The 110,034-nt window shown below is 38.0% G+C and overlaps 4 protein-coding genes, 15 non-coding genes and 1 pseudogene across 21 annotated transcripts; 6 read left to right on the top strand and 14 right to left on the bottom strand.

Annotated features, from left to right (window-relative positions):
* The first annotated feature begins 36,738 nt into the window (after window positions 1-36,738).
* LOC145782039 (uncharacterized) lies at window positions 36,739-76,940 on the top strand. 2 transcript variants are annotated; one of them, XR_014290813.1, is made up of 18 exons: window positions 36,739-36,887; window positions 38,916-39,748; window positions 46,253-46,430; window positions 46,803-46,904; window positions 64,002-64,166; window positions 65,038-65,167; window positions 65,753-66,034; window positions 66,328-66,459; window positions 66,883-67,086; window positions 68,841-68,984; window positions 69,626-69,749; window positions 69,904-70,161; window positions 70,855-71,056; window positions 71,305-71,446; window positions 71,855-71,991; window positions 72,463-72,714; window positions 73,113-75,524; window positions 75,572-76,940. XR_014290813.1 is itself a non-coding variant. In XM_082593771.1 (17 exons), the coding sequence occupies exons 1-17, from the start codon at window positions 36,766-36,768 to the stop codon at window positions 73,345-73,347; spliced, it is 3,642 nt and encodes a 1,213-aa protein (XP_082449897.1). In that variant the 5' UTR covers window positions 36,739-36,765; the 3' UTR covers window positions 73,348-76,940. The 2 variants fall into 2 exon arrangements, 1 of the variants encoding a protein (XP_082449897.1); XM_082593771.1 differs by having other exon boundaries at window positions 73,113-76,940.
* Window positions 39,955-45,800, top strand: LOC145782329 (uncharacterized). The gene is made up of 3 exons (XM_082594119.1): window positions 39,955-40,183; window positions 43,111-43,281; window positions 45,691-45,800. Exons 1-3 carry the CDS (start codon window positions 39,955-39,957, stop codon window positions 45,798-45,800), a joined length of 510 nt encoding a protein of 169 aa, XP_082450245.1.
* Trnar-acg (transfer RNA arginine (anticodon ACG)) lies at window positions 48,570-48,642 on the top strand. The gene has a single exon. It is a non-coding gene; the product is annotated as a tRNA-Arg (tRNA).
* On the bottom strand, window positions 49,438-49,510 carry Trnar-acg (transfer RNA arginine (anticodon ACG)). The gene has a single exon. It is a non-coding gene; the product is annotated as a tRNA-Arg (tRNA).
* Window positions 51,085-51,157, bottom strand: Trnar-acg (transfer RNA arginine (anticodon ACG)). The gene has a single exon. It is a non-coding gene; the product is annotated as a tRNA-Arg (tRNA).
* Window positions 53,141-53,213, bottom strand: Trnar-acg (transfer RNA arginine (anticodon ACG)). The gene has a single exon. It is a non-coding gene; the product is annotated as a tRNA-Arg (tRNA).
* Trnar-acg (transfer RNA arginine (anticodon ACG)) lies at window positions 54,073-54,145 on the bottom strand. Its single transcript has one exon. It is a non-coding gene; the product is annotated as a tRNA-Arg (tRNA).
* On the bottom strand, window positions 55,164-55,236 carry Trnar-acg (transfer RNA arginine (anticodon ACG)). Its single transcript has one exon. It is a non-coding gene; the product is annotated as a tRNA-Arg (tRNA).
* On the bottom strand, window positions 56,761-56,833 carry Trnar-acg (transfer RNA arginine (anticodon ACG)). The gene has a single exon. It is a non-coding gene; the product is annotated as a tRNA-Arg (tRNA).
* Window positions 57,300-57,372, bottom strand: Trnar-acg (transfer RNA arginine (anticodon ACG)). The gene has a single exon. It is a non-coding gene; the product is annotated as a tRNA-Arg (tRNA).
* Trnar-acg (transfer RNA arginine (anticodon ACG)) lies at window positions 59,151-59,223 on the bottom strand. Its single transcript has one exon. It is a non-coding gene; the product is annotated as a tRNA-Arg (tRNA).
* Trnar-acg (transfer RNA arginine (anticodon ACG)) lies at window positions 60,072-60,144 on the bottom strand. The gene has a single exon. It is a non-coding gene; the product is annotated as a tRNA-Arg (tRNA).
* Window positions 61,165-61,237, top strand: Trnar-acg (transfer RNA arginine (anticodon ACG)). The gene has a single exon. It is a non-coding gene; the product is annotated as a tRNA-Arg (tRNA).
* Trnar-acg (transfer RNA arginine (anticodon ACG)) lies at window positions 61,947-62,019 on the bottom strand. Its single transcript has one exon. It is a non-coding gene; the product is annotated as a tRNA-Arg (tRNA).
* On the top strand, window positions 62,708-62,780 carry Trnar-acg (transfer RNA arginine (anticodon ACG)). The gene has a single exon. It is a non-coding gene; the product is annotated as a tRNA-Arg (tRNA).
* Trnar-acg (transfer RNA arginine (anticodon ACG)) lies at window positions 67,459-67,531 on the bottom strand. The gene has a single exon. It is a non-coding gene; the product is annotated as a tRNA-Arg (tRNA).
* Window positions 68,392-68,464, bottom strand: Trnar-ccg (transfer RNA arginine (anticodon CCG)). Its single transcript has one exon. It is a non-coding gene; the product is annotated as a tRNA-Arg (tRNA).
* On the bottom strand, window positions 74,327-75,632 carry LOC145782401 (uncharacterized; annotated as a pseudogene).
* A 3,072-nt stretch (window positions 76,941-80,012) lies between the features above and the next one.
* LOC145782448 (receptor-type tyrosine-protein phosphatase beta-like) lies at window positions 80,013-96,062 on the top strand. Of its 2 annotated transcripts, XM_082594238.1 has the most exons (14): window positions 80,013-80,124; window positions 82,348-82,484; window positions 83,087-83,216; window positions 83,507-83,776; window positions 84,333-84,461; window positions 84,685-84,825; window positions 87,027-87,203; window positions 90,590-90,679; window positions 92,101-92,215; window positions 92,661-92,821; window positions 93,301-93,423; window positions 93,792-93,938; window positions 95,028-95,297; window positions 95,401-96,062. In XM_082594238.1, exons 1-14 carry the CDS (start codon window positions 80,013-80,015, stop codon window positions 95,847-95,849), a joined length of 2,451 nt encoding a protein of 816 aa, XP_082450364.1. In that variant the 3' UTR covers window positions 95,850-96,062. The 2 variants fall into 2 exon arrangements, with proteins under 2 accessions (XP_082450364.1, XP_082450367.1); XM_082594241.1 differs by lacking the exon at window positions 93,792-93,938.
* A 2,517-nt stretch (window positions 96,063-98,579) lies between these two features.
* On the bottom strand, window positions 98,580-108,573 carry LOC145782402 (protein Wnt-7b-like). The gene is made up of 7 exons (XM_082594184.1): window positions 108,471-108,573; window positions 107,063-107,177; window positions 106,091-106,176; window positions 104,396-104,643; window positions 103,540-103,689; window positions 99,825-100,017; window positions 98,580-99,255 (listed from the first exon to the last, which is right to left on the bottom strand). Exons 2-7 carry the CDS (start codon window positions 107,143-107,145, stop codon window positions 98,975-98,977), a joined length of 1,041 nt encoding a protein of 346 aa, XP_082450310.1. The 5' UTR covers window positions 107,146-107,177; window positions 108,471-108,573; the 3' UTR covers window positions 98,580-98,974.
* Between the last annotated feature and the right edge of the window lie 1,461 nt (window positions 108,574-110,034).

Consider the following 110,034-nt stretch of genomic DNA (forward strand, 5'->3'; position numbering starts at 1 on the left):
GCTCAGTGGAAGGTTTTCTTTACACACAGTGCCAAACTGTGACAAATGCACATAAACAAAATGAAATTTGGTGACTCTAATTTCACTCTTGACCAAACAGAATTATGAACCCTAACCAACGACCATGTTTGAGACACCATCACTACTGAAGTCCCTCAACGCTGTTGAAAGACACTTTCTGTGTTTAGGGAGCTTGTCGAAAAAGTCTCTCTATCCTTCTCTGGCAGACTTCCAACCATCACCAAGTAGTGTATTTTTAATTATTGAACTTATATTAAGTCGCAGCCATCCGGACGGCATCTAACATTGAACTAAAACTGAAATAAAACTGAAGAGTGTTGCCTTTCCTTTGAGAAGGCACCTTTCATGCAGGTGAAGGGCTGAAGGCGCAAGCAAAAAAATTAAGCCAGGCGTGAGCACAACAGTAAATTTTGCCTAGAGCCGACAAGCAGGTCTGACTCTGCGCGTAAGGCAAATGAGCCTTCGGAACAACTGCCAAATCTGATGCAGTCTGACAAAGCCAAATTAAACTTAAAAAAGGTCAAAACTAACTACTTCTAAATCGTTTAACTTTCTTGTTGCAAGCACAGCATTACTTATGCAAACTGTAGACAAGGTCAAGTTGGTCTCACATCCCGCCAAGGCTATTTGTACTCGTAGTTCATCAGAAATAAAGCAACTGCTGGATTGATTGTCAAGAATTGCATAGCATAAAATTTCTTAAGACGGATTATGCTTGCTGCAAACACACAATGGAACAATCATAGATTTGTTGCATTCTTGGACTTCATTTTCGCTCTCGCAAACTTCTATGCACCTGGAATGCAACTGTCCATTTGTCCTTGTTATCCGGTGACTTTTCACAATGAAGTCCAGTGAGATGACGTCTTCGGCAAATTTGACACACTGCTTTATGCAAACGTTGTTGAGCCCAGTGGTCACTACAGCACTCGCAAGCAAAACAAAGTTGGTTGTCCTCAAAAAATTGAAGCTGCTGATCAAGCAATATTTCCAAGACTTGCGAACAATCGTGACATGCCTTCCTTGGCAATATGTGCACTGTACCACACGATTGTAATTTCATTCTTCACTAGTAGTGGAAATGTCCTTGCTGGTTTGGGGTCTTCCGTAGAATTTTAAATTACAGCATTTCAGCATTTAGCCTTGTCAGTTCGGGAATAATCACTTCCTCTACTCCAACTTAGCTACAATGTTTTGAAAGAAAATAACAGTCACAAAGCTTAACAAGTCAAAAAAGTCACCCTTCCGTATTGAAAACATTTTCATGTATATTCTCTTATTGCACACTAATAAGATGTTTTTTTATTGGTGGAACAACCGGTTGAATTATGCCTGAAGCATCGTAAACTTAATTGATCACGGAAAGAAATTGGCTTCTTCTTTACATCAACTTGAACCTTTAGCCAATCTGCTTGGGTGCTACGGAAAACACCTAAGGCCTTCTCGCCTGTCTCATCATGTAGCGTAACATCCGACCCAGACTTGGCGATGTCTTCCAATGGAACACAACTCAAAACATCTGAATGATTAGCAATAAACTTAGTCAGATGAAACCCGCTACTATGTAGCAGTGGAATACCTACCATGTCCCTTACCTCTTAGTATGCATTGGCGGCATAATCCTTAGCTGTTTGTAGGAGTGTGTAAATTCTGTCATATGTTGCACCAAAGGGAAGCACGTTCATCTGGTATTCCGCCAGTGTCTTACCTATGTCACCATCAGGTCACCAGAGGAAGTAGAGAGCATCTCTGTCTGCAAGGTCCACTCACACCTGGTGGAACATGCTCTGGATGTCGGCAATAAGCGCGATTGGATTCTCACAAAATTTAAGGAGCTCACCCATTGAATTGTTGCAGAGGTGTGGACCCTGTAACGGTGTGTTGTTAAGGAATACAGCCCTTTGATCCTCTCTAGACATGAACATCTGTTGAACCTCTTCAGCATCCCTAATGTCCTTGTCATGTCCTTGAGGACTGCCAATATCCTATCCTTCCAACTGAATTGTTTCTGGTGTGTTTTGGGATGGAGTTCTTGACTTGCTTGTGCCTTAAAGATCTGCTGAGCCCACTCCATTTTAGCATAGCGAGCTGCTCAATAACTAACCCCAAAAGGTGTAAAAGGGTGGCCGGTTCCCATATGGCAAGTGAGCCAGCAGAATACTTAATATTTCAGAATGGGTTAAGTTCTCCCAAGTTGTCACAAAGAAGCATTTACAATCGTTCATCCTGAGAGCCATGCCATTAGGTTACTTCAATTCTGATAAACGAATTGTGGGTCCTTTTATCAATTCTTTGTTAACTTTGACTCGCATCCTGATATTGTTACTATAACGATTGTTTAAAAGCTCCCATGCTTTATAATATCCTTCCAGCTTGTTCAGGTAGACAATACAATTTTGTTACTGGATACCCAGTAACATACATCTGCAGATATAATAGCCGCCAATGGCTATCAAAGCAGCTGCCCTCCACAAATGCCTTGAACTCCTTGGTGTATGGCCCTCGTTGTCATGCACATGAACAATTTGATCGTCAGTAGCACTTGGCGTCACTTGGTGCGACCATGGAAACTACTGCTGGTCGTTTAAGGTCAAAACCTTGATGAATTTCTCTTGTCACTGGCTTGGTAATAAATTGCTTAGGCCAATTCTCTGGAGCCTGCTTGAGCAAATCAGGGCCAGAAAACCACATACCTGACTTTTGTGATGCCTCGGCCATCATGCCACGAGAGGCTTGATCTGCAGGATTCATGTGCGACGGTACGTATCTCCAGTCGTATACGCAAGTGTTTCTCTGTGTGTTGGCGAAGCTATTCCGAGAAAACACAGGGAATTTTTTGTGTCTGCATGTGAACTTTGAAGCACAATCAATGAATTTGTCTAAAACACGGATGGGCAATCGTGCAGCTCAAGCTCTTTACTGTACGGACATGTTGACAGCATCCACTGCTGCCTGCAATTTTAACCGTGTATTTATGGTGTTAATGTTTGCTAAGAGTGATTTACTCATGACTAGGTTACAATGTACCTTGGAGTTGGCTCCAATTGTTCGTAGGTAACACACTGACCCACGAGCTTGTGTAGTGGCGTCTGTAAAGAAGTAAAGTTTGCATCACAGAGTCACTCACCTGCAAACCTCCAAAAACAGTGAGGTATCGATACTTGATTTAGCAATGGTAAACTATACCAAGTCTCCCATTTTGTAGTTTCAGCGGCTGGAAGCTTATCATCCCAGCCTAGACCCTTTTGACAAACACTTCTAAAGATTAACTGGGCCTCCAGAACAACAGGTGCAACAAAACTTAAAGGATGAAACAAAGAATTGGTCATGGACAACAAAGTATGACGTGTAAGTAAACTTTTGTGCATACCTACATGGAATCCAAATTCATCATTACGTACACTCCAGTTCAGACCAAGAACACGTTCCTTTATAGGCTATAGCTTTGCAACACTTTTGCTTTTTCCTCAAAGGGCATGCACTCAGTGACTGTCTTGCTCGTTGAGAACCACTTTGTAAGTTTGAAACCACCCACCGCCAAGAGAGCACACAAGTCTTTGACCAACTTTACACCAGCCGCCTCGAAATACCGAACAACAACGACCAAAATTTGCGAAACAGATGTATCTGCACTTTCATCAACAATGAGTGAAAATTTGTTATTTTTGCACATATTGGCAATGTCTAATTTTTCATGATATGCTATTCCATCTTGTATGAGATAAGACAGTTGTGTTGCTTCATAGTCACTTTCTTTGCAATATTGCCATGCGGAAATGCTTTTTTGCATTCTGCTATGAAGTGATCACACTGTGAAAATGGGGTTTGATGCTCAGACAAGTAAGCAATGATTGTTAGTTCCGCTTTGGCTACTTGGTCATTTTCTGAAGTCTTGGGTTTTGAAACTAAACTGTCCAACAATGAACAGGCTTTAGCACTTTTTTCATTTTTTTGATGCTTTAACAGTTTTTTTATGTGCTAATAGCATTGATCTGTTTGCATTTTTTAAGTTGGTACTGCAACAAATGCAGTAGCACACACTGACTTCATTATCACATTGTTTTAACCAATCACCCACCGGTCTTTAAAACTCTGAACGTACCATCTTTTAGGTTTCTTTCTTGGTGGGGTATCACCTTCGGCTTCAGACATAAATATTTGTACTGGTATATCAATTATTTAATCAGCAGGCAAATCACTGTTCACTTATCTAAAACAATCGGTCCTATATTGTAGAAACAAAATGGCAATTGAACCAAAGCTAGTGGTGGGAGAGATGTGGTACCTATTCAACAAATTTCGATTTATTTGCCTGGAAGCTATATTTTTTATTCGAATTTCCTGAAACTTGTTCCGAGCACAAATGACATTAACGTTTACGCTCAATCCAATATCAATCCGACCAAAACATCTGATAATTATTTTTCATTTTTAATACAGAAAATGCAAAAAGAAAACTATTTTTACACGCACATGAATATGTTATAACCCCAAAAGCGTTGCTGGCGTGGTGGCGGCCCATAATAGTTCATAACGTCCGCTCCCATAATTGAAGTTTGGCCCCTCCAATTTCGTTTTCACCTCGCCTTCACCTGATAAGCTGGCAACGCCACTGGGTAGCCATGTGACAAGTTAATGTCCATGGCACCAACGGTTTTTGCACGTTAACGTACACAAACGATCCCTTCAGATGAGAACTAGAAAATGCCCGACAGTCTGGCAGTTTAAGCAACTGGTTGAGGCTGTGGCAACATCATAACAATATCATCATACGAAACTGAAGCAAGTTCTTCTATTTCGGGAAAATTAAACCCATCTTTCACTTTTGAAGATCTTCTCATGAACTTGACTTCATAGTCATTTTCATCGTCGGGCCTAGCGATAGTCTGGGCGACATAATTTTTAACATTTTGTGTGGTGCAATGGACTTAAGCTATTATAAATGTTTTTGTTTGCAACGTTTCAAGAAGTTGTTGAGGTGTTTCTGCTCACTGTCACTCCTATCATATGACAGTTCTGGTTTATCAGATTCTAGAATCATTTCCTCCTGTTCACTATCTGAAGAACTCTCTTGCAAATGTGGGAAGCGTATTTACTTTTCAGCTGCATCCGTTATCAGATTTTTGCTTTCGAGTTTTGTGCCGGACAGGCTTAGAGGTTGCCTTTGGATAGTGAGAAATTGTAGTTAATAGGTTTATATCTTGTAGGTTGTCATCTGATGTAGAGCTGCTAGGATGCTCAGCCTGTAGTGGAACTGCATTGTTGGTTACTGTAGCTAGCAAGAACATATCCTCTGAAAAGACGTCACGGTTGAATGGATAAATGCCTATTTTTTAAAAAGAAGAAACTATGTTTTTTCTGACAGAAACTTTCCCAGCCAGTTCAGCAACAAAATAAATTCTTAGCGGCTGGCCAGGATACGTTGTCATTCAAGAATCACAGGCTCTGCTATAAAACCTCTTGAATGGCCCGAAGACACACATATCCAATGGTTGTAGCCTGTGACTGCAGTGAGGTGGAACCGTCATAATGTACAAACTATTTTCCTCTGCTAAGGTTATAACTCCCAGAGACAAATGACTGCGATGGTTCTCCAATATTAGGATGCCTGGACTGGCTATAGAAATATTCATAAAGCGAATAAAATGTTCCAGAACTTCTGGAAATAAATCGTTGTTCATCCACCCAGAAGCATTACTAATATCTTTACTTCCAGGTGTTCGTAGAAACTTCCTTCCAAGCATCATGCAATCTTGGATAAATTCACACTAAGAAAAGTAAAAACAGGTGGTAGCGCATTACCAATTGCATTGATGCATACACAGATAGTGACGTTTTCACCTCTCTCAGGTGAGGTGATTCTTCCTATCTGTTTTGTTCCAACTGGAGCAAACACCTGATTGGACTTTTGGACAGTTGAAATACCAGTTTTGTACAAATTAAATATATTTTTAGGAGTAATTGGTTGACCTCAACTTAAAACATTCTTTAAGTTTATGAAAAATAATTGGACGTTATGCTTATTAAAGGCAGTTGCCCTGGCAATGCTGGTGGCTTCTGGTTGTCTCAGACTAATGTCCCTGTTTCTGATTCGATATCCCTTTAGCCAATCCTCACCAGCAGCTTCATTTTTTGCCCAATTAGAAGGAATAACTTTTCCTTTTTTCAGAGCAAACTTATATGCAAGTTGCCTGACTTCTAACTTGTTCAACCCATGGAACATTTTAGATGACTTTGTGATGTATTCTTTTAATGCTGTCTCCTCCTCATTCGTGAACACCTAAAATATCAATAAATAGGCTACTGAATTGTATAAATGCTTTACCTTTTTTAAGTAGAAACCACTTGCACACTCATCTAACAAACATTAAAGCTTCAAACTTCCTTTTGCAATGTATTATAATGTTTTTATGACTTCTCATTAAATCGAAATAGAGAATCTGCTTGATCAATTATTATCGTTTAACAATCACCAACTCGGCCTATCAGTAAAATAGTGGAAACATATCTGCTTTGTTACCATGCTTAGTTTGGTTACGTTAACATTTTCCAAGTTTCTTTGCTTTGTCCTGAGCACATAGTTTCGGATTGTGGTGTGATCCAAACCATAATGCCTTGCTGCATCCCTTAAATGCCTTGCTGCATCCCTTAAATGACTTGGTGCCATGCTTGATAGGCTTATCTTTGTTGTACACTCTGAATGAGAGCCGACCTTTAAACTTCATCTTCCCTTCATCAATGGAGATATGCTACCCCAGGATGTACAACAAACGCCATCTATATAACATCATGTCATAAACGGTTCTGATCTTATACAATTTATCATCATTATTTGCACGCATACTAGAGTTGTCGTTGAAATGTAAAACGCTTGTTAAAAGTTAAAATCTATTTCTACTCATGCACTTTCCGAAAAATGGCGTCTCAGTCAATTCATCTGTACTTTAAAAGCTTTCTATAGTTGGTTTTGATACCAGACTCGTTAGGATGCTTTTGTGTGAGATGTTCCAACATGTCGTATTGGCTTTGGTAGGGCCTTCAACGTTTAGCAGCAAGATTGTTACTCCGACATGAGGATAAATTTTTCTCATTGGACACCTGGGCTGAGGGTTTATCCTTTTACCACCCCGGGTGCCTTGTGAGTTGCGGTCTCTGATTGTTGCCATTCGCTTCATAAAGTTGAATTACCAGGACTCACCACGAGGAGGTTGGCAGTTGACATGAGTCCCACTCGTTAGAATAACAAGCCCCAAGAAAACTTTCAGCTCGTTTTTATCTGTTTGTTTCCACGCCTGACACCGCGACTCAGGTCCCAGTGAACCTGTGTCAACCTTGGAAGCCCAATATTGATATGCATACCGGTTTGTCTCTGTAACAAGCCAATCCAGTAATGCATCAGTAAAAATTAGCTGAAAGTATTCAAGAGGGTTTTCCTCATTGGAAACGCCAACTTCAGCTGTTGCACCTGAGTTTCCTTTGAAAGACTGTGCAGGGAGGCTCTTTGTGGCTGGTTGCCAATTATATTGCATCCTCCGGGCTTGCAAGCTGGAATATTGGTGATTGGTATGTTGAGGATTGGGGTTGGTATATTGATGGCTGGAATATTGGTGGTTGTTTCTTCTTCCTCCTCACCAATACCCATCGCATGCAGCATCTCCTGCTCTGCCCTTACTTCTCTTCTTATGACCACATCTATTAATGTTAAACAAATTGTCTTAAATCTGGTGTTTTATATTATTCTTTTTTACAGTTTTTTGTTGTATGCATTAGTTTTGGATTTTTTCATTCATTTTTCAACCAACAAACAGCAGAATTAGAACTGAGGCTAAACCTTTAACTTTCAAAACAAATCAATACTTAATTTTTTTTAAACTTACCTGGTATATAGGCTGATTCATCTCCACTTTCATGTTCCATATCACATGTCACTGTTTTGATTCATGATCAGCTCCAAAGCATTTGACAAATCCATATCGGACAGTAAGTTTCAAAATGACTTAGTAGGCTAAACACCTCATACGATAAAAAACAAACAGTGTCATCATAATTTATGGACATAGCCTATCTTCACAAAAAACGTTTTTTGGGATTTCTTTTCTTGGTAGCAATGGTACCTTACATTACAGAACGTCAGCTAAGAACCGGTATCTAGATTACAGTAAGATGTGTAATGACTAAGGATATCCTGACATTGGCAGTGAAATTCAACAGTCTGTTTACTGTTAAATTGGTCCCTGAGCTGAGTGTTGAATAGGTCCCACAACCAGCCATTTTTACATTTCACTTGAAAACATTCTACTTGTGATGGTGTCAGAAATGAAACTATGCAACTGCCTACACTAACTGCCAAGCAATATTAACCAACATCAAAACTTGGTCGGTGTGCTGTGACTATTAATCAAAGATTAACTGCACCCTTTGAAAATTATTTTTTACGTTTAAAATCGAAAACTTCGTTTTTCTTTTCAACTGCTTGCCTGATCGTAAAGAAAACCCACAATGCATCATCTTTATTGTATTAAAACTGAGAAACATCAAAATCAAATGAATTTTTTTGCATGGATCCAAATACGGCACTGTTGAATAGGTCCCACATCTCCCCTACTTACTCAGTAGACCAGCCTGGTAAAATTGCTATTGAGCTTGACTGAAAGTCATTGCCGGTACTCAAGCTGGAAACTGAATACTTTATTTGTGATCAGGAGAGGCGCCTGATAGCTTTCAAATTAGACAGAAATTAGATGGGCTATATTTTGTAACGAAATAATTACTTAGAATGGTTAATTCAGCTCGCAACTCCTATAATTTTAGGCAAAAGTAATAGATATTTAAGAAAAGTTAAAAATGCAGAAAAAGCTCAGATATCAACGTTTTATAAAAAAAAAAAAAAAAAAAAAATTAAAACCCACACGGGTAGTAAAAAAATCAGGTCTGGGAACGATAGTCTGGGCGATATAAGTGAACAGAAAATTGCAATCCACAATTTCTCAGGCCACAAAACTAATCGTCACACTAGAGAATTCAAAAAAACTTTTTTCTAGCCTTTGTGCTAGCAAATTTATCATTAATGACTTCTGTGTTAAGGGATCTTGTCAGATCATTTTCAATGCAAAGTAAAGCAAGACTGCAATTTGCTTTTGTTTATAACTTGACGTTTGCAATTTTTTATCAGTTTAAGATGTGAAAAAGATCTTTCTCCAGTGGTGTTACTTACCATTAAGCACAGGTATGTGCGATAAGCAACACATGTATTAGAAAACACATGTTTCCACTTGTTTGCTTCCTCTAATAGTTCAATTAGTTTTCCAATAAAATTTCCTTTTTGGACAAACTGATAAAAATGGACAAACTCGTTGACATAAGTTTCTTCAATGTCTTCAGGATGACATTGCTGTAATTTTTAGCTTGTTAAACTGCTTCTTCAGTAGTGGCATGCTGAATGTTCAACAGTATTCCAAACCGACTGTTGATGTTGGCATAAGAGGAACTTCTTTTTTTTAATTCCACATTGAACACATCAATTATCCTGAAGAAGCGCTCCGTGCGAAATTTTTCTCTTCCCTTTAGCATGGGTTCTGATGATGATTCACCAGGCAGTGTTTTAAATCTTCTTGTCCTGGGGGTGTAGTAACCAACATCGTCTTTTTGTTAGCTTCTATTTCGAAAGCATCGTGTTGTTCCCAAAGAGAAAGCACAAATTGACCAAGTGACTCCATCATTGCAGCTGCACTACAGAAGTCTAAATCAGACTTTTGGAAAGCAGTAGATGCACTATCTATACGTTCAAGCAGAACACTCCAAATCTCTCCCTTTAGAACAGTTTCCAGAGCACAGCTTTTCTGCAGAAGACACTGTGCGGCATGCTGCACTTCAGGTGACTGATAACTATCAAAAGACAAAGCTATTAAACAATCGTTGAATTTAGAATAACCTTTGGTAAATGCTTTGTTGACATCAACTCTGCCTGACCATCGTGTATCTGGCACACGTTTAACAACTAGGCCAGTTGGTGAAATAGATGTGGATGCAGAAAAGTACTTATATAGTTCCTGCAAGAAAAAGGAAGAAGCTATAGGAAAATTGCAGGATGCTGAAGCTGCTACGGCTACCAGGTTTAATGAATGTGCAGCACAAGGAGAAAAAAGTGCTAACTCGTTAATTTCTCGAAAACTTGCCTGCACACCAGACTATCGTCCACTCATGTTTGTTGCATTATCATAGGTTTGGTCACGACAATTCTTAATATCAATGCCAATTTCAGCAAGAAAATTTGGCATACTTTGAAATATGGCTTCACCAGAATGAGATTCTACGGGCAAGAACGTTAAAAAACGTTCTTTAACAGTAACACCTTCCATGGTAATTAGTAAACGTACCTGAGTATGATGGTCAGTTGATCACAATGGGAGATATCGGGAGTAGAGTCTACAGAAATGGAATAATATTTAGCTTTTTTTTATTCATCCACAATAATGGTGAGTAGTTCTTTTGATAAGAGCTCAACATTTTCATCACAGATAGTGTTGTACCAGTCTTGCTATTGCTTTATTTACCAATTTTTCCACTCCAGGCAAGCACTTTTCAATCACCTTATCCACACTGTCTTGAACAGAACTGTTTGAGTCGTTTTCTCTTACAGAAACACCAGCCTATTCTAGATTTCTCACTTGGCATTATGCTTGAAACCAAAGAGCAAAGAAGAAAAAAAAGCACTTCCGTTCAGTAGAACGAATGTTGGAAAGATAAGAGACGTTTCCTTTTCCTTTGTTGACATATCTTTCTAAGTGTTCTGCTAACAATGGATCAAATTTGGATAGAAGTTCCAAAATGCCAAGATAATTTCCATTCTCAGGAGAACCAACAGCATCACTGTTTCCACGAAATGCCAAACCTCTTGATGATAAAAATGCAATCACTTCAATAATGCGCTTTAATATGTTTTTCCAGTATTGCTTCATTTTATTTACTTGAACACTTAAAACAGAATCAAGAACATTCAGTTCTCGACATCGCATGACATATGTCATTGCAGCTGCATTCATGTGCATGGAAGAACTTTCATGATGTACAATTTTCTCTGACTTTTTCCAGTCAGAGAAGCCTTTTATGAAATGTCCTTCGCGGCTGTCAGCAAAGAGGAAGCATGAAAAATAATATAGATTGCCAGTTACTGGAGAGTGCCACAAGCATTGCAAGCTCTACACACGACCATACAACGCAACACAACAGTAGATCTACGTGTCGATGAAGTACAGTAGGAATGCGGTTTAGGCATCTTACAAAATTGTTTGCTAGATTGAATTCCGAAAGCAGCAGCTCGCGATATTTGTTAAATGAAAAGAATACTCCAGAATCCGACTCGACGCCAGTGAAGCGAAGCGCGTTACGTCAGAGAGAAAGCTCTCGAGCGCTACATACAACAACCAGACCCTATCACATTCTTCACCATTGCTGAGCTTTCTGCAAAACAGGGTGGCAGTTAGAGATCTTGATCTGTCTGGATAGGATCGCTTTGAAGCAGAGTGATTTTCTGTTATAATTTGACACCTTGTTGGCCCTTTAACCCAGTAAGTGACGAAGCTCTGTGAAATTCACAAAGACCATTTACCAGAATCAGTTTCTTGATTTAATGTGTTTTCACTGCAAGTAGAAACATGCGAAATACTGGAAGTGTCTTATGAAATATTATCAGGATGTAATTGATTTATCGTTTCATCTGTGCTTTCTTTAGACTGGACTTGTGTTGCTTTCACAGGCATACTACTGTTGATAACAGTAACATCTTCAAGACTTTCTTTGGGATTTGTATCCAGTTCAAGATCTTCGCTTGCTTGAATAGTAGCCTACTGCCAGGGGACTTCCGACTTAAAAAAGGCATGGCCCTGAAGAGGGTTACTTCCGCTCAAACAAAAATCGACAAAAAATAACATTTAAACATCTTTCTGTTCTGTGTAACAACTTTTACGGGCACTGAGCACAAAATTGAGTACATGGTGAGGAAAAATACGCAAACACAGATAAAACGTAATTTTAGTATGCTATAAACATTTCACTATAGCATTTGAAATCATAAGGCTACATGGAATCGCCAATATTACAAGAAAATGCTTTCTTCTTAATATTTTTAAGTTTTATAAGTTTTTTTTTTTTTTTTAAGTTTGTAAGTTTTAATTTATATCCTATTATTTTTCTTGCCATAATCGACAATCGTTTTCAAATCGTTTTCGAAAACTTCCACTTGCTTCGGCTGATGTCATTAGGGTCAAAGTGAAACGCTGGTTTCTGAAAGTGAAGAGTTTGTGTTTCACGGCTACGAGTGCTGTATAGCTTTGAACAAACAAAGCAGTGACAGCAAAGCATAGCTCTGTAGGAGCAGACGAACCTCCACGATCAGCCAACTCAAACAACTGGGCATATTCCCCTGGTACACAGTCTTGGATTTCATGTACATTTATATCTTGCACAAGCAATTCTTTACAAGCAGAGCACTTTCTTAGGCGAGATACACTAAGTCCAATGTATCCACTAGGCACTAATAAAGTATGTAAACATTAGCATCAACATCAGATAAATCATCTATGCTAACTCCAACAAAGAAATCCACAAGCCATGTAAAAAAAGAAGCGTCTGAAGTTTCCGAAGGAGATTGGTCAGAGGAAACCAGGTGAGATGCTGATACCACAGCTTGCTGTTGTAACAAAGTTAAACAGCGATTTTTTTTTTCTGACTCAAGCAGCTGCTTTACTGACATGAAGAAGTTACCTCCGTTTGTTTGACGACACCAGCCAAAGCGCGATTCAATAAGATCAGACATAAATTTTCCACTTAGAACATAATCAAATCAATGCTTCTCCTGGAGGTATTCAACAAGTTTCGGAACTGTACCGATGCTCTGAATACAAGCGGTAAACGTTTCAGTGGTAAGACTGTTGTTGCTGGACTTTTTCCACTTCATAAATATATCGATTGCTTTCTTCGGGTATAACAATCCACTTTGATCTTTACAAGAATTTCTTATGGGAGCATGCATTTCATCTAACTTTGAGTAGCTGAAATATACCAATTATACATGTTAATTTATCAATCAGTGTTCTACCTAGCTTGCAGCACTCGCTATATCAATGCCATAACAAAGATGTGAAACTACGAAGCATCTACTGGTGATACCAACGTTTTTCGGTTTATGATGACTTCTTTCTGAGCATGAGAGTGAACAAAATAGCAAAAATAAAGTTTAAGTAGTGGTAATCTGTGCTATCTGCCAATTGCGCATTGTAATCTGCAGTTTGCACAAAACCACACATTCTGTTAAAAAAAAGGTGTTTTGGACACTGCAAAATTTATTTATAAAGTCATTTCACTGTAATGGTTCTTAGTTTGATGAGTAAGACAGCCTACCTGTTGCATAAATGGTCGTCAACCGATACCACCACAACTACAAGCAAGTCATGCGAAGACAGCATAACCTGTTTTTTTTTAAACCACTTGTGCAAAATTCCTGTATCTAGTAATAGGAACGAGACAAACAACATCCTTATAATTGCCATGTGCAGACTGGACCATGAATGCTAATTCTGTCTTTGCAGGTATGCCATCTTCAGTAAGGCCAATAAATGAACCATTCGAATACTCTATTCTTTGTGCAGTATACATTTCATCGATCATTAGAGTTACTACACGTTCATTTTCAGTCAAGCTATTGATACGCCGATCCAAGTACTGCAAGTCAATTTTTCCACCTTCAATGGTGTTGGTAGAAGAGAGCTTACACAAAGTGCTGATGGATGGAAAACAAAAATGCTACGCAACTTATTGTACAGTGAAGTACTAGTCAGCTGCCAAGTAAATGACGCTATAATCACAGACACAGAGCATCGGCTGGCATTTTTATGACGTTGAAGCAATGCAGTTGTTCACAGATAAATTGGAGCAATGGCAAATAAGGTTGACTTGCAGATTGGTTTTCTGCTTGTAAACAGTTCTGCAGTTCAGACACTGCGAGATTAATATACTGCATAGAGAGATCTTTCACTTATGAATCCGGTTCAACCAAGGATTTGCAAAAGGCAAGTATAATTGATAATTCAGACATGGCTTGTAGATCAATGGAAGCTTGGGCCATCAAATGCCTGTACTGCTTTTGAGGAAGCAAAATACAAGACACAAACACTTTGATTTTTAAGTTGTTGAGTAGGTGCCACAACAGATATGGCTAATTCTGGTGCACGTGCACCATCAGTTTATTCACATGCAGTATCTTGAATGTAATGAAACTGAACACTTTCATCTTTAACAACTTTTAAGTATCCTTCAGGCAAGATTGCGTCTTGCAGCTTAAGCAAAAAAATTAAAATCATACAGAGCATCAAGCTAAAACAATGCAAGTTTTTGCTTTTTGATTGTTTGTTTTCTTTGTCACGTCGAGAAGAAGCAATACCAGATGTTGTTGGTCGAGACGTAGAGGGTGTTTTTGACAAATGAATTGGCAGGTGAGGAAAAATAGATGGAATAGCATTTTCCTTTAGTCGCAAACGTTGATACCCTTGGCGCCCAAGTGCTTCTTTTTGCGATCATCAGAGACTCTCTTTATGTATTCTTCCCGAAAATGCTTTGTGCACACTCTGTGCGAGTTAGTTAATGTTCAATCTTTACGCGGAATTGCTATAAGCCATTTTCTTTTCAACTTTTCAATCTTTGGAAAGACAAACATTAAAATTTTGGCATCAATCTGGTTAGATTTGTAACCTGACTGGCGTTGAGGTACACAACATGTATTATCCATACTGCTGATAATTGTAACAAAAAATGTACAAATATACAATAAGCACTGAAAGCATATGTTTGCAGGTAATTTGTAGAATACATCAGCCAGGGCCGGATTTAGCCTAAGTGCTGCCCTAGGCAGGTAAGAAAAGTGCCGCCCTCTAAAATTTCCGCATAACTATGCAACAAGGCATTGTAAGCATCATTTTGTCATGACCATCTCGTAATCAAAAGACTCTTTATGACTTGCCATACATGACTTGCCGCACTGTTCATAAATGTGTCTGATGCAGTGGCGGCTCGTGGTCATTTGTAGTGGAGGGGCTGCGATGTTGATAGACCAATAACACTGTATTAAATGCTTTGGCTATGCAACGCGGTCTAAGCACAGAAAGGTTCTTTTATTTCAGTTGAAACAGTGAAATTTAACAATGAAAGAGAGATCGAGTTGGAGGCTTAAAACGTATGAGAACGGGAACAAATTACAAACTCTAGAAAATGAGATTTTCATCATTCGTTGACAACTTTACCAAGTGCAACTGGAAAATGCAAACATCAAGCTAAATTGCCACACAAAACCAGGGAATGGAAGGCATATTTTGCGATGGAAGATGGAAAATGTCAAAGATGGAAGATTTAGGTGATGGGACGGAAGACAGTCTTCCATCATTCCATCCCAATTCCACCATTAACTTTCTAACACGGTTTTAAGACATAAACAAATTGTAAAATAACTTGAGTAAAAGTTTCCGTTTGATAAAGTTTCTTGAACTGAAATAATTTGATTTTGGATTCGTATTGAACCAACGCGACTGTTGCCCGGACCTTTGTTCGAGAACGGGAAGTCGACAACATTCACAGTGAAACAAGCATGCTCGTGAGTAGGTAGCATCTGGTTGCTGAAGAAGCAGGAATTCGGCGATGTGCAACTTCTTCCAACACAGCCATTCGTTGAGGAGAGTGAAAAAAAGTTGGTATCCCTGATAAGTTGTTGAAAAATATTCTAACACTTTTACATTGCGAGCAAGCTTTTTGTACAAGATTTAACTGATGGGCATAACAATGAATGAAATGTGCATGAGGATAACGGGTTTTTATTCTTGATTGCACACCACTTCTGGAACCACTTATTGCAGCTGCACCATCATATGCTTGGGCTATCAATTTTTCCAGACTGTTGCAAGTTAATACTTCCAATTCCTTGAATAAAACTGAAGCCAAAGCTTCAGCTGTTAGGTTAGGCGGATTAAAGAAACCCCAAAATCTCTCGACAGCTTTGCCTTCCAATGTATATCTTAATACAACAATCATTTGTGTAATGTCATCAATGTCAGTAGTTTTATCACACATTACAGCCAGAAATTCTGAGCTATGAACATCATCTCTGATCTTTTTTTTACATACCTCAAATATTGACTCCAAAAGATCATTTTGTATTGTTTTCGATGGGCCTTTAAAGACAGAACTTGAAGTTAAATAGCTGTTCAAGCTTGAGTCAAGTTTACATGCAAAGTCAAGCAAACCCCGAAACACACCAGGGTTCTTGGAATCAGTATTTTCATTGTGACCTCTCAGTGGCAGCTCAAACTTACCACACATCATAATGCAATCAATTATTTTTGATAAAATTAATCTGTTTTCTGCGACTTTATCGTTGTGGCGGTCAATTGCAATTTTGTACCCAGCATCTAGTTGTGAAGCAATATTCGCTGTTCCAAGGAATGATAAGTTAACGATGTTGTTCAAATGAGATTTTGAACTTTTGTGCTTTGCAATTTTAGCCTCTAAATGCTTTAAATCTTGAAGACCATACTTTGTCCATGATGAATCACCACCAAATAACAAACATGGAAAACAAAACAAAGCATTTTTTTCAGTGCATCCACACAACCACAGGTTGGTTTCATATAAGGATTCATTGAAATGTCTCATATAAACTTAACTTCTGCTTGTGCAGCTTTCCAAAATTTGAAGAGGTGGTGTTGGTCTTCCAGTCAATTTTATCTTTGTCTTTTCATGCAGAGGCAACCGATTAAAGTAGATGCTTAACTGAATTATCCATTGATACCTACAGTCCAAAACTCTGTATCAAATTTTTTTTAAAAGGTTAAGTGCTGCTTTCTAAGGTACCCTTAGGCAAGCATTAAAAACATTATGCCTATCAAGAAGTTTTCAAATATCCAAAGCTCACAAATCTCAGTAACTACATCACCTCCTAATTAACATATAAGTCAAATACACTCTACCAGTAGGTTACCATATAACTATACCCTACTACCAAAACCATCTAGTTTTTTCTTTTTCTAACGCTCAGCAAGACATGGCTAGCCTACCTGTTTTTCATTAGCCTAAAAATAAACCGGCAAAATGACACATCCGAATTCAGCCGAGTCACTTTCAGAGTCCGCCACAACCTAGAACCAGCAAAGATGTGAAACAGCAAAATGGTCTGCCAGCCCAGTGACTCAGCAAGTTTTAACAGAAAGCTAGTAAAGTAGCTGGGGATTTCCCATACGTCGTCAAAAAAAAAGTAACATTCAGAGTTGGACTGCAGCCGTTCAGAGTGTTTCCAATAAAAATTCAATAAGAAAATAAGAAAATCAGCCAAGAAAGGAAAACGGAGCCAAAAAAACAACAAAAAAGTAGGGATGACATGGTTAATATGACACAGTAGCTAAAATTTAAATGTTTTTAAAGTTAGGACAAGTTTTTTCAGTTAAAATTTTAGGATTTGGAGATAAAAAGAAGTTGAAAAAAAACCCTTTTCTTTCACAACTCAGGGGGGGCTGCAGCCCCTCCGCACGAGCCGCCACTGGTCTGATGTGATAACATATTTATTAATTGCTATATATCTGAACATATATGTTGTGAATTATTATCACGTACAACATTATCAATGTAATATATTCGTATATTTTGCCCAGGGATATGATTTTGCCGCCCTAGGCAACTGCCTACTCTGCCTACTGATAAATCTGGCCCTGACATCAGCCGAAATTGTTAAAAACATGTCCTGCCAATAGCCTCACAGCGATTGCCGCCAAACTCTCTAAAAAAAAATTTCAAAAAGCCTAGCCTAAATAACCGTTTTATGACGTTGCCTTGCTGCATTGCTTCTTTCTCACCATTACTCTAGTCTACACACTGGTCTTAACTTTAAAGCAAAACAAAGCAAACTTACGGTTGAATGTAGAAACTAAACTTAACTAAAGAACTGCTTAATGCTAAGAAGAACTTAGCTAAGCATTGTTTAAGTCCTGGTCGATTTCCTGTTGCAGAAAGTATTCTTAATCTCTTCTTAGTTAAGTTCTGTTTAAGTTTTCAGTCAATGACTTAAGTCTACGTATGTGACGCATTGCGTAAGAATTTCTTACGTCGTCGCTGATACATCACCGACACTAGACTTGCAAAGCAGCACCTGCGCATACGAAACTTCTAATTCTGGTCATTTGTATGCTGTAATAACCCTTTCTAATCACAAGAATTAAAAATAATGTATAAAGCGATCCAGTTTTGACATAGTACTGCAAATTACATACTGGTCACTGGGAGCGACAGCCGTTTGCAGTGGTGGATATAAGAATGGGCAAATTGGGCAGTTGCTCAGGGCCCCCCCCCCCACTTTGATTTACGCGCTTCCGAGGCCCCCCCCCCTCAATTTGATTAGCGCGCTAAAGTTTACTGCGGTGAAGTATTTTCCTCTTGTATTTACATAACTGAAGTCTACAATACTTGTGCATTTTTGCAAGTTGTAGTTACCCCCTGCAGTGAATTTACATGCCTCATTATTAAATGTGGTCAACTTTGCTGAACCATCATTGTAACCTCTAAAGGTAACGATGATAATAAACCACTTCAATTCCCTGATACCAGTTTTTTATTACCATGAATCTGAGTTTTTTCAAGCATGCATATTGCATAGTCGCATAAACTCTTGCCAAAGGGTCTATTAACTGAAAGTATTGGTTTATTGGAAGTATTGGTTTATTAACTGCAAGCGAACCGCACGTCCTTGTAAGCTTGTTGCTGAGGAAGATAGAGGAGCAGCATCATCTACTTCTGGTCCTTGATTGTGGTCATCTTGTTCAACAACATCTTCTGGAAGTGGTTGTCCACGTTTAACTGCATAATTGTGCAGACAGAATACTGTTATTATTATTACCAAGGAGTTGCTGAAATGTGTCCGCAGTGGAACGCGAAGACGCCTGAAGCGTTGCTTCAGGACACCAAATGACTGTTCGATTCGAACACGAGTGTTAATGTGACTCCTGTTGTATCTTCGTTCCCTATCGTTAGCTGGGTTCAGCACTGGCGTCATTATGTAATGCTTACATGCATACCCACTGTCTCCTAACAAGAGACCGTTTATTTTATTATAGCTTTGGTAGAGAGGTACTTTTTAAAAACCATAGACAGACAATCGATAACAACTTAATAACATTGAATTGCATAATTCAAAATTAATACAGAAATGAAATAGATACATAATTTCGAACGTTTTCGGCAAAACTTTCTGCCCTCTTCAGGAAAATATCTTAATTCATCTAAACAAAACAGTTATTCGTGAAATGTTAATAATAAATGACTGAAATTCAATAAAACTGCACTGACCTGCGTACAAGCAACAACTGACGAACAAACACAAAAGGTGGTAGCAATCTGTCATAATTATGCGGGAGTGTGGTCATGAGACGAGATAGTGAGCGGACAACATAACATAAAATAAACGTAGAATTGTATTAGCTTAGGTTTATTTTATGTTATGTTGTCCGCTCACTATCTCGTCTCATGACCACACTCCCGCATAATTATGACAGATTGCTACCACCTTTTGTGTTTGTTCGTCAGTTGTTGCTTGTACGCAGGTCAGTGCAGTTTTATTGAATTTCAGTCATTTATTATTAACATTTCACGAATAACTGTTTTGTTTAGATGAATTAAGATATTTTCCTGAAGAGGGCAGAAAGTTTTGCCGAAAACGTTCGAAATTATGTATCTATTTCATTTCTGTATTAATTTTGAATTATGCAATTCAATGTTATTAAGTTGTTATCGATTGTCTGTCTATGGTTTATTTTATTGGTTTCGAGTCTGTCCCGTATGACGCTGTTTTCAAAAATTCTGGAGTCATGAGTTGACCCAGGCCATCGCGCAACAACATTCGTAAAAATGCGATCTGCTGTGCAGATTGCCTGCACATTTACAGAAAAGTAACCTTTGCGGTTTCTGAAAACTTCGGCGGTGTCTCCACCTTGTGACTTTATGGGTATGTGCGTGCAATCGATTGCACCCACAACTAAAGGAAACCCAGCAATAGCAAAAAAAGCTTGCTTGACTTCCGCCAAGTTGGTAAGAAACTTCATAAAATTATATTTCTTTTAGCAATACACTTTGAAATCCTGTGGACTGCTCTGCAAACTGTGCTTTGGTGCAATCCCATGAGGTCGCCGTCGGTAGTTTGGAAATTTCCTGTAGCGTAAAACCTCAAAGTAGTTAATAACTGCTGCAGCGGTGGCACGCTATGACTTCTAACGTTCAACGAAGTGTCATCCTTCATCAACTCAAATAAATCAAGGACTGCTTGTTTGGTGAAGCGGAATCGAGATGCGAATTCTTCATCGTCAAAGTGTTCCATCGGATTTTGCCTGTCCCTCAGAATTCTTTCAGGTCTTTGTTCTACAGCTTCAAGACGGTGTAACGCATCCATTACAAGGCAATAATCTACACGTCAGTAATTCCTAATTTAACCAATCTGAAAAAAGAATGCGTAAAATGATTTTCGGTCAGTCATTCACAACCACAATCAATTTGATTACAGACACCGAAAAACCTTTGCTGAAAAGTACCATAGAACACAACACAAAATACATAACAACAAAAATCAAACACAAAATACAAAAAAACTACATAACAACCGTGGCAAAGCCTGTATGACAAACAGAACAGAAAATACGTAACAACATTCAGTTCGACGACTTATTTAGTTTGTCAATCTGCATATTCATATATTTTATTTCAAGTGATAACTTGAACTTTTTTAGCTGATGCTCCTCTTTCATATGTTTGACTTTCAATTCATGCTCTATTTTTTGCTGCTCCCGGGCATCCTCGATCATGCAGTGTTTTCTTTTAGATATTGTTTTATCTTTTTTCTTGAAGACTGTTCCTTTTTTGCCTACAAAAATTTAACATAACAGCACAGCAAATGATATTAGACTGTTATTCAGCAATAAGCGTGACACAAAAATGCAGATCTACTTAATAATGCATGTTTTGTAGTGACAACAAACATTTCTATCAACGTACTTCTCATGGATGGTGATGTGCTTGTTCTGCTGGTACATTTCGTCAGTGGGTCAGTGGCTGCAGAATCTTTGAATTGTATCAGGTCATTTGTCAGGTCATCTGTCATGATGACAATACGCAAAGTACATAAATAGAAACACACCAGCCAATTGGATGATCAGTTTATACATGAATTTAACAATTAATAGTAAACAGGCATATGAGGTATAACCCATTTTCAATAACCAGAACAATTCCAACAACTGTTTCAACCAAAGCCTCTTTAAGTTCTGCCTGAAGCACTTCAAAGGTTTCAACTGGCTGTGCTAGCTTCTGCAAGTCCACAGCAGTCACTATATCAATGTTTTCATTGTATGTGCTTTCTAAAGTGACTTCGTCTGCAAGTAAATATGGTTTTATCGCAACTACATACCTCACAAAGGTGCAGTTATTCCAACGTATGAAATCGCTAATATTTCCTTCTTACCAGAGAAGTTGTTGTGTTCGCTAACCGCATTATCATCATCAAAAGAGTTTTCTAATGGAAATATCTGGCTTGGAACAAATTCTGCAAATAAATAATAATAATATAATATACAATAACAATATTGTGATGCTGTAAGCACTGCAGCGCCAACCTTATGACTCAAACAATTGATAGATGTCTTTGAAGTTCAGTGCATATATTTTTCTTTTTTTAACTGAAACCAACAATGATTGTACAATGTGAAAAACTGACAATTCCATGTTTCAGCATAGCTATAAAACATGAAGAGTTTAACATAGCTACAAGGCTGTGCACTCAACGATGCACACTCTCAAGGCTCATAAACACAGTTTCAGCAAAAACAGAAAATACAAGTTAGTACAGATACCTTGTATTTGGTTTATGATAGGGTTTTCCGGAACTGGAGATCTTCCCCCACCTAAAACACATTGCTGATAAATACGATACATTTGACAATAAGGATAGTAGGCTATACAAAGACATTCTTTTAATGCAGCTTCTTACCATAACTTCTTTAAAAAATATTTGCATAAATTTTGATGTTATAGGTTACATTGGACATACTGTATAATATACAGGTGTTACCTGTCTTTCTTATTTGTCGCCACTTCAGCTTGTGCTTCTTTTGTTTTTAGATTTTGCCACAGTTTTCTTAACTGGGAAGTGTACCGAACAGTTTTTCCAGAATTAGCATTGAACCTTTTAGTAAGTGTTTCCCATGCTAACTTTTTAGCAGCAGATGTTGCACTGTCTGTTCTTTTGTCTTCAATGACATTATTCTCCTTGATTAAATCAAGAAGAAGTTGCTTTTCAGCATCATCATAATTCAGTCCTCTTCCAGGCATAATGACAGATTTCACAATTTCAGACAATACTGTACAGTATATAGCTATAGTTCCAAGACCTACATACACAGATACAAGTATTGTACATTAGAGAAAAAATTACAAATGATGTTATAAACTGATTACCTATTCAATTAATGGCTAAGGACAGCTTAAGTTTAGTTTCTACATTCAACTCTTAGACTACATCACTTCATGACTTCACCTCCACGCTCCAGTTTCAACTAACAAACCAATACCGAACACGTCACTAAGAAGTTCTCGCATGCGCACAAGCACCCTCTTAAAGCCCACTAACAGAAGCAAAATTTGTTCAGTGGAAATCCCGTTCTCTGTAGTTCCAGATCTGAGTGCCTTGGCAAGCACATTAATAAGTATCCATCCGCATGTTTAATGGCGGGATGCCGTGTTGCCTAATCTAGTCAAGTGCGGGGCAAAACTTTCCCCTTACATTTGAGTTTGTTATAGTTTCATCATAAGTTGCTTTAATTTGTTTATTTATATGTGCATGCACTGTGAAACTATTCCACCATTTGCATCAACATTATCCCCTACGCTTGATATGATATAAAATACGCAGTTGGTATACTTGCGCCTAGGTCTAAAATCCAACAAATAATTCAAAAAGACAGATTTATGGTGCATCCCTAATCGCTAGGCAGTACTGTATTGCTTCCGATTACTGCGTTGTTTGTGCATTGTAGCGAGTTAGATTTGAAATTGCATTCTTCGCATTTTGTTTTTAAATGGTTTTTGTGGTTTCGTCTTGTAACTTATCGTAAAGGTTTAATACAAAATACTGGTGCTACTGTTTTGAAATTGCTTACAATTTTAACCATGACCGGTTTGTATGAAAGATGAGTTGAAATCAAATGAATGCCGTATCAGCATGAGTCAACAAATGGTTAAGAAGGAGATGTCAGGCGCAACATTCATGCTTTTATATTATAATTAGTGTCATTGTGTTCTATAGGTTTTAAATAGTCATGTTTATTTTGCTGGGTTAGGTGGTTTGATGCTGAGCCAAGTTTGAATATAGTTCTATTGTTCCTTAACAAATTTTATTTACTTTTCTGGTATTGTGTGCTCACTGATAATAATGGGAGGCCATCAATAGATACACGAGTGGGGTAGCCATCGCAGTGGAACAATAGGTCTACAACTCTACATGCCAAACATATAAGTAGTCCAAAAGAAAGTGGAAGCTACTAAGTTAAAACGCGAATGTTTAGACGTGCTCGAAGACGAAATAAGATACTAGTCTACACATAAGTACTAATATGGTTTTGCCATGGCCGCTGAGTGAACTAGGTAGGGCTGTTGAGAGCATAATCTTGCTCTTGTATCAATGAGGTTTCTGAGCTCCTAGACCTAAATGAAGACATTTCAATAACAAACAAGAGAAAAAAACTATTGAGATTAACTAGAAAAGAGGTACGATAGTTTATTTCCGATAAATCAGGAATTATTTCCAAAAATGAATTATTTTCAGACACACTGACCTAGCCTATTTAAGAAATACGCGTAGGCAGGGTTGGAAGTCGTTAGTCAAAAACCAATGACTATTTTATTATTCGATAGTGCCCAAAAAAGCAATGACTTTCCGCTATCGATACGTAAAAAAAGCAATGAATAGCAATTACTAACAATTGACTGGTCAAAAAGCAACCAGCAACTAAAAAAAGTACAAAAACTCGAAAAAAACAAGCCCAACTTGCGAGAAAACCCCAAGATTGGCAACACTGTTAACGGCCGCAAAATCTTTCTTAATCCTTTTAAGTTCGAAAACCGGAAGGGGTCTAGGTCGGATAGTAGGCTAATCCGAAAACTAAATCTCGTAAATTCGTTTTGACGACGAAGTAGCCTAAGTGAACTACAAAAAACGATTCAGCAGTTCTCCTAGCCTAAAAATCGATTAGTGAAAAACGATTAATGATTTCGTTGCTTGCATAAAAAAGCAGTGAATAACGCGCATTCGATATTTATTTTTAAAAGGAATGGGTATAAGCATTTGATATTCAGAAAGCAACGAATAACGCGATCGAATAGTGACAACTAGTCGTTACTTCCAACCCTGCGCGTAGGTTTATTTAAGTTTTGGAACCCACTAGAAAGATTCGAGCTCTTAAAATTATCTCCGATTCAAAAGTAGGCTACATCTGGCAACTCCCACCCTTGTCAACAGTGAGGTTTAGTGCTAATCGAATGTCTGACCGCCTCTGAAAAAAACCTTTCTGAGGAAAAGTTAGTTGTTTTGGTGACGTCATACGAGCAATCACCTTCCATTACGGGAGAACTAAACACGACGTTCCCGTTTGGCCTACATTCTGACTCCCTAAACAGATCAAAGGGTCAACGCTGGTGGCCGATCACAACACACTCCATAAAATAGGCCTACCATATTTTTATCGCCGAAAAAGAGGACACGTTTCGCCAGCAAGTAGAATTTTACGCTTGAAGAATCGTTTACATCATTTTAGATCATTACAGTAGGCTATAGGCCTACGCAGAAAAAGTTACAGTAAAACAATAAGAAAACAGATTGACTGAACGTTTAACTTATTTTTTCTCATTGATTGATTGATTGAATTTTTATCTTCGGACTGGGAAAGCTTTTTGCAGAATTTAATCCTGGTAGTTTCGCATAGGCTACTTGTAGAGCAGGGGTTCTTAAACTGGGGTCCGTGGACCCCCAAGGGGTCCGCAGACTAGTTTTAGGGGGTCCATGAAGGCTCAATGGAAATACTACTGTATAATTCCAAAAATGAAATAAATTTTTCAAAAGAAAAGAGATTAAGTTCAAACAACGCTGATGATTTTCCTCAGGTCATCGTTACTCATTGCTTTTTACATCGCCATGCATTAGCATCGAAAACTCTCCCAACAATTTTTGTCTGGTAGTGTGAAAATCGTTTATTTTATCAGAGCTTGTGCTTTGAACCATCGAATATTCAAGAGGTTATGTCAAGAAATGGGAGCGGAACATGAAATTGTCCTCTATAATCCTACAGAAGTTCGCTGGCTGTCAAGGGGACAAGTTTTGAAGCGCCATGACCCACTAGAACACGGCCAAATATGTTGCTATTTGAGAAAATTTCTAAGAGTCTGAATTGTTACAATCCTAGCTGTGACAAACCTGTCATCCTTCCATTTCCAGAAGTAAGTAAAATAAGAAGTATTTGCACCTAGACATATGTTTGGCTTATTTAATGGGAAATTAGGTATGTACGTTGAGCACAGTTTACACAATAATAATGTAATTTGTAAGACTTTCCAACTGCATCCTGGAGGTAGTCTCATCATACAGTCGTTAGGTTTTTTTGTATAGCAGGATCTTTCGCCAAAACACATATTTTACTTGCAAAATTAAACTTGGCGAAAAACAAAACAAACTAAAATTTAAATTGGCTCATCAAATGAACAGCTTAGCCTACAACATATAATTCACAAAAATCCTTGATATTTTAAATGGAACATGCAATTGCACCAAACGATGCTATACCTCAAGGATGCAGTTGAAAAGTCTTACATATTAAATTGTTATTGTGTAAAGTGTGCTCAACGTACATACCTAATCTCCAGTTAAACGAGCCAAACATATGTCTAGGTGCAAATATTGCTTATTTTACTTACTTCTGGAAATGGGAAGATGACAGGTTTGTCATAGCTAGGATTGTAACAATTCAGACTCTTAGAAATTTTCTCAAATAGCAACATATTTGGCCGTGTTCTAGTGGGTCATGGAAGCGCTTTTTCTTTTTTTCTAAGAGACAAAAATATTGAACTCTCAAAGCAGTTTAACAGTGAAGAATTTATTCAAGGGTTACCTTACTTGGCGGATGTTTTTACTCATATGAATGAGTTAAATCGTTCTATTCAAGGCCCTGCCGTTACAACTATGAACGCTTCTGAAAAACTTCTCAGGACAAGCTATCTCTGTGGAAAAGGAGATTGGAGACTAACAACTATTCTAATTTCTCAACCTTGGAAGAATTGATGCTTTAAAATGGAATTGCAGTTTGTAATGCTCTACCATCTTCTCTGCACACATGTGCAGACATTTGGAAGCATTGCAAACTCTTTCAGGGGTTACTGCTTAGCCGCAGAGGATATTAAAAATACAGCATGGATATGTTACCCTCTCTTCGTTGAACTGGAATCTATCAGTGATGAGGACCTTGCAAAAGATGAGTTCATTGAAAGGCTAAAGGCTAATCATTAAGAATGTTCTTCAATTCGAAAAGTATTGGCGTTTTTTGGAGTTCGTTGACGCAAGCATATATCTTCTTTTGGTAAAGAGAGCCATGGCTGCTTTAATCTCTTTTGCGACTATATTATTTATGTGAGTCAGGATTTTCATCCTTTGTAACTATCAAAAGAAAGAGTCGAAACCGGTTGGATGCAAAGGATGACATGCGTGTTGCCCTATCAACGACGAAGCCACAATTTCATGTTCTTGTTGAAAACAAACAGCCGCATCCTTCACATTAATGAAAGTAAATCGAAGATATTGAAAAACAATCTTCATTCGCTATTTCTTAAATTTAATAAAACATAAATTTTGTTACCAATTTATTTAAATTTTATTGCGTTATGTCCAATTCATGCGGATCAAAAAAGTTTCTCGGACTAGGCCACAAAGGGGGTCCACGCAAACCAAAATTGTTTTTAAGGGGTCCGCGTAAAAAAAGTTTAAGAACCCCTGTTGTAGAGGCTTTGAATCACTGACGCAGGCCGGTTACCGAGATTGACAGAGTGAAGTTTCCGATTGTTGAAGTCTTGTTGCCGAGGAAATTTTCCATCCACTAGATGCCGCTGAATGGAGAGCAATCCTTAACGTGCGTTGCTCAAGCGCACACCCCGAGAGTCGAACCAGCGGCGCTTGGTCTTGAAGCTTCTTCATCCCAGAAGTCACGCGCTAACAAACTGAGCTATTGGGGCGGACATATTTTTAGTGCTGCCTAAAGACAACAAGTTATTTTATTATTAAGAGTCAGCAAAAAGTGAAAAAAATACCGAATTTTTAGACAGTTTCAGTCAGACAGCCATGATCGCAAAAATGTGACAAATTAGGCACGATCTCCAGGTAGCCAAGCCGTAACTTTTTTCAACAAGGAATGGTCAGCCTTAACGAAATTGTTAAATTACGTGCAAGAAATGTGATTTAAACAATAGGCTGCATAATGCATATAACCGTTAAGATGCTAAAAACGGCGTGAACTAAAAAGCTGTTCCTTTCCTTGCAAAGCTGTAGGCCTATCCATGTCACGATTTCTTTTGCTGAAGGTTAGGTGTTATAGGCTACACATTGCACTTAGCCTATAGACATTTGTTTCAAGTAACAAACGAACCAAACTGAGTTGGTAATCAACAATGTCTATAAGCGTTGTATCAATGTAAAACGTATATGTAGGTAGAATATTTTTTTGTTAAAGTGTGAGCATGGCCTTGAAATGTCGTTTAATATCTTACAGTGAACCAGGCAATGAACGTTCAACAACAGTTCCATAAAAATGCGCCAATTTCTTGTAGAATTTATAAATCAGCATGTTACATTGGTAGTCTATACAAACTGTTTAGAAAACAAATAGCCTATACAAGCTGTCGCTGAAACGTCAAGCAATATCGTTGAAAATCCCGTTGAAAATGTGGGTTAATTGTTGAAAATCCCGTTGATTAATCCCGTTGAAAATGTGGGTTAATTGTTGAAAATCCCGTTGAAAATGTAAGCAAGAAAACCCAAACTGTCAAGAAAGAGGACATTTGAGCATTTTTTAGTATCCTCGGAGGACAGTTCATTTTTCTTGAAAAAAGAGGGCAAATCCTCTTAAAAGAGGACGTATGGTAGCCGACCATAAAAGGCAACGTTGAAAAAAATTATGAAAGTAAAAAACCGATAGCTCAGTTTGTTAATTAAGCGCCTGACCTGACGAACAAAGAAACTACAAAATGAAGCGATGTTGGTTTTGAATCTTTATCCTCGGACTGACAAAACCTTGATAGGTTATTCTTGGCAGTTTCGCATACTTGTAGAGGCTTTTGACGCAGGAACGCTTACCGAGATTGGCAGAGTGAAGTTGTTCGATTGTTGAAGTCTTGTTGCCGGGGAATTATTCCATTCACTAGGTGCCGCTGAATGGAGTGCAGTCTTGAAATGCGTTGCTCAAGCGCAAACCCCGAGAGTCGAACCAGCGCCGCGTGATCTTGAGCCGGGCGTGTAACCACTGAGCTAACGGGGCGGACTTGACTCTCGGAGTGTAGACTACATTTAAGCAACGCATTTCAAGAGCAGCTCTCCGTTCAGTGGCACCTAATAATAATGTTATGGTTTATTTATTGTCGCTCTACAACAACTAAGGTCTTTTAGCGACAAGGCTCATTTTTAATTTTTACCAGGTTTACGACGTCATCACATTTTACCTGACTTATTCTCACTGCATTATGCAAGAAAAAACACAATCAACAGGCTATACCGATATTAAAGTGTTCGGTTTGACCCGACCTAGAATCGATCTCAGATTTACTCGGTCACTGAGCTGGTTTCAGTGGCATACAGTAGGATGGAATGATTCACAGACAACAACACTTCAACAATCGAAAACTTCACTCTCTGTTAAACACGATGACCTGGCCTGGGTCAGTGGTTCAAAGCCTCTATAAATATGCGAAACTGCCTGGATTAGTCCGAGGACAAAGATTCCTTCAATCAATACAGTATGTCAAAATAGACAATCGCATTGTGCTGAATGTCCGTGGTGCGTTGGCTGATGGTCAGATGAAAGACCAGAACACGATGCGCTGAGCTAGCTACTCAAATGAACAAATTGAGAAAGCGAACGAAACCTCACATAAAGTCATCCTGCGATGCTGTTGAATTTAGGCCTAACATGCAAATATATTAGCTAAATAACGTGATTTATTGAAAAAAAATTAGACTAGAAGTTAAAAATAGAGGCTAAAATTAGTATTTAAAAGCGTAACCATGGCACTTTCCAATATTTGTAACTGTTTAAGTTTCCACTTGCTGAAGTGTTGTTGCCTGCAAGTTACTTTTCAGAGAGTTGTCTGATGGATAGGCTATGCGTTGTGCAAGTGCACTCTGCAAGTGAATGACTTGCTGCGTCTTTGCAAAGCCTTGTATACTTAATATTTATAGAAAAGCCTTATATTTAATATGTTGCAAAGCCTTATATTTTCTATTTAATTGAACTATCGAGGGGAGGGCGATGATGCGTTGTTGAAGTGCTGATAAAAGTGATTGAAACTGGTCCCAATGATCGCAGAGATGGTTCTGAAATGCAACCATGCCAATCACACTTTATTCCTTTTGACGTTGTATCCGGCGCTGTATCAATGTAAATTTATTGCAATGATTTGAACTAAATTGCGTTTTTGTAGGCCTATTTTTGTACCTGTATATTGTTGGAAATCGTGGCTCAACACCAGTTTAAGATTTAGGCTTGCAACTTTTGATTTTAATTTTATGTAACCATCTATTTAAAATTGAATTTTTAGGCGTGCTGATAATATCGGAGTTTGCTTTATTTGTTCGTTTTACTTTTACGTATGTTTCAAATTTTCTTTTTTACATGTGCTAGCTAAAGATGCTATTGCTATAGAGAAATCGCTTCTTAATAAACTACACTAAGAGGTTAGATTGCTGTGCAAATGCCAACATTTGATAGATGTAAAATAGCAGTACCATTAGGCCTAATCAAAGGTAAAAGGCTACACACCGAGAGTTGAGCTAGAGATGCTTGGTTTTTTCGTTGGCAAAACCTTTTGTTAATCAACATTTTTTGTTACTTATTTTTGTGGCTAAATCGCAATGTTTCTCTGGTTGAAACAATGGTGCTTCCCGAGATTTTTCTCTCGTGATCAAATCCATTAGGCTATCGGATCGGTCCAAAGCTTCGCAAAAAGTTGCTCAAGGCCAAGTGGTGAAGTGGACAGTGGCGGCTCGTTAAAGGGAGCTGTGGAGCTGCAGCTCCCTCTGCGATCTGACATCCAAATAGAACTTGTTGAAAATACCCTTACAAAAATTTTCCTCGACGTCCTCGTGATGATTCAACTTACCTTCGCTGTTCTTGCATATTCACTCTTTAGCATTCTTTTTAAAAATTTGAATGGAAACTCTGTGGAGCTGAGCAACCAGGTAGCTCCACGAAGGGTGTTCTTTCTATTATGACGATTTGGGAAAACCCCAATGACGCGAACGCAAACGCAGGCAAAAGCGGTAACTCTTGATAGCCTCTGGGAGCTGTGCTCCCAGCAGTTTGACTGTATTCCAATGTTGCTCAGGCCAGCACATACATTGCTGGTTTCGTTAGACAGCTTACCGGTCATTGACGATAGACTATGAAACGCAGAAAATTTTGTTATTTGACATAACTTAGCCTATAATTAGCTGTTCATTGACTAGATTTGCCTTATAGCATATCAGGACTTTGTTATACCAGTCTACAGTGAGCAAATTTTAGCGTACATGGAAGAGCAATAGCCAGGTAGGGCACTTAAGACTAACCTGTGAGATGTTGAACCAGTTTATAGCCTGATTATTGATATATTCCTAGTTCCTACTGTTTTATCCCTTTTGAATTGTTAATTGTGTAGCCTACTGTAGACAGGTAGAACAAATAAGTACCGGTACAGGCAACTCATATTGTATTAACTAAGCTGCTAAATTGGCTACTCTGCCTGACTATCTTTCATTTTACCTACACATAGCTTATGTAAGATTATTGTTTCAAATTGTGCTATCATCATTATACTGAATAATAAAAGTAATTTGCGTTCTTCTGGTGACTATTTACTAGGTTACCTCCTGATGTTAAAGATGATAACTAGCTTTTGTATTTCCGACGTTTCGTCAGTCAGCACGACTGACTTTATCAAGGTGGCTAAAACAGGTTAACACAACCTGTTCAGCAACGATGGCACAACACAAAAACGTACTGATAAAATGAATAAAGTAAGCAGCAAGAATCAGAATTAAAACACGCAAATTATTATAAAATGCCTGGTGAACAGTCTCTCTCTGTTTTTATTATACTGAATGTTAAAGCTTTTTTGATCTGATCAGCAGACAACTCTGTTCAATATTTGTAAAGTACAACTTTCAATAGGTTATCATTACAAGAAAAGATTAATATTAAACTTGAAGGTAGGTCAACGCCTCCCCTTGAAATTTCACAAAGAGCACCATCCAGCAGTAGTAGGCTAAATTTTATACCCGGCATTTTAATCAACATTTATACAAAACTAACTTGTGGCTATGTGGCTGCAGTGCAAAAAATGCATTATTTTGCTTTCCATGCTTACTGTTTGGTGGTGATACATCATGGACAAAGTCTAGAATTAAAGATTTAAATCATATCAATCGAAACATTGCAAGACATGATAAATCGCAACTTCATTTGAACAACATGGTAAATTTACCTCTTTTAGGTACAGCTAATATTGCTTCCCAACTTGATTCTGGATACAGATTAGCAATTGCTCGCCACAATGAGAAAGTAAAAGAAAATTGGCAAATTTTATCAAAAATTATCAACTGCATCAAACTGTGTGAGAAATTTGAGTTGCCACTCAGAGGTCATGATGAGGTAGCGATCCATTATTGCAAAGAAGTTGCTTGCAAAGTGGTAGCTACACTAAGATTTAGGTTTTAGTTGTTTTTTTTTTTTCTTGTTAGGTTTCTAAGCACCTTTTCATTATGTTCAGAGCCATTCGTAAGCTAATTTTTATTGCTACATACCATCTAACACTCATTCTTACAACGCTGTGATTTTACTTCTATGAGAGTTTATGCCTGCTGTATTAACTGTTTTTAATTTCTCTGAAATCGCTTCATTTGCATGATGACTAAGTATGAGTGGTGCAACAATCAATGCATTCCAGTTGAGGTTAGTTGCAATTTTTGAAGTTTTGTAGGCTACCATTAAATATACAATTTTTATTAAATGCTTTATCTCATAGTTTTATGCTGGAAGTTTCATTTGGATTTATACGGGCAAAATTTATTTGATATCAATCAATCTGCTTATCGTCAACATCACTCCACAGAAACAGCTTTACTAAGAATTCATAATGATATTGCTACTGTACTTGACTGTAATCATAGCATTGTTCTACTTTCTCTTGATCTTTCAGCTGCTTTTGATAGGCTACCATTGATCACAAACTTCGGAGCTGGTATACAAGTCCCCCCCTGGTAACTCATGACAAAGACAGGACTCGACCAAACATATAGGGTGAAACTACTTTACCTTTGCTTTACTGTTCACACACTTCAATCCACATGTTTTGGTCAATTCCTCTTTGTCATGAGTTACCAGAGGAGGGGGACTTGTATACCAGCTCCCAAACTTCTTATAAATCGTCTCAAATCAGATTTTGACATTACAGGAATGGCACTTGACTGGTTCTCTCCTTATCTTTTTGACCGAACTCAGTCTGTAGCAATTGAAAACTCAATGTCTTCTGCAACATTCCTTTCTTCTGGAGTTTCTTAGGATTCTGTTCTCGGCCGGTCTGGTTTTGCCTCTACAAACGTCTGTTTGACATCATGAAGCGATATGGGCTTTCATACATAGAGTTTTACAACACCACTCATATGCTGATGATATACAATTGTATTTGCTTGTTACTGATGAAGATTCATTGTGTTGTATTAAAAATCAAAAATGTTTGGTTGATATTTCAATTTGGGTGTGCTATACTGTAATATGTTAAAACTGAATCAAGAAAAATGTGAGTTTATTGTATTTTCTCCAAAACGGTGTATTTCAAAGTTTAACGACATGACCCTTACCCTGAGTAATATTATTTCTTCTTCTTCTGATTCAATTAAATTGCTTGGTGTATTATTAAATCAACATTTATGTTTGGAAAAATTTTTCAGTGACACTGTTAAATCTACTTTTTTCATCTCAGAAATATTAGTTCCATCAGACAGTTCATAAATATTGATGCTTGTAAAACTTTAACTCATGCACATCCAGGCTTGATTATTTAAATTCATTGTTAAATAACATTGTGCTATTTTACGTCTTCAAAGAGTTCAGAATACTGCCCTCGACTAATTACTTTAACACGTAAACAACTAAACATGAGCATATTACTTCCATACTAAAATCCCTGCATTGACTTCCAGTATTGTATCGTATTCGTTTCAAAATATGTCTATTAATTTATAAAGTTTTCCATGGTTTTGCTCAGAACTATCTGGACACTTTGCTTATTCATTATAAACCTTCCAGAACTTTGCGTTCTCAACATTGCTCTTTTGCAACCCTTCATGTAAGACACAATATGGAAACCGCACTTTCCCAGCTGTTGCTGCCAGTTGCTGGAATTGTTTGCCTATTTGTGTAAAAGAAGCTGAAAATTTAAATGAATTCAAAACTCGCTTGAAAACGTTCTATTTCACTGAACATTATGACTGAAAGTACCGTATTATTTATCACCATTGTCATGCACAGTGCACAGGAGCATAGTTTGCACTGTGGATGTGGTGCTATGTAATTGTTAGTATTATTATGTGTGAAAATTGTTTGGACTTGTTACTTTCTGTTCTTCCTTCCTTCTTCTTTTTTGTGTCAATTTGCAACAATATTATCAACGCAATACTTTCTTTTGTGTAACTATTTGAATGAGAGAGTGCAGACTCGACGACCTCCTACGCCTTCAGGGCTACGGTCTTTCGCACTCTCTCATTGGATGCACACTGTCAGTTTTTGTTTTATGTGTGTTTCGGCGTTTCGCATCCAAACAAAAATAAAATGACCATCCATCCATCCACTTAGCCCTCCTAACAACATGGTTCACGGTACCTGACCGACTGTAGACACTATCGTCTAAATGTGTAAGTCAGCACACCTTTAAATGTATTATGTGGTTTGTTATCTGTCTGAGTTAGCTGTGTGTGTCATTGCCATGTTGTTCTCTAAATTTTGTTGCTGCAATGCCCTCGCCTTTCTTCGTACGTCAAAAGGGTTGTATCGAAAAACACGGTCAAACGATAATATTCAAAGCAAAATTTACGAGAACTATGTCAGTATATTATCTGAACTTGGTCTCTTCATTCACTTCGACATTACTGTTTGATTACATCTTCCAAACTATTATAGTCTATGGTTGGCTGCTCAACAAAATAAAGTAAATTCAAGTGACTTTACCCCAATAAACAAAGAAAAATTGTTTATTTTAAATATCACCGTATGTGATGTAGTCCTGGTCCTTGGGTACTTACTATAAACTGCAACCAGCAGCAGAAATTTCACTTTGAAACAGAATACTGTTACCTCTTAATTGTCGTTGCTGCTTGGGGCAAGGTGTAGTAGCCTACCAGATAGTGTCCCTGGCTGAAGTTACAGCTGTCCGAGCTGTGTATATGTTTTGTAAAGGCCTTTGTTTCATTTCAGGTGCAGTAGCCATGCATTTTATTTCGCTGCAGTAATACACACTTTCCTATGCGTGTTTTAACGATCATCGTTTGGCTGCTGTTTCTAGTGCTATTTTCGTGTGTTTACACTTTGTCGTTGTTTGTATGCGTTGGAAGAAATTTAATAAACCTCCGTCATAACACCCAGCACCCCATAGCACCATGGAGTTTTTCAAAGAACAGTAGGGCTACTCAACCTGTATTTGAGACTTCTTGTTATATAAAATCTACTTGCACCTTAATTATGGAAATTTATGTCTGTGAAAACTCTTTGTAAAGGTAATCAATACATTAATCTCGATTATTTTGATTGCAAATTATGCTGGAAATACGCTTAGAACGCACCAAATTCAATGTAATTTGTCAAAATTTTCTGGGGGAGACCCCCCAGACCCCCCGCCGGAACGTTCGCCTTCGGCGAACTCTGCAGGGACATGTCACCTATGCAGCACCCTCACTTCTACAGGCCACGAGCCGCCACTGGAAGTGGATGTATGCTGTTGTCAGCTGAGAAGGGGCATTATTGTGGCTGTGTAAATACAGGAAAGTGGCGAAGACACAGTGTAAATAAAGATTTTTTTAACGTTTATTTTACATAAAAAATACACTTTCTCAGTTTCTCTACATTATACAAAAATCTAAGAACTTCCTTCTGCAATTAGCCTTAGCAGTGTAAGAACCACTTCAGTCTGAAAACGAGAGAGTGGACAAAAAGATAAGAGGAAACATTGAAAAAATGTATCTCCTTCTTTCGCCTGCGTTGCTTGGTTACTTGGGCCGCTCTACACAACTGACGCTAATATGAACAAGATTGTTCATGTTACATTTAAGTAACGTTTGTCCAAGTAAAAACAAATGTTTGTGTAGTTGTTTCGTCTCTTGACAAATCTGTGCTTTCGCGCGTGACAGATGTAACAAAAAACCAGCACAATTTTACGCAGCCTTGATCAAAGATATTCGATTTGAAACCTCAAGACATCTGAAACGATATGGTATTTGCTGAGAATAATAGAAAAGAATCAAATTGACACTTACACTGATAATGTGCAATAACAGACTTGTGTTTATAGTTTACACTGAGCGTTTGAACAGGAGACAGAATGAAACAATGAGGCATGTTTTTGTCTTCCTAATTCAGCTAGTTTCAAAGTGACATTTTCATTGAAGTTATGGTTTGTTTTTGGCAGGGTCAGAAAAAGAACAGGAGTAGGACGATGCAATGTTTAAAAAAAGCATCATTTTGCATTTTCAACAAGTGGTTCTCAACAAATTAAAACGGAAAAAGCATTACAAATATTTTAAAGTAAAGGTTTACTGGAAAGGAACGATTTTGTTTGTGCACATGATGTAGACTTAAAGTTTATGCTAGGCAACATAATCTTTTATCACATCAATTACCGCACATTCAACACTATTGTAGTGAACACTGATGTGATCTTACAATGAATCCTAAACAAATAGGCCTAACTTAGCTCAGTTGGTTAGCGCGTGACTTCCAGAGCAAAGAAGCTTCAAGATCAAGCGGCGCTGGTTCGACTCTCGGGGCGTGCGCTTGAGCAACGACTGCTCTCCATTCAGCGGCATCTAATGAATGGAATAATTCCCCGGCAACAATCGGAAACTTCACTCTGTCAATCTCGGTGACCGGACCTGCGTCAGTGATTCAAAGCCTCTACAAGTATGCGAAACTGCCAGGATTAAGCTCTGCAAGAAACTTTCCCAGTCCGAGGATAAAGATTCAATCAATCAATGAAACTTCAACGCCTGCTTGCCTGAACGTTATTTATATTTAGCTCAGGTAGCATTCATAGACGTTTACACTGCACACATGTTTGTTTCAAGGATGATTTTTTTCAAGTAGTTTCATTTGTACGTGTGGTGAAAAACTAAATCATACGATGGATTTTGAAATGTCAAAGCCCGAAAACCATGAAAACTTGTTTTTCCACCAACAGCGGAATCCAGTCCGCCAGTACAAACGAGTTAGGAAAGAACCCGAAGAATTACCACAAGCTCTGAGGTAAGCACTTAAGCAGGTTTAACATGGTGCACCGGTATTGCTGAATCCACCTGTTTCCTTGCAGCATTATTTTAATTTTGATTAAAATGACCACAATTATTTTAAAAAAGCAATAAGCCGGGTAAACCACAGTGGTATCGTTTTACGTATGTTTTCTTAAATTTAAAATTCAACGTATTTACGCTCTTTCAAGTTCAACTTCAAGTTAGTACGTTACAGGCAGGGACGCAGTCAGAGGGGGCAATTGCCTTCCTCTCAGAAATATTTTAAATAAACATTTCAACTTGTCTTACAGCATCGTTTGGCAGAGTTTTACAATTGATTTAAGCTGAAAGTACTCTCAGAATACGCAATTTCGAGGTATGTTTTTCAAAATTTTTGGGAGAGGCTCCCCAGACCCTGCTTTGCCTTCCCTAACTCGTTACTGGACTCACTGACAAGTGCAATAATACTGACTCCCCCCCCCCCCCCCTACCGAATGTTGTGCTACGCCCTTCGTTGCAGGTTACTGCCTTATTAGATGTGTCTTCTATAGCCTACCGCTGAATCCAATGCAAATATGCATTCACAATCAGCAAAATTGGTCGTTTTTACATTGAGTCAACGTCTGCAGACGTTAAATCGATGTAAAAAGTGACTGATTTGCTGGCTGGGTTGTTCTCAGCGCTTTACAAAGCAAACATTGTCGCAGTGTCAACGCAGCCTTGCGCGCCTGAATCAATTTCTCTCTTGAGTGCCAATTAGGAATTAGGTTCAATGCCACTTTTAAAAAGTGTCGCCTGACATGGTATCAAACTATTAAATAAATAAATATATCTACTACCGATTTAGAGGTGGATTGTTTTAACCACTAAGCCACTGAGCCTTTTTTTATCATAATCATTTATGGAATCAGTGTTCTTGACGCTTACCAGAAAATTTCCTTAGCACTGTAGACATATTAGGGGAAAGTGGTGTAGGCCTAACTTGGACCAGTGTGTAATTTGGACCAGTCCCTTAACTCAAAAAATAAAAATCGTTTTGTCAATATTTTTGAACAGCTTGAAAGAAAAAATAATAATAGCCCGGATGTGAAAAACTCAGCTCATTTGGTTTAGAAACGTGGATGGGAGATTGGAATTTATGGTTTTGGGTATGCTGATGTTATTTTGGGGAGTTGGTTGCTTAGCGCTCAGATGTTATTGGCATGGCGTTTGAGACTGATATGATGTTGGTATTATCTTTAACCTATAAGGAGATGTTGTGATCAATTACAAGACTTATAACCAAGTATGGAGGTCATAGTTGGTAATTTTTAACAGTGCATGACGATGACAGTGTGTACTTTGGACCAGTCATCTCACCTATGCAGCAATCCATCAGTTCAAAATTCCCAAACTACATTGTTAAGACATGTAAATAATAGGCTACCAATAAATATGCTACACAAGGGTCAAAAACCATTGGACGACAACTTGATCTTCCCGAAAATATTGAAGATCAACTGGTCAAACATGTTTTGGAAATGGAGTCAAGATTTTATGGTTTAAGGGCCATAGACTTAAGAAAGCTTGCGTATAACATTGCGTCTGCCAATAATATCAATTCAATACCCGCTTCGACAGTGAGAAGGGTCTGACTGGAAAAGATTGGCTGAAGGGATTCTTGAACCGTCATCCAGAAATTTCATTGCGAAGACCTCAAGCAGCTTCGGTTCAAATTACATACTCCAATGGTCCAAAATACACACCCCCATGATCCAAAATACGCACCATATGTGTAATTTGGACCATTTTTGAACATTTTTTATTGCTTAATTATTCTGCATTTTTTTATTGTACGTGGTTTATATTTTCTACACTGGTTTGCAAGTACCTAGACTGTATCTGAGTGAAAAATAATACACATTGACCGGAAGTTGGCTGAGCTGTGCTTATTTTTCTTTAGGGGGTTCAAAATACACACCTTTTCCCTACAATAATTACTTTATTGACATTTTAATCTTTATTGAATATTTTAATCCTTATTGACAAGCTAATTTTTCTTCAGATACTTCAAGTACGCCAATTTAAACCCACGCATAGCTGCCTTTCTGGGTAAACAGGATCCGAAGAACTTACTGAAACGAGCCAAGGGCCAAGGTGGAAAACCTGACGTCAAAGAATCGGCAGCTGTAGCGCCACCTGGCGGCCATGTGGTTATGGGAGGAGAATTTGGCAGCGACTTCAGAGAAGCCAGAAATCTACTTCCTGACATTAGTGGTGGTTTTGGTCAAATGACGGCTTTTGGAAGTGATGGTTTCGGGCAGTCTCGGCTTTCCATGTATAATGAAAATGAAGATCCACAACGATACCAGTTTGAAGAGACGACTTTTGCAGCTCCCAATATTTTACGGGAGTTGGCTGACACCTTGCAAAAATTTATTTCATCATTCAGAGAGTATGCACAACGTACAACCTTTTACCATCCCGAAACAGGTGATCCTTTGGCAACAGAAGCCACTACCCCGGCTGTTTTGTTGCCGACCGGAATTAAAGAACTCGTTTGCCAAAGTTGGGAAGACGTTACCTCTGAAGTGGTTTATGTTCCAAGAACTTGGCAGTCTTTGCAGGCTGGCTTAAAGTACGGAATGTCGCTAACGAGTGGAAAGCCTGATGTTGCTTCTTCCTTCGGTGGCTCTCCTGGTAAAGCAATGGAAGGAACTGTTGATAAAAAAGGTTCAGGCGGAGGTGGGTTGAAAAGCATTGTTGATTTACTTGAAGAAGTACGAATGAAAAGTACCAGTAAACGAGATGGGGATAACACGGAAGCTAAATTGCTTCACGATCATAAAAAGAAAGGCAAAGCAACACCAAAAGATGCATCTTCTACTTTTACACCAGGTATGATATTCAGCCTGCTTTTATTTCTGGCCTGTTTAAACAGCATATTTTAACAGCTATTTTAACAGCATCAAAGATATACGTTGTGACGTAACAACAACAGCTACGTAATAATTGTTAAAATTACAAGCGTACTTCACATCTCCTGTACGTAAGCTACAAAACACCACACAGCTTAAAAAGTTGTAAATAGACTTGATCACAAAATGTTAAACAGTAGAGTAAGTCGTAGAGGATCCAAAGAAAGAGATCGTTTGGGATCATGTGTAAGAGAGCGCAGAGGGTCAAAAGAGCGAAGAGGATCCAAGGATAAAGACAGAAGAGGATCTACAAAAGAAGAAGAAAATGTTTATGTTACAACTGTGGGAGAGCTTTTTGAGATGGATGATGCAACTGGAAAAATAATTGGAGTAGATTACAATCAAATTTTTGAAGGTATAGAAGTCAGATTTCTCTTATACTTTGCTTTAGTTTTAGTTTACTTTTGTTTGGAACAAAAATCTGCGGGCAACATTTCCAGATGTTTATTTCAGCAAGGTAACCAGGAATAGTCAACCTAGTCTAAATAAACATTAAGCTGTAGCCTAGTTTGTTTTGATCGCGTAGTTTTGGATAAGGTATGCTGTCAAGTTGTGACATCTGTGCATTGTACGCTTATAGCAAAAAATATTAGGACAGTCTGAAACGGGCTTATTTATTTCTACACCTATTTCTAGTTAAATCTGAATATTTTAACCATGCAGTACCGGTACCTTGAAACGACTGTGCCTAAACCGATTGTTACGACAGTTTTGCTGCAGCTGTGTGATATATACAGAATAGCCAGGGCAAGAATTCGTAGTTTAGAAGTTACAGGTACAAATTTAGTTTATATTTATTTCTTATTTTTCCTGCAAGAACAATACGTAGCAAAGTTACAGAAATAACAAAAACAATGGACATAAGTAGCCCACTGTACAGTGTACAAGGTGTAGTTGAGACCAAAAAATATTTTGTTGGAAAGAAGATCAGTTACCGTGCATCGATTTTACTTACCACCTTGATTGCTAAACTGCCATGCTTCATGTGACACATCGCCAGTTCAAAATCAAACTTAGCGTTTTTTTTTGGGGGGGGTGGGGGGCTATTCACATTTTTTATGTAGGCTACTCATATTTTCTTATGTGAGTGACGGTGTTGTGAGGTGCTTTGCCTTTCCAGCTCAATTGCTATCAAAAGTACGGTAGCCGAAAAAGTATAAAATTGCACAAGGCACAGAAATTTCTTGTTAGCAAATATTTAAAAGATTGTTTTGTCGCTTCTACCTTTTTCTAGACCTCTGCTATGTTTGTCATATATTGTTTTTTCGTTGTGATGGTCAGAAATAAAAACAAACTGAACTGAACATACACCCTGAAAAACTAAGTTATTTTTAGATTAAATATGCTGAAATCATATAACATCAAAATCTGCATAAAATTTTCAACGTACAATTACAGTAGCCTACGTGATTTTTCGTACAACTCCTAAACCTAAATCCTCATGAACACTGTCAAATTGAAAACTCTAGCCAGGGGTTTTCAACCTTTTTTTTTACCGCGACCCCCTCAGAGCAATCAACGTAGCCTTGCAACCACTCATAAAAGTATTCAACAAATGCATATTTAATGCAAAATTTAACCAAATTTGATTCATGTCGACATCCAATTATGTTTAGTTTTGCTGTTGCAATGTTAATTTGTGAAACTCGTAACGTCTTTTTGCGATGTTACTGTATTACGGCTTTTATTACATTTCCTCCGATTGTCATTTGCATTTTCTATCAAGCTTAGCTAGATAACTAGGAGAAAAAATAATGAGAATAATCTACATTTTCGCGCTTTCACCGGTTGGATTTATTGCAATCTTTTATGGATTTATTGAAATCGGTTTCATTCGGCCAAAATGTTCGAAAAAATATATAGTCAATTCGGTCAAAATGTCCGAAAAAATATAGTCAATTTTGGTTTGTATCAGTTACTTGAAAGGAAATATTTTCATCAGAAAAAATGACCGAAATAAATAAAAAACGACCGAACGTTTTCAAGTCATTTCGGACAAACGACCAAAAAGTCTCAGCGAAAAAAAAAAACTTAGAGTGAGATGGTTGGTGCTGCATATTTTTAACAATTAATCTTGTCAATGCGTGCACCTGTTGCTGAAAGAACTTTTAAACAAAAAATAGCCGACACTAAATTGTTTCAATGCCATTGAAAACGATACTGAGAAATCTATATTTTGCATAGGATTCTACATAATTTTGTTTTTTGCCATAGCGTTGTTTCTGGTTAACTTTAGTCTGCACAAAGCAACGTACAAGAACTTGGTGAAAAATATCGAACGCTTTAGTTTCCAATTGTTAAAGCCTTGCAACGTATGAAAGTTTAAACAATAGAATAATCTCAGGTCGGGGAATAGTCAATTGCAAAAAAACACAGTTTTTAATCTTTTTCTGGCAAAAAAGAATTGAAAACAATACACTGGATTTTCAGGCGCCTTGCGACCCGAGAATTACCATTCCTAGTGGTGTAACGTGTTTTGGTCCTCAGATGCAGAAGTAGAAGAAATGCCCAGTTACGTTGACAGGGGGTCCAGGGAGCACATTAGGGACCCGTAACCTTTCCAGGGGGCTTGGTAACTTGAAGAAACCGTCGCGTATTCTTTAGATATAGTGCACTTTCTAAGATCTGTCTTAATTTGAAGCCCAAGGATCTTATTGGCACCGGACCCAAAGTTTCCTCTTAACGGTCCTGGAAATACCGTATTAGTTTCGGCAAAGCAAATTATAAACTCAAGTTTAAAAAAAATATAATTTAACAAAAGGAAAATTGATGAGAAAGCATAAGTAATCCTAAAAATATTTTGTCCTAACAGCAATGGTGGCAAACATGCAGACCAAGCCTACTTAGCCACCAGCACGTAAAGATTTTCAATTTATCTGCTGTGGATCGAGGAGTGTTCAAATAATAATGCAATAATAGTAATAATGTATGTTTTATATAGAGCTGTATCCATCGCGGAATGCGTTGCCCCTCAGTCCTCAACGCTACACAAAGCAGACGCAGTGTCAATACAGCGTATAGAGGCGCAACTGAGTAGATTACAGCAATTGCGGACCAATATTGAAACTTCTACCTGCAAAGCCATTTAGTCCAATCAAGGTCCAGAATATGCATACAAGCTTTATTATTAACCTAGTTGTAGCCAAGGAAGGCATCTAAGCGCAGTTGAAAATATACAATTGATTACACGTTTTGGTGTTGCGCAGGTAAATTTAAATTGAAGCCAGAGCTTTTCTAGAATCTGGAGTCTAGACTGACGCAAATATATATTTTTGCCTGCAGAGGAGAACACTTTGCCTCGGAGATCTAGAAGGAACAAGCCTACGCTTTATGTTCCTGTATTGAAAAAAGATAAGACGGAAAACAACCAGTCAAACAAGATTAAGGGAAAGCCGCATGACATGAGTCGAGGAAGCTTGAACGTGAATGAGAGCATGTCAAAAAGAATGGACTGTAAGGAGCCTGAATACTGAAAAGTTTGGGTGATCATCAGGAATATTATCGTTTTTAACAGTAGTTGCAAAATTCATCTATTGAATGCGAAAGTAAAAGCAGAAACGTCTAAGTTTTTTTAAACAGCTTGTTTGTTTCTACTTTTACTTTCGCATTCCTCAGATGAACGTTGCAACTACTGTAGAGTAACAGTAAGAAGCGAGTTTTAGCTATTGATAGTGCATTTTTAGCTCAGTTGACTTTAAAATTTTAAAGATTAATCACTTTTTTGTAGTTTACATTTAGTTATTTATTTAACTAAAAAAATGGACCCTCATTATCAGGATTTTAGATTTAGAATATTTTGGTGCAACTTGGCTTGCAAGTAGTACGCAATATTACTGTCAGAAATGGTTATAAACTTTGTATTATTTACGAAAATCTTTTCCTTTTTAAAGTGGAATATCAAATGTTTTCCAGCTGAATTAATTTTTAGAGTTTTGCAAAAAAGTTGAAAGTACATCGTAGCAGTAGCGTAGCCAGGAATTTTGAAAGGGGGGGTTTTGGCCACCCAACGGCGGGGGGTCTGGGGGGCCTCCCCCAGAAAATTTTGAAAAATTACTTTGAATTTGGTGCATTCTGAGAGCATTTTCAACAAAAATGTGGGTACGAATATTCCTGTAAAATGGTGCTGTCCGGTAGCATAGCAAAAGGATAAGATCATGTTTTCTTCGGCATTTTTCGGAAAAAAAGCTAAGTCTCTGTGTTTTCTTGTTGCTAATTCCTGGCTGAGATGTTTGAATGTTTGGTATTGGCAAAACTCGCTCTTTTAATGCAATTTTGTTTAAAATTAGGCAATTTTTTTTTAGACTGAAAGCATCATTCTCAATATCGTGACGTCATACGCGTGCCAAAGGGGGGGTTGTAACCCCCAAAACCCCCCCCCTTGGCTACGCCACTGCATCGTAGCCTACAGAGCGATATATACGGTACTCAAAAGACACCATCTATTTATCAATTTTGATGTTATACTGAAACTTTATGGGCTTCAAACATATAAAAAGAGTATACTATGCAGGGCCGGATTTAGACCATGAGAGGCCCTAGGCTACTCCATTTGTGAGGCCCCTCCATATTTTTGAGCTCAGAATTTCTCTACACAACATCACATGTCATTGCTTAATGTTAAAAATATGAGTGCATTAAACTCTTCGTTCTTTTCATTTTCCACATTCATGGGTGCAAATTTTTAATTAAAAGAATAAAAACTTAGTTAAGGCAGTTTTGCTTTTAATTTCTTTGATCAAACAACCGTTACAATAATTGTAAAGTTTTTTTTACGAGGACATAAGAATTAGTTACAGCCATCAAACAGAGTGAGACTAGGCTACCAAATTTTTTTCTAGCTTTCGTCAAAGCAAAATCATGCAAAAGTTAATCAAAATTTATCTGTGTAAGTTTGTCACTCTCAATGCACAGAACGCTCAGTGCGGACAACCTTTCTTGGGACATTGACATTGTCGATCTCAGTTTATTTTTGAGCCTTGAGAAAGATCTCTCTCCTGAGCAGTTAGTGACCATTACGCTTAGAAACAGTCTTCCACATTATGAAAGGCTGTGTTAATTTTTTCTTTGCACATAGTTTCATAAAGTTCTCCATGAGAAGGAAATAGATTGCTCTTCTGTAGCGGTAAGCCGTTGGTTTTGTGTTTGTCTCACGTAGGTACAAATGAAAATGTAGAAGTTCATCAGTAAGTTTTGGGTCAACATCTTCCGGATACGCTTCCTTTAAAAGTTTTAAATCTTGGTTGTCCATTTTCAGTTCTAGCCAAAACTCTGGTGGGCTAAGGTTATCACTATCATGGAGAGCATTGCACGCTTGAGGCAAAGCTCCCTATTCTTCTTGCAAATCATCTAAATCTTCTTTGTTAACTACAGAAGAAAAGTTGATGCTTCTACTCTCGAAATTAAAAAAAAAACAACTAGATTCTCCAAGAAAACCACTAGATTATTTCAAAAACCACTAGATCCCTAGTGGAAAACCACAAGGAGTGGCAGCCCTGATGTCAACTACGGATAGGCTACTGTTTTTTGCAGAGAAGACTACGGTACTTTAACATAGAAGCTTCCAGCAGAATGCGCGTAATTATTGTCTTTATTGTGATGCAAACGACGTAATAATGACTGTTTACAACGCGGTTGAAACCAGTTGTGTATAGAATTTTCTACTCTGAAAAGCTTGATATATATATACACTTTAGGTAGGGTTTGAACTTGTCAAGTTTTTAAAAGAATTACAAATTTCGAAACCGAATTTCGAGGCCCCTGGACGTTGAGGCCCTAGGCTTCAGCCTGCCTAGCCTATTGATAAATCCGGCCCTGATACTATGAGAAAGCTTTCTGAATAGTAAACTTATGTTGTTATTGAAGATTTGGGATTGATAAAACCAACCAACTGGAATCTTAAATCAGCCGGAAGCCTCGATGAAGGTAACAAGTGCAGAAAGTTCATTCTCAGTTTAGAGACAGTGCAGTTCTAATTCTCCAACGAAGTCGGGTAGCTTTGTATGTAGCCTGAGCATCATTTCCGCGACCGCAGATTTAAACTTTTTTTAAATCAATGAAAAGGTGTACCGCAGTCGATTTTTTTGTTTTTGGGCAAAAGAACCTTGTGTACTAGATAAAAAATGTGTTTTACGATGATCAACTAGTTTCGCATTTGCACACATTTATGTTATTTGATGGCTTCACCAAAGCAGTCTTAAAGGCATTGTGTTTTGTTGAAATGTGTTTAGTAGGTCATTACTTTTGACCGAGTTTTATGACAATTGTAACAACTGCTTGGTCGACAAAATAAGGCATGCTAATCTTGCGTTTATCTTTTCACATTACTATAATTTATTATATCATTGCATCAATTTACTTAAGGTTACGTTTTTATGTTCTCAACGTGACAAGCTACAACCCTTCCAAAACGTCAAAAAATTTTCAGCTGAAAAAGAAAGAAACCAGCACCGTTATGGCATGGCTCCAACAATTAGTTTCAACTTAACATCCAAGAAGGCCATTGATGAAGGTTGGATATTGAATGTGCAACCTGAGCCGAATATGAACGAAAACAACTTGTTGGAGTGGGCATCGAGTAAATTACAGATAGCGATTAAGCAAAGGCAAGATCCTGTGTCTTGATGTTTTTTGTTGGTGTATATTTTCTTCAGATGATAGACTGTTTATGTTTGTGCCTAGCTAGTTGATTATTTGGGTTCAGTAAACTGGAAGGGATTGAAACCGGTTTTCTTTTCCACGGGCAAGCATGTTAGTAATTGTCTCCTCCGACCCGACTCCAGAGTTAATTTTAGTAATATAATAAACGCAATTACAATCGTTGTATTTTCCACCTCATTAAAATGAACTTTTGTTGGGTGACGTTAGTACATTTTTCGAAGGTTTAAACGTTCTTCTACGCTAAGTTTCTAGTGTTTGCGAGTTCTGTAGAAAACTGTAAAAAATTAACACTAACTTTAAAACGTGGCCCTTTTCAGAGAGAAAGAAGAAGAGGAGGCGAGAAAGATGGGATGCGACAAGCCCACGCAAATTCGCTACTATGGAGACAGCCGTCGGGATACCCTGTTGAAGTTATACAGGTAAGCTGACAGGAATGCTGAAACCTGCGCTGTCCTTACACATTCCTTGAACCATGTTTCATTTGTGTAGAAGCGTTTCTTGTTTTGTATCAATGCATTTACTAACCACTGAAAACACAAGCCTGTCCTTGCTTTGAGGCTTGACGATTGCCGTTCACCGTACGGTTTTCTTGTCAGTTTCTGGCATCTCCACAGAGTCCACACGTGTTGCTTCTTTTGGCGTTTGAAGCCGCCTTAGGCTACGTTGTTTGGTCTAGGCACAGCAGCCAGTGGATTGTGTGCTTTTCGAGTGTTACAAGGTCCACATATATCTCTTCCACCCAATCTTCGCAATACAGGAAACAAAGGACGGAAAACCGTGTAATATCTAACTTACTGTATATCGATCCTCCGAACGGTATTTCGGACATAGATAGATGATGTGGTGTGCAGTTGGAAAATCTGAGCCACACGCACAAGATGGTGCTTCGGCGAGAGCCTGTTGGAACATGTTGCTATTTAAACAGCCCACTCCAGTTCGTAACCGATTAAGCTTGACACATTCCTTCCCAGGTAATTCTGCTCTGGGTAGTGGTTTGGTACTGGAAGGACCGTGAATTGATTTGATCTCGCAACAAATACGTGTAGCTTATGTCCTTGTATCCAGTGTTTTAAATTTACTTGCATGGCTACTGGCTAGTACTAAGTAGCAATGTTATTCGATATTCATATATATAAATTCATAATATTTTCCTAAAGAGTGTAATTAGACAACGAAGACAAACTTTTCAGTACTGTAGTACCTCTCATTTTGAGATTTAGAATCAACTAATGGCTTGCATGTTGTTGTTGAAGCCAAGCTGAATTGTTTTGTTTTCACGGTAATATTGACCTGCAGTTTAATGTGGCCCAAGCTATAAGTGCTCGAAATTGCTCGTTATTTGCAAAAACAAAACTTGCCTATTTATCCGTAATTAACTTACAAGTACGACACAACTCGTAATTAGATAACATCCTAAATTTTGTCAGTTGTATAGTATGACTACTGGCTATTTTTGCTGCAACATGTATTCGTATGGTATAGACAGGTGACTGCAGAAAGAGATAAACCGAAGATTGTCATGAAAAGAAAGTGTTTTTTATTTAAAAGAAAAAATTAATCACCACATTTCATTGCGAGAGTATTTGTTTGAAGCTGATATTTTTTCAATTTGGCAAAGGTTGCTCTTATAACATCGTTTAGACTCTTAGACGTTTTGTGACATTTACATCAGGTGAAGAGGGTACTTAGCTTTTACATATAGTACCGTAAAAATAAAATTCTGACATATCCCCCCCTATGGGCATCAAAATGATTCTGTTGAAGCTTAATCCATCCACTAGGTGCTGCTGAATAAAGAGCTGTCCTTGAAAGGCGTTGCGCAAGCGCACACCTCGACAATGACCAGCGCCTGTAAATTTTACTACATGTTGTAAATTTGTAACTAACATAGCATGGAAGGAATGTAAAATGTGCGGGTTTACTTGTGAATTATCAGTCAATTTTGTCAGTGGTGATGAGAATGCGCAGTTTTGAAAGAAAAATATTTTATACTTGTGGACAAAATCAATAAAATCGTGCTAATGCAGTAGTTCAAAAAATGAGTGATGTTGATGCAAATTAAATATGTAAACAAAGCAACACGCGGGTGCGTGGCGCAATGGATAACGCGTCTGCCTACGGAGCAGAAGATTCCAGGTTCGAGTCCTGGCGCGCTCGATTGTTTTTATTTACGTTTCGTTCCATATTATTCCAGCACAAGCAGAAAAGTCCGTCTCACAAGTTCACAACATGTTATTGATCGTGATACAAAACTTTTGCGGTGTTTGCTTTGTATTGCGATTATTGCTGTTGCTTGATTTGTCTGCTAACGAGTTGAACAGAATAGAAACGAAACGTTTTCAAACGCACATGAAAACAATCAAGCTTTGCGTATGTGGTGTAGATTGTAGAAGCTAGAAGTAGGCTAGTTGATACACGAAGAGCAGCCAATGGTCACCTCAGTTAGTTACATGAGCGTCGGTAGAACAAAAATGTGCACAGCAACCACAATTAATAATAATAATAATAATGATAACAATATTTATATAGCGCCACATCCACAGTCAAACTATGCTCCTATATTAATGCGATATAATTTATGCGATTAACCTAAAAAAACACGCTCAAAGCTATTCGGATCTTATTGAAAGGCCATTGAAGTAACCAGACACCTTCTTTTGTTCTCCCGGCACGCCAGCTGAAACCGAGAGCTTCTCATTTCCCATGTTTAATGACTGCCTTTGGGAAGCACGTCACTATCTATTTATTTGTTTCAGTAACTGTTGTGCATATTTTTATTCTACCAATGCTCAAATGATAGCGCGAGCTTCACCTGTCGAACTTACTGAGGTGACGATTGACTGCTCTTTGTGTATAAATAAGCTTTAGATCTTTTTAACCATGTAAAAATTGATTTCAAGATTCCATTCTTGTCGAGCAGGTCAATAAAATATGAGAATGTTCAAATGCAATCGAGCTCGCCAGGACTCGAACCTGGAATCTTCTGCTCCGTAGGCAGACGCGTTATCCATTGCGCCACGCGCCCTCAGATGACCATGTGACCTTGCAATAGCATTAAGAATATGATGTAATCTAAAAATACTTTAGTCCTATACAAATTCGCGGTGGGCACATAATCGTAAAAAGTTTTGTAAGACAAATGAACCATTTGACCAATCAGAAGTTTCAGGGAAAACAGATAAAGCATTTCTAATAATCAAAAAATCAAATATATATATTTTTTATCACTAGTATTGTCGCCTGGTGGAGAAGGTTGAAGCACTGAGGCAGTAGTAGTCATTTCGATGACATGTTGTCCTCATCTCGATCAACGTGGCATTCTTGACTCAGAGCCCAAGATTACGTTCTTCCCTAACAAGGATAAAATTTTAAGCAGCTACTTTACTGAAGAACATAACTTTGTGTTCTGTAATAAATGGCCTTCGTACCTTGATGGGTGTTGCTCAGTAGGCTTACTATAATTGAGAGAGTTGCGTTTGCTCATCGATAGCTTTGTTTTACTTATTTGTTTAGTTTGTTAAGCAAAACAATGTATGCATTTTGTTTGTACTTAGTTGCTTAGTTAGTAAGTCTGATACTGTTGAAGTCAACAAATATATTAACGCAAAACACAAGTTATACATGCTACAAATGATACATCTTGTATCCTCAGGCTTGCTTCACGTCGTATTTTGATTGTTACTAGGCCAGTAAACGTTAAATAGCTGTTTGTTTGGGTTGTAATCAACGTGATTGGTTCCAAATAGCGTTTATACAACTCAGAAATGTGCCTGGGATTACTTTCAGTTTTGTCTATATGTAATAAACGACACGACGTTAAATCTATCATTCATCATCATCATTGTCAGCCATTGTTGTTCCACTGCAGGACGAAGGCCTTCCCCATATCTTTATAATTAAATCATTAATCTATAGGGAATCTTAAATCTATAGGGGCTCAAAATTGCGAAAAAAATGTTTTTTTGCTGTATCTCAAAAACTAGAGCCAATTCGAAAAAAACCAATGCATTTTCGGAATCAGGGGCCTCGAAATACCCTAAAATGGCTCTTACATGTCTTGCCTTTTCAAAAAAAAATTTTTTGTTGACCTGTGTTGTTATTGTTAAGGTTTTATAAACTTTGTCCGTTGACTGGCGTGCTGGTATATCGTTTGTTGTAGCCTGTTGGTAGGCCTGCTCTTCTACTTAACAATATTTTGTCTGTTTCGTCGAGCCGATAAAGAGAAGTAAAATTAAATGGTATTTTGTGGAAAAGTTAATAACTTCATTTCAAACATTTGTTTCGTTTGAAAATGTGTGAAGTTATGTTTTTCAAGATTATAGTTTTTCATATGTGGCTCATCTAAATGAATGACAGGCTTCGAGTTTCAATAGCTATGATTGTCGAACTTGGAATCTTCGTTTTAGTAGATATATAGGGTGATGTATCGCGCGACAAGACCAAATAAACTACAGAATTATTTTTTAAGTGCAAACTTTTGGTTAAGTTAAGACATAAAAAATTGTAATATTCAAAGAAAAATTTCAAACTTTTCAAAAATTTCAGATTTTTATACTTTCAAAATTTCTTGTGGATTTGCTAAAAACGCATAAAATTGACCGAGCGCGCCAGGACTCGAACCTGGAATCTTCTGCTCCGTAGGCAGACGCGTTATCCATTGCGCTACGCGCCCTTGGTACAACAAAACATTAAACTCAAGAAAATACCAAGCTACTTTTGATGAAAACCATCTCTCAGAGTAGCGACGTTGCGTGGTTTACAATTCTCTTCAATCGAGTGGCAAACAGGCTTCTTCGCGACGAAGCTCAGCGGGTTTTTCGATGTGCAAGGTGTGGGACGAGGGCATCCAATCAATGTTATGGCTGTGGCCTGTGAGCACTGCAACATCAAACTGGTCAGCACTCTGCTGAAAACTAGGCAAGGGGTAAGGCTTCTCTGCGCAATGTTTGAGCCCTCGCTCCCTACTCCCCAGGCGCTTCAATAGCACAGCGTGCGATGAAAGTTTCTTGCGCAGTGATACCAAGGGATTGGGATACGTGAGCGGCCGTCTTCGGTTCGTGGCAGAAGTACATTGATATTCCATTGATTGACAAGGCCTATGAGAGAGGGGTACGGAGGGTAAGGCGTACCCTTGAGAGCCCAGGCCTATGTTTGTTAGGGGGCCCAAAATTTTGATATTATAGTTTACGCGCAAAAATGTTTGGTTAAAACCATCTTAAAGGACTAAATTCAAGCATAAAAGTTGTTATTATTTAGTCCTGGGGGCCCGGAAAGGTAATTGAGTGCATTGCGAGCAAATTAGGGGCCCAAAGTGGTAATCTAATGCTTTACGTGCAAAAATATTCTGCTAAAAGCACTCTCAATTAAATCATGAAAGTTAGTTATTCTCCTGTCCGGGGGAGATGGGGGAGCATAGTGTAGCAAAAGCAGGTTTGTGAAAAGGCCCCGGTGTTTTTAGGTTTTTTTGTGTCTTTTAAAAACCATTTGAAAAAGGTGGTTTCACGCTGATTTCACTTCAAAATGAATTTCGGAGTTAGAGCAGGAGCCGGAGAATACTTTCGGAGCAGGAGCGGAGCCGGAGTCAAAAAAAGTGTCTTCTGTGGTTCACCTCTGCTAGGCATGTGGTAAATGCAAAAGTTAATGAAGGTTATTGGTCAGATGATTAGGCTAACTTGATTATGTTTTAAAAAGATGTTATATTTGAGCCTTGGTAGAGAGCTTGGCTTGTAAGGTACTAGATAGCTTACATAGCCAATAACACTTAGTAACTTTGACAGATTTAACATTTTTTAATAAACACACAAAAAAAACTACTAAATCCAACGTTTTCGACACCACATAGTGTCCTCATCAGGAATAATTATAGACTACATCTATGAGAAATAAATAAATGAATTTGAAAATTTTACATTTAAGCTGTAACCTACAAGCAACACCTCTCAACAGCACCATCAACAACTGACAACGAATTCAATGCAGGATACACAAATTGGCGAGGGACAGATCACATGATATGCACAACACAAAACACTAAATAATAGTTTTATTGCAGCCTGATACTATTATTTTGCACAGATGTCCAATTCTGCAGTAAAACGTTGTATGGTGTACATTTTGTACAATACACCTAAGCTAACATCACGCGTTTTGCCCAAAACAAAGGGGGTCCAGAGTGAGAAGGGGGCCAGGCATGAATCTTCGTACCCCTAGTGAAAATTTCTCTCAGAAGCCCTGTTTATTGATGTCTTCTAGATTTCCTAGTTTACTCATCCTTTGAAAGACCATGTTTCAAACGTGCACGTGGCGCAATGGATAACGTATCTGCATCTGGAGCAGAAATTTCGGGATTCGAGTCCTGGTGCATTAGTTTGATGTTTAGTTAGTGCGCGTCGCGCGACGCTGTGGATAACACCTCTTGATCAAACGATTTCAGGATAGAATTCTGCTCGAAGTTTTAAAGTTCTATCTCGTTTTTGTGTTTTGTAAAATGAAACAAATGTCACAAATTTGAACCGAATTATGATGAGTTCAAAAGCCGATTGACTGCTCTTTGTATATCAATATGCTTTAGATCTTTCTAACCACGTAAAAATTGATTTTAAAATGCTGTGCTTGCCCAGCAGGTCAATAAAATAGGAGAACATTCAAAAGCAATCGAGCGCGCCAGGACTCGAACCTGGAATCTTCTGCTCCGTAGGCAGACGCGTTATCCATTGCGCCACGCACCCTCCGATGACCATATGAGTATGACCTTGCAATAACATTAAAAATATAATGTAAAAATACTTTGGTCCAACGCAAATTCGCGGTGGGTGCATGAACATAAAAAGTTTTGTAAGACAAATGAACTATTTGACCAATCAGAAGTTACAGGAGCAGCGTTTCAACCAATCAGAAGTTCCAGGGAAAACAGAGGAAACATTTCCAATATAAAGTCAATTAAGTCATTTTTTTTCTTTAAATTACCAAACAAAGTTCCAAGTAGGATGAGCTCTCTGGCTGAATGCTAGAAGGGTTACAATTTGACGGTGGTCACTCAAACATGTTCTGATTGGTTGGCGGTGTCATCGGGTCTTACAGGGAATTGTCATGTTTAAGTGGCTACTGAAACTCGCCAAACTCTGTCTGTTAATGTGGTTTCTCTATTTTATTCAAGAAGTATCGGTTGGTAATATTTGCGACTACAAGGGTACCTCCCTTTTACAAATATGTAAACTGCATTATTTTACATGACATGTCTTCTGTTTGTTTGTTTACAAATTCCTTGTTAATGTTTCAGTTACCGAGCCATGACAGCCGCAATCATATGTCTTTGTAATTTACCTATTTGTGAAAAGGAAACCGAAAACTTAAATGAATTCAAAACTCGCTATTTTTTTTTTCATTTTTTTGAACATTACGACTGAGAATTCCGTAATATTTTATCACCATCGTCATGTGCATTGTGCAGCGCCCAGAAGCATAGTTTGCACTGTGGATGTGGCGCTATTTCCATTGCGCCACGCGCCCTTATAACAAATTTCAAACTTTTCAGTTTTTAAACTTTCAAATTTTTTTGTACATTTGCTAAAAACGCATAAATTGAAGCGAGCGCACCAGGAATCGAACCTGGAATCTTCTGCTCCGTAGGCAGACGCGTTATCCATTGCGCCACGCGCCCTTGTTATAGCAAAACATTAAATGTTATCTCTATGTTATTTTGCAATAAATAATTTGAATTTTTCATGCATGTATTCTTATTACTTTTTGTAGCTTGGTTTGCAAAATTAGGCCCTTCCTTCTCTAGTAAACAGCCTTAGGCCTACAGTACCCTTAATCCGGCCGAGCATCCAGTCAATGTTATGGCAGTGAGCACTGCAATTCTCTTCAATCGAGTTTCAAATAGGCTTCTTCGTGACAAAGCTCAGTGGGTTTTCCGTTGGGCAATGGCGTGGGACGAGGGCATCCAGTCAATGTTATGGCAGTGAGCACTGCAACATCACTGCAACAAACTGGTCAGCACTCTGCTGAAAAGTAGACAAGTGGTAAGGCTGCTCTGCGCAATGTGTCAGCCCTTGCTCCCCACCTGGAGCTCCCCAGGCGCTTCAATAGCACAGCGTGCGATGAAAGTTTCTTGCGCAGTGATACCAAGTGATTGAGATCTTGAAGCTTCTTCGTTCCAGAAGTCACGCGCTAACCAACTGAGCTATCGGATGAGATATGTGAGCGATCCGTCTTCAATTCGTAGCAGAAACACATTGATGTTCCATTGATTGATGTCATCTAGATTTCCTAGTTCACTCATCCTTTGAAAGACCATCTTTCAAACTTGCACATGGCGTAATGGATAACGTATCTGCCTCCTGAGCAAACATTTCCGGGTTGGAGTCCTGGTGCGTTAGTTTGATGTTTAGTTAATGCGCATCGCGACGTAATGGGTGACATGTTGATCAAAAGAATGGACAACTTTTAATCAAAAGATTTCTGCTCTGCTCGTAGTTTCAAATTTCTGTCGCGTTTTTCTATTTTGTAAAATGAAACAAATGTCACAAATTTGAACAGAAGTATGATGAGTTCAAAAGCCGGTTGACTGCTCTTTTACCGATAAGCTTTAGATCTTTCTAGCCATGTAAAAATTGATTTTAAAATGCTGTGCTTGCCGAGCAGGTTAATAAAATATGAGAACATTCAAAAGCAATCGAGCGCGCCAGGACTCGAACCTGGAATCTTCTGCTCCGTAGGCAGACACGTTATCCATTGCGCCACGCGCCCTCCGATGACTATAATACGTTGCAATGACATTAAAAATATAATGTAAAAATACTTTGGTCCAACGCAAATTCGCGGTGGATGCATGAACATAAAAAGTTCTCTAAGACAAATGAACTATTTGACCAATCAGAAGTTACAGGAGCAGCGTTTCAACCAATCAGAAGTTCCAGGGAAAACAGAGGAAACATTTCCAATATAAAGTCAATTAAGTCATTTTTTTTTCTTTAAATTACCAAACAAAGTTCCAAGTAGGATGAGCTCTCTGGCTGAATGCTAGAAGGGTTACAATTTGACGGTGGTCACTCAAACATGTTCTGATTGGTTGGCGGTGTCATCGGGTCTTACAGGGAATTGTCATGTTTAAGTGGCTACTGAAACTCGCCAAACTCTGTCTGTTAATGTGGTTTCTCTATTTTATTCAAGAAGTATCGGTTGGTAATATTTGCGACTACAAGGGAACCTCCCTTTTACAAATATGTAAACTGCATTATTTTACATGACATGTCTTCTGTTTGTTTGTTTACAAATTCCTTGTTAATGTTTCAGTTACCGAGCCATGACAGCCGCAATCATGTGTCTTTGTAATTTACCTATTTGTGTGAAGGAAGCTGAAAATTTAAATAAATTTAGAACTCGCTTGAAAACATTTTATTTTTTTGAACAGTACGTCTGAGGATTCGTTAATATTTTATCACCATCGTCATGTTCCGGCCTAGAAGCATAGTTTGCACTGTGGATGTGGCGCTATATAAATGCTGTTACATCATTATTACTGTTAAGGTTTTATAAACTTTTTCCATTGACTGGCGTACTGGTATATCGTTTATTGTAGCTGGTAGGCCTGCTCTTATACATACTTTGTCTATTTCGTCGTGTCGATAAAGAAAGTAAAATTAAATGGTATTTTGTGGAAAAAGTTAATAACTTCATTTCAAACATTTGTTTCGTTTGAAGATGTGTGAAGTTGTGTTTCTCAAGATTATAGTTTTTCATATGTGGCTTAGCTAAACGGATGGCAGGCTTCGAGTTTCAATAGCTATGATTGTCGAACTTGCAATCTTTGTTTTAGTAGATACACAGCTGGGTGATGTATCGCGCGACAAGACCAAATAAACTACAGAATTATTTTTTAAGTGGTAACTTTTGGTAAAGTTAAGACATAAAAAATTTTAATATTCAAAGAAAAATTTCAAACTTTAAAAATTTCAGATTTGTATACTTTCAAAATTTCTTGTGGGTTTGCTAAAAACGCATAAAATTGACCGAGAGCGCCAGGACTCGAACCTGGAATCTTCTGCTCCGTTGGCAGACGCGTTATCCATTGCGCCACGCGCCCTTGGTACAACAAAACACTAAACTCAAAAAAAGACCAAGTTACTTTTTGGTTCGATTGACTGATTAAAAGCCGACTGACTGCTCTTTGTGTATCAATAAGTTTTAGATCTTTCTAACCATGTAAAATTGATTTTAAAATGCTGTGCTTGCCGAGCAGGTCAATAAAATATGAGTACGTTCAAAATCAATCGAGCGCGCCAGGACTCGAACCTGGAATCTGCTGCTCCGTAGGCAGACGCGTTATCCATTGCGCCACGCGCCCTTGTTAGAATAAAACACTAAACTCTACAAAAGACCAAGTTACTTTATTGTTCTAACCATCTATTGTTCTAACATATCATTAACAATTCAACGTTATCCATAGTTATAACAAATTTCAAACTTTTTAAATTTTTCAGTTTTGTACTTTCAAAATTTCTTGTGAAAAGGTAAAGGTGGTCCCATACTTGATTCAAGTGTTAGGTATGAGAAGATTAGGTTCTCATTGCACTAAGCCTTCGGTACTAAAGAGAGTAGAGTGGTCAGTTCCTTTCTCTCGGCCGCCTTTCCTGCAGCAATTATGCCCACCCCATTTATTACACCCTAGGTGGAGGTGAGCGGTGTTTTCAACAACCAGCTGAAGCCGGGAATCGAACCAGGTTTGCATAGTTGGAAAGCCAACGCGTTATCCGTTGCGCCATCCCTTCGCATATTTTCTTGTATATTTGCTAAAAAAGCATAAATTAAAGCGAGCGCGCCAGGACTCGAACCTGGAATCTTCTGCTCCGTAGGCAGACGCGTTATCCATTGCGCCACGCGCCCTTGTTACAGCAGAACACTAAACTCAACAAAAGACCAAGTTACTTTTGATGAAAACCTTCTTTCAGAGTAGTGACGTGGTGTGGTTTACAATCCTCTTCAATCGAGAGGCAAATAGGCTTCTTTGCGACGAAGCTCAGCGGGTTTTCCAATGGGCAATAATGGTGTGGGATGAGGGCATCCAGTCAATGTTATGGCAGTGAGCACTGCAACCAAGGCCTATGAGAGGGGGGTACGGAGGGCCCAAGCCTGTGTTTGTTGGGGGGCCCGAAATTGTTTTGAAAAATGTTTGGTTAAAACCATCCTAAACGACTGATTTCAAGCATAAAAGTTGTTATTCTTTAATCCTGGGGGGCCCGTAATCTAGCAAAAGGGTCTAGAAAGGTAATTGAGTGCTTTGCAAGCAAATTAGGGGCCCAAAGTGGTAATTTAATGCTTTACGTGCAAAATCGTTCTGTTAAAATCACCCTAAATTAAATCATAAAAGTTAGTTATTCTCCTATCGGGGGAGATGGGTGGCATAGTGTAGCAAAAGCTGGTTTGAGAAAAACCCGGGCAAAAAGCCCGGTGTTTTTTGTGTTTTTAAAAAAAAAAATATTTGCCAAAGGTAGTTTCACCCTTATTTCACTTCAAAATGAATTTCGGAGTTAGAGCAGGAGCCGAATACTTTCGGAGCAGGACCGAAGTAAAAAAAAGTAACTTAATTCTCTCGTTCTTCTCTGCTAGTGCTGGGCATGTGGTGAACGTTTTCGACACCACATATAGTGTCCTCTTTAGAAATAATTATAAGCTACATCTAAGAGAAATAAAAAAATGAATTTAAAAATTTTACATTAAAGATGTAGGCTACAAGCGACACCTCTCAACAGCACCATCAACAACTGACACACGAATTCCATGCAGGATACACAAATTGGCGAGGGACAGATCACATGATATGCACAACACAAAATAATAGTTTTATTGCAGCCTGATACTATTATTGCGCACAGATGTCCAATTCTGCAGTAAAATGTTGTGTGGTGTGCAATACGCCTAAGCAAACATCACACTTTTTGCTCAAGACAAAGGTGGCCCGGAGTGAGAAGGGGGCCCGGAATGACTCTTCGTACCCCTAGTGAAAATTTCTCTCAGAGGCCCTGACTGCAACATCAAACTGGTCAGCACTCTGCTGAAAAGTGGGCAAAGGTAAGGCTGCTGTGCGCAATGTTTGAGCCCTCGCTCCCCACCTGGCGCCCGCCAGGCGCTTCAATAGCACAGCGTGCGATGAAAGTTTCTTGCGCAGTGATACCATTGGATTGAGACACGTGAGCGATCCGTCTTCGGTTCGTGGCAGAAGTACATTGATATTCCATTGATTGATATCTTCTAGATTTCCTAGTTCACTCATCCTTTGAAAGACCATCTTTCAAACGTGCACGTGGCGCAATGGATAACGTATCAGCATCTGGAGCAGAGATTTCTGGGTTCGACTCCTGGTGCATTAGTTTGATGTTTAGTAGTGCGCGTCGCGCGACGCTGTGGATAACACATCTACCTCTTGATCAAAAGATTTCAGGATAGTATTCTGCTCGAAGTTTTAAAGTTCTGTTGCGTTTTTGTGTTTTGTAAAATGAAATAAATGTCACAAATTTGAACAGAAGTATGATGAGTTCAAAAGCCGATTGACTGCTCTTTGTATATCAATATGCTTTAGATCTTTCTAACCATGTAAAAATTGATTTTAAAAATGCTGTGCTTGCCCAGCAGGTCAATAAAATATGAGGACATTCAAAAGCAATCGAGCGCGCCAGGACTCGAACCTGGAATCTTCTGCTCCGTAGGCAGACGCGTTATCCATTGCGCCACGCGCCCTCCGATGACCATACGAGTATGACCTTGCAATAACATTAAAAATATAATGTAAAAATACTTCGGTCTAACGCAAATTCGCACTGGGTACATGAACATAAAAAGTTCTCTAAGACAAATGAACTATTTGACCAATCAGAAGTTACAGGAGCAGCGTTTCAACCAATCAGAAGTTCCAGGGAAAACAGAGAAAACATTTCTAATATAAACTAAAGTCAATTGTGTTATTTTTTTTCTTTAAATTACCAAACAAAGTTCAAAGTAGGATGAGCTCTCTAGCTGAATGCTAGAAGGGTTGCAATTTGACGGTGGTCACTCAAACATGTTCTGATTGGTTGGCGGTGTCATCGGGTCTTACAGGAAATTGTCATGTTTAAGTGGCTACTGAAACTCGCCAAATTCTGTCTGTCAATGTGGTTTCTCTATTTTATTCAGGAAGTATCGGTTGGTAATATTTGCGACTACAAGGGTACCTCCCTTTTACAAATATGTAAACTGCATCATTTTACACGACATGTGTTCTGATTCTTTGTTTATAAATTCCTTGTTAATTTTTCAGTCACCGAGCCTTGACACCCGCAAAAATGTGTCTTTTTAATTTACCTATTTGTGTAAAGGAAACCGAAAACTTAAATGAATTCAAAACTCGCTATTTTTTTGAACATTACGACTGAGAATTCGGTAATATTTTTTCACCATTGTCATGTGCAGCGCCCAGAAGCATAGTTTGCACTGTGGATGTGGCGCTATCTCCATTGCGCCACGCGCACTTGTTCTCACAAATTTCAAACTTTTCAGTTTTTAAACTTTCAAAATTTTTTGTAAATTTGCTAAAAACGCATAAATTGAAGCGAGCGCGCCAGGACTCGAACCTGGAATCTTCTGCTCCGTAGGCAGACGCATTATCCATTGCGCCACGCGCCCTTGTTATAGCAAAACATTAAATGTTATGTCTATGTTATTTTGCAGTAAATAATTTGAATTTTTCATGCATGTATTCTTATTACTTTTTGTAGCTTGGTTTGCAAAATTAGGCCCTTCCTTCTCTAGTAAACAGCCTTAGGCCTACAGTACCCTTAATCCGGCCCAGCATCCAGTCAATGTTATGGCAGTGAGCACTGCAACATCAAACTGGTCAGCACTCTGCTGAAAAGTAGGCAAGGGTAAGGCTGCTGTGCGCAATGTTTGAGCCCTCGCTCCCCAGGCGCTTCAATAGCACAGCGTGCGATGAAAGTTTCTTGCGCAGTGATACCAAGTGTTTCTTGCGCAGTGATACCAAGGGATTGAGACACGTGAGCGATCCGTCTTCGGTTCGTGGCAGAAATACATTGATATTCCATTGATTGATGTCTTTTAGATTTCTTATTTCACTTATCCTTTGAAAGACCATCTTTCAAACGTGCACGTGGCGCAATAGATAACGTATTTACCTCCTGCGCAAAAATTTCCGCGTTCGAGTCCTGGTGCGTTAGTGAAGTTTTCCGAAGTGTTCTTGCCGGGGAATTATTCCATTCACTAGGTGCCGCTGAATGGAGAGCAGTCCTGCAATGCGTTGCTCAAGCGCACACCCCGAAAGTCGAACCAGCGTCGCGTGATCTTGAGCCGGGCGTATTACCGTCTTACTAAAGATCCTAGGGTTGGTAGCCTTGCAATGTTAAAATAGATGACAAAAATAATAGCAAGCGCTTGTGTCAAGAAAAGATGCATAGTTGATTGTTGTGTCAAAGTGTTGACACTTGCCACCGTGCCATATCCAAGTAAATGAGTTTGGTCTTGACCTTTTAATGATTGTGTTGTGTTGCTTTTACCCTTTTCTAGACTCCTGCCGTGTTATAGATGATTAATTATTAATTGAGCAAAATTAAGAGGTGGTTATAAAATAGATTGAGTTTCGATTTTAGCAGCGTGATGGTTGAAATGAAATGTGGAAATTCGTGTATACAAGGGCGCGTGGCGCAATGGATAACGCGTCTGCCTACGGAGCAGAAGATTCCAGGTTCGAGTCCTGGCGCGCTCGATTGTTTTAAAAAAAAATTCTCCTTTGTTCTTGTGGGCAATAATATTTATTGATTGCCGAAGGATTTACGCTTTTACCATTATCGCCGTTGTTTATTGCACAACCATAGAATCAGCGATCTGTTTCACCTTGCTGCTGCGAATTCTCTCTGGCAATTAGCGATTTATGACGAGCTTTCGAAACACAGTTCCCTGGTCATATGCAATGACGAGTTTTCATTGATTGAGTCACATATACATGACTGGGAAACTTAACGCTCGTGACAAACCGCTACCACCACTGCGAACCCGCACAACGGTGATATTACTAAAAGCGCAACTCAATCGGTAATAAATATTATTGCCCACAATCTATTGTGGTACAAAGGAGACAAATTTTTAAAAAGAATCGAGCGCGCCAGGGCTCGAACCTAGAATCTTCTGCTCCGTGGGCAGACGCGTTATCCATTGCGCTACGCGCTTTTGTATACACGAATTTCCACATTTCATAAAAATTATTTCATTTGAACGATCACTTGGTAAAAAAAAACGTAGAAGCAATTTTGGTAAAAAGGTAACAGCCTATAAACGTAGAAGCAACAGCCTATTGGTAAACATCAGGCACTTTGAAAAGTCATCTGCTAAGAAACCAAAAGGGATATGAAAAATTGATCTGCAGACGTACGTAGAACTTTTGTTAAGTCAAACGAGTACGCAGTCTTCAAAACTAACGAGCTCGCCAGGACTCGAACCTGGAATCTTCTGCTCCGTAGGCAGACGCGTTATCCATTGCGCCACGCGCCCTCAACAAAATTAGGACCAAACTCAAGCAGAGCATTCCCTACTTCTCGATAGTATTTCTCAACTATATTTCGTTGTATCATGTGATTGTATTTGTTTGATTGATTCTTTTTCCTCTGACTGGGCAAGCTTTTTTGAGAGCTGAATCCTGGCAGTTTGACGTAGCCTACTTGTAGAGGCTTTGAACCACTGATGCAGGCCCGGTCACCGAGTTTGACAGAGTGAATTTTCCGATTGTTGAAGTGTTGTCTGAAATGTTCCATCAACTAGTAGCCGCTGAACGGAGAGCTGTCCTTGAAATAGCTTATACTCCAGCGCACACTCCGAGAGTCGAATCAGCACCGATTGATCTATTTCTGTAAACGCCGCTTATGCTAAAAAATTGTAATAACTAATTTTTTCTTAGCAAAAAAGGTGAATTAATGAACTTTTAAAAAATTCTATTAATTGAAAAAATTTGAAGCCGTCATTAGTTTGTAAAAAACTGTAGGCGTTTCGCATAAGAGCATAACTTTATCAGCTGCGTAATAAGCATAACTTTGTCAACTGTTGTATCGCATCTGTGAGCGCAGTGACTGTGACTCTATAAATAGTAATAATATGTTATCGCAACGGGCGCCAACAAAAGCGTGATCATAACTGATTTCTCGTTATTTTGATTGTGATCAAATATGGAAATCCATTCATGCGCGGGCGCGTGGCGCAATGGATAACGCGTCTGCCTACGGAGCAGAAGATTCCAGGTTCGAGTCCTGGCGCGCTCGTAAATTTTGAAGACTTTGCAAGAGAGACATGGAAATTTGCCTTGTGAACCCTGGAGTACAATTGATTGAGTTTCGCTTTTAGCAGCATGATCGTAGCTTACTTCACAAGGTAGATTTAAACGATCTGTCTTAGCCTGATGCTGCGAGTTATTTTCGACGTGATTTTCGACGCTCACGAACCCTCAGAAACGCCCTTCAAAAACCAAAAAAACCCGAACCTTGCCGGCTACAAAACTGCCCACTACGGAACGATGACATATGTACCACCAAAAACTGTGTCTACAAGATCGCATGCAAGAAATGCAGGGAAAGCTACATAGGCAGCACGATTCGACCACTCCACTCCCGCATCAAAGAACACCTCAGCTCAGACAAAAGTTCGGTCTTTAATCATCAACAACAGTGTCACACCGACTTTGAATTTACAATAATTGCCCGAGAAAATGACGCAGTAAAATTACGTTTCAAAGAGGCCATATTCATCAGCAGACAAAATCCTAAAATCAACAACCGTGCCGAAAGGGAAGAACTACGTCATCTAATCTACTAATCAACTGAAAACAAATTTTGCAACATAAAACGCCTAACAACACAGAAACTCAACAACCAGCAGCCTCAAGCTAAACGAAAGAACCACACTAAAGAACCACTCACTGACTTCAACACCATTCATCATAGCACATGACTAGGGAACTGTGTTCCGAAAGCTTGTGCAACTTACTATTGCCACAGCAAACTCGCAGCATCAGGCTAAGACAGATTAAATCTACCTTGTGAACTTGGAGTACAAGTTTAACGTAGCAAATTACTTTTCATAAACAATAAAACAGTCACAATCTTTTGTTGCACAGTTCATTTTTGTATTTTTGGACGAATGTTTCAAGGTAACGAGCGCCCCGGGACAGGAATAATATGATATTTGTCATATTCAACTTACTTTGTATCTGACCATCAAGACACATCTGCACCATCTTGTTGCCTCTTTATTAGTATAACTTGCAGAAAGAAAAGATATGCCGGGATGCATTTTGTCATCGAAAATTAGTTGCTCTCCAGCGAAAACTTCATGTAGCCTACACCAGATTAAAATCTTTACTTTGAGTCGGCATAATAATAGCCCCTTAAACCCTAAAGTAGCCTATAACAAATGAAGAAAATGAACAAATTTCTCCCATACCAAACTCTAGTCTATAAACCATATTTTTTGTGATTTGTGTTTAGAAAAGGGAACGATACCGATGGCAAAGGCAGTGCTCTCACGGCTGGTTTACTTTTTGGCAATAGAAAGTCCGGCACAGTCCCAAAGATCCCTCAACTGCACAAGCTCGATAGTTCTCAAAGAGACCGTTTTGTTGTTCAGCTCCCAGATGGATCAACGACTGTTTAGTAAGTTTTTCTTTCAAAGTGTAAGTTTTGACTAACTCTGTATTGGCTTGCTCAAAATTAAAGTTCTGTTGGTTTGGTTTGTACCCTACTTTATTGTTTTCTGCAAACATGCGATCTAGTCTTCCTAATTGCTATAGCAATATTATATATACAATATATATAAGCAATAGCCTACGTTTCATTTTTTGCAAAGAATTAACGTTTGACAGTTTGGCGTTTTTTAACGTTCGTTAAATGAACGTTTTACTTTATTTCTGAATGACTGTATGTTTTCTATCCGGACAGCACGCTCGTGGTTTTCATTTAGTGCAAACTTTTCCACAAAGGATAGTTACAAATGCGCGAGTGATTTTTTTATGAGCGGGAATTTTCACGAATATAAGCTTACTTCACTGACTAGCAAACGGTTGCGTTTGGTTAAGCATTTCATTGTTAGGCTGCTTAGTGCTTGCTTTTTGAGATTTTAGTTTATGGATGGGTTTATTTTTTAGACTAGTATAATAAAGCTAGAAAATTATGACATAAAGTTTAATTGTGCGTATTCTCACCTCAAAGATTGACATTATTTTTATTTGCAATATACCTATTGTTACCTTACCTCCATTCAAACATTTTGATTGTAAATAGTGTAGTAAGGTTTGAGGCAATGCCGAAATAACATGAGAAGCATTAAAAAGTTTCGATGAAAGTATTTTATTGTATCTGTGGAGGGAGAAACTCTTTGACATCACAAACCAGAGGCACTTATTGCGAGTCTTTGACTTTGACCTTACAAACTCTTTGACATCCAATGCCAGAGGCACACACATAAGTGTCGGCATAGGAATCAGTATCGCGTGGACATTTTTGATGTTTTTTGTTTCCTGTTCAGCTATCCCAAAGGTGGAGATATAGCGATCATGGCAAGTGCGGTTCCCCACGCTCCTGGGCAACTCTATGTCCATTGTTATGCAAACAATCCAGAACGAACTACTCTTGCTACCTTCACTCCATATGGAAGGGTAACTTGCTTCGCTGCGTGCAATGTAGCCTACTGTTTTTATTGTATTATTCCCAATCAGCGCCGCCCGCATACGTTGGATCAACGAAAAATCAGGACTGATTTTGTGGCTGGAAACGATGACAAGGCATAAACCTGCACACGACAAATGCATTATTTATCTGTTAGGGAACCAACATACATATGCAGCTGGTAGCCCATTTTCTAGATGATAAAAAAACCTGAACCTTGGTCAAACTATTCTCGTTATTGAGCCCGCTGTAAGCCTTTAAATATCATTGCTGCAGATAAGAATGTGTTACAGCCCATGTACTTAGCCTACCTTCACTACACAGGCATTGTAGTCTACAAATAGTAGACACTGAGGAGCTCTGAACGTCGGCACTGCGGATCCAATATTCAAGATATTGACTTTTGAGTAACGAATGCAAATGACAAAACCAAAGACGAATGTCAGTCTCCACCCTGGCGTTACTTACAAACTATATGGTAGAAACATCTAAAATACCTTACCGGTACATGATGAAAAGATGCGAACACAACACGACTGTACCAACGTCATGTCTTATTGTGTTTTTCATGTTAGTCCTGCTGCTATCATAAAAATGGAGTTCCTGGCCTCTTACTATCGGAGAAAGGCGGATTGCTGAAATCGGAAGACGGATCTGTTTTGCGGAAATGGGTTTGGCCGAGCGATGGCTCGAAAATTAAAGATCCAGTTACATTTGCACTGAACAAAGATATGCTTGTTCGTGTTTTGAGCCATTCAAACGTTCTATTAACCTTCAACTCGAACAGGGAAAGCATAAAGCTACAAGTAGGAGCGGTTGCGGGAGCTACGGTGCCTTCTGGCTTCCAATCATCGATGGTGAGTCTGACACATTGTTGCTGTGCATTGATGACGTTGGAAGGTTAATATGCCATGGGTGTTTCACTTTCGTTAAAGACTTGAAAAGTGGCAACATTTGTTTGAGGAAATTACATCATATGTAGCTTTCCTTGTGTTTCATTGCATAAGTATCTCAGGTTGTCTTACGACGAAAATAGAACTCAGAGAGTTACAGAACTCAGAGAGTTAAATTGTTAACGTTTTTACAATGACCTGTTTTGGATTAATGATGATTCTTCTTCAAGTTATCTTCTATAATTTCTATTTCCCAGATTACGTTGCAGTCAAGTTACAGTTTGAACTTAAGAACGGCGGCAGATTTTGGTCACGCCAACAGGACGGTAGAAAAGCCAAAACCTCATGTGAAGCCCCGCAAAGGGCCACCATACTTCAGAAAGCTCGTGGTAAAATATACAAATGTTGGCACTTTTTTTTTGAGTCTGTTCCAATAATGTATTTGATGTAAAATTAATTGGACCGGCTGGAGCAATTGCAAAGTATTTAACTCCATTTTCTATTTGCATGAGATAAAGATGAAACAACTTTTACGACGACAAAAGCTTAATCTATATAAAATATAGAATTTACTTATGAACAATCCTGATTTTATAGATTTTTTTCAGAAAGTTTAATTAAAAATAGATTTAATTGGCGTAGGTCTAACTGTGATAGGCCTGTTATACGTTTTTAAAATTAGGCCTATGTTTAAAAATCTTCTTTTTTTTAGTTGAAAATAAAAGTGAACTGATTCGGGCGAGAATCACTATGATTTTGCGTTTGTTCAAATATGATGAAAGAATGTTTCATAAACACATTTTTTCCCGAAGCAACCAAAGAAATCTTCGGACTTGGAGATGCTAAAACATTCTCTTGATCCCCCTGAGCGTTTCGAGTTTGAATCCCAGGCAGATCGGGAACTGCTTCGACTGCAAGATAAAAGCAAATATCTGATCGAAGACTGGATGGAGCATTACAGGATTCTGCTTGGAATCACTTCGCCAGCTATAAGGAGATTACTCGACAACCCAGAGGTTTATTTTCTAATCTTTTTTATATATGTGATTAAAGTTTTGTTTTTGTCCTTTTTAAAATTATAAAAATGTTATTTAAACACCGGCACGAATAGTCTACAACTCGGCCTTGGGTATAATAATTTAAATTGTAACATCAACTGAACAACCTGAGGGAAGGATACCAAATTAAAGAAAAAAAGATAAAATGCTGGAGTAATTTCTGCATGGTTTCAAAAATATGCAAATTTTTATTTGAATTGTTTTGGTTTTGAAAATTCGTTTATAATGTTTGGGTAATCTTGTATCATGCATCTGTTTTTTCATTGAAACTAAAATTACAAAGTGTCACAAACCTTGCTTTTGAAAAGAGAACAGACTTGATTAAAACAGCGAGCGCGCCAGGACTCGAACCTGGAATCTTCTGCTCCGTAGGCAGACGCGTTATCCATTGCGCCACGCGCCCTTAACGATGTTCAGATAGCTTTTCTTTAAATTCTCATTAGTTTGACACATGTCAGTTGCGAAGGAGCGATCTTCCTGGCGTCAGCACTGCCGGACTACTCACTATAGAACAGCGAGCATTGTGTTTCGCTAACCATACCGGTGTAGCCTCCACATGTCATCACATTTGTTTCGTTTTTGAAAAATAAGGCAAGAGTTTTGTAATGTTTTACAATGCTTGCACGCAGAGGATGACAAACGTGTTTCAACAAAATATTGTTTTGTGGGAACGTTGAGTAATGAATAGCCAACACTTTTCGTTTGGGATCCATGTTTCATAATGTTCAGATTGCGAGTTCACGTTTCTCGTCTTAAAAGTTTGAATGTTCATAGATTGGAGGACAAACTTATTTTGTTTTGGAAGGTTATCCTTTGTTTATGTTTGGTGTCCATGCTATATGGTTGTTGTCTACATACATCTTCTGTGTAATGCACGTCTTAAACCTTTGTGGTTTTGCCATCTTTTCCTGTAGTTGGTTTCGTTCCAGTATTCTAATTTAATAGCATCGTTTCTTTTGCATTCCCACAAAAAAAAATAAGTTTATGCAATAGATTGAGCTTCTCTTTTAGCAGCACGGTCGTTGCTTTTCGTCATAGCTCATGATTCGAGAACTGTGTTCTGAAAGCTAGTCCAAGCCGGCCCGCTACTAACACAGCGAACCCGCAGCATCAGAGCGCAGACTAAAACAGATTGTTTGAATGTACATTGTGAAGAAAATAAGTTTAGTTGTGTTATTAATATTATAGAAATACATATTATGCACAATGCACAGCCACCTGGTTTTGTTTAAATTCACTTTTTTTTTTTCGACAAATTACGATCGAGCGCGCCAGGACTCGAACCTGGAATCTTCTGCTCCGGAGGCAGACGCGTTATCCATTACGCTACGCGCCCCGCTGAGTTTGCTTGGGAAATTCATTTTAACAAATTGTCCACTGAGTTTTTGGGGCAAGACACAAGGCCGATTGTCGGCCAGCCGAACTTCTCTCACGAGAAAGAATCGTTTGAAGTCAGACTTGTAGAAACGGAACTAAAACTGACAAGGAATGGGATGGTTTTCAAAAGAATTCAATTTGAGCTTCAGATTCATATTCCTGTGGAAATGCCATGGTTTTGGCTATTAATATGGTTTTGTCAGTTAGTGTTCCTTAAAGCCTACGCTGTTGAAAAGGGATCGTCGTGGCATTTTGTTCTGTAAGTTGAAGTGGTGGAGACATTATTGTTGCAAGTTGGATTTAAATTAATCGTTTTTTTTTTTATTCTCTTTTAGCGAAGACCTCGCCACCGCCGAGTGCAGAGCGCTAAAGAGTCGAAGACAAGTTACATGGATGAAGAAGAATTTGAAGACAAAATGCATTTCCAGTCGTTCCGCTCTCCCTCGGCCCCTCCCCGTCATATGGTGCCCGGCCCTAACGTAAGTTTTCTTGAATAGGCTACAGATGGTTGGTTTCAATTCAGGGCCGTACACAAAGAAACTGTAAGATCAAGGAGCGCTAATTCGGCTTTGAGGGTGTGCGCAAACAACATTTCAACAATCAGAAACTTCACTCTGTTAATCTCGGTGACCGGATTTGCGTCAGGGGTCAAAGCCTCTAGAAGTAGCCTGTGCGAAAATGCCAGGATTAAACTTGCGAAAAGCTTTTTCAACCAAACGATAATATTCCCACAATTAAACCAAACAGCGTATGGTCTTGCAGCTGTTTCTAACTGTTTTACGATAAAATGGACAAAACTTAAAATTTGAATAATTTTTTTACCTTTCACCAAGCGGTTCGATTTTTTTATCGATTTGAACATTACAAGTGTTTCCAACTTAACAACTTAAACTTGCTCAACGTCAATTTAAAATAAACTGTTTAGTTTAGTAGGCTACAGTTTTGTTTTCGAATCGTTTTGTTTTCGAATCGCCAAACTGTAAGTTTAGTCACTGCGTTTCGACCTTTTGTAATTTCTGTGCTTTTTCAACCCTTTAAGATGTAAATTAATTGTAAGATAGGATAGGCTACTGGGTTGTTTCCATTTGGATTAATTGAAAATACATTCTGTATGTTTCAGTCGCTCACAGTTAGAGACACCCGACCGAAGCCAGCCATATCAGCAAGTGTTGCTGCCAAGAAGTCGACAGAACATCAGTCCGTTCGCATTGCAAGCCCGATACCCACCGACTCTCATGACATTCGTCAGTCAATTATAAATATTAAATATAGATAAAGTTATAATCTTCAGTTTGCTTAAATGCTTTCATTCATCGTTTCTGAAATGTTCAATACTCAAAATATAAAATAAAATTTCTGAAAGGCATCGCTAATCGAAATGTAAACACTTTTTTGCAGTTGAAAAAGATGCATTTGGGGCAATTCCTTCCACCGTTCCCCTTCAGCCCCACCACTCGTCCCACCCCGGATCAAGACAGCGACCATCGACCCACGGCACCAGAAGCGTGTTCCACACCCGGACCTCATCGACACGCACAAGCGCCAGTGCTCTTGGTTGTTCCAGTAGCCATTCTCAACATAGGGAAAGAACCTTTTCGCTTCCAGAGTGCGATGGTTGTCCAGTGGCGACAAGGCATAAGTTATTGCATGCTATGGGTATGTGAAATTATTTTTTACATTTCTTTAAACACTTTTTTTAACAAGTGTTGCCCAATCCTAAATTCGAAAACGTTTTCGAGATGAAGGGATTTCTCGAAATATACGTTATGAAATTACAAAAACTAATGCACACCTCATAGCAGTATTCAACATTTGAAACTTAATTGCTTGCAACACGATTAAGTTTACATTTGATTTGATATTCGCAGTTATTCGCCTGTGGCTCATCGTTCCTTTTGTGTGTATTCTAATTGTTTGTCACATGCCTGTAGTTTACACCTCGTGTGATCTATTTTCCGCCGTATAGTTTATTCGTAATCATTCTTGTATCATTTGTTCAGTTTGTGCTTTTCAGTACAGAGTGTCATTACAGTTATAGTGCAAGCAAAGTCCAATTTATCTTACAATTTTTCATTTTATGTAATTGCAAATTTAAGTAATTCCTGATGAGGGCACACGTAGCCTACGTGTCGAAAACGTTTGAGTTATTATGTTTTTTTGTGTAATACGTTATGTTATACCCGCTAAAGTTACTTTGTTTTGTTTGTCTATGGTTCAAAACAGCAAACTCTCTACCAAAGCTTTATCTTTCTTGGCTTGAACCAAGAAGAACAAAATATGTTGCAGTAAGTTAGCCGACATGTTAAGTTTTCAAATACACGTTTATGTTCACTCCCCTCCATTTTACAGACAAGAAAGAGCCGGAAAAGATTTTATTTTGCAAGTGCAGCAAGCACCGAATCCCACTGATCTTTGATCTCGAGTTCGATTACTTTCTCCACATGGTGGCACCAGTGACGCAGCTGATAGTGATCTTCGTCGTGAACAGCCTGTACCCGAACAAGAACCATGCTGACAAGATGCTTGATGATATGTACATCGCCAGAAACAAGTTAGAAGAACTGTTTTTCTAAATTCAATTTTCATGTTTTTTGCTGCTGGTTCTGATCTGCCAGAATTAAATTATAACATGGCGTTAGGTTTAAACACCAAGAGGTCCAGGTTCGATACCCTCCTCTGTCTCGACCCAATGGCGCAGTTAGTAGAGCAGTTTCCACATTTCCGACTCTGTACTTTTTATTTTGATTAATTTCACGTCACAATCATCTTGCTCGTTGTTGAATGTTCCGTTTCATACAGAAACCGCACACAGCCGTGCCGACAAAGCCGTCACGACCAATATCGCGTATTGCGCTACGACATCGCTGTAGCGAAATCAAAGACAAACCGTTCCACGCCGTTGCTTTTCGGACGTCATAATGTCGTACCAGGGATGGCAGTGGTAATAAAATGTTTACAATTTTTCTTATTTTTTTAATCAATTTGTTTTGATTTTCTCATTTTCATGGGACTTATAAGTGCGACCAAGTTTGTCACACTTTGCAAGTAAGTTTGTAAATGCTTGTTTCTCCTCTCTCCTTCGCAACAACAAGAAATTTGACTCCATCTGAATGATGCTTTTTGGAGAGATAATGCATTGTTAAGTAATGTAGCCTACGTTCACCTCATCGTTTGTTAAAACGGTTGCAAAGTCAGCACCGATCCTTCTTAAAACTAAGCCTTTCCGCAAGACTATCTGGTCGCAGTTCACGAGCACAGCCTTGTTCTTTAAGTCTGCTTTTACTGAATCCATTTGAAGAATAAAACCGCCTTCATTCAGAAAGTTCCTTAACTCGGTGACTACTTGCAGATGTACTGCGGTGGGCGGCTTGTGTTTGCTGACCACATCTTCAACGGGTACGGGAATGCTAGAAACGACTTCAGGAAACAAGTTATTAAGTCCCGCCAAGAATATTTGAGCGGACATTTTCTTCCTGACGATTTCAGGTCGGTTTTATGATGCTGCACTAATAGTTAAAGGACGTTAGGCTTAATATCAATGATGAGTTTAAACAGTGTCAGTTTCCTTGTTAGTTCAAATCTTTAACCGACTGCATTCTGTCTATGGTGTTCGTGTTTTGTTGTTGTTTTTTAAGACTTGCTGTGTGGGTGCGCTCGTCTGGTAGAAAAACTAAATGATAATAATCTGGTAGCCCTACTGCTATTTTGCATTCATCAAATGCTGGCATTTTCACAGCAATCTAACCTCTTAGTGTATTTTATTAACAATCGATTTCACTATAGTAGTAGTTAAGTAGTATCGTCAGCTTTAATCTGATACAAAATCATCAGTTTAGCATTCAGTCCATTAATTTACGTTGGAATCGCTTAAAAGAAATGTGATTCTGTCATTGTGCAGGTAACTAATCGAAATGGAAACATTACCAAAGTGATTAAGTTAGTTGCATGTAATTACAGGTTCACTCCGGGCCGGGGAAAATCCGGGTTCCGTGCCGCATGGGGGGGTGAAATAGGTGGGGCTGGGATTGATGGAAAGGGGCACCTGGGAATGTTTTTTTCTTCCAACAGCCGGTTACCGGAGTCGGAAAGGAACGCGTTTTCCGCTGGAAAACCAAACATTGTATCTACCACGCTCTACAAATCTAACTCAGAATCGGACCTGACATCATCATCATCCCTCATACAATCGACTGGCATCCCTGCTCACAGGTTGTACTTATTTGTTCATTACGAGTTGCAAATTGCATTGTTCGTTACGAGTTGCAAATTTTAATTGAATTTTAAGCGATTCTTGTGAAGCGTGAGTAGCCTTTATTTCGAGAGGAGAAAGCGAAAAGTACTTAAATCACATTTAAAAAAAAAATCAAAGCTCTGTAGGTAATTATACCATAAACCTTAAATATCCTGGCAAGATATCTATCTACACCACAAAAATTGCCTTTGGAGACTTCGGTACCAACTTTAGGTACAGACAATGGCAATGTGTTCAGTGTTCATGGTACAGATGCTTCAAGTGCTCTGAATTTATTTTATTCAAATGTTAGGAGCGATAGCCTGGATACGCCAAAAAAAAAATCAAAAAGGTTGATCGTTGCGTTTTGTTTCAGGAGCTTTGATACCGCCCGCGATTTCGTCCAGTACAGCCTGTCCGCGAACATGTACATGCGTCCCAAGGCAAGAGCATCGTCTAAAACCGTAGGTCGCTCTTCTCGCGGTCTTTCGAGAAAAGCGAAGACAAATTCTTCATTTCTTCCTCCATCTCCACAATCTACTCTGGCAACGGACAAGGTGATCCGAGCGGACCAACTGAACGCATTCATGCGGATGCAAACTGTCAAATGAGATTGAAATCAAGTTTCAAAGATTTCCTTGTACCAATGTAATTTATTTCAAGATGGTTGCTTTTTGTTGGCAATTGCTGTGGCTGTTTTGGATCCGACGTTCCATGTCGGCCTTGTCGGTTTCTCTCTTATCAGAGGTTATTGTGTTTAAGAAGAAATGACTAAACCTTCTTCTTGAAAGTTCCCAATTTTAAGCTAATTCACTGCGTCACAAAAAAATATGGCATGTCGGTAACTGAGATACCAATATTCATTCCAGACGTAGTTTTGGGCGCTGATTCCGAATCTGAACTCGGTTTTGCTCTATCACGTCAGGTTTTTGAGTTATTCACAATTTATTATTTTTAAATTTTTGAAATTTGGGTCAATTTTGTTATAATGTCTCTTTTTTGCCGCAGTCAAAAAAGTCTTTTTAAAATTCATGAAAGAGTCTGGACATTTCTTTTAATCACTGCCAATCAAAAATTCAATTCAACATGAAAAATAATATGCCGTAATAACGAGCCTAACTTTACGAATATTTGCATCAATTGACAGCTATTTTTAAGCTTGTTGTTAATTGAAATGCAGCATATACGAACAAATTAAATGCGATTGCAAACACTTAACAAATATCACAATTAACAAACTTTTGTTAGCTTAAAAAGTCGTCTCTTAGCATAAAGGCTACGTTATAAGACCAAGATATCAGTCATTTTTTGCAGAAAAAATGTTTTCATTGAACATTTTAGAAATGCTATGGGCATCTTCTCTTCCTGTGATGGTCTTCATTGGTGTCTCTTTGAAGAGACCAACAAAAGTCAGCCATCATGGCAGGACTGACATTCCCCTGGTATCTTTCTTCTATGATTTTAATGTCTTGATGAAACCTCTCTCCATGTTCATCACTGACATTAGCATTGTTGGGTGAAAAAAATCTAGGTGACTATGCAAAAAATGCATTTTCAGCGACATCCGAGCTGCCATCGCTTCATATGACTTTAGCATTTGGTTGTCAATTTCTTTGTGATTGGTTGCTTTGTGTTTATCAAGAAATTTTCAACAACCAAAAAGAAACCGTTGGCGTGAGTGTTCACAATCACAGATGACTGACGATTGATTTCCTCTTCCATGAAGTTCTGCACAGGGCCGATCCGAGGAACAACTTGTTCCAGAATGGTGTCTCCGGCTGCGCCACGAATGAGATGATCAGGCATGTCCGTGCGTTTCACGATATGGTCAGTTAAGTGGTTGGAAAAATTGACAGTAAGTTGAATGTATTGCTTTATCTGTCCAAATCCTTTGCATTCTCTGCAGCGAGTGCATCCAGTGTAGCATCTTTTTCTACCACTTTCACTACAAGAGTTGCATGGCACGTTGTGTGAGCGGCTTTCCCTCATTTCTTGTCGTCTGCCAGATCCATTACAGAAAGAACAACGAATCCTTCCTCGGCCATAACACCTCCAGCACCTATCAAAGCCTTGTCCGAAGCAGTGGTGGCAAGGCCGAACAGAAGCGGTATGTGGCACTTCCATCTTCTTGACTTCGGATTAGAACAGAGCGGAAAATCCGCATTGAATATCCCACGGACCCGGGGCTGGCCCCATGTGGGGCCCGTCTACAAACCCACCAGAGTAAGAACATAATGCCATTTGGTGCTTCTGCCTTCAGTGAATGTTTCAAGAGTGTAATGAAATGCTGATGAGGACTTTATATTCTTAATTTTCATATCCTTTGCAGCTCCAGATCCGTAACAACATTGTTGATTGACATACTCCACCAAAGCCTATTGTGCTTCCTCAGCTGTTATTGACCTCATCTTTGACGTGTCAACTATGGCAGTTTCACCATAGCAGTCTTCATAAGAAGGGGGTGGTCCTGCTGGCATTTCACTAGTAAAGGCAACATTTTCATAACCAGGAAGAGTTGCATCAATTGGAGGAGGAGCTGATCCCTCAATTGGTTCCGACGCAGCATTCTCATCCAAATCTTCCTTTCCAATGTCTCCTTGATATTGCTGGGCATTTGCTGGATCCCAAGCGGTTTTTGTTTGAGGTTGTTGAAATTTTGCACCCATGTTTTGTTGTGAAGGAGCAGATTGCATTTTCTGCAGTTCATGAGAGACCTGGGGCTAAGGAGGATACTGCCCAGGTTGCTGAGGAGGATATTGCCCAGGTTGCTGTGGAGGATATTGCCCAGGTGGCTGTGGAGGATACTGGCCAGTTGTTGCCGAGGATATTGCCCAGAAGTAGAAGCTTGATTGTAATATCCTACCTGCATTTGTGGAGTGTATTTTTGCATTGACATTTTGTTCAATAGTCTCCAGTAACTATTTGTGATTTGTTCAGTGAAAAGGGGATGTTTTTTTTCGCGCGCTTTTTTTTTCTGAGCGTTGCGCAAAAAGTGGATTTTTTTTCCAATTGCAGATTCGGAATCAGCGCCCAAAACTACGTCTAGAATGGATATTGGTATCTCAGTTACCGACATGCCATATTTTTTTTGTGACGCAGTGTTATTTGTAGAGGACTTCTTTCCTTGCAGACACGATTAAAAGCGAATAATTTTAATAAACAATGAAAAGTAAAACGCTAACATTTCAATAACGTTTATTAGATTAAATTTACAAGATACTGGTTTGGTTTGGTTTTGTAAAGGCGGTTTTTTCATTACTATGAAATTTTTATGTCCAATCGTTTCCGCGCAATGTCGATGCCTGTGTCATTGTAATTCGTTTTTCCTTTTTTGTCTACTTCTGATTTTTACTGAAATCAATATTTTCTTGTGAAGCTTTTGCTACTTTCACGAAAAAGAAAGCAAATTTTAATTTTTTACAAAACCTATCCGTAAAATTGTTCAAAACATAAGAATTTTTAAGTCTTGCAATTTTTTCTTTGCGTTCTCGCCCGCTACGACTGAAGTAGAAAGAAAATAACTTGTGGCTATGACGTCTGCTGCGCAACTTACCTGTTGTTTTATTGAAGAGTTGAACGAAGCTATTTTATATCTTTCTCAACTTATGGTAACTTGTTTACTTAAAACTTCTCGGCCACCAAACCAGTCGATATTTCTATTGATTCAACTATCGCAGACGTTGTATCAATGCAAAATTTGACCTCATTTGCTTGTCGGGTTGCATTTGATTGAATTCACTGTGACATGTTAGCATATTGGTGACAGATGTGCACTGTACACCGAACTCAGTTATCCACACTCAACTTGAAATAAAATAATTTATATTTGTACCGTAGTGTTTTATATTAACTTGCATCTTGGAGGTAAATATTTCTTTCTTAATTGCATTCCACACTCAACATCCGGAACATAATATATTGATGTGACAATGGAAAAGTATCCATATTCTGCTCCTTGCAAAATCTTTCGTTGCATGGTTACTTAGAAAATTGTATATTTGAATTTTCTTTCAATAACATATCTCCAATTTCTTTCATGCTTACCAGCAGTTTGTCAACTTCGAGTCAGGGGAAGAACTAGATAGGAGATTTGTTTTGGATGTGAGCTGTGATGTTTTGATTTTTTTTCACTGTGCTATTTGATGAAACTATTTGCAGACACAGTTTATACGTCGCTTACCAAATAAATTGCTGTCACATCTTTTGTCCTTGTTTTAAATTATGAAAATCTATTTGATAGGGTTGCTGAACTCGTGGCCGTAGAACACGGTGTTTCATTTTTAATTCAAAGAAAATGAAGAGGTGTACCAGCAAACATCTATAGGATTGGCCCATGATACAAGAGAAGGATCCACAGAGGATACAAACTGATATGAATAAAATTAAAATCACTCTTAGAAACCGTCATCTCAAAACTTCAAGGCAACTTTCCACTTTCACTTTACAGAACGTGAATTGATAATATTGGATATTTATTGTCGCTCTACAACTGTTAAGATTTTTTGGGATAAGGCTCGTTTTTAAATTAGTGTCAATATCAGCACATTATTAGCCGCCTTATTCTCACTGCGTTATGCAAGCACCGTTTTGAAGTGTTTTGTTTTCTCGACCTGGAATCGAACCCAGGCCTACCAGCACTAGAGACAAACGCGATAACCACTCTGCCACTGACCTGTTCACAGCATGAAAGAAAACACTTGATTGACCTGGACCTAGTATAGATAGGCTATAGTGAAGAAAAACACTGCTATGTAAATTTATACCGCAAAAAAATGCTGAGTGGGTCAAGCAGAGTTTACTTTTACAAACACCCCAGATATCAAAACAACTGTTTTTACATTGATTTAACGTCTGAACGATTGATTTGCTGTCTGGGAGTGTGCAATCAATTTCTGCTTATGCATGCGGATTGCGGAACGCCAGTCTTTGTAGCAAGTTTCTCGCTAAACTAAACTACGTAAAAAATACATAACATTGTGTCACAAAGGACCAGAACCGGCTTCGTTTTGTTGGGCCATTGCACCAGTTACATCAGCGAATAAATTGAAATTTGATACATTTTTTTCTATTAAGTCTTATATACTGTATTTACCGTTATTACCTTCAGTTTAGTAGGTCTTTCGACCTTCGATGCAATTAAGAAAAATATAGCTAAATAAAGAAATATAAACATAAAGCAAAGTGTCCCCACATGTTTATTAATCTGCTGAAGGTTCCTGCAAAAACAATGATCGTCTTTCAGTCCCTTTTTCGTAATTTCTGCTTTTGTGACATGAATATTACAGTTACAGCATTGCAAGAAAAGTAAAACAAAAAAATTCTGAACAACATCCAAAAAATCTATAAGTGTCGTCTGCTTTGTCACAAACGAACACCATCAGAATATGCCTTAAAAATATGATTTTAAATAAGCACATATTGATTACCGCGACATCAAACGTTGAATTTACAATACACTAACGTCATTCGCAAAGTAGTTCTTGTGACGTAATGATAGCATATTACAAAACAAAACAATTTGTCACAATATTTCCAACATCACCAGAAGGAGTTGTAAGTATATCGCTGGACAATGACAGGAATTTCTTGAAACAAAAAAAAATGTTATCTGATACTTCGGAATTCAATGTGCTGTCGATTCATCTCGACCTTAGGCTGAATATCAACATATTGAATTGATATGACTATTAAATACAATCGCCAGACTGAAGGCGTGCTTTTTATACATTTGAGCTAAACCTTTTGCGATTAAGACGAATTAGTTGAGTTTTTCAGCAATTTCGCTTAGATATAGCTCACAAGAATTATGATTTAGAAAAGTTATTAGGCTGATCAACTTTTGCACAAGTTTTTCATATTCTGCGTTTTAAAATGTTCTGATCTTTGTTGAGAATTGCTATCATTTCACCATAAAATGTTTTATCTGTTGAAACATGTCCGCAAAAATGCGATGGATAAAAGACAAAAAACGATTTCAGAAGTGAGGACAATTTAAATTGCCAGAAGGATAGTTCAGGTTTTCGCAAGGAGAATCCATTCCAGAATATGGTAATAGAGATTATATGTAATTTACAAATTTTCTTCTGTGTGCAAGTCATTGCTTGAAATATTTTATCAAAATGACACAGCGAATCCAGCAGATACAAAAACGGCTATTATGTAATATGTTTCAATAAACGCAGTAAAGTTACAGCAGACTACTACAAAATGAACAAAGTAAAAACCAAATTGTTACATGTAACGCTGAGTTTATCTATATGATGAAACAGACTGCAGAGGCTGTTTAATTTAACGAGTTTTTATTCATTTTATATAGCCTAGGTATAATTTGAGGTGGATTTTGCTCATGGATTTTTAAATAAGTTAACGCAATCAGTCGACATCGTACTTCAGGCCAGCAAAAAGCTAGACCAGTGGTTCTCCAACCTTTTTCGTTGTGACGCCTTAAGAAAAGTTTACTGGACACGTGATGCGTGATGCATCTAGCAACAGAAATGTCAGTAGACCTAAAGACTAAAGTCTATTTATTTGTTTGTATCTCCAGCCTTCCTTTCAATCCTTTGCCTCGCGGTGAAGTGAATCAGAATCACGCCATTTGATTGATAAATTATAATCAATTGCTACAGCTTCGTAACAATGAGTTCGAATGCACAGATCAGGAGATAACAATATAAAGAGTTAATTGGTGATACAAAGCTTAAAAATTGCATGTAGAAGGTTGCTCATAGCTCGAAGATGGAGATTTTCGTCTGACTCTCTCCAAGAGTTAACGTCAGAACGAAGGAGCTTTAAGGCATAAACAAATTTTGTTTGGTGGCATAAGATTGGATTCACAGTTTATATAAAGATTACTCCAAATGAAGTTTTGAAGTTCCATCTTAAATTTTATCTGTTTTTTTTTCAGATTCAACCGAAACTTCAATTGAATTGAACTGGATAATCTATTGCTGCCATTGTGTTAATCATTCCTTAATTTTGACATGTAGTTCTAGGTTTTCATTCTTGATAGACACTTATCAACTTATTTAGACATTAAAAAACTTATTGTTGTAGTTTCGTTTCCTTTCAAAAGAAAAATGAAGACATTTCGTTTCGTTTTGAATTCAAAACAAAATCTTTTCTATTTCTATTAAAATTATTTTCTTAGAAAAAGGAAAGATTGCAATTTACGATGTTTTCACTGTTTTAGCCAGAATGTTTTAACTTAACTATTGTTCGATAAAAAGGTAATGAAACAAATCTACAAAACATAGGAACATTTTATTTTAAAAAAGAAATGGGAAGTAAACCGAGCAAAGTCGCCCCATCCCGCCGAAGAAGCGGCTTGTCATTTGTGTCAACTTCGTCAATGGGATCGCTTGAAACCATAACAACAGATGCAGAGGAGGGTATGTTGGTTAATTTATTAAGACAGCAAAAAACTAACAAAAACTATTTTATTTAAAGCTTATTAAACCACATGATTACTCTTGATAAAAGCTAAAACATGAAAATGGTTGTCGTATGAAGACTTACGCCGGTGGTTGAAGATGCAGATGAAGTGGACAGGAAGGCAAGGAATCTAATCTTCGTGTCCATTTTCAGGCATGTCTTTAAGTGTCCTGCCAAAGACACGACCGTCGACCATATGCTCTTTAGAAGTGTCGAACCGCATTTTTTAAGTACCTTAACCGTGCCTCTTCCCACTCGGCTATACAGCCGACATGGAAATGGTAGTTGTACCAAAGTTAGTTAGTTGAGAAAATATTTGTCCTCAGAAGGAGAAATAGCCTCATTCTGGCACTTTTCCTGCAAGAGCTTTGATCCCTGCCCTGTGGCCTACAAGTCACTAAGATTTGCTTCAAGTGAGAGTGATGCAATTGATTGCGTTGAGGGTCTTTGAACTACCCATGCAAGTCTATAGTCACAAACGTTGACACTTAGCAACCTACAGTCTTCACATATCGTTGCAGTGTTGATGCCTGCTGAGTATAGTCTGACGAAATTATCACTGGGGGAATTATAGAGCAGCTTGAATTTTTTTTATACAGTTTAACTCAGAGACTATTTGGTAAATTAAGAAACAATAGACAGATAATTAATAATTGATAGCAACTTGATAGGATTGAATTACATAATTCAAAAACAATACATAAAATAAAAAGATAATTACATGAATTCAGACTGTCAGTCATTTATTATTAAAGGGGTATTAAAGGAAAAACCTGACTTGGCGATTTTCCACGTTCTTTGTGTTTAACATGCTACCATAAAACGATTTTCAATAAAATTTTGCCCCATTGCGGTCTGACCACCATTGTGCGCGTGCTTTTGTCAGAGCTTTCAAAACGAGATTGGCCTGAGCAACGAAGCGTGCGACTGTAAAGAACGTCATAAAGTCTACGTCATAAAGTCTAGCAATCAACCGATCACGCAATAATTGTTACTGCGGGCGATTTGACTGTAGGCTATGTATGTATTTACATCAAAACAGCACATTTTAACATCAAAACAGCAGACAGTTTGCTCAAAACATCAGATTGGTAACGTGGCTTTTGTTATTGCTGGACTTTATGACGTATTCTTGAGCTGTGTTTGCACGTTTTGGTCATTTTGAAAAAAATGAAAATAAATGAAACACTGGACTTTGGGCCTTGCCAGCGCCATTGAAAACAAATTTTTTTGGGTAATTGTTTTTGAAATGTATTCTTGAATGTTCAGTTTACTCATTTTAATGCTTAATTCCGGTTTGAAATTTTCCTTTAGTATGCCTTTAACATTTTACGAGTATCTGTTGTTTTGTTTAGACGAATTAAATTATTTTCCTGGCGAGGGCAGAAAGTTTTGCCAAAAACGTTTAAATTTACGTAGTTATTATTACGTTAGTATTACGTAGTTATCTTTTATTTTATGTATGGTTTTTGAATTATGCAATTTAATCTTATCAAGTTGCTATCAATTAAATATTATCTGTCTATAGTATTCAAGAATTATCTCTCTGCCAAAACTATAAGAAACAATATACTCCGATTCTCTGCAAATTGTCGCGAATCTTCGAATTATTAATCAGTTTGTGACGTAATAGTAAATGGGAAAACATCATCATCTTTCAACATGTCAAAGAATTTAACATATTCAGCTTTAAGATTCGATGCAAAAGTGTATCTTATATCATAATATTGTTTTACGTTTCGCTTTATCGGAATTATTAGTCGGATAAACACAGCTTTTACAATTTCTAAAAACAAAAATTTAGATTTTGAATAAATTTCTAGAATTTCTTCATGGAATTAATTTACCAAGCAGCGTGGTTTAGCGATGGCAACAAAAAAAATCATGCCGATTACTTTTCCCACATTTCTTTATCGGCCTATAATTATAATAATAACATTAGGCCTATAGGGCATAATTGATAAACATATTGATAATCATACCGATTACTTTTCCCACATTTCTTTATCGGCCTATAACTATAGGCCTATAGGGCCTATACTCATAACCAAACCAACATAATTAAAATAACAACAGAATTTATAAACACCCTGATGTAGCCTACAGTATAGCTTTTTATCAACTCATCAACTGAAACACTTGTTCTAAATAATTGCTTTCTATTTTCATTCTGGAACCAGAGGGAGTGAAGAATTTTGTGTTCAATGACATTTCCGTCAAATCCTTTCAAGTGAGTTGGGATCCGCCGGATAATTTTTATGCAATTTCTTACCAAGTTCGTCTATTTCCGCCGGATAAAATCAAATCAAGAACGCTGGTAAGAACAAATAATTTAAGTACTGTATATTGCAACAAAAAATAAAACTTTTCTTTTTGTACCACCAAGCTTTTGATAATAAGCTGTTATTGAAGCTTGGCGTAAAATATCGTAGTATTATTAAACATTTTTTTAAATACTTCCTGCCTGATTCTCCACACGTAAGATGCATTTTTGAATTTGCGAATACCGATGTACACCTGTGGTCTCTGAATCTAAATGGGAAGATTTAATAGAAATGATGATGCATTTAGCAGCCATAGCGCTACTTTACTTGCTTTATTGGAATATTGTAAATCAATTTCAAACCTTTATCCGCTTTGAGACTACCTGGCAGATATAAATATGAAAACTTAGCTTACAACAAGGTGCTTTCAAAGCAGACTCAATGGATTTATTTTGTTCAGAATGTTACTAATCAGACAAAATAAAAAGTTCTAATTCTTCAATTAAATTTCTTAAGTTTGCATAATGCTGTATTCTAATTAGTCCTAGATCTTTTACAAAGTCACATTCATAATGATGAAGGTTTTGATAAGACAGCAACCTGCTACCTGACTTTTATTTTTGGGTGTTTCAAAAACATATTTTGTATGCTGCAGCTACGAGAGCTCCCGGACACACAGCATACTTTCACAAGACTGAATTCGTGCACCCAGTACACTGTAGCTGTCACAGCAATTGATGCGAGTAGAAAGAAATCTCCTTGCTCCACAGCAGCAGTTTGGACTTGTACGTTTGCAATTCCAGATGACAAAATTTTGTTATTTTATTAGTTCAGTCTAACATGTTCTTTGATAAAATATCTATTAAAATGTTAAAGCATAAGCTGGCCTGGTGATGTATTTACTGTTAACGAAGTTGGGTAGTTATCAACGCAAAACGTTATAAAGAGGATTTAGTTGACAAAGCTTTTGTAGAGAATAAACCTTTCAACAGTGTTGGACGTCCACACTAAAGCGTCGTTTATTCTTAATTTTCAAAACAGTTCCTTTTCTTCTATGTTTGATTGATAATACCAGTGCCGCGACCACCGCGTGACATCCAACTTCCTCTCAACACTAGAAGCAATTCCTTACAAGTTTATTGGAAACACTGTAAAGGAAGACCCGGGATATATGATGTTGAAGTTCTTGCTGAAGATGGTAGCGTTCCAGGGGCTCAAGTGAAAGGCGTAACAGACAACAGTCACGTATTCAAGAACATGACACCAGGAACAAATTACACAGTCAGCGTGAAAAACACAGCGAATGGACGTAGCAGTGAACCGATTGTCGGCGCGGTTATGACAGGTGGGTTGTACTCCAACTGAATATTTCCGCTATCAATCTTTCCACGGTTTGGTCAAGTAGCTTTTCGATCAACTTAAAGCACATAAAAAGCGTTGCAGAGTAAAACTCGATAATAACCAATAGTTGAAAGAAACATATTATTTCTACTTTTTGGTTATCGTGCTGACTTGCTCTCAACATATAAAATAAAGCGTAGCAAATGGCTAATTTAAAAAGTCAGACAAGCTTTTGTATGATCTCGTTTCATAGGTTGCCAATTGAGAATCGCTACAGCACTTTGAAGGTTGAATTTTCTACCAAACCGGATGTTACATTAACTTTATTTCGCATGATGTTAAAAATACGTATTTGACAACAAGTCCAAACAGTTGCAAAGCTGGCTAGGTAGTGTCAGCCTAACTATTTATTAAGTTGACTGATAAAACCTTTTCATTATAATATACCTTTGCACTTCGTTGTGTTTGACAACGTTCTGATACGTATTTTCGGCTTATTTTTGTTGTTCCGGATCATCAGTTCACTCATTACACTTTTGCATGTTACACTTTTTTCATAGCACCACGTCATGTTTGTGACATCACGTTCAATGACGTCACCCAACATGAAATGACGTTGAAATGGAAAAAGCCAGAAGGAAGAGTAGAAAGTTACACGCTGGAAATGTTACCAAAGATTACAAATCCAGGTAAGCAGTTAGCAGTTTAAAATTAGGCCAGAAGTTTATTTCATACGTACCTAGTCTCTTTTGGCAAATATAATTGTATGAAAATGCATCACGATTTCCATGGCTCTTACCGAGTCTTTTTTATGTCAACGTATTTTTAGTAGAGGAAAATGAAGTATTAGTTTCGATTTTTTTAATACTTTTTGGAGAAATAAAAAATAATTAATGGTGATCATTTGCGCAGGGGTCCCTATAAAAATTGAAGGACTGAAGAAAACCTTTTATACTTTTAATGGATTGACTCCTGGAAGACTTTACAGTTGCAAAATAACAACAAACGTCAACCAAGCGTCGAGCAGACCAAAAGTGTTCACTCAATGCACAGGTAATAATCACAAAGATTTTGTGACAGTAAAAGTATGTCGTGTCAAAGTCACTAGTTCCTTCATTGATGGCTATCCCTTGTTTTCGAGGATGATGGCCTTCGCTGAAATATTGGCGATGGGTTCTTAAATCACCAATGAGTTCAATCCTAGCTTTGAAAGTTTGGTTGCATTGAGATATTTACTGTAAGTTTCTCGGCAGCCGATTTGTAGCAAGAATTGACAGCGATAGACACCGTGTTTCGCCCATGAGGCTGGGCTTGTCAGTATCGCACCATCACTAGTGTTGAACTGTTTTATTCGCATCAGTAGCTCACGGTACAAATAATTGACACGCGGCGAGAAAGTACAAACAAACATAGCCAGGTCGAAGACTTTAGGAAACCGGCCTGCCACACCCCGCGGCGCGGGGAGCGGCGTGATTTATGGGGTGACGATGCACCCGGAGGGTTAAGTCCACCAGCTTAGGTCGCGAGGGCCAGGCTGGGGAGTCGAGGTACCTGTGGAGGGAGAGTGTGGATCGAAACACTATATGGCCCGTCCGCAAATTTAGAATGGCGGAGCGGGCCAGGGAGACAGGCTCTTTCTGCATAGCCCAGAAAGAAGCCCTGCGACGGACCGGGCGACCCGTCGCGTGTGGACGCTGGAACCGGCAGTAATTGACTGCCGGGCAGCGCCCACGTCTCCTTCACGCGTCCTCGCGCAGGTACTTTGACTCTTATACCCGGTCTGCCTGTAGGCAGAGCGGATAAAATTGGGGTCTCCCACGAGGAAGAGAGTCGAACCATTTAAGGATAATTTGGCTCTCGTGGCAGACGAATATTCAATAAAAATGTGGAGCAGAGGCTCGATTAATCAATATTGAATTGACAGCGATAGACACCGTGTTTCGCCCATGAGGCTGGGCTCGTCAGTATCGCACCACCAGTGTTGAACTGTTTTATTCGCATCAGTAGCTCACGGTACAAAAGATTGACACGGTGAGAGAGTACAAAGGTGTTAAACTGTTTTATTCGCATCAACAGCGAACGGGTACAAATAATTGACACGGCGAGAGAGCACAAACAAACATAGCCAGGTCGAAGACTTTCAGAAACCGGCCTGCCACACCCTGCGGCGGCGGGGAGCGGCGTGATTTAGGGGTGACGATGCACCCGGAGGTGTAAGTCCACCAGCTTAGGTCGCGGGGGCCAGGCTGGGGAGTCGAGGTACCTGTGGAGGGAGAGTGTGGATCGAAAACGTTACATGACCCGTCCGCAATTTTAGAATGGAGGAGCGGGCCAGGGAGACAGGCTCTTTCTGCATTGCCCAGAAAGATGGCCTGCGACGGGCCGGGCGACCCGTCGTGTGTGGACGCTGGAACCGGCAGTAATTGACCGCCGGACAGCGCCCACGTCTCCCTCACGCGACCTCGGCGCAGGTAGTATTCGACCACTGCTTTACCAGTCAGTTTAACTCTTATCTTTGTGGAAAGAAAAGAGCCAACAAAACCAGCAGGCGCCAGGGCAGAGGACATTGTGAAGAAAGGGGCGTTCTTCCCGGCTATCAGCACAAGGCTGAGCACTCACTAGTACAGCGAGCAGTTGCGATTCGCTAACCATAACGGTGTAGCTTCCACGCTAGCCATTCAGACCATCCAATCAACAATATGTTTCTCGGCAGCCGATTTGTAGCAAGAATTGGCACTCCGCATACATGAAAGTGAACAAGGCGATTGACTTTCCTTTCTGACCACTTAATCTAAACCTTTTATCGACGGCTATAAGCCTGGACACAGCAGCTCAGTGGCCGCGTGGTTTCGGAAGTGTTGCTTATAGATCTGCGTTCGATTCCAGGTCGGGTCAAACCGAAAACTTTAAAAACGGTACCGATGGTGTTTTCTCTTGCATGACGCAGTGAGAATAAGTCGGGTTATAATGTGATGACATCGTAAACCTGATATAAAACTAAAAATGAGCCCTGTCGCTAAAAGACCTTGGCTGTTGTAGAGCGACAATAAATAAAACCATAAAACCAAGCCTGGATATGAAAAAGCTAGAAAAAACTTTTGATCAATTTAGTAGCAAGCTTCAAGGTAGCAGTAATTGTGTCAGTGTCAAATAATAAAGGGTGATAGTAGTGGCTAAAAATTAAAACAAAAAATAAATAAATTTAGCGACTTACCTTCTCACATTTTAAACTCAATTTTACCTCTTCCTCTCAGTACCACTTGAGGTCGCTGGCATTACAACGCGAGATATCGGGCCAGAAGAGGCTCTGATCACATGGACGCCTGCATTTGGTGAGGCCGATGACTATGACCTTTTCTTAACCCCTAAAACTGGAGTGATGGGCGAAACAGCTCCACGTGGTATCAAAGAAACACAGTACAAATTTACAGGTCAGCGAAGCAGTAAATCTACTCTTCAAGTATTTGTAACCCAAGCATTTGAATTGTTAGTCTACTTTTAAATTTATTTTTGATAACACATTGAAACTTTCCCTTGACTCACATGTAGTGCTTCAGTGCACCCCTTAGTTTCTGTTGTGGGTTAAGCTTGAACGTTTTTCTCAGATCACTTCTTTGTCTGCAGTATTTGCTGATTTTTTTTTCACTTTCCACGTTTGGTAAAGGTAATTAGGCTACTGCAGTGCAGCCTGTCTAAAAGCACAAACTTAAACCTTATTACATTGCTTTTGTTTTATTTTATTTTTTGTTAGAAAAGCCCAGCAAACATCACAGTATTGGGCCAATACTGTATTTGTATCGGCGTGTATCGGGTGTATCGGTAACGCTTGTACTGTATCGGGCCAATACCAGCAACGTACAGTATTGTATCGGCAAAATGGTACAGTTTGTCTGATACAAAGCCTGTATCGGGCCGATACAATGTTGTAAGGGCAAAACTGTACAGTTTGTGTAAGGGCAATGCGGTATTGGCACAGCACAGTTTGGTAACGGCAAAACTGTACAGTTTGTGTAAGGGCAATCCGGTATTGGCACAGTACAGTTGGTAATGGCAAAACTGTACAGTTTGCGTAAGGGCAATCCAGTATTGGCACAGTACAGTTTGGTAATGGCAAAACTGTACAGTTTGTGTAAGGGCAATCCAGTACTGGCACAGTACAGTTTGGTAATGGCAAAACTGTACAGTTTATGTAAAGACAATCCGGTACTGGCACAGTACAGTTTGGTAATGGCAAAACTGTACAGTTTGTGTAAGGGCAATCCAGTACTGGCACAGTACAGTTTGGTAATGGCAAAACTGTACAGTTTATGTAAGGGCAATCCAGTATTGGCACAGTACAGTTTGGTAATGGCAAAACTGTACAGTTTGTGTAAGGGCAATCCAGTACTGGCACAGTACAGTTTGGTAATGGCAAAACTGTACAGTTTGTGTAAGGTCAATCCGGTATTGGCACAGTAGGCTAGGCTACTGTGTGGTAAAGGCAAAACTGTACAGTTTGTGTAAGGGCAATCCGGTATTGGCACAGTAGGCTACTGTGTGGTAAAGGCAAAACTGTACAGTTTGTGTAAGGGCAATCCGGTATTGGCACATTACTGTGTGGTAAAGGCAAAAGTGTACAGTTTGTGTAACGGCAAAAGTGTACAGTTTGTGTAAGGGTAATCCGGTGTTGGCACCGTACTGTGTGGTAAAGGCAAACCTGTAGGCCTACAGTTTATAATGGCAATCCGGTGTTGCAATGGTACAGTACAGCTTGGTAAGGTGTTGGCACAGTACAGCCGATATTGGCACAGTACAGTTTGGTAAAGGCAACATTGTACACTGTAGCTACAGTTTGGTTGCAAATTATTGGGCTTGTTTTTGTGTTGATTTGGCTGTTTTGGGCTTGTTTTTTAGATTCACTTGCTTGTTTCAATATCACATCGTTTTAATTTCAGGGTAAAAGGTTGCTTTGTGCATTAATAAAAATAAGTTGGTTATGTTTCAAAGTCTTTTCTATATCTTGTAGTCATTGCAACCACTGTGATTATGTATGCACAGTTGCACACCAACTGAAAAACAGGACATCTAACATATAAAATTTTAGATTTTTATTGCTTTAAAAAAAACTTAGACATGGGAATCGAACACAGAGCACATTATCATGAATAAAATCGATTTAAAAAAAGAAAACATCAGACATGGAAATTGAACACAGAGCACATTATCATGAATAAAATCGATTTAAAAAAAGAAAACATTAGACATGGGAATTGAACACAGAGCACATTATCATTAGTAAAATCGATTTAAAAAAACAAGCAACAGGCGTGGGAATCGAACACAGACCACATTATCATTAGTCAAATTGATTAAAAAAAACCCTCAGTCATGGGAATCGAACACTGAACTGTTGAAGATTATTTAAAAAAAATCACTCTTTACAGACCACAAATGAAAAAATATTTATTTGTTCCTTATATAAGTAAACCAAATTACACAACAAGTAAGCTTGTAGTTTCTAATTAAGGTTAGATTTAATACATTGCCTATTAGCATCACTCCTTCGTACAGAACCCGTACTAGGTCGGAGGGTTCGATACCAAGTTCTTTCTAAGGTTCTTATCGGTGGTTACGTCATAACATCCGTTCTTACAAGTTCGTACCGACGATTCTTACATCATTACGTCATAAAATCCGTTCTTACAAGTTCGTACCACAAAGTTCAGACCAAACAACCTTATCTTCGGTTCGTACCACAAAGGTACAGTTTATATTCCCTTTTACCACAAAGGGACCCGATATAACACCGCATTGGCCCTATACCGGCTCGATTAGGGTATGGTAAAGGTACAAATACCGGTTGGGTAATGGCATCGTGCCGGCAACTGTAGTAATACTGTATCAGTCCAGTATAAAACTTGTTTGCACTTTCTTTCCGGGCCTGTATAGATTACTGTATCGTGCCAATAAAGGGACTCGATATAACACTGCATTGGCCCTATACCGGCCCGATTAGGGTATGTTAAAGGTACAAATACCGGTTGGGTAATGGCATCGTGCCGGCAACTGTATCGGTCCAGTATAGAACTTGTTTGCACTTTCTTACCGGGCCTGTATAGATTACTGTATCGTGCCAATAAAGGGACCCGATATAACACCGCATTGGCCCTATACCGGCCCGATTAGGGTATGTTAAAGGTACAAATACCGGTTGGGTAATGGCATCGTGCCGGCAACTGTAGTAATACTGTATCGGCCCAGTATAGAACTTGTTTGCACTTTCTTACCGGGCCTGTATAGATTACTGTATCGTGCCAATAAAGGGACCCGATATAACACCGCATTGGCCCTATACCGGCCCGATTAGGGTATGTTAGCTGGGAGAGGACTTTTTCGTGGGCCCTTAATTTTTTTTCTCGGTTGCGATTTAAAGCGGTTGTGATAAAGAAAAACAAAAAAAAATGTAAGTTTCTAATGTTGAAAGCATGATGCAGCCCCCACAAACATTCCTGTATCTTTTTAAACTTTGTCATGTAAAACTAATGTTTAACAGCATTTACATACGCTTATGGTTCAACTCCCGGGCGCTCACCTCTACCCAGGGTGCAATAAATTGGGTGGGCATAGTTTCTGAAGAAAAGGCGGCCGAGAGAAAGGAATTGGCCACCCTCACTCTCGTTAGTGCCAAAGGCTTAGTACAATGAGAACCTTATCTTCTCATCCCCCGATGCTTGGATTCTAGTATGGGACCCAACAAAACATACGCATATTCGAAAACCATCTTCAAACCTGATAATACCATGTTTCGTTGAATAAAGAATTGAGTTTGGGATTACAGGTCTTGTTCCGGGGATCACTTACACTGTGGGAATTGTCACAAATTCAAAGGACAAGGCCAGTAAAAGATTTTCGTCAACTTTCATCACAGGTTTGTGAAGACATGAATGTTTGAACGTAAAAACATTGATTTCTCATTGCTTAGTTTGTTGTAAACAATGTTTCTAATTGGTTCTTCTTTGGACATTGGACAGTGAAGAAACAGCAAAGGAAGTGTAGATTGTTTCAAGTGTTAAATATACGTTTCACAATTCTACCTTATTTTCTACATCTGCTCCTAATCGTTTCTCAATTCGTTAATTTAACACCGCCATGCTTATTTGTTCTCATTGATGGTTACTTTAAATGATGCTGAGCCACCTAGTTCTTAATAAGCGTGCCTGAAAAGAGCTACATTAGACTACCATTGCATAAAATAATAAATGGAAATTATGAATAACACCCACCCTTGTTTTTGTAGTACTTCTGTGACAAATCAACCTTTTATTTGAATCATTGGACACTTTTGTTACAAAACATGGTACAAAAAAAAGACAATTCAAAAGTAACATTATGTTTAATGTTGCACTGTTAGTCTACTATTAGAGGAAAGGCTGGCCAAACAGACATGCTAATTTCAAAATGCTCTATTTGAGAAAACTAATTAGATATCATAGACCTATTGCGTTTTTTGAATTTAAATCTCACTTAACAACAACTGCCTAAAGTAAAGTAAACTTAATGTGTTTTCTTTTTTTGTTTGTTTACAAAAATGATTGTTATTGTCCGTTTTGGCCGTGGAATGGGGCTAGACGGAGATAGTATTAGACCACTCTGCCTCGTATTTAATTTTGTTAATTAGTTGCCAAGGTCAAGCAAATTTTTGTGAACTTGTTAGAACGACTACCCATGAACAAAAGTAGTCAGGTAACCATTAAAGTTACTTTAAATAAAGCTTTCATTGCCATTAAGCCAGCTTCTTCAGTAGTATTATTCAAATAATATCAAACTAACTAGGCCTATTTGTTAAAAACAGTGTTTGACAAATGTGTCTTTACTGCTTCAGTTCTTCAAAACAAACTAGCTAAATGTTTGAAAACAGTTTTTACGCCAAAATGTCCGTTTTGCCCCAATCTTTTATTGTCCGTTTTCCACAAACAAACTACATAAGAAAGTCTATAATTATAAGAAAAACTAAAATATGTAGAAAGCTCATTCTTTGTAGGATAGTGAGCCATTTTCCACCAATGTTCAAATTTATAAGGGAAGCAGAAGCTTTCAAAAAACACCTTAATATCATCACATTTTTGGGGATATGCTTTTATAATAAAGTACTGAGAAAGCTATTTCGACCTCTTGGCCGCCGAACAAAAGATTCAAATTTTTTGTGTGAAATATTCATTCAAGTAGTTTTAGAAAAAAAAGGGAAAAAGTGTTATTTTTTTGTGGTTTTTTTCAAAAAGGCAAATGTTCGTTTTGCCCCGCCTTTCCTTATGAGATTAATTTTTATTTTGTCTTATTGTTTACTTTTAGTTTCTGGAATGAGTGGTGACTTGGAAGTGTCTGCCACTGAGCGCTCTTGCACCACCCAGAGGATAAGTTGGACACCCGCCAGTGGTCGAGTGGATTCATACACGATATCAATTAGGCAATAAAATACTTTTTAAAAGTTGACTTTTTAATGACCTTTTCCAAGAATATAATGATGTAATCAACGCTTAGTGTAACCAAACCACATAGCCCAAATTTGGTGCAAATTTCTCAAGGTGTTACGACCGCGCCAAACCCTTTGTAGGTAGGATATCATTTCGGTCTCGGCACGGTTTAAAGTTCGGTTTTGTCCTAGACTACATACTTTTTTCTGAACCATTGTTGTGTCATGTCAAGTATTATTGTTCGGTTTGATGAAGGCATGTCTAACATTGGGAAAACCACGTCTATGCCGAAGAAAAAGAAAAAAAATTGGGTCACTCTTTTCTGCATAATTTAAGTCAAAATACATCATTGAATTGATCACTGACATGTGCCTGCCACTCTTGGTGGAGTGCTCACGTCACGACGGACGACGCTAAGCAAGATAATCGAATTTACAGAAAAGAATGTGACAGACAAGAAGACGGTTGGTTTATCAGGGACATATTCAAGCCTCATTATCTTCTAATTGATCTTTCACCTGGTACCTCATACAGAGTCGAAGTGATTGCAATAATTGATGGAAAAGAATCGTCTTCAATGCACAAGGTTTTTGGCACAGGTATTAAAACATTTGCAACTTTTTGAAATGTGTGTTTATATCTAAGAAAAAAAACGAGAAAAGTTTACATGATATGTTTTTTCTGTATATAAAATCATCGTGTCATAATATATTTAAAAAATAATAATTTAAAAAATGTTTTATTTTTAGATTTTACTTAAAAATATTCTTGTGTTTTTGTTGATAAAGACCTGACACTCATAAAAAATACGTTCAGTTTCCAGCAGTCAATCATACAAAGTAATTTTGTTCTTTTTCAGTTTTTATAATAAGGAAAAAAACACATACATCAAAAATAACTAATGATTTTTGGCATCTCTGTTTGGGGCTTTGAAAAACTCTGTTTCCTTTTTGATATATTGACAACGATACTTATATAAAGGATGTGAAAACACGTTACTCAATACTTCAATTTTAACCCAGTTGTCTGACGTACAGTAAGTCTTAGAATAACATGTTTTGTTATTTCCATCTTGTAGTTCCATCTCCTGTATCTTCCCTGTTCTTCCCAGTAGAACATTGCTCTTGGAATCAAATTGCTTGTTCCTGGGAAGCAAGCATGGGAGAGGTGGACAGTTACTTCATTGAAGTAAAATGCAAAGGTGAAGACAGGTTTCTAAGAAAATACTTTTGTTTTTCTGATAATGGTTGATTTAAAATGAATGCTGCTAAGAAGTTTTCTTTAGAAAAGTGAACTTTTAATAAAATATTGTGTCTTAAAACCGCCACATTAAAAGCTTAAACCGTTTAATTGCAGTTTGCAAACCATTCTAGCAAAACCTTTTTGTCCGAAAAAAACTTATTCAACAAAAAATAAGTTTGCGTTAAGATTGTACTGAAAAAAGCAAACTTTGCTACTTTATTTCAGGCAATGTGTTTTAGTTTCTCTCAGCTATCAATTTACAACGAACAAATTTACAAGAAGCAAAACTATAGTCACCAGAAAAACGCAAGTTACTATAATTTACAGGAAACGTTACTAAGGAAGCCAATGTGTCATCTGAAAAAACAAATCATATATTCAGAAGTTTGCATCCAGCTACTGAATATGAATTTTTCGTTACTACGATCAGTAATGGCATCAAAAGTAAATCAAAAACTGCTAAACAAACAACAGGTATTTAAATATTTACAAACTCTTTTTTGTTCAAGCCTCAAAGCGTGAGAGATTGAATGTCTATCCTTTTATCAATCCAAGATATCGATGTCAACCGGAATTACAATGAATGGCTATTGGAAAGCAGTCAGCCTTTGGGGAATGAAACTGATAAAATTTTCTTAACCAATTTTTGAAAAACAACCATAGTTATTACCAGTCGCGCACCCAAAAAAAACTTTAGGGGGGGGGCTAATTTAGAAATGTCGGCCGAGTGATTTGCGACAGTAGTGACAGTGACAATAGGCCAATACCCATCCCTTTGATTAATATTTAAAGGCACTCACGGCCAACAACTCACCGGTTACCGATACATCAATATTTGTTCTTTCAATCAGATTACAATTAAGTTGGCTTAGTGAACCCCATGCTACTAGCACCATCAGCATCCTCATTCCTACGTCATACTCTCGCAATCTTCCATAGATCTCGATTTTTTCCTTATGTATGACAAAATAGAATTCGTTGTGTCTGATTCATATCTAACCTGTAAGCAAAAGGTATAAATGGGGAACACACAAAAACTTCATTTTTGGTGGCGGGTTTGGGGGGCTTGATCCCCCTTAGCCCCATGCTGGGTGCGCTACAGGTTATTACTTGTATAAATTTCCCTTGTTTGGCATAAGGCAAGCACAAGGGTTCCTGACGTAACTTTGTAGAATTAAAGGTGTAACTTCAACGTAATACGAAAACTGTCAACACCGCACTGCAACCGACCCGAGCCCGTTAATAATTATAATGTAACACAATTAAACGCCCAGAATTAACCTTCCAAATACACCTTCATAGTCGGAGGTGATACGTTTAGCAACAAGTAGGCTGCATATTAAACCTATTTTTGTAAAAATAGCTTAAGCAGTGTTCATTCATACAAATAGTAGTTTTTGTGCTCTTGAGAAGTTGCTAATTTTATGCAAAGTATTGTTACTTGATTTTGTGCATGTGTGAGCTGAAGACCTTTCAAAAATTGTAGAACTAATCCAAATCCATATTAACGGTAAAAAAGTATAAAAAGTTTGAAAAATCAATATTTTTTTAACTTTTTTTAAGGTCCTTCAAGTGTTAATGACTTTCATGTAAAATCTAACCACAACGACGATCTGCTCGCATCTTGGACTCCTCCGGATCACGGAGCTGATGAATATGTGCTGAAACTTGTTTCTTTAGAGGAAAAAAACACAGAGCAACCTCTCGAACTTTCAACTTTTGGACAAGAACACATCTTTTTGAGTCTGACTCCTGGTTCATTGTATCGAGTAGAAATCCTTCCTTACCAAAATCTTATCAAAGGAAAGTCGTCCACTGCGGAAGGATACACAAGTAAGTAGTTTTTTAGTTGCACCGTGCTGATTCAGCAGTGAAAATGCATCTCAACATACGTATGACGTAAAAAAAGCGTTTAATTGAACAATTTTTTTTTCAGAACCGGGAAATGTCATAAACGTTTCCATCCCACAAGACTTGGTGACTTCTAATTCCATCGTAGTAAAATGGGAAGGAGTAGAAGGAAATTGCAAAGATGTGGATGTGATCTTGACACAGATTCAACAAGAACAGTATGAACATGATAACCCGATTTCAGTTGTCATAAAAGAGGAGCATATCGATGCAAAAGATGACGGATCAGGGGAAGTTGTTTTTGTTGACCTTGAGCCAAACACCGTCTACGGGATTCGGCTTAGAGCTGTCGGAAACTCTGAAGTGGGAACAGATTCTGTTTTCTCACAAAAAACTCTTCTTCCTGTCACACGTCTAAGCGAAGAAGCCGACCAGATATATAAAGAAAAATACATTGAAACCAGGGCTGTAGAGTCGGCATCGTGGTTTCAGAGGGATTTTGGCGTATCTGGAGTCGGCGTCGCCCAGTTATAAACCGAAGAGTCGGAGCATATGTTTTTCTCCCTCCACAGCCATGAATCTGAATCTGTTTTGTTTCAGTCTTTTTATTTTGTTGACTTGTTCATTTTGTCATTCAAAACGTCATTTTTGTAAAAGTTAATTTTTTATTTAGTCAAATCATTATTGTGATTTATGTACTGTGGTGATGATTGCTGCGCATACTGTTTATTAAATAATGCATTTTGTAGAAAATCGATTCCAAGAAATATTGGACCGACTCATTAATTGTGGGAATCTTTATCTTCTTACTGAAGCAGCTGCTTTGAGAGATTAATTCAGACAATTTCGCATACTTGTAGAGGCTTTGAACCACTGGTGCAAGGCCGATCACGGAGGTTGACATAGCGAATTTTCCGTTGTCAATGAAAGTAGAATACAGTTTTTGATATATGATGCTACCGCCTACAATAGCCTAGCCTGCGTGGATAGGAGTACTATGCTACTCACCAAGAGTAAGACACACTTGCTCTATGTTTAACGTAAGTTTATTTAAGGAGATACAAAAAACAAATTAAGTTTTTTTTTACTTTTTTATGAAAAAGCCTTTTTTTGGAAGGGTTAGTCCTATGCAGCTAGCAAGTATTCCTTCTCGAATCCAATCACTGCAAGATCTTTCATTTTTGTACTGAACGCAATTTCAAGACACAAACCAAGACGCTACGCAAGTTAGCTCCCTGAACACAGAAAGTTTCTTTCGACAGCGTTGAGCAGGCCCGGATTTATCAGTAGGCAGAGTAGGCAGAGTAGGCAGTTGCCTAGGGCGGCTAAATATATGAATATATTAGGCTACATTGATAATACTGTACGTGAATATAATAATTCACAACAGATATATAGCAATGAATAAATATGTTATCACATCACACACATTTACAAACAGTGCGGCAAGTCATCGCCCCTAGAGTACTTCACGCTTGATTGGTCTTCAACAATATGTGCTGCTTAGCGCTTCTTTTAGTTATCTGTCTCGCTTAGTATGGAAGACTAGGCTTTGTCTGTGCAATTTTTATTAATCTTTGTTCGGTTTATTTCACTGTTAGTTAATTTAAAGGATCCTAGAAAAAATGTTTTTAGTCAATGTTAGGTTGATGGAAAAGTGGCAGGCTATTTTGTATACTTGCCTTGATACTTAAAGTAGCCTATGTAAACCAATTGCAGTGCAGAGCGATCATTCTCTATTTTGAAGCTGATCAAGAATGCACGGTGGTCTACGTTGAAGCATGATTACATAAATGATCTCACATTTTTGAGCATTAATTCATCTTTACTTATTTCTACAGACTTTGAAGAAATTATTGATTTGTTTGCAAGAGAAAAAGCCCGCCGGAAGCGATTTTAAACAATTAGTTCATTATACAATGACATTCACTGATGTATTCAAATAAACAGTGCAAATCACTTTTTTGTAAGGAATTGAAAATATAAATCGTAGCGCACCACCGAAAAAATTGTTTGGGGGGGGCGGTACTTTTCTTATCTGTCTAGAGCAGCACTTAGGCTAAATCCGGCCCTGTCGATACGTTAAAAAAATTAATTGATCTTACGTTTGTTAGTTGTTCACAGCCAGGCACTCGTCGGTTAAGCTACCAGAATGTAGAAGCCGTAGACGACGCAAAACCATCATTATTGTGTTGCCGTTGAACGAGAAATCAATACATAAACAAACAACAAAATGCTAAAATAAGTAATAAATTTGCAAAAAAAAATCGCATAAAAAACGAAATTATAAGCTAAGAATGCTATTAGTTTAAAATGGCAACGTAGATCTCAAGAGTTTTAATCAAAATGTGTTATTCATAGGCTAGCCTAAGACATAGCTGATGGGGGTGCAATTGCTCCCATAAAATTATATCTTGCTTCTGTATACTACTCGAATTAGACTTCAGACTAATGAAATTAGGCCTCATACTAATACAAGACATTTTTCACTTTTCAAAAATTAAACTTATTTACCTCCTGGACTAAATAAAATTGAATTGATAAAGATTTTGAAATGTGGGCATTCCAAAAAATGCAAACAATTTCCTGTACCGCCAGAAAAGCAAACCAAACCGTCTAGCAACAAGTAAATCAAACGAAGAATCTCATGAAAAGCATAAAGAAAAACAACTTCAATTTCTTGGACACGTGGGTCGTAACGGAAAATTGAAACACCTCTCTCTTCTCACGGGCAAAATTGAAGGGAAGTATGCCCAAGGTAGACGGAGATTGACGCACTTAAATCAACAAAATCTACACCAGCACAAATCTAATACTAGCAGCAAAAGGTCGAGAAACATGAAAACTTTTTGTACATGAGACAGTCAATGAAAGTACAAGACCCCTCAAATTCTACTTAAATTGTCTGCTTAGCTGTGTCACTTAGTGACGCAACCAAAAATAGCGGTAACTGCAACATATTGTGTTTCCAAAGGCTACTTTTCAAGCAGTTATGTCTTATGGCGAAATCTTACTTTGTAGTATTTTTATCTAACTTTGTAAGCTTTTTCAAGCCTTTGAATAAAACCTATTCTCTTTAAACAAATACGAGAATTTTAGAGAATATACAGCATATGACACAGAAAAAAGCCAAACATTTGATGTATAGCCGAAAACGTTTGCTATTTTTGGTTCGTTTATCATAATAGGTTAAATGATAGGTTTCGTTTGTTTATGGTTGAAAAAAGTAATCTTTTTACATAAATCGAACAATTATTATAAACGTTGGAAATTTATCGATTCTCGTGATTTGAAACGTTAATATTTATAAAAATAGATTGCAACAATGCAAAATCAATACAGCACAGAGCACACACAAACTTGCAATATTACGAAAAATTATTTTATACTTTACGCAAGTAAGTTTACTCCTTCTTTTCATCGATTAAGGCAGGTAACCTTTAGATCTCGAACATTTGTTAGCATGCAGTCTTATAGTTGACAACACAATCCAAACATCACTGTTTAATCCCATATGACGTCATCGTAAGCTTGCCTACAAAGCTTAGATACGCGCGTATCCTTCTCGTCAAGCTCAATTCCCCTTTTTCTTTGGACTGAAAAAGCTAACCACAAGCTCAAAAAGGTAAGTGGTTTGTCGCTGTCTTCTTAAATATTTGTCATCTGTTGCACATGTGCATTATTTCATTGGTAAAGCAGTCTTTACATTCCACGTCACAGCACCATAAAAATTTACAGTCACACTTTTCTTTTCGCATCATAGTTGAAGAATGAAATCCACCATGGCAACACAGTCTTTTACAATCTGATTTGTTCCCAGACCCTTTCTTGCAGTTTCTTCCACGAGTGCCAAGAATGCCTCGATTGGGAACAACTTGACAAAGATCGGGAGTGTCTTTCCAATAAATTAAATCCTTTTTGGTCACTTTACGGCTTTGTCCTAAAAAGATTCAAAAGCTAATGATTATGTTGCTTCCATGTCAGGATAACAGTAGTTTGTGTCAACGGAAAGTCAAAAAAGCCAATCATCGTGACCACCTTCAAGCATAAGTCATTAAGAGTCTCACCAAAGACACAGCAACGTGCTTTAAACTGCTGTCGAACCGGCGCCCATTTGAACGCCATGAAAGGGCTCTCACTACCAAGCAATGCAGCCCACCGTTCTACTGTGTACAGACTGTTCTTACTGTACTACAGTTTTGGAAATCAAACAGGTTGAGCATGGTACAAGGCGTTTTGGAATAAGCCGTTAAGCTATTTTTACTTTTTAATATAAATAGTCTTGAAAAGGTACAGTTTTTAAAAAGTGCTGGGTGCATTCCGACAAAATTAATTTAAACTCAGGTGTTATCCCCACTAGTGATATTATTTCTTTGAACAATATCAAATAATACATAAAATCTTTCGTATTCATAACTGTAGCTTATGCACTTATTTCGCAAACGTGCGGCTTCATTAATATCTCATTCAAATACAATAAAGTAGTTATCTGTATACAGTATGACTTACTGCGGCCTTTTTGTCGCTTCGCAATTTCCAGTCTATTGCGACGAAGAACGACTTTCTTTGCCGATCCATGCAATCCCTTCAACTCCGCAGCTATCTTCTGCATGCTCCCACGATTACGCCAGCAAGTGTGCGAGCCGCAGGAGCCAGACATTCCATGGCATTTGCACTGAAGAGTTGTTGACTTACTGTAGATCTAAAGAACATTAAATAAAAAACTAAGCAACGCATCACAGAGGCTGGTTTGTTGAGAACCTGTTTAAATGCAAACAAGTTTTTGAGTGACAGATTATGACCAACCAAAAAAAAAGAAAATAAACGGAACAATTTTCCATTGGAATAACAGGTAGTCACCGTCATCATTAATTATGATAGTAAGAACAACTACACAAGCAGATAGAAAAACGCTTCGAAGGATGAAGACTTACAACCAAGACATAGCCTAGATTTGACATTATTTTTTTTAAACGTATTCTTGAAATTTAGTCTACGTGAGAATATATGTGGTAACATGCTCCTTAAGTCATGCTCACAGTATAATACTTTCGGTGGTTCTTTTAAATCTAAATTAACAAATTTTTCTGATCATCAACTTCCTATGAAACACATCACAAATATTATTCCACAAGCTATTGGGATTTTTAACATCCTTGTAAAGGCTTTATATAAAAAATTCTTGTTTACAGCAAAAGATAAAAATTTTCTTGCAAGATCGACAAAACATCTTCCATCTTATGACACTCTCTTATCTTTGATATAGTTCTGCTTTTTGTGGTGTAATAAAATGTTTATCTGCTAGCAGATAAAGTTTTTCATCACTTCAAAGAATGAAACGCGGTGGCTATAAAATAACAAAGTTGGTCTAATCTTTCACCGGGAAGACATTTCTTGATGATAAGAACCAGAGACTTTAGTAGTCCTTAAATACTTTGCCTTTTCCTTTGATGTAATGTTGCAAATGTTGAAAAATGTCACATAAGCTAAAAAGGGTCAAATGGCAACTTAGTTAATCAACAAATACTAATCTTGTAGATATACTGTGATTGTTCGCCCCGATACCTTATTACTTGTATTTATCGTTTGTTTCGAGAGTATTGAAAACTTATTTGATATCAATCAATTGCCATGGAACGGCAATCGAAAGGGCGGCGGTTCGACGCCGCTCAAGAGCATGCGGCTGGGTCTTTGGCAGGAAACTTAAAAGTATGCCTGAAGGTGGATACAAAGATGGGTTTCCTTGTCTTCCCGTCCAGCACTTTATCTACATCTTCAACCACCGGACGTAAGTCTGAATACTACAAACGACCATTCATATACCGATTGCTGTACTGTATGTATTGCTGTACTCATATGCTGTTGATGTACAATTGTATCTACTTGTTGCTGATAAAGATTTATTGTGTTGTATTAAATCAAAATTCCAAAAATGTATGATTGATATTTCAAAATACCTAAAGGTAACTAATTAATGGGTATTTTAAATGGTCAATTGGAGTTAAGGCTAAATTACATCTTTGTCTAGTTCTAGTACAGCACAAGTGGATCTTTTAACACTTATTGTGTCGAAGTTCACGAAAGTACATTATTACTTTTGCTTGTGGATTACGTTAGATATTCGAGTACAACAAGTAGTTGCAAATCAATGTTATCTTAAGATTCCACGCTCAAGTAGCAAAGATTTAATATCGATTAAACTTGAATAAGCAAACCACATCACCAACTCTTAAAAAAATTGTTAATATCAATAAAAAGAAGTGCAAGCAAGTTCTTATATTTTATGCTTGCTCGCCAATTACTTTCGATCGCAACTCAGCAATTTTCAAACTAGCAAATCCTCTCAACAGAACTTACTTCTGACGTCATAGCCCGACCTTTTATACAAAATAAAAGCTTTTTCAATGTGATGAAAAAACGATAAAATTATCCAACTAAATTGGCTCAAATTTCAGAGGTTTCTATAAAGACGGTGTGAACGTCTTTCTGCAAGCTTAATGGGGATTGGCAAAATATCTGTAATGTTCAATTCCTTCTTTGATGTAATGCAGCCGAAGTCTTTGAACGCAAAATTGGCCACAATTACCATCATTGAACTGAAGGCTCAATTGGCAATAAACTATTATTCGATGAACGTTAAATGGGACGTAGCTTAGGGCAACACGAAGTTAAATGTTGTCAATTTTTTTTTGCCTTTAAGTTAAATTTAACGTTTTTCGACATGATAAAATGCTGAAAAAAAAAACTTTGATTTGGTCTGTTTTCAAACAATTGTGATTTGTGTTACTCAAGTCAACGTCATACTTATCGATAGAACAAAAGCCTTTCGGCGTTAAATCAATGCAAATAATAAAACACTTTTTGTTACAAAAGTTGCAAATGCAGACGACTGCAGTTATCGCTTGAGGCTAGCTCATTACATTTCAATGGAACACACAGTAAGTAGGGAATGTATCAAACCATGAATTACTGTAAAACAACAACAAAAGGTTAATAATTTAAATGCAAACAAGGTCCATTTTATATTTCAAACTTAACTTCAAGAAATCTAAGCTGAAACAGCTAGTAAATTTTGAACAAGACGAGTAAACTAGAAAAAACACGTGTACCGTATTCAAGGATACCGATGTCCAAAGACGTTTGTCGTAAACTGTAGCATTTGTTGCAATATTTTCGACAAATTTAGAACTAAATTTAGAAACCATAACTTGCAAACATTTTGTCGCTGTTTTGCATTTATGACAGAACAGAAATTCAGGAACACTGCGTTGAGCTTTTTATTCTGATGAGATCAAACAGCGCTCTACTTGCCCGGCTTTCGAAATGCTTCATTCATTAAGCTTTTTTTCAGTTGAAACAAAATACAATAAATCGGGTTTGCAAATCTAATCATGTTACCAAATTATGTAACCTGATGTTGATACGTGAAAAGAACATAACTTCTTTAACATCTGTTTGGAATTAATGTTGTTTTGCGGGTGGCATTGTAAACTTTAGCCTGGGTCGTTGTTGGATCAAGCTGTCAAAGTTTTTTTCAACCGAATCGTAATTTTGACAAGCAATCATAGATTAATATTAACGTGGCTTAGTCTATTTAGGAAGTGGAGTAATATTAACTGGAAATTACGTCAGTGCAGTTAACTTGTCCCTTTCGAGATTAAAAAAATGTCACTTCACGCCAATAGTGGAAATCCTAAACTCGGCGCTTTTTCTAAAAATACATGAGAAATATTGTTTGGATAATTGGAGAGAATACTTTTTGATTCGTTCAATATATTTTGAAGAATGATTACTTTGCAGCTTTAGAGAAAGATTAATTCACTGGCACGAATTTTAAGAGTAGGCCTACAAATGATATCGTCGCATTAAGTTTTGTAATTTATCACACACATAACTGTGCATACATTTTTCCTTGCTATCTTTTCGCTCGGTAGGTTACCATCGCTAGTTTTGTGTCGAGACAACTGCACAGATAATAATCGGCGAAAAGAGGCGAATTCAAAATCCCATCTAACGCTAGACAAAGAATCGAACACGAAACCTTCCATGCAGTTGTCAGCCATTGTTGGCTACAAATTAATTATGGAGTTTGGTGGCAATGTAAACTCATTTTTTTACGTTAATTGCAATGTGTCAACTGCTAATCATATGTATTGAGCATTAGATGATGACAAAAAGAAAAGCATCTGTAATGATAATGACGAAACAGAATAAAGTCACGTACCCGTCTGCCCACGTTAGCGTTGTGTAAATTGACTCGGTCAGAGATAGACATTGGTCTTCTTCTGTTTCGGCGAAACCTGGAATCGATCATTCTCCTGCTGTACTTGATTCCGTACACAATGTTGTCGCTGCAATTGCCCCATTTCCAATTCTTTAAACAATGCAACCATAAACTTTTACTTATTAGATTTAGGCTATGCATCTGCTCAAACAGCAGCCTAATGAAAGCAAGCTACCAACACTACTCATTCAGAACATCCTTGCTTTTGCATATTCTTCTTCGTTTGAACCTTCTTCGCCAATCCAGGGGTCGCGGAGCTCTGCCTTTTACCACCCTTGGGCAGTGGCGGCAACGCGGTGTGGATGTTTTGCATATTGATTTCTCGAATCAATCTCGAAATTGATGTAAAAAAACGTCTTTACTGACCAGGTTGTGCCGCCTTATGCTATACCTGTACAGTGGACTTGTTTCCTAGCAAGTTAGGTTTGAAACAGAGCCCCTGACTATTGAGCATACAAAACACAAAATTGTCATAGAATGAGGCCCATGTTTCCTTCTATGTGTTAAGGTGCACCCCAACTAGCAAAAGCCGTTCTTTTTACAATGATCTAACTTTTTTAAACTGATTCAGCGTTTGCAGACGTACATATACGTTGAATCAACATATGAAAAATAATTTTTTTTATTGCTCGGTTAATAATAATTAATCAATTATCGTCTTAATAATTTATAATTAATTAATTATGATCAATGGTGAAAAGGTACGTTGAATGATTGTCAACTGAAACGGTAAAACGCCATTGATTTAGTAATTGTCAAATTACAAACTTGACTTAGAAATAGTCCTACCTCCTACCTTTACTGGATTATCCGCTGGGTTGTACATGGGATCGGAATCCTCCTCCACTAATGGGACCCCTTTAAAAGAAGAAGATTTCGTTTGGTGTGGTATCCCGTGTCGTTTGATCTCTCTTCGAATTTTCAAAGCGTATATATTGTTGTCACACTGGCAATTTGGGATGTCGCCATAAGCGCAGGATTTAGTGATGCCATGAGCTATCCCAGCTCGAGTGATGGCGTAAAAAAATGCTTCCTCTCTGGTCCCTAAAAAAAGAAAAATGATTTTTTATTTTATGTGTTTCTGTTGATTTAAAATGAACGTTCCTTTTAACATACTTTTTAAGGTGATAAGATAAGGTATATTTAGGCTTGCCATTTTTGTTAGATGCAAAACCAGTATGCATATTGTAACATGTAAACTGAAACCGGAAGCCTAATTTTGACTGTCCTGCTGATATGCTGAAAACTGTCAATAAAACGTTTTGAGTTTTTGAAAATTACCAATAAATATCGATGTTTAGGTACATCTCTATTAGTTACTTAGTTAGGCTACACGTAATATATTACAACCTGTCTACTTACACTGTGCAACTTAGTATGAAAATGTGGGGAACACCTAAAGCCACGTCGTGTGAACCACAAAATTCCTCACAAATAAACCTGATTCAAAACATCTTGAAATCAAAAAATTCAACTAAAGAACAAAAACGAAGTAATGATAGTTTTTTTTAAACATTTCCTGAGTCATAATAATTTTTAGTAATTCTTTAAAGAATTCGCCAGAAGGTCACCGCATACAATTTTTCGGTGCTTTCTCCTCACCGACATGATCAAGTCCTTCGTTTTTGTATCGAGTTCGTTACAACAAAACAAAAGGTCAAAATCGCTTTATTATTGAAACAAAATAAAACCAAGAAAAGAAACTTAGCATCAAAAATCGAGCAAAAGAAGAAATAATCCCGAAGTATTTTGTTTCGACCAAGCCCAATACAAAATATATATACGCCTACACTGTAATGAAACTGCTTCATATAATTGGGCATGACGTAACAACCAAGTTCTTATTTTCACAGGTTGTTTTCCAGGCTTTACTGCAATCAAGTAGACGAAACAAATATAGCCTACTTTGGTTATGCAGATGGGGGAAAAATTATCCCCGTAAAAAGAACACTTCAGACAAATGTGCTAGAGGCTTTCTCCTTAATAGATCGCCGATTTTAAAACATTGCGAAAGCCAAAGATGAAAGCTGTAGAATATTTTCCTTAGACGCATTTTCTCCAAAACGATTCGGAAAGCGATCCAGTGTTATTATTTACACTTGACTTGGTAGGGTATTTCCTGCTGTGACGTTTAGCAGACTTGTGATATCACTATTGCATGTGAGCTTGTCAGACTTGTTTGTTGTAACGGGACCTAACGTAATCCGCCCTTCTTACATTGATTCAACTTCTACAGATGATGAATCATTGGTAAATAGAAGACTTTTTTCACTGCGCTTTCAAACTCCTCACTAATTGACTTCAAATTATTTAAGTATTTCACGAGATTTACAGATAGGGTAGGAAGTTCTGAAATATCAACGTGTGGGAGAAGCCTGAAAAAAAAAACGCACAATAATACCCCAACCTTCTGTGGTTGCTCGACGGCAACATTAAAGCAATCATAGATATAATGAGTTTGTTTGAAAGACATCAAAGAAATGTTTTTTACCCTTTAGCCCTAACGGTACAAGACGGTCGTCGTATCGATGACTTCTAGGGATATACCTCGGCTTTTTTAAAAGAGAGCAATTCCATCTGTAAACAAACAATTTTGTAGAAATTATTATAAGACAATGAATATCACGCGGCGACAGTCCCCAGTCAGCAAATCAGTTCTTTTCACGTTTGCAGACGTCGAATCAATGTAAAAAAGTACTGATTTGTTGTCTGGGAGGTTGTTCAAGAATATGTTCCATTCATAGTTGCCAGCAAAATCGCTTTGATCTGCTGACATTTCCAAGTTTATTGCATGAGACCTATTAAGAACTACGTGACAGTCATAGATTTATAAAAAGAACGAGTAATTTTGAAATCAAAGATTTAAAAGCGTTTCTTTGACGCGGAAAAGTATGGCAACAAAACGAAATAGTTTCATAAAGCAGAGCTTTTCATAAAAGGCTTAAAATAAAAATTCAAACTTGAAACAAAATAAAGTCGACTGTAATGCGGACCCACACAACAGAAAAAAAAAAAACTAAATATAAGATATTACTTTATCTTGTGAATCTATTTCGTGTGTTTCCCAAATTTTAAAACAGCGTAACTTTTTTTTAAATTTCTGTCACGAAACTCAAACCTGCAGCACATTTTGACAACTTTTTATGAAATAATCTTTCTCATCTAAAGCAACTTGCAAATATTAACAGATTGAATACCGGTAGCGTAAAACAGAGGTTAGAACGAATACAAATTTATCAAAAGCTTTGTGTAAAAACAGTTTTCGCTTGCTATTATTTGCCTAGTAATGTGAATTACACCTAACTTCTGCCTGCTGAAATCTTTCCCATACAACAAATCTGTATTTTGTTACATTAATTCAACGTCTTGCTAACTTGGGTTAAAGAACACTTACACAACACAAGCATTGCATAATTGCATAATGTTCATCGAGATTTGTCAGTAGAAGAGTCGTAAAACTGACCTTTCAAATTCAAACTGCCGAGCACATTCGGTCAATCCGTTTGCATATCCGGTGGTAGCTGCTACGGCCGCACTTGGTGGCATGAGACAGATGTTTCGTTGTAATGTAGTAAATTCTACGCAATGAAAGAAGAATTTTATTAATTCATTTATTTAAAAATATGTTTTTGTATATTACCACGAACATCTTTGAATCAATCTTCCAAGCCGAAAAGACGTTTTTGTTGCATCCTTGAAACGTCTTGCTACGTTGAAAAGATGTAAAAACGCAACTTTGGGGTAAAGCTCTTGGCCCATATATTTATCGATGAGCAAGTGTTCTTGTAAACAATGAACTGGCAAGAACAAGCTTCTGGTGGTTCAATTCCAAACGTGTGCAGTTGAAAGCAGTTAGGAGTTGTAGGTTATGGAATGTGAAACTACATCGGTTTGTTTACTTAACTGTCACAATAAAAAAAATAATGTTTATATTGATTTGCAAAGCATGGGTAGGCATGACCCTCAGGAGGTGTCAATGCTTTATAGATTTGGAAGTTTATTATTTTGGTGTGAACGGATAAGAGCCAAGCGGAATTTCGTGTCTCGCAAAATAATGCCCAGAGGGAGCAGTGTCCTTCAAGACCAGTTCTCCATTCAACAACAACCAGTGAATGAAATAGTAGGTAGGTAGCAACAATTTAGAAAAAATTCGGAAACTTTATTAATGTGGATCTTTCCAGACAACAAAATCCGTCTTTCTTTGAATAACAGATTTTTTTGTCTGGGCTACAATGTGGACGGCCTGAAACAATAGTTCTAACTCAGACAACAAATCAGTCGTTTTTACATTGATCCAACGACTGCAGACGTTGTATCAGTGTAAAAAGCGACTGATTCTCTGTCTCGGAACATCCAACTGGGTGCAATAAGTACAAAAAACTGCAAAATCGACAAACTCAATTAAAAGACGAAGATGATCAAAAGTTCTTATGATTTATTCTCAAATGAGGATTTTTAAATCAGAGAACAACTATTTTCTCACCACACAGGCAACATGCATAATTAAGACGTTTCAGAAATAAAAGCAACATTGAGAAACGGAAATTAAAATGCATTGGGGCCGACTTAGTTATCGGTTTAGTGGCACCGGTTTGTTTGACAAATTGCGATGATATATTCAACGTCTCCATACTCGAGGATTCACAAAACTGCAGTAAATTGATTATAAAACTAGAAAGGTTAAAAGTCGCTTGCAAAATTTAAACTAAGCTGACAAGTAAGTTCAAGTAAAGTTTCAATTAAATGCAACATTTAACACAAATAATTTATAAAGCAAATTAATTTTTTAGTTTTCGCTTCCACTTAGTGTTTTGAGGTCTCACTGTGAGGCCGCTTTTATTTTGTAATGAAAGAATCTACTTTGCAATCACCTGTGCTGGTGTGGCAAAAGCTTGGCGCACGGTTTACACGGTTGGCAGTTTGTGCCCAATAAATGTCCTTCCTTTCGTCGACATAATATGGCAAGACTCCCAAGCTTCTAAAAATTGAATAAATTTGATTTTTCAACTAAATTTTTAACAGTTATGTATGACACTCACTATGACAGTGTCAGTAGCTATAATGGCTGCATAGCCTAGTAGTGGCGAGAGCCCTGGAACGGCAATCGAAAGGGCACCGGTTCGACACCGCACAAGCATGCGGCTGTATTTTTGGTAAGGCACTTACAAGTATCCTGAAGCCGGACAGGAAGATTGGCTTCCTTACCTTTGTGTTCACTTAATCTAAATCTTCAACTACCTGGCGTAAGCCTGGATACGACAAAAAGTAACTACAATGATGAGTAGCACACAAACAAAAATATTATTAATACGGGATAAAAATATGTAATAACTTATAAAAATTTCACTAAATTCATTCGCTAGACACTCGAAACAATTGACATGTCAATATAAAAAAACGTAAAATGGCTCTCAAATTAAAAACCGTAACAACGAAATGTGAAATTATCCCACAGTGCTGCTTGTGAGTGTGGTGAAATGCAGCCGGCAGCCCACATTATCAAGGATTGCCGGCTATACAGACCACCTCATGGTATGGAAGGCCTACTTTTTATCGATGACGACACCAGGCAGTGGCTAACCAACGGATGCCCTGACATATACCCACAACACGAGAGAAGAAGATCCCACAATAATAACTAGAATTGTGAATACACATAAATTGGTGTCGTAAATTACAAGTGGACACTTAGTGATATGTAAGCAGACAATTAATAAACATACATTACATGCAGAACTATAGCAACCTAAAGGCTTTTTTCATAAACAAAAAGTTCAATAGGCTAATTAACAAAATACAATTTTTGACTATGTTCAGCACCATTGCCTCGTTTAGTGTTATCAAACAATGAAACTAATCGATAATTGCTGTGGCAAAAATTGCTGTAGTTTGACAAAAATGCAGTTGACTTTATCAACGTAAAACAGACGTTTGATGTCTTTTTAAAAACCACCGTATTTGAAAGAACGATTTGGAGAAGATTTTCGCATTTTCTGTCTAGTGTACTCGCCACTATGCGGTTTTCTAGTTTTACATAATAATAATATATAATTTATAAATTAATTTATATAATATGCATGGAATGTACTGTACATTGCAGACCTACAAAGCTTCTAAGATCCAAAAACACAAATCACATTCCAGCGATATTTGAAAATTATGACGGAACCACTTGGCTCATTTCAACGATCCAACAAAACAATTGCTTATTACAACAAATCAACAAATTTAAGGTAGCACAAACTTTATCAGGTTATTAATATGAGCATTCTTGTCTGATACAAATAAATAAATAAATAAATAAAATATAGCTAGGAAAACGAACTAAGCTGTTTCTTGCAAATACTTTGAAATTGAAATTGATTGCAGCAAAAAGTATGAAACGTTTTTAAGAATTTGTGATGTAGTTGCTAACTTTTACCATAAATTATGTTT

Source organism: Aplidium turbinatum, chromosome 13, assembly GCF_918807975.1.
Source record: "Aplidium turbinatum chromosome 13, kaAplTurb1.1, whole genome shotgun sequence".
Lineage (NCBI taxonomy): Eukaryota > Metazoa > Chordata > Ascidiacea > Aplousobranchia > Polyclinidae > Aplidium > Aplidium turbinatum.

Coding starts and splice junctions, on each gene's coding strand:
- LOC145782402 (XM_082594184.1), bottom strand. CDS start 107,145: ATGCCACCAAGTGCGGCCGTAGCAGCTACCACCGGATATGCAAACGGA. Junction 103,690..104,395: donor CAGCGGATAATCCAGTAAAG/GTAGGAGGTAGG, acceptor CATTGTTTAAAG/AATTGGAAATGGGGCAATTG. Junction 99,256..99,824: donor GAAGCGACAAAAAGGCCGCA/GTAAGTCATACT, acceptor GAATCTTTTTAG/GACAAAGCCGTAAAGTGACC.
- LOC145782039 (XM_082593771.1), top strand. CDS start 36,766: ATGGATTTTGAAATGTCAAAGCCCGAAAACCATGAAAACTTGTTTTTC. Junction 46,905..64,001: donor ACCCTGTTGAAGTTATACAG/GTAAGCTGACAG, acceptor ATTTGTGTTTAG/AAAAGGGAACGATACCGATG. Junction 68,985..69,625: donor ATATGGTGCCCGGCCCTAAC/GTAAGTTTTCTT, acceptor TGTATGTTTCAG/TCGCTCACAGTTAGAGACAC.
- LOC145782448 (XM_082594238.1), top strand. CDS start 80,013: ATGGGAAGTAAACCGAGCAAAGTCGCCCCATCCCGCCGAAGAAGCGGC. Junction 83,777..84,332: donor TGTCGGCGCGGTTATGACAG/GTGGGTTGTACT, acceptor CTTTTTTCATAG/CACCACGTCATGTTTGTGAC. Junction 95,298..95,400: donor CACTGCGGAAGGATACACAA/GTAAGTAGTTTT, acceptor TTTTTTTTTCAG/AACCGGGAAATGTCATAAAC.
- LOC145782329 (XM_082594119.1), top strand. CDS start 39,955: ATGTTAAACAGTAGAGTAAGTCGTAGAGGATCCAAAGAAAGAGATCGT. Junction 40,184..43,110: donor TTACAATCAAATTTTTGAAG/GTATAGAAGTCA, acceptor TTTTGCCTGCAG/AGGAGAACACTTTGCCTCGG. Junction 43,282..45,690: donor CATGTCAAAAAGAATGGACT/GTAAGGAGCCTG, acceptor TTGTTATTGAAG/ATTTGGGATTGATAAAACCA.